General features: G+C 38.9%; 7 protein-coding genes, 2 long non-coding RNA genes, 1 other non-coding gene and 2 pseudogenes across 21 annotated transcripts; 7 read left to right on the top strand and 5 right to left on the bottom strand.

Moving 5' to 3' along the window:
* Positions 1-29,946: 29,946 nt before the first annotated feature.
* On the top strand, positions 29,947-30,913 carry LOC121967821 (annotated as a pseudogene).
* Positions 30,914-31,050: 137 nt separating this feature from the next.
* Positions 31,051-36,179, bottom strand: LOC121967819 (U6 snRNA phosphodiesterase-like). 2 transcript variants are annotated; one of them, XM_042518293.1, is made up of 7 exons: positions 35,931-36,179; positions 35,290-35,373; positions 34,523-34,772; positions 34,277-34,373; positions 31,771-31,836; positions 31,360-31,516; positions 31,051-31,208 (listed from the first exon to the last, which is right to left on the bottom strand). In XM_042518293.1, the coding sequence occupies exons 1-7, from the start codon at positions 36,121-36,123 to the stop codon at positions 31,165-31,167; spliced, it is 891 nt and encodes a 296-aa protein (XP_042374227.1). In that variant the 5' UTR covers positions 36,124-36,179; the 3' UTR covers positions 31,051-31,164. The 2 variants fall into 2 exon arrangements, with proteins under 2 accessions (XP_042374227.1, XP_042374228.1); XM_042518294.1 differs by lacking the exon at positions 31,051-31,208 and having other exon boundaries at positions 31,250-31,516.
* Positions 36,180-36,722: 543 nt separating this feature from the next.
* LOC121967818 (stearoyl-[acyl-carrier-protein] 9-desaturase, chloroplastic-like) lies at positions 36,723-49,581 on the bottom strand. The gene is made up of 3 exons (XM_042518291.1): positions 49,364-49,581; positions 37,993-38,491; positions 36,723-37,559 (listed from the first exon to the last, which is right to left on the bottom strand). The coding sequence occupies exons 1-3, from the start codon at positions 49,483-49,485 to the stop codon at positions 36,999-37,001; spliced, it is 1,182 nt and encodes a 393-aa protein (XP_042374225.1). The 5' UTR covers positions 49,486-49,581; the 3' UTR covers positions 36,723-36,998.
* Positions 49,582-55,364: 5,783 nt separating this feature from the next.
* On the top strand, positions 55,365-57,538 carry LOC122055250 (triacylglycerol lipase 2-like). The gene is made up of 8 exons (XM_042616617.1): positions 55,365-55,631; positions 56,038-56,178; positions 56,270-56,380; positions 56,476-56,619; positions 56,706-56,746; positions 56,845-56,924; positions 57,041-57,136; positions 57,234-57,538. The coding sequence occupies exons 1-8, from the start codon at positions 55,365-55,367 to the stop codon at positions 57,536-57,538; spliced, it is 1,185 nt and encodes a 394-aa protein (XP_042472551.1).
* A 4,893-nt stretch (positions 57,539-62,431) lies between these two features.
* LOC121968638 lies at positions 62,432-63,101 on the top strand. The gene is made up of 3 exons (XR_006108249.1): positions 62,432-62,480; positions 62,755-62,853; positions 62,981-63,101. It is a non-coding gene; the product is annotated as an uncharacterized LOC121968638 (long non-coding RNA).
* Positions 63,102-63,316: 215 nt separating this feature from the next.
* LOC121968637 lies at positions 63,317-63,875 on the top strand. Its single transcript, XR_006108248.1, has 3 exons — positions 63,317-63,601; positions 63,691-63,774; positions 63,864-63,875. It is a non-coding gene; the product is annotated as an uncharacterized LOC121968637 (long non-coding RNA).
* Positions 63,876-66,660: 2,785 nt separating this feature from the next.
* Positions 66,661-85,266, bottom strand: LOC121967817 (annotated as a pseudogene).
* A 1,197-nt stretch (positions 85,267-86,463) lies between these two features.
* Positions 86,464-94,343, top strand: LOC121967816. 9 transcript variants are annotated; one of them, XR_006107860.1, is made up of 8 exons: positions 86,464-86,792; positions 87,307-87,477; positions 87,679-87,768; positions 88,679-88,795; positions 88,909-88,995; positions 89,680-89,871; positions 90,475-90,538; positions 93,154-94,343. XR_006107860.1 is itself a non-coding variant. In XM_042518290.1 (5 exons), the coding sequence occupies exons 1-5, from the start codon at positions 86,613-86,615 to the stop codon at positions 88,963-88,965; spliced, it is 615 nt and encodes a 204-aa protein (XP_042374224.1). In that variant the 5' UTR covers positions 86,464-86,612; the 3' UTR covers positions 88,966-89,291. The 9 variants fall into 9 exon arrangements, 1 of the variants encoding a protein (XP_042374224.1); XR_006107863.1 differs by having other exon boundaries at positions 93,149-94,343; XR_006107861.1 differs by having other exon boundaries at positions 90,437-90,538.
* On the bottom strand, positions 89,299-93,612 carry LOC121967815 (palmitoyl-acyl carrier protein thioesterase, chloroplastic-like). Its single transcript, XM_042518289.1, has 6 exons — positions 93,205-93,612; positions 90,851-90,984; positions 90,650-90,763; positions 90,408-90,585; positions 90,218-90,286; positions 89,299-89,862 (listed from the first exon to the last, which is right to left on the bottom strand). The coding sequence occupies exons 1-6, from the start codon at positions 93,610-93,612 to the stop codon at positions 89,623-89,625; spliced, it is 1,143 nt and encodes a 380-aa protein (XP_042374223.1). The 3' UTR covers positions 89,299-89,622.
* Positions 94,344-94,942: 599 nt separating the features above from the next.
* On the bottom strand, positions 94,943-98,849 carry LOC121967814. Of its 2 annotated transcripts, none has more exons than XM_042518287.1 (6): positions 98,742-98,849; positions 97,317-97,595; positions 97,098-97,204; positions 96,828-96,960; positions 96,547-96,741; positions 94,943-95,479 (listed from the first exon to the last, which is right to left on the bottom strand). In XM_042518287.1, exons 2-6 carry the CDS (start codon positions 97,587-97,589, stop codon positions 95,192-95,194), a joined length of 996 nt encoding a protein of 331 aa, XP_042374221.1. In that variant the 5' UTR covers positions 97,590-97,595; positions 98,742-98,849; the 3' UTR covers positions 94,943-95,191. The 2 variants fall into 2 exon arrangements, with proteins under 2 accessions (XP_042374221.1, XP_042374220.1); XM_042518286.1 differs by having other exon boundaries at positions 98,667-98,821.
* A 17,955-nt stretch (positions 98,850-116,804) lies between these two features.
* Positions 116,805-117,910, top strand: LOC121967813 (NAC domain-containing protein 83-like). Of its 2 annotated transcripts, none has more exons than XM_042518285.1 (3): positions 116,805-117,179; positions 117,243-117,490; positions 117,556-117,910. In XM_042518285.1, exons 1-3 carry the CDS (start codon positions 116,993-116,995, stop codon positions 117,769-117,771), a joined length of 651 nt encoding a protein of 216 aa, XP_042374219.1. In that variant the 5' UTR covers positions 116,805-116,992; the 3' UTR covers positions 117,772-117,910. The 2 variants fall into 2 exon arrangements, with proteins under 2 accessions (XP_042374219.1, XP_042374218.1); XM_042518284.1 differs by having other exon boundaries at positions 116,807-117,179; positions 117,571-117,910.
* Positions 117,911-118,722: 812 nt separating this feature from the next.
* TRNAD-GUC lies at positions 118,723-118,794 on the top strand. Its single transcript has one exon. It is a non-coding gene; the product is annotated as a tRNA-Asp (tRNA).
* The last annotated feature ends 25,385 nt before the right edge of the window (positions 118,795-144,179 follow it).

The following is a 144,179-nucleotide window of genomic DNA, read 5'->3' as shown; positions in this document are numbered from 1 at the left end:
CCAACGGCCACATTGGAGACCATGATGAATGCCTTCACACAAGGCCTAGTGGATGTGGACTTCTTCCGGTCGCTCATCCGAAAGCCGCCCCGAGATTATGATCACATGCTACACCGAGCCAATGAATACATCAACGTGGAAGAAGCGCAAGCCGCCCGGAAAAAGGAAACTCCAACCGAGAGGGCGCCTATTCAGGCCGAACGGAGACAGCATGCCGCTCATCAGCCGCCTAGAGGACCAAGGGCCGAAGCAATCCGCTCCCCTCGTGTGAGGTCCCAAGTGCAAGAAGTAGCTGCCGCTCGGATCAAGCCAAAGAAGAGATGGACCCCTATGTTCTGCTCCTTCCACCGGACGGATACGCACAACACGAGGGATTGTCGAAGCCTTCCCTTCGTGGCTAATCCCGTTCCCAGGAATGCCGAACGACGGTCTCCTTCCATCGACCGGAGACAAAGGACCCATAAAGCCGACCGGACCCGCACCGAGAGGCGACATCAACAGACGCCCGATCGGCACCGATCTCCAAGACAGGAGAACCGCCGAGCGTCCAGAGAACGGTCCCGACCGTCCGCTCGGGAAGAGGAAAATAGGAGCAACACTTCCCGAGGCGAGATCAACGTTATTGCTGGGGGGCCGACCGGAGGAGACTCCAACCGAGCCAGAAAGGCGGGCGTCCGGCAGCTCCAGATCCACGCAGTCGGTTGTAGCCAAGAGCGGGCAAGTGGACCGGAAGTCATTTTCGGGCCTGGGGACTTAGAAGGAGTTGAAGTGCCCCACGACGACGCTCTGCTCATTAAAGCGGTAATAGCAAATTACACTGTTCACCGCATATTTGTTGACACAGGGAGCTCGGTCAACATCATATTCAAGAAGGCGTTCGATCAGCTGCAAATTGATCGAGCCGAGCTGCTGCCCATGACGACCCCACTCTACGGGTTTACGGGCAACGAAGTTCAGCCGGTCGGACAGATCCGGCTGGCTACTTCGCTGGGAGAGGAGCCGCTCGTGGTGGTCGACTCTCCCTCATCCTACAACGTCATTTTGGGACGACCGGCGCTCAGCGAATTCCGAGCGGTCGTCTCAACCTTCCATCAGAAGATCAAGTTCCCCGTGGAGGACAAAGTGGGAGAAGTACGAGGAGACCAGCTAGCAGCTCGGCGATGTTACATCGAAATGGTCCGAGCAGAAGCTAATTCTGCTCGGAAAACGCCTCGGATCGAGGTAAACGCCATCACCGAAAAGCCACCCACTTTAATTTATGAGGAAAAAGAAGAAGTGCAGATTCATCCAATCCGATCGGAGGCCACCACCTTTATTGCGTCCGATCTGGAGGAGAAGCAGAAAGAGGGGCTGATCCAATGCCTCCGACGAAATCATGATATATTCGTCTGGTCGACACATGAGTTGCCCGGAATTTCGTCGAGCATAGCGCAACATGAGTTACATGTCCGACCGGACGCTCGGCCGGTAAAGCAGAGAAAAAGAGATTTCAGTGCCGAGCAGAACTCCATCATTCGGGCGGAAGTCGAGAAGCTTTTGGAGGCCGGCCATATACGCGAGGTGTAGTTCCCGAGCTGGTTGGCTAACGTAGTATTAGTCTCCAAGCCGGGCGGCAAGTGGAGAGTCTGCATCGACTTTCGGGACTTAAACAAAGCATGCCCCAAAGATTTTTATCCCCTGCCCCGGATAGATCAGCTGGTGGACTCTACGGCCGGCTGCGAATTAATTTGCATGCTCGACGCCTACCAAGGATATCATCAAGTGCCGCTCGCCCGGGAAGATCAAGAAAAAGTAAGCTTCGTAACGGCTGACGGCACATATTGCTATAATGTGATGTCATTCGGATTGAAGAACGCCGGGGCCACCTATCAGCGCTTGATGAACAAAGTGTTCAGGGAGCAGATCGGGCGGAATCTGGAAGTCTATGTGGACGACATTCTTATCAAATCCGTCCGAGCGGCCGATCTCTTCAAGGACATGGAAGAAACCTTCCGAGCGCTACGCAAATACGGAGTCAAGCTAAATCCCCAGAAGTGCCTGTTCGGAGCAAAAGGAGGGCGTTTCTTGGGGTATATAGTGACCGAGCGGGGAATCGAAGCAAATCCCAGCAAGGTGAAAGCTCTACAAGACATGCCGCCTCCAAGAAATACAAGGGAAAGCGGTTGACCGGTCGGATAACCGCATTGTCCAGATTCATCTCCAAACCGACCTCTCCTTTCTTCAAAATTTTGTGCAAGGCCACTAAATTTCATGGACGAGGAATGCGACCTAGCATTCAAGAATTGAAGACATATCTTAATTCCCTGCCTGTACTAGCCAAGCCGATCGGGGTGAGTCACTTTATATCTATCTGTCTTCAACCGAGCATCTGTAGGCTCGCAGCGGCGAGGAGCAGCCGGTGTATTTTCCGAGCCACATTTTAAAAGATGTGAATCTCGTTACACTCGGCTCGAGAAGTTGGCCTTTGCTTTGGTTCTAGCCGCTCGGCGCCTTCGACCATATTTCTTGGCTCACACCATCATTGTCCGGACGAACAGTCCACTAGGAAGAGTACTGTTGAATCCAGAAGCGTCCGGACGGCTCATCAAGTGGACGCAGAACTCAGTGAATTTGACATCCAATATCAGCCCCGCTCGGCGATCAAAGCGCAATCCTTGGCTGATTTTGTGACCAAGTGCAAAGCCAGAGCCGGAAGCTACGTGGAGAATATATGTGGATGGGTCTTCCACTCGGCTTGGGATTGGAATATTACTGCTCTCACCTCAAGAAGAAAAGATGCACCTATCCGTCCGGCTAGATTACAAAGCTACCAACAATGAAGAGTATGAGGCCCTCATAGCGGTTGCAGCAAGACGGCATGTGAGAGCCGGGTGACACTTTATTCGATTCACGCTCAGCAGCTTTCTGGCACCTTTGAAATCAACAGCGTTCGGCTTAAACTCTACGCTGAGGCCTTTGAAAAACTCAAAGCTACTTTCCGAGAGGTGCTTATTCAGAAGATTCCTCGAATGGAGAACCAGGCGGCCGATGAGTTAGCCAAACTCGCAAGCTCAATAACGCCGGTTGCCATTCAGCAACCAATTGAAAAAGTACTGCTGATGGCGCACGTCGACCGGATGCAAGGCCTCACGTTTCCAAGCGACTGGAGGACACCCATCATAGAGTTCCTCCGCTCGGGAGCCACACCGGCCGATCGGGACGAAGCCCAGTTGCTCAGAAGGAGGGCCGGTCGGTTCACACTCATTGGCGATCAGCTCTACAAGAAGGCTTTCTCTCGCCCGCTGTTGAAATGCATGAGCTCGGAAGACTCGGCTTACATCCTCCAAGAGGTACATCAAGGATCGTGCGGAGGGCATCCGGGCGGACGATCACTAGCTAAGAAGATCCTGCTAGCTGGATACTTTTGGCCAACCTTACAAATAGACGCCGCTCGGACAGTAGCTACGTGCCTTTCGTGCCAGAAGTATCACAACTTCTCCCATCGACCGGCAGAGGAGATGAAGGCATCAACCGTCTCGTGTCCGTTCGATCAATGGGGAATGGATATTGTAGGTCCATTTCCGATGGCGACCGGGCAGAGGAAATTTTTGCTGGTGGCGGTCGATTATTTTTCCAAGTGGGTGGAGGCCGAGCCACTAGCCAAGATCACCGAACAGATGATCAAAAAATTCATCTGGCAACACATCATCTGTAGATTCGGTATCCCTTGCCGATTGGTTTTCGATAATGGGCGGCAATTCACAGGGAAGGTGCTAGAAGATTGGTGCAAAAGCTACGGCATCGAGCAACACTTCACGTCCGTGGCTTACCCCCAAAGCAACGGTCAAGCCGAGGTGGCCAATCGGGAAATTCTCCGTATTCTGCGCGCTCGGCTCGACCACTTGGGAGGGAGTTGGCCGGATGAAGTGCCGTGCATTTTATGGGCCATCCGAACGACTCCTAAGGAAGAAACGGGCGTCACACCTTTTCATCTGGTGTACGGCGACGAAGCGGTCATTCCGGTTGAAGTCGGCGTCGAGTCCGTCCGGGTCCAATGTTACGATGAAGGCAACGCCGAGCGAAGAAACATGGAGCTGGATTTGATTGACGAGGAGCGAGCCAAGGCATCCGTTCGGCTGATGGCATACCGTTAGCGGATGAAGCAAAACTACAACCGGCGCGCCATTCCTAGATCATTCCAGGTCGGCGACCTGGTCTGGAAGAAAGTCAAGCCGGTCGGCGACGTCGGCAAGCTTGAAGCTCCGTGGGCGGGTCCCTTCAAAATCATCGAGAAGCTCCGCTCGGGTGCGTATTATTTGGAGGATGAGGAAGGTCGACAGCTAGATAGGCCGTGGAGCGCGAACCACCTCCAGCCTTACCGGGCAGGGTGAAAGGTGTGCCTATGTAAATCATCCTGTGTACTTTTTTCGACTGAATACTTGAAATGCAGAAACAAAAAATCAAGAGAACAAATAAGGCATCGCCAACAAAGGAACGAAGGCCCTGAGCCGCTCGGCCGGAGGTAAATGGGTCGAGCCAAGCGCTCGAAGATCGAAGGCCCCGTACCATTCGGACGGAGGTATATTATCCTAGCCAAAATGCTCGACGAAGCAGACCCTGAGCCATTCGGCCAAGAGTACGTTATCCAAGCTGGGTGAAAGGAACCAAAAGTGATAAAAAGGAGGGCAAAAAGCTTCGCCGAACGGAAGCGTCAAAATTAGCCTGAAAGCCCGTCTAGCCCAGACGTTAAACCGACGAGCCACGCCGATCGGCTATAAACATCCACGCCGACGAGACGAGCCGGCGTCTATAAACGTCCAAGCGGAAGGCCTTGCGAAAATCCAGCAAAAACCCCTTTGAGGCGAGGCGCGAAGCAAAAGATGGTTAACCGGAATTAAAAATGCGAGCAAGTGAACGAGCGTCGTCCGTGCGCCGAGCGGCTGCTTAGCCGCATGATGAAAGACATTAAAGACAATTCGCTTATTTGGCGTAGCGAGGTGCCGAGCGGAAGAGTTTTAAAGAACACTTAAAGTTAGGACGAGGGAAAAATTTCTTGCCAAAATAGAAAGTGAAAGGAACAGAAGATCATCTAATATGCAAGCCAAAAAAGTCATTACAGAGATAAGCGGGGCCGAACGGCGGAAATTCAAAAAAGTTTACAGAAACGCTCCTCACACATCAAAATCAAAAAGAGCGTCGGGGATGGTGTCCATCACGCTTGCTAGATCCTCGGGGGGGATGGTCAGCTCGGCAGATAGGTGGCCTTTGGTCTTCAGATAGCCCACTGCTGCCTTGATCGCCTCCTCGAAAGTGAGGGATATCTTGTCGGTAAACTTCTCTCCGAAGTTTTCCGAACGGAGGAACGCCTTCCTCACTTCATCCGAGCGGGCCGACTCCCCCTCTTGGTATTCCTTGAGCGCGGAGTGGGCGGCATCACTGGCAGCTTGAAGCTCCTTCAAGTCCCCATCAAATCTCTGGAGATCAGCCGAGCGGCTCTCCTTCTCGGTGGTCGCCGTATCATTAAAAAATTTGATGCGTTGCTCCAGCCCCCGGATCTCCACCTTCATGCGGTCCATATCATTGATGGCTTGTTGCTTCCGAGTGGTCGCCGTCTTGATCTCCTTGTCTCGTTGTTTAATCATTGTTTCAAGCCGAACGACCTTGCTCGCCAGATCGGACACCCTTTTCCGCTCGGCGTCCAGCAGTTTTTGGGACTTCTCCAGAGCGTCCGTCGACTTCCTGGCCTCCCCCGCTGCTTTTTGTTTCTTCAGTTCATCCTCCAGTTCGGCCAACCGATCGCTAATGGCAATCTGCTCCACCCAGTTCTGCTAGCAAACGTGGGCAGGTTAAAAACTTAATTCAAATATATAAAAAGGGAGGAGAGCATACCCCTGTGGCTGACTGAAGGTTGCTGTCGCCGAGCTGCCCGGGAGTTAGCGCGGCTATTCATCTGCTCAGGAAACACTGGCCGATCAGCAGCAGCCATGTACTCCTCCGAAGGAAGGCGCAGAACGGTTTTAAGCAAATTCTGGCCGCTCGGCTCGTTCTGAGACGGCCCACCAGCAGACGAGGAGGGTAGCTCGCCTAAACACCTGATACGGCGCAAAGTTTTTGAAGGGATGGAAGACGGCACCTCCGAACTGGCCCTCGGAGAACCCTGAGGGGTCGGGGTACTCTCGAGGGAAACCGTCCCAGATTGTACCGGTGCATCCGCGCCCCGCTCGGGTTGTGGCTCATCAAGTGTAGAGGCAGGGGCGGATTCCGGTCGTCGGCGTTTTCTAGTGCGTAGCGGCACATCATCGGCCGAACGGCCCTCCACCTCAGTTCCGGTAGGAGGTTCTGTGTCGGCCACGGCCTCATCATGAGGAGTTGGGGCGTCCGAGGCTTCGGGGACAGTTGGCATCCCCTCATCTTCTTCGCCTGCCGGATCAGCCGGAGCAAGTCCCCATTCGGCGGCCTCCTTGTTCGTCACCGCCTCAATCTGAGCGGCCTTCAGTTTGAGCTTCTCGGTAGCTTTGGCGCGCCACATGACTTCAGCTGCAGGAGCAAAAAATAAATCAGTTAGAACAAAACAAATGGGAAGATAAGGAAACTTACTCATGCTGCAGGGCAGATCGGCTGTGGTAGAGGACAAGCCGAATATGTGCATTACTCCCGGGAGGAGTAGTTTGTCAATATGATAGCGCTGGCCAACTAGCCGTTCGGCTGCATGAAGGTAGGCCGCGTCACCTCTAAATTTGTCGAGCTCCGGTTGCGATGGCATCGCCGTCTGCCACTTGGTGCGAAAAGTTGGCCGTTCGGGAAAATGTATATAGAAAAAATGCTCCTTCCAATGTTTGTTGGAGCTCGGCATATTATCGAAAAGGACGAAGCCTATCCTAGACTGGAAAACAAAAGTGCCCCACTCGGCTTGTTTGGGATAGTAGAAGTAGTGGAAGATTTTTGGGGTTAAGGGAACGCCGTTCAGTTTGAACAAAACTATCACTCCACTCAGCAACCTAATAGAGTTGGGAACTACCTGGCCGAGCGGAATGCGGAAATAATTGCAAACTTCTAAGAAAAACTTGTGGGTGGAAAACGTAGGCCGGCCAGAAATTGGTCCCGGAAGAAAACAACAGTACCGGGCGGCGGATCGTGATGCCGATCGGACGGTGTGGCTAACACTATTTGGTGGTCGATCGGTAGGTCATATGCTCGAGTGAGGCGCAAGGCGTCTTCCTCGTCGAACCGGCTTTCCATGTTCGAGTACCAAAGACCCGGAGTACCGCCGGTCGACTGCGAGGTACTGGTCATGATCGAAAGGCCAGAATGCGGGATAGAAGAGGAGGGTTCAAGCAATGGAGGAAAACCGGCTGAAAAAGATGATTAACAGAAAGAAGAAAGCGTCGGGAGCGAGAAAAAGGTCTTACAAGCGAGGAAGATGATCGGAAGAAGCCGTATGGTCGTCGGAAAGCCTGAGCACAAGGTCGCCGGCAAAAGGAGGAACGACAGGGGTCTGGAAACGAAGAGGGCGAAATGCGGCGGAAATGGAGTCAAGGGCTTTATATCGCCGCCTGGGAGCGATCTCCACCGTCTGATCCAGATCGTTGATATCGAGGTTATCATCTAGCCGTCCATTTCAAACGGCGGCTGTCCCGTCGGAAGTGACGCAACCGCCATACGCTGACAAATGCACGATCGCCACGTGTCAGCCGGTTACTAGTCGCATTTAATGAGCTCCCCTTACCGTGCGCAGAGCACGTGATGGGTAGCATGGGAGAACAACGGGCGTGGATTTCAAGAAAACACAAGGCATTGGCAAAATATCGCCGAACGGACAGGTACCGCCGCACGGATAAGCATCCTTATGCCTGGCCGAGCGGCCTAATGCAATGATCATTGCTCAGGCAGATCGGCAGTCCAGTCAGTCGGACTTTGCCTCCTTCGACTAGACTCGAGAGGAGGGCAAGTGATCCGGCGGTAAGAATCCGGAACCCCATAAGGAGGGGTCAACGCCACGGGGAGGTCAAAGGGTCCAGTGGCTCATCGGAAAGGGACGAGTCGACCGGACTCGGAAGAAAGGGAAATCTGGTAGTAAAAGGCACCCTGGTAGGGACCAGGGTTCCGACGCTCAAATGGAGCAGTACATAACGACCGAGCGGAAGGACGTGCCTCCCGGCCGGCGCAAGGAATTAAGGCCGTCCGGACGACGTTCTTCGCCCGCCCGCCCGGCCGGACGTTCCGGTCGGGCGGTGGGTAAAAGACGGGAATCTGACAGCCGTCAAGTCGTATGGCTACGCCATACTCCTAGTCTGACAACAGGGGGTCCTGTTGTCCCATCGAAGAACATGCTCGGACTGTAGCAGTATGGTGTCAGGTAAGGTCTCTGACAGGTGCATACCGGGGTATGGGTTGCTGACACGCATGCACCTCGGTGGACGTGCATTAGTTCCTTCTCCGTCCTATATAAAGAGCCTATTACTCCGCCAAAGGTACGCATAATACAAGCTTGGTAGCCACTTTTTCCACCACTTACCTGACTTGAGCGTCGTAGGGCCGTCGCCGGGACACCCCCCGGCTCGGTCTTGTTGCAGGTTCGCCGGAGCACCCGAGGATCCAGCAGAGAGCGCCACGTCCCCAGCGTCCTTTGACTTCTGATTCGGACAGGATCAGCAGACATTGGCTTTACTCAACATAGGATACCCTCTAAGAGGTTACAAAGTCATTTAGCTTCTTCTGGTACTTTATCTAAGGTTATAAACTCATATTTCATAGTTGATCGAGTTATGCATGTTTGTTTCATATATTTCCATAACACTGCTCTACCACCAATAGTATATACATATCTACTGGTTGATTTAGAGTCTTTTGTATCAGATAATCAATTTACATCACAATAGTCATATAGTACTACTAACTATCTTGTATAATGTAATCTATATTCTAAGGTGTATCTTAAATATTTAAGAATCTTATTAATGTCTTCCAATGATTATCATTTGGATTACTTATAAATTTACTTAATTAATTGACCACATAGGCAATATTCGGACATGTGCAGTTAGTGACATAGATCAAATTGTCAATTATTCTCAAATCTGACAATTGGAATATGAGTTCATTATGATTTTTAGTCAAATGCAAGTTTAAGTCTATCAGTGTTTTTACATAGAAAAAAACATATGCATTAAATTTCTTTAACACTATGTCAATATAATGAGATTACGAAAGGACAATTCCTTCTAATATCTTAGCGATCTTAATCCCAAGTATAATGTCTTTTATACCCTTATCTTTCATATCAAAATTTTTAGTCAACATCTGCTTATAGTCATGATTATATCATGATTACTTCCCATGATGAACATATCGTTTATATATATAGACATATGATAATAAACGAGTTGAGTGTGCCTTTGATATATATACATTTGTCACACTTATTTATTTTAAATATATTTGACATCATAGTTTTGTTAAATTTCTTGTGTACTATTTTAATACTTGTTTTAACTCATATAGTGGCTTTACGAGTCTACGTACACCTTTTTTTTTTTTTTTTATCTTAGAGCCACAAACCCTTCAGGTTACTCCATTTATATTTCTTCCTCTAATTCACCATTTAAAAAAATTATTTTCACATTCATTTTATATATCTCAAGGTTATGTATTGCAACAATAATAATGAATATTCAAATAGATGTGATCTTTGATACTGTGAATATGTATCAAAGAAATTAAGACCTTCCTTTTGTTTGAATCCCTTTGCTACTAGTTTTGCCATGTACTTGTCAATAGTTTCATTAGCATTATATATACATTTTAGGATCCATTTATATCCTAAAAGCTTGATTCCATGTGGAATATCCATCAATTCCTAAGTATAGTTTTGTACGATGAAATTTATTTCATTATTGATAGGTTCTTTCAAAAAAGAAGTTTTTCAAAATTTGATAAGGCTTCACTTATTGGTTCATTTTCCAACATATATGTTATGAAATCAAGACCAAATGATTTTACTATTTTGGCCCTCCTACTACATCTTGGTTCTTCAATATTTTCAAGATTATCCATATTCACAGTTTCATAAGTTCTTTTATTTGAACTTTTTTCATTCTCTTCTTTGCAAGAAAAGGTATCTTTAAAAAATACAACATTCATTGATTCAATTGTTATTCCAACATATACCTTAAGAATTGCTGATTTGTGCATCAAAAATTGATATGTACTACTATTATTGGTATATTTAATAAAAATACAATCGATTATTTTTGGTCATATCTTGGTTTGATTTGGCTTAGACACTTCCACTTTAGCTAAACACTACTACACTTTCAAATAATTATAGGAAGCATATGATCCTTCCATAACTCATAAGGAGTTTTATTTTTCTTTTTTTTTTGTGGGATTTTATTAAGAATCTGATTTGTCGATAAAATATATTTCCCCAACAAATTCTAGGGTAAGTCATAACTTATCAACATAGCATTCATCATTTTTTTAAAAAGTTTTGTTCTTATGTTCAACAATCCTATTTGATTGAAAAGAGAAAAGAACTGTTATTTAATGAATAATGTCAGATTCTGTACAAAATTCATCAAATGAATCATCATATTCTTTTCTTTGACCACTTATTCTTTTAATTCATTGACCAATTTGATTCCGAACTTTGTTCTTATAATTTTTTAATGCTTCTAAGGCTTCATTTTTATCTTTCAATAGAGACACATAATAATATATAGTACAGTCATCAATAAAAATAACAAAGTAATTTTTTATCTCCTCTAGTTTATACGAATTTTAAATCATATATGTTACTATAAATTAACTCTAGAGAGGTCATGCATCCTTCCATTAAATGGAAAGATAACTTTGTCATTTTAACTTCAACACATATTTCACTTTTTTTTTTGGGGGGGAGGAAGGTAAATATAAATAAAGATCCCAATGATCAAACTAATATAGACTCTAGACGCCTACCAACCAAAAACAAAAGTGTCTCCAAACCTTAGGGGTAAACAATCCACGCAAGGAGACATGACCACCAAACCACATAAACATCATAACCTTTTGCGTGCTAGCACAATTACAAAAGGTGACATTACATGACCCATAAAACCACAACACATCATAACCCCTTGCTGCAAACCTATCCACACAAGGAGACATCATTCACCACACACATCATATGACCCAAAAAACCACAGAACATCATACCCCTTGCGGCCAAACATAACCACACAAGGAGACATACTACACCACACAACTTAAACACAAGAAACAAGTACAACTCTAAACATCTACAAATCAAAACATGTGAGTCTAAATTTTCCAAAATAACCCTACTACACACGGTGCTTCCCCTTCAAATAGGTTTTTGTTCCGTGCTTACCATAAGAGGTAAATCATACAAGAGACTATTAAGTAGCATGCCTTCATTAGCCTATCATTGCCTTGATACCATTTTCGAAGGGCCCTGAATAACCGCTGAACAGAATTGATTTGATGTCGAAATCCCAGCCAACACCTCACCTTATCAACAACTCCCTTTTGACTGAGCAGCAAAAATAGATGTGGTCATTGGACTTGTCTTGTTGTTTACATAAGGAACATATTTTGTCACGCCCCGAGGGTAAGGTTGTCCGACGAAAATCGGACAGCACCTCCCCTATAGCAGTGACAATATGAAGCATATATATAGTGCCACATCGCTACTCACAAGCAATAACAACCCACACGACTGGATATGAATACAACCACACAGTTTATAGCAGCTCACTTGGCCGAAACAAAAGAACAACGGAAATCACATAACAATCATCACAAAACCACAAAATAACCACATGCAAGCCCGCCCGGCTTGACACAATACTAACAAACCAAAAAGCATGCAACCATAAGAATAAGCTCCAAGTCCACATCAAAATTAATACAAAACAAAGTTCATGAAATCAAAGAAAAACAAAGCCTCAACAAAACCCGAAAGTCTGTCCTCGAATGTGACGTGAGACTAGCAGTCAGGATCCTCCAAACATCCATGTATCATCTATCTACTACCTGGTGAAAGAAAATCAGTTTATGGGGTGGTGAGTAATGTGACTCAGCGGGTAATAAACAGATAGTGCATGAGCATTATAAATATCTAAGGATACAAAAGGGTATACAGTCTCAAATGGAAATATAGCAGATACTATCGTGATATCATAGTAAATGTCCATACCTGAAACCATATCCTAGGCTAGTAACAATAGTCAGGAATAGTGAGGATCTGTAATAGTAATGCTCTTACTACAAGGGTGTCATGTGAGGTATACTATCAATAAGTAAGCCAGTGTCTAAGCATATGCAACAAGTATATATCTCAACATAAGTAAGCATATCAGCATAAGTAAGCAATAACAGTATAAGCAAGTGTAAAAACAAAAACGTATGCACGGATAGTCACTCTCGCCCACCCCTCTGCACCATGACCCCTGTATAGTCGAGAGGCTGGGTCAGTGACAAACTGTACATCACTCCAGCTACAACTACTCTCGAGTGGCCGAGGGGACAGTTGCATAGTGTTGGACCCCGTGGGTATTTTGATGTGAACCAAGTTAGTTAGGTCCTGCTTTATTATTTGATCCCTGTGTCTAAGTGTGTAGGAACTTAGGAGCGCAGGAAGTCGAGCGAAAGATGCAGCTAGCGAGAAGGACGTCACGGGAAGGGAGCCGACGGGCTCGGTGCGTCCGAAGGACGAGAGAGCTGCGGAAGAGTACACCGGTGGGTGAGAAGAACGTGAGCGACGTTTGAGGGACGTAAAGCCGGGGTGGAAGACTGCTTGAGGAGAAGGCCGGGAATTGGGTTCGGGTGAGCCCTATTCCAGTTGGCCGCAATCACCTAAGTGAGCAGAACCAGAGCAAGTCAATCGGGAAGTTGACTTGACAAGTGTTCGGTCGACCGAACGTCTTTATCGGTCGACCGAACCCCAATCATCAGAGACCAGCTATTGGTGACACGTCAGCAACCAGCCGTTGGTGAAGCGTACGGTCGACTGAACCTTCTGATCGATCGACCGAACTGAAGATAAACCAGAGACCTGGTCGAGCGATTTAATCAGGCCAGATCAGGTGGAGATTGTTGGCTGATCGGTCGACCGAACACTCTGATCGGTCGATCGAACGCAGGCTCGATCCAGAGAGGCTGCATTTGGACGGAAGGCTGGGCAGGTTCAGCAGGTTCGGCGACCGAACCTAAGGATCGGTCGACCGATCCCTCTTGAGTCAAATTCTGATCCCGAAGATCAGGTGATTTGATAAGTTCTAGAACCCCTATATAAAGGGGCCTCGAACAGCTATTCGAGAATCAACTGTGATTTTCATTTCCAAGCAACTTGTAAGAGCTCTTACTGTAAAAGGCTTCTCCGCCTTCAGAGAAGGAGACGTTCCTAGTGCGCTTTCCAATTGCCTTAGATTAATAACCGTCTTGATTGTAACCAAGTAAAATACTGAGTATGTTTTTCTCTGTTTTTATTTTAGCTCTATTTAATTTTATAATTGTTGTTTTTATTTTAAAGTTTAAAGCTTTGAGGAGGGTATTTTTTTATTTACAGGCAATTCACCCCCCAGAAGGACTAACCGTCGATTGAAGCACAAAGATCAAAACAATGGCCGGTGCGAACATTCATCCCCCAAAGTTTGATGGACATTTCACTATGTGGAAGCGAAAAATGGAGGTATTTTTTAAAACAGACTTCGACATTCTTATTACTATGAAATATGATTTTGCAACCCCAAAAGATAAAGAAGAGTACCAATGGATAAAGAAGGAGCAACCAGATTTCGTCGTAAACGGAAAGGCGGAATTTCACCTGCTCAGTGTTCTGCCGCCCCAGGAGGTAAGTTGAATCGGAAGCTACAACTCCGTGAAAGACCTCTGGGAAAAATTTCTAGAGCTTCACGAAGGTACCTCAGAAGCAAAATTGGCAAGATGGGACATCCTCCGAACTCAGCTGACGAACCTCCGGATGAACAACGGCGAGAAGGTAGCGCAACTCCAAGCGAGAGTCAAAGATCTAATAACTCAACTAACCAACCTCGGAGAATCGGTAACAAATCGAGACTCAATCCGGTATGCGCTCAATGCCTTCCCAAGAACTCCAGAGTGGACGTCCTTAGTAGATGCTTACTACATCTCTAAGGATTTTGAGATAAGTAGTTTAGAAAACTTATTCTCTACATTCGAACTATTGGTTGGTCCTAGGAAGATCGTACCGGTTCCACTGTACAAAAATTTGTACAAGTGTCGAACCTTTCCTAAACAACCTATTGTGTTCTTTAGAAGTTAAAATAGGAATCACAAACGGAACTTAACATTATTGATTCCAAATTTAACTTATTTGTTCTTAATGATTTAGATTTAAATCGCAAGCGGAACTTAACACTATTGATCCAAATCCACCTATGTTATAAATTTAATTAAATATTAATTTCTAAAATTGGCTTCCAGGTTAAACATGGTGAGGCACTAGGCCTTCTTGGATATGGGAGCAACCACCACTTCCTAGACAAAGCCTTTTAAGGAAAGCTAATATTTATTTTCCTTATATAACTCTAGGCTTAACCAAAAAGAACAATCGAATCACAAATTCGAAAAACAAAGAAAAACACAAACTCAAATAACAAATTCAAAAATTCTAGAATCATATGTCTCTTGTGTTTGGTATTTCCAAAAACAACTATACAAAGAAAACTACTAAACTAGTATGATGCGGAAAACAATTACTAGTTATATCTTTCTTTGTAAGCAAATAACCTCTTGATCTTCTACCGTATTCCTCTTCTTATTCCAAACGTTGTGTGAGCAACGATCTACCGAGATGAGAACCACCAAAGCTCCTTCTTCTCCTTGCAAGATTCGGCCACCACAAGTACTCCAAGAATAGATGTGGTTCGGCCACCACCACCAAGCTCCAAGGGATGCTTCCTTTCTCTCCTTCTTCTCTAAGCTAGAATTCGGCCACCTTCAAGCTCCATGAGATTATAAGGTCCAGCCAATGAAGAAGAAAGAAAAGGAAGAAGCAAAAACAATAGGGTCGACCACCACCAAGGAGGAAAAAAGAGAAAGAAAAATAGAATAGAGTCGTTGTTAATGAAGACACCTCTACCCCCTCTTTTATAATCCTTGGTGTTGGCAAATAAGAAAATTTAAATAAAAACTTCCTTAATTCCTTTGCCATGAAAAAGGAAAATTAATTAATTAAAAATCAATTTCCTTTTCTCACATAACATGGTCGGCCACCTATATTTCCTTCAAGGAAAGTTTTTATTCACAAGAATTAAAACTTCCTAATTTGTTTCCGGAAATTTTTAATAAAAATTTCTCTAATAATTTTTCGTTTCAAGGTGGATTATAAAAAGAAATTTTATAAATTAAAATCTTTCTTTTAAACATGTGGATGATTTCCAAAAAGGAAAGTTATCTCTAAAATTAAAATCTCCTTTCAATCTACAAATAAGGAAAGATATTTATTCTTTTCTTAATCTTTTGTAGAAACTTATAAAAGGAAATATTTAATTTTAAACTCTCTTTTAAATCATAAACATTGTTACAAAAAAGAAAAGTTTTCTTAAAATTAAAATTCACCTTCCAATCTACAAATAAGGAAAGATTTCAAATCTTTTTTTAATCTTTTATAGAAAGCTATAAAAGGAAAGATTTAAATTTTAAACTCTCTTTTAAAATCATGTTATCCACATAAGAAAAAATTTAAATAAAATCTCTTTTATATTATATGTGGCCGACCACACCTAGCTTGGACTCCAAGCTAGAGCCGGCCACTAATCTTGGCTCAATCCTTGGGTCTTAGCCGACCCTAGCTTGGTTTCCAAGCTAGCTTGGCCGGCCACCAAAGAGTGGGTAAGAAGGTGGGTATAGGTGGGTATAATTCTCTACATACAAGAGGCTACGATAGGGACCGAGAAGAAGAATTGGTTTTGGTCTCCCGATGAAAATAAGCTTCCCGTGTTCGCCCCGAACACACAATTTAATTTCATCAATAATAATTCATACCACTAAAGAATTATTATTGAACTACCGTACCAATCCCAAATTATATTTTTGGGTTCATTCTTATTATGAGTGTGTTAGTCTCCCTGTGTTTAAGATGTCGAATGCCCACTAATTAAATTGAGTTACTGACAACTCATTTTAATTAATGTCTTAGTCCAAGAGTAGTATCACTCAATCTTATCATCATGTCGGACTAAATCCACCTGCAGGATTTAACATGACAATCCTTATGAGTTCCTCTTGGGGACATTATCAACCTAGATTACTAGGACACAGTTTCCTTCTATAATCAACAACACACACTATAAGTAATATCATTTCCCAACTTATCGGACATATTGATTTATCGAGCTAAATCTCACCCTTTGATAAGTCAAAGAAATAAATATTAAATACATGTGCTTATTATTATATTAGGATTAAGAGCACACACTTCCATAATAACTAAGGTCTAGTTCTTTTATTAAGTCAGTATAAAAAGAAGTTACCTTAAATGGTTCTGCTCAATATACTTAGAGTGTACTAGTGTAATTTATTAGTCAAGATAAACTAATACCTAATTACACTACGACTATTCCAATGGTTTGTTCCTTTCCATCTTAGAGGTGAGCTACTGTTTATAATTTATAAAGAACCGATAACACGATCTCCTGTGTGTGACACCACACATCGTGTTATCTACAATATAAATTAATTGAACGACTACACTTAGTATATATAAATGTAGATACTTGACCAATGTGATTCTTATTTCTAAATATTTATACAAAAGCTAGGTTTTTACTATACACTCTACCACGAACTTCACGAATCTCATATTGCATAGCCTAAACAAATAGAGAAGTCAAACCTCAACATTGCCCTACAAGTAGAGATGGGTGATCCCGACTTCGAAGCGTCGATCGACGAAACCGAAGCGGCGCTATTGGTAAGAAAACTAAATAAATTTATTAAAACTAACAAATTCATATCGCAGTCGAAAAATCATCAACGCAACAAAAGGATGATACGATGCTACAACTACAACGAAGAAGGGTACATCAAGGATGATTGCCCCAAGTTGAAGAAAAGGCACAAAGAGAAGCCTCAGAAACCGACGTCCTCTATACGCAAGAGTCTCAAGGCTACATGGGATGATACTTTATCCTCCGAGTCAGAAGTCGAAACCTTCTCAGGAGTAGCACTGATGGCCAACTAGCTCTTTGAAGCTGACTCGGACTCAGAGATGAGCATAGATCAAGAGGGAGAATCAGAAGAGGAGAGCTACAATGAAGGGGGAGCATCACCGAGTGAGGTAAGTAAGGTACGTGATCTTACCCCTACTCAGTTTTTTCGATTTATCAAAGCACTTACCAAAGATCTAGCAAAATTAGAAAAAGAAATGCTAAATTGAAATTAAAATTAGAAGAATCAGGCTCCTCAGAGTTATTTAACAACCTAAAAATAGAAAATGATAGTTTGAAATTACAAATTGAAAACATAAAAAAAAATGGTTTTCAAAACTCAAAACTTAAAATTAATGGAAAGCTAAATTGATATATAAGAAAACATCAGGGACAACTTAGAAAAATTTCCAAGACTTATGTATCACCCAAATATTTAGCTAACCCTATAGCAAGGAACATATACTGGGTTCCAAAATCTTTACTAGGTAAAAATTCTCTTTAAGTTAAGGCTTTCAAAAGAAAATTAAACATTAAAATTTCTTTATAAGGCTTTATCTAAGGAAGTGGTTGTTGCTCTAATAAACAAGAAGGTCTAGTGCCTCGCCACGACTTGGAAGTCAAAATACTGGAATAAAAAGGTTTAATTAACTTTCTGATAAATCATTAAAATTAAGATTAAATAATGCTTTAGAAAGTTTCTTTAAATTAACTTAGAATTTTGAATATGTTTTAGACCTCATTTTTGTTGTGATCAAAGGGGGAGAGATAGACACAAGTTAAGGGGGAGTTAGAAATATTTTTAACTTCTATTTTGAATTTTTATAAAATGATATTCTGTTCAAAAATTAGTATTAGATCTGAGCTAAATCTTATGTTGTAATTTATTTTAAATTGTAAATTTATGCTTAAAAAATTAGTTTAGTAATTTTTCAAAATTACCTGTCTGTTTAACCCTAACTTGAACTTGGGTTGATGCACATCAAAAAGGGGGAGATTGTTGGACCTCGTGGGTATTTTGATGTGATCAACCAAGTTAGTTAGGTCCTACTTTGTTATTTGATCCCTGTGTCTAAGTGTGAAGGAACTTAGGAGCGCAGGAAGTCGAGCGGAAGACGCAGCTAGCGAGAAGGACGGGACGGGAAGGAAGCCGACGGGCTCGGTGCGTCCGAAGGACGAGAGAACTGCAGAAGAGTATACCGGTGGGTGAGAAGAACGTGCGCGACGTTCGAGGGACGTAAAGCCGGGGTGGAAGACTGCTCGAGGAGAAGGCCGGGAATTGGGTTCGGGTGAACCCTATTCCGGTTGGCCGCAATCACCCAAACGAGCAGAACCAGAGCAAGTCAATCGGGAAGTTGACTTGACAAGTGTTCAGTCGACCGAACGTCTTTATCGGTCGACCGAACCCCAATCATCAGAGACCAGCTGTTGGTGACACGTCAGCAACCAACCGTTGGTGACACGTCAGCAACCAACCGTTGGTGAAGCGTACGGTCGACTGAACCTTCTGATCGGTCGACCGAACTGAAGATAAACCAGAGACCTGGTCGAGCGATTTAATCAGGCCAGATCAGGTGGAGATTGTTGGCTGATCGGTCGACCGAACACTCTGATCGGTCGACCGAACGCAGGCTCGATCCAGAGAGGCTGCATTTGGACGGAAGGCTGGGCAGGTTCAGCAGGTTCGGCGACCGAACCTAAGGATCGGTCGACCGATCCCTCTTGAGTCAAATTCTGGTCCCGAAGATCAGGTAATTTGATAAGTTCTAGAACCCCTATATAAAGGGGCCTCGAACAGCTATTCGAGAATCAACTGTGATTTTCATTTCCAAGCAACTTGTAAGAGCTCTTACTGTAAAAGGTTTCTCCACCTTCAGAGAATGAGACGTTCCTAGTGCGCTTTCCAACTATCTTGGATTAACAACTGTCTTGATTGTAACCAAGTAAAACACTGAGTCTATTTTTCTCTGTTTTTATTTTAGCTCTATTTAATTTTATAATTGTTGCTTTTATTTTAAAGTTGAAAGCTTTGAGGAGGGTATTTTTTTTATTTGCAGGCAATTCACCCCCCTCTTGCCGGTCCCGCTGCACCAACACATAGTAATTAACTAGCGACATAGCGACAGGGGTCCCCGCTGCCTCAACTCCAGCTAACACTACCCATGAGTGAGCGAGTGGGAGCACGACAGCGGCACACTCCAGCTACCACTACTCATGAGTGGCCGAGTGTGCAACCCTGATTGACGACTCTCTCACACCACAAGGGAGACAATGGTCGTCAGTATGCATGTAATGACATGATGCACAAGATGCAATGGTCATCATCTATATATATATATATATATATATATATATATATATATATATATATATATATATATATATATATATATATATATATATATATATATATATATATGTTCCTGTCGGGAAGCTAAGAAAACGAACCTGCCAGTGTGATGTGTCTGGAAGGTTGACTGCATCCCCATGACCCGGATAGTGATCTATCTCCTGTGTTGACCAAGTCGTCCGATGTCTTCTGGTCAACAACACCTGCAACCAGTGACCGGGTTGCCCCGATCCCTGGTACCTCGATGCTCGAGGTGGTCCCGCACACAAATAAGCATCCACATAATAATAGGACAATAAAATAAGTACAAAATGAATACGGCGACGTACCCTGGCCCCGGGGGGCGCCCTCGGATGGATGGGTGAGCTGATCAAGTCGTCGCTCGACTCTGGATAAAAGATAAATGTCCATCAGGTGGGTATAGCTGGCTCTGGTGGCTCGGAGCCGGACGCGCTATGGATCCACAGGACGATGCACCGTCCGACTACAACCTCGGCTCGCAGGCCGGAATGCAACAACGACACGAAGGCCGAACACTCTACCGGCTCGCAAACCGGGATACAACAACGGCACGAAGGCCGGGCACTCTCTCGGCTCGCAGGCCGGAATATAAGCATAATACGATACCTAAATCCTCGGACGATGACTGCTCGGAGGGTGACTACGGTGTTCGATCGGGACGCTGGAGGTGTCGTCGGCGGCTGTAGGTGGCATCAGACGCTGGAGTCGGTGGAGGCGGGGACAACAGCCGCAGTCGGCGACAATGACAGCCCCTGGAGTCTGCTGCGATGGGGGTGGCGGAGGACTCAAGAGGCTGCGGCAGTGCCTGTCGGGGGCGGCGGCGCGTGCTAGTGGCAACGACGCTCGCTGGGCCAGCGCGCACGCGCTGGCAGCAGCGGCGCATGCTGACAGCGGCCACGGGAATCGGCAGCTGTAGTCGCCGGAGGCGGAAGCAATGCCTATCGGGGGCGGCGACGCGTGCTGGTGGCAACGGCGCTCGTTGGCGGCAGTGGTGCGCATTGGCGGCAGCGGCGCATGCTGACGGCGGCCACGGGAATCGGCAGCTGTAGTCGCCGGAGGCGGAAGCAGTGCCTGTCGGGGGCGGCGGCGCGTGCTGGTGGCAACGACGCTCGCTGGCGGCAACGACACTTGCTAGCGGCAGCAGTGGTGGTGCTCCTCGTCGCCATCCACCGGGTCTGTCGGGCGGTGCCGTGAGGAGAAAGAAGGAGGGTTGCGGTCGGAGTCGCCAGGAGGAGAGGAAGGTAGTGGTGGCCGGCACCGGCGAGAAGCGAGAAGGGGAGAAAATGCCTCTATCCCTGCTCAGGTTGGTGGCGGCTGCCTCAAGTGAACAGTGCTCTCCCTTTAAAACCAAAACCTAATTTGATTCCAAATGTCCAAAATGCCCTCTTCTTTCCTCCAAATCTCTCCTCTGCCCCTTAATCACATCCGCATCAATATATATATATATATATATATATATATATATATATATATAGATATATATATCTATATATATATATATATATACAGAAATTGTATGCTGCGGTGCAATTCTTGCGGTTTTGCTACGAAACAAGTAAAGTCAACAAGTCTTGATACCTGTATCTGCTAAGTAGTAGAAAATAACAATGGTGGATAGATGTCAAATTGAACATCTCAAAGGTTGCGTGGATAAAAGATTCTTCAGGAAGTAAGGCTCGTACCTCACTTACCTCGTGGTTTGATATTTCATCTTCATTGATGCTTTCTTCTGATGATCCTCCCCCTTCGGTGATGCTCATTTCTAAGGAACTTTCATCATTTCTTTGGTGGGTTGCCATTAGGGCTAATCTGGCATACTCTTCTAACTCTGATTCTAATGACGACGATTCATCCCATGTCGTCTTTAGGGTCTTGTGCTTCAATCTTGTTGGTCTTTTCCCCTTATCTTTCTCCTTCTTCTTTAATTTAGAGCAGCCATCTTTGATGTACCCTTCTTTTTGGAAGCTATAGCATTGAACTTTTCTATTGCTCCGAAGGTGCTTCTTTATTAAATTTATTAGATTTAAGAAATTTTCTAAAATTTCTTACCATTAAGGTTGTCTCATTTTCATCGATTGATGTTTTGGAGTTTAGAGCAATTGTTTGATTTGGCTCCTTCTTTAATTCTGTATATCTAGATTCGTGAAGTTCTAACATTGAAAATAAACTTTCTAATGAACCTACCTCTAGATCCTTAGAAATATAGTAGGAGTCAACTATGGACATCCATTCTTGTGTTCTAGGGAAAGCCTTCAAAGCGTACCTTAGTGAATCTCAGTTTGTTGTCTTTTCTCCGAGATTCGTGAGTTCAGTGATCAACTCTTTTAGTTCGGCATGCAGTTGCGTTACTGACTCTCATTCTTTCAGCCGGTGGTTTCTTAGTTGGTTCCGAAGCAGGTCTCGTCTCGCGAGCTTTGCTTCGGACGTTCCTTCATGTAGCTCCAGGAACTTCTCTCAAAGTTCCTTCACTGCTTCATAGGTGTCTATCATGTTGACTTCTTAAGGTGGCAGCACGCTTAGCAGGTGGAATTGGGCTCGCCCATTTGTCACAAATTTCATTTACTCCTTTGTCCAAAGGTACTATTCTTTTTCTTTGCCATTTTGATCTTTTGTCGTATTTGATTATAATAAAATCTTAAACTCGATTTAAAAAAAAAATACCTCAATTCGCTTTTTCCATAGAGAGAACTCTCCCTCGAACTTTAGTAGATAGATACTTGGTACGACTATTGTCTTGTTTGATTCAGTCGGTGGTTAGTCCTTCTGAAGCTTCCTTGCTCTAATATTAATTATTGGTCCTAATGCAGCCAACAAAAGAGGGGTAAATTACCTATAAAAATAAAATAACCATTTTCTCATTTTTTAGACTTTGATTAGTAAATATAATTAATTTAAATAAAAAAAATTGAATAACTAAAATAAAGAAGAGGCGAGGAATTACTTAGTTACAACTTAGGTGGTTATTAATCAAAGACTTTGAAAGTGCTCTACTAGAAAAACTCTTTTGTTGAAAATAGAGTAGCCTCTTATAGACATTGACAGCTCACAAGAAATACTAGGAAGTGATTACAAGACTTGTAATTCAATTATTGTTGAATTTCTAACTCCAGAGATCTTTTTTATAACCCCTATAAAAACTTATCAATTGCTTGGAGGCGCCTCCAAGAAGATCCAGGGCACCTCCAAGAGAATAAACTTTCATCCTAAACTCAACGGTCGCTACTAACATATATGCTTGGTTGAAGATGCCTTCAATGAGCTCGAAGGCACCTTTGCACTATTCATTTGAGGCACCTCCCAAGCCATTGGAGGCGCCTTCCATGAAGCAAATAAGCCTCCAAGCTGATATTGTTCGCATAGGTGATGCTCCGATTAACCAGAGTTGAGCTCACCTAAACCCAACTCTGACCTTCTCCTTAAGCAGACTTCCTCCCTAGCTTCTTGTCCCTCAAATGTTGTGCACGTCCCTCTCATCCACCGGCGTACTCTTCCGCAGCTTTAGTTCCCTCAGATGTATCGATCCCGTCGACTCGCTTCCTGCACCATCCTTCTCATCCGCTACGTCTTCTGCTCGACTTCTTGTGCTCCTAAGTTCCTGCACACTTATACACAATGCGTCAAATACAAACATAATCTAACTTAACTCGGTTGATCAAATCAAAACTACCATGGGATACTTATAGTTGCCACCTAATTTATCCAATCAGCTCCTTAACATGCAACCAACTTCCAAGATAGTGGATTGCTGCCCTCCTCCTTCCAGCCACTTAGCAGGTGTTGGAGAAGAAGATGGGAGGCTCCTCATTGGAGAAAGCCATCGGAGGAGACCAAAGGATGCCGAAAAAGTTTCTTTTATAGCAAAACTTTGTTGTTTGCTCCCTACCATCAGAAATGCTCCCTCTTGTGACCATTGGCACTTTAGTTCTCAAGTCTTCACCTTCTTTCAAAGCTCTGGCGAACAACACATTTGAAACACCTCTGAGACCTTCTTCCACCACCGAAAAAACCTCTAAACCACCATCTAATGGCTTTGGCACACCCAACAGAGGCATTGAAGTCACACCGCACCTTAAAACAACCCTCATGCACCTCCTAACCAACTTCCGGCTACCCTCTCTCTAAAGAAATGGGAGAGATTCTCTCTCAACATTAAATATTTGCAATAAATTTAAATTCACAAGTTGTTGCGAAGTGTTATAATTTATATATCCATGTTTAACATGCCATAAATTAAAACACTCGACTAAATAAATAAAATTTATAATTTTATTATTATTGAATTCATAGTGTACAACCATTATATTTATTTTGAATAGATCATTCTGTTGAATCCCCAAGGTTGTTTTGATGTGATCAATAAGTTAAGTTAGGTCATGTGGTATTTTAACCCTGTGTCTAAGTGTGTAGGAACTTAGGAGCACAGGAAGTCGAACGGAAGACGTGGCTAGTGAGAAGGATGGCACGGGGAGAGAGCCGACGGGCTTGGTGCGTCCGAGGGGTGAGGTGCCGCGGAAGAGTACCTCGGTAGACGAGAAGGAAGCGTGTGTTGGTTCCGAGGGATGAGAAGTCGGAGCGGAAGATTGCTCGAGAAGCAAGAGACGCAGCTAGCAAGAAGGTCCACGAGAGAGAGTCGACGGGCTCTGTGCGTCCGAGGGACGAAGAGCTGCGGATGAGTACGCTAGTGGACGAGAAGAAGCACGCGACAATTCCGAGGACTAGAAGCCGGAGCGGAAACCTGCTCGAGAAGGCCAGAAGTTGGGTTCGGGTGAACCCTATTCCGGATAGCCGAGATCGCCCAAGAGAGCGAAAGATCCGAACCGAGGCGAACGGAGCCGGAGCAGAAGACCCGGGCTGAAAAAGTTAACAAGGTTGACTTTCCCCACCCGGGGCGCCCGGAACAGTTCGGGGCTCCCGGAACCATTCGGAGCGCCCAGAATGCTAATTCTATCCAGAATGACGTGGACGCTGACCGTTGCGTCGGGAATAAAATTTTATCCCCTCCTAGGCACCTGGAACTCTTCCAGGTGCCCTGATCAAGGTTATAAATACAGCCTTGATTCAGAAACTAGAGAACAGACAAGCAATTAGCATTTCCAACACTTGTGCGCTTCATTTGTAGTTTAGCTTCTTTATTTTTTGTGCTTAAATGCTGTAAGAGACTTCTTCGCCTGAAGGAGATAGTTAGTGTGCTTCAACTTCCTTGGATTAACAACCTCCCCGATTGTAACCAAGTAAAATCCCTTTGCCTCTTCTTTCCTGTTTTATTTGTGTACTTTATTTATGCAAGTGTTCTTTTAAAAGTTTGAGAAGGGTTGTGCTTTAATTTTCACAGGGCTATTTAACCCCCATTCTAACCGGCCCAACGCGGTCCAACACATTCTCCATATAACCTCTGCTTATGAATTGATCATTTTTTATTAATATATATATATATATATATATATATATATATATATATATATATATATATATATATATATATATATATATATATATATTGGACTCAAATGCTAGCTTGAAACTAGCTTTGACAAAAGTCGACATTAACACTAGATTCTTTTAGATGTCGAGAATAAGAAATACATCAATTAATATCACATCATTGCCTGATGTCATCTTTAGTGACACTTTGTCAAGACCAATAATGTTGGAAGTTACAAAATTACTCATGATTAGCTTTCTCCCATTGAAAGGAGTATAAGTTGAAAACTGAGTCTTGTTAGAGTAAATGTACCATGTAGCACCAATATTGACCCACCACTATCTTGGATTAGCCACTAAGTTGGGTTTAAATACAACGACAGTCAGGTCTAATTCTGACATGTCTATTGACATTGACTTATCTTCGAGCATGTGTACTTGAGTGACTTTGAATAGTTTTTGGTCCTGTAACTTGGTTTGCCACAATTGTGCCATGTTCCTTGGAACTTCTAAGCCTTCCCTTGGCTCCACCCTTTGTCAGGATACTTTCTTTTCTTGCTAATATTTGGTTCCATTAGATAATTTGCCTTTGCAAATATAGACATTTTTGTTAATTCTGATTGCTTGTGATTATCGTCTTCAATATGTAGTCTTACAATCAAATTCTTAAGTCTCATCTTCTTTCGCTTGTACTTTAGATAATTATTTAAATTCCCTCCAAAAAAGTGAGAGTTTCTCGATTATCGTGATAACTTGAAATGACTCATTCATTGTCATGCCCTCGACATGAATATTATATAGCATCAGTTGCAACCCTTAGATTTAAGTCATTACATTTTTGGAATTAATCATTTTGAAGTCTTAGAATTTGCTGATAATAAATTTCTTCAGTCTGACATCTTCTATTTTGTACTTTCGAGAGGTTCCCATAATTCTTTTGTAGTTGACATTGGCTACATACATTGTATAACGTATTGTCCAAGCCATTAAGAACATAATTTCGACATAAGAAGTCACTATGTCCCTAAGCATCATATGTCACTTTCTTTTCTTTATCAACCTCGTCTTGAGAAATGGAGGGAGCATCTCCACGTAGGAACCTCGTAAGATTCAACATGGGTAGGTAAAATAACATCTTTTGCTGCCACCTCTTGAAATTAGTACCTGTAAATTTCTTTGATTTCTCGCCATGTGTCAGTGGAACAGGAGTCATCGATGATGAATCCATCAAGATTGTGTTAGTATCATCCCTAAGAGTTAATTATGAGATGATTGATAAGGAATCTATTATATTATATTTTATTAGTAAAAGATAATATTTATAGTTATTATATTTACTTCAGATCTGTGCTAGTTGAATAAGTATAATAATATCCTAGGATAATAATTCTAGTCTACATCATATCAATTTATTGAATTGATAGTGGGAGGTTGTAGATTAGAACACTGCTCTTAACTATTCCTACTTAATCATTAATGTACAAGGACAATATTAATTCGTTGAGACTAGCATGTAGGTCAATTGATAACTTAATCTCACAAGTCATGGATACAAAATATTAAGTTGACAATGGATGTATATTAGAGAATATGTACTGAATTGATCTGCTATGAGAATATTTCATATATCATTATATGAGTGTTATAAACATTCTTATAGTAATTATTAGTATAACTAGTCCTTAAACCTGAAGTCACTACGATTCCCAATATAAGAGTTATGTACTTTGGTATCGATAAATGTCATCTGTAACAAGATGAATTATAAAGTCGATTATTTGGTATGCAATAAGTTATGCAGAGGAATACGAGTGGCATAGATAAGATTTGTCTCTTTTATATATGACGGAAGTGATATTTGTAAGTCCCTTGATTAAGTAGGGCTACTAAAATACATGACCCTGCTCAAATAAGTTAATATAAAATATTGAGTTCATTTGGTTAAGTGACTATACTTGGAGATCAAGAAATACAAAGATTAATATGAGCATAACACGGTCTATGCCTCATAGATTAATCTAGATATAGAGGATGGAATGATCTAGTTATACGAGATAATAAACACAGATAGGTTAGGTCAGGTCTTGACATTTTCGTCACTTGGGTACCAATGATGCATTGCTAGATTCTGCTCATTGCTTGTGTATCTAAAATGGGTTTAGAAATACTACCAACGTTACGAGAACCTATTAAGTCACACATAAAGAGAATGTTTACTTGAAGATTGATTTATTTTAATTTGATTAAAATTGTATCGATTTGAGCGTTAATTCTGAAATTGGTTTTGGACCTTATTATGACCCAACCTAATCAAGAGCCTACTAAGATAAACACTAATATTTATCAGAGAAGATGAAGAATCATCGGAGAAGATGAAGAGTTCATCTGATAAACGAGGAGTTAGTATTTTTTTTTCTTCTTTTAATGTCACATTAAATAGCCATAAAAAGGCCAAGGAGGTTGAGAGGTATGGGTGTCTCTTGGATTGCCACTATATACATCATTCTAGCAAGATGAGGAAGTAGGGGTGTTTCTCTATTCTTTTCTCTTCCATTTTCATGTGTGAATAGTGCTCTTCAATTCCAAAGTTCTTAGAGAAGAACCGAGGGACTTACTTGTGTGGATACCATAGAGGCGTCGACATTCTAATTGCGTTGAGATCTACTTTAGCATCGGTGTTGCCAAGATTGTTTTGTTCAAGCACCAAAAGTAACAATCTGATCAAAATGTGCATTCTACATTCATTTGGATCTCTAGAGAGATCATTTTTCTGCTGCGTATATATGTTATTTTTCGCAACTAATCCCTACAGATTGCATGGACAATTAGTCTTAAAATTGTTGAATCTAGTGGTGGTGGTGTAATCTGAGCGCGAACAGAATGACGGTACAATAAGGCTTAGGCGAAGTCGAGACTAAAGTTGGACTTCATCTCTTTAAGAAGTATTTGCCCCACACAAGGTGCTCACAGAACACGACTATCATCTCTCAAAATATAACAACTTTATCTTGTGATGACAACATTGCAAATCACGAGACTTCCAAATTGAAGAAGCTTCTTGAACTCCCCAAATGCAAGTATGAAATACAATGTTTGCTTTGAATCGAAATGAAGGAAATGACAACATGAGGGGCTTATTTATACTTTATGAAGGGTTAGAAGTGTAAGTACCCCGGGTGAGTTTTGATGTGATCAACCGAGTTAGGTTAGACTATGCAGTTTTGATCCCTTGTGTCTAAGTGTGCAAGCAATTATGAACACAAGAAGTCGAATGGAAGATGCAGCTAGCGAGAAGGATGGTACGAGAAGTGAGTCGACGAATTCGGTGCATCCGAGGAATGAGGAGCTACGAAATAGTACACCGGCAGACGAGAAGTACATGTATAGCGCTTTCGAAGGATGAGAAGCCGTGGAGGAAGACTATTCAAGGAGAATGCCAAAGTTGGATTTGGATGAGCTCAACTCTGGAAGACTGAAGAATAACCTAAGCGACCGAATAAGTCAACTGTTGAGTTGACTTTGTCCAGGAGCCTGGACCGAGTACAGGTGCATGGACTAGATCCAGGCACCCAAAGCAATGTTTGTTAGATTACCAAGCCGTTGCAGCGAAGATTAGCACTGGAGTCCACATCAATAGATTATAGACACCCGGGAGGTGCTACGTCAGCCAGCGACTAATTTCGACCAGTGGGCTATAAATAGAGATCTAGTCCTCGAAGTTCAGTACAACACACTCTGTACTTTCGTCTACAAATCTTGTTTTTACTGTTTGTGCTTACTACTGTAAAGGGCTACTTTGTCTTTACAAAGGAGTTCTTTTATTGAGCTTTACATCTCCTTGAATTAGTAGCCTCCCCGATTATAAATCAAGTAAATTTTCTACCTCTTCTCTATTTTGTTTATATTTTTATTTGTTTAAAATTAATGTGTGTTCCTTGCTAAGTTTAGTAGCAAGAGATTCAAATTTCTAACTTACAGATTATTCATCTCCTCTAGCTAGTCTATCAAGACCAACAAGAAGAACCTCTTGGTTCAATCAAATCTCATCTGTCAAGTTGAATTAGATGATTTAGATCACATCTCTTCCCAAGAAACATAATATTTCTTCATTTGAATGTCTTCCGGTTTGAATTCAATGACTGAGATTAAATCATCTTTAGATATAGTTATACCTTTTCATTTGGATAAATCTGATTTATCCAATTTAATCTGACGATTATGTCACACATTAAATGATGAACTTTAATTTCTCATTCACACTCTTATGCTCAAAACCAATTTTCCAACCTATTGGAAATCTAGTTAAAGGTCAGCACAGTGATATTAACCGTAGTTGAACACGCGCAGTAAAGTTTTCCAACAATCGTTACAATTTTTCCATGTCAAATTTCAGATGGCTCGACTATGTCTTCCAATCAATATCGATGGCAAGTTGGTCCAGCTCTGTTATTGTCAAAAGGTGAACGCCGACTAAAGCAGATGATTCACATGCTTCATTAATTTAATGGTTCTATTTCTCTTAAGGAATATAATTGCCTCACTGTCATAAGGGCAAAAGTAAATTTGCTTTCCCTGAAAGCAATCAAACATCTGGGAACCTCCTCTGGTCTACTTCATGGGACACCCTGAAACACAAGTTTCTGCTAGTGCCAACTCTCATCATGCTCACAGTTAATATACGAAAGAAAATGAACAAAACAAAAACAACTGCGCGCAGTAAGTTTTATTGGCCGAAGCAATAAATAGTAGCACTGCTGTATACGTGTTGCAAAGGTGGGTCCTGCCGCCCAGCGGCCCCCTCACCCCTGCCCCACGAGTATGAGAGGGAGTAAATCACGGTGAATACGGGCCCGGCGATGACAAGCCGTGTGGTTTACACTGCTCGCTCTTGTGACTTGTGAAGGGATAAAAAATTGCAGTAGGTCACATGGACAGGAAGAAGAAGGTTCCCTCCAACACACACAAGCCATATGGTGGGCCGTAGCTTTGCTCTGAATATTGGAACTCAACTCACTAGTTCCTCACTCTCTCTCACACACCAAACTTTGGGTAGCTCTTTCACATTTAAAATCATTCATTCATTCTTGCTAACAAAGCTAGCCGACGCCACCTCTAGCTCCAATATAACAAATCCATCAAAGAGCGAGACTCTGTGTCTCTGTCTATTTTTGGTGCAATGAGAGACCGGCGAACGGATCGGTTCGTCGTCCTTCCCTTCTCCGTCGGCTGTGTCTCTCAGTCCAGCGTTGCGGTCTGTGAAAACCAACCGAAGAGAGCGCAGGCTGGGACAGTTCCACCAACATCGAGTAGTTAGTGTCTCGTTCTAGTTATCTTAACTTGTTGTTCATGAAATCTAATTGATTGTTAATTAACTGTGGTTCTCTGAAGGTGGGAGGCCGAAGAACTCCTTCAGCATCCTTCTGTTTCCGCGGCCGAACGTCGCTGCGGGGTTCCAAAAGCTAGCCAAGAGCTTCAAGAGCTTATCCCACTACTTTGTGTTCGAGGAGGACGAAGAAGACGAGGAGGAGGCGGAGATGGAGATCGGGTTCCCGACCGACGTGCAGCACGTCGCTCACATAGGCCTGGACGGGCTCGGCCACGCGCCCGTGAGCGGAAAGCCCTCGGAGTTCCTTCCTCTTAATTCCTTCCTTTTCGATGAAGCAGTTCGAGCTGGCCATGGCGGCGCAGGCTGGTAGCTAGTACTGCCGCTCCACTTGCTTCTTTTCGTCGGGGCTTTCTGTTTCTTCCGAACTGTTGCATGCTAGCTTACGGTGAACGTCGCTGCTTATAGATCTGTAATTTTTACTGTGAGTTTGGTGATGAATTACGGCGTGCCAGTGGCCAACACTTTTGGGGTTCACATGATTTTGGTTGCCCACCAAATAGATTTTTGGATGCGGTCAAAGTTTTACACGAGAATATAATTATTAATGCTTAAATTTTAGTTTAAGCAAAGTGAGAGGCTGTTCTTGTTCGGATGTGGAACGCGGCCGCACATGTCGTTGTCTTTTGCGGCGAATCAAAATTGAGAAGCGGCACCGGATCACAAGTTGTCTTTTTCCTTCTTATTTTTTATCACACATTATCTGACAAAGGTCATTTGATGAAATTTAATTCTCGTGATGCAAAGCGACAGTCGTCGTACATGAAACCTGGACCGGCCCGTGCCTGACAAGATTCGTCTCTTGAGAATTGAATGATTCACGCTACGCCCGCTCGTACGAAGATGAATGCGCTCATAGAAGCTGCAACAACATGGAGCAGAAGTACGTTCAAGTACAAGATAGACAATAATGCAAACAGTGTTAATATCGTAACTTCACAATTAGTAGAATCCTTTGTCCTGAAACACATTTTTTCACTCAGAAAACTTACATATGCTGTATGTTCTTTTACCTATTCTACATTCAATGCCGTTGATCTTGCAAGTAAAGATATGCCGACACGGCAGGCTTGAATTCTTGTAGGATCTTTCAATGTTTTCAACCGCTTGGTTTAGCATGCCGCTTGTGTCTCCTAAACCCCATAGCAAGGATATGTGGGGCCGTGGGTTCTGCATCAGGAAACAAGTGAGTAACTTTTTAAAACAGTTTGATGAGAAACAATTATAAACTGAATGGTTGTTTAGATACATAATGCATGAAATTCTAAGGGGAAAGTCATCGTCTAATTTTCCGAGGTATGCTATTAGGATAAAACAACATATTGCTTAAAAATTCGGTAGCCCGGTTAGTCAATTTAACACATACACTATCCACAATAGATGCCACTAGTGGTAAATCACTAGTGGCAATTAACATTACATACCTTATAAAACTCAGGGAGACCATGTAATCTATATATCACGTCTACAAGTCGAATCTGCTTGGATATCTAAGAAGAAAAAAATCAACATTAGCTTAAAAAGTTGCAAGAGCCTCCTATAGATAAAAAATAAAATAAAATAAGATCTTTTAAAAAGTACAGTGAGCATCAAACCACAAAAAATTGAAAACAACAACTATTTATCCAAACGTTGGTATCTTAAATTTTGTACCACTAAAGAGATAAGTTGGATTGAAAACAACTATCAAGTCGTACTTGTGAGTCTGAGAGCTCTCATGGTCATCAAGCTGTGGCTTACAACTATTTGAAGTTATACCATTAACAGCAACCAAAATGTCATTCTACATATAAAAGTAAATGAGCACACTGTATTCAATGTCATCTGAAAAACACATGCAAAATCTAAAATCCACTGACCACAGCCACAGGTGTATTGGAGGTAGTGAGAACAATATCGAGTATATTGTCACTTTCTTTTGCAATGAGGATTTCTGTTAATATGTCAGGCTCCTTCTAATCTCTCTTAGATTGTTCCTTCTTCAGCCACTTGAAGTAGCCTACCTTGATGTATCTCTTTACATATCCTATGGTGGAAGGAACCACGGAACAAAAGACACCTATGGGAGAATTTTTTTCTAGGTATTATTTCCTGTCATTTCATTAGGTGAAAATGGAGAAAGAGATGGGGAAGATTGATATGGTAGAAAAAAAGGAATACAAAGCATCTGCGGTAAGTAGAATAGAATAGATAAATAGGTCTTCGATGGTTTTAAGTGACTCATATGCAGTAGATAAATAAGATAAACAGGATAATATTGAAAGAAAAAAAAGAGCAAAATAGAGGCTGGTTAGGATTTGAGAAAAATACAGGAATAGAAATGCCTGTACAAAAAGACAATGTCAACCTCACCTCTAAGGCGAATCTCTTTTTTGGAAACCCTAACCCCCAAAAAGGGTCTCTAACACCATGTTCAGTTTCAGGAAAGAGAATATTGCCCTGCTTTATTAGTGAGATGATCACTATATATATATATATATATATATAACTCATGCTAAACCTTAAATAATTATTAAAACAATAATCACTACTAATCTAAACCTCTAACTCCAATAAATATGATTGGTTGTGCCACAATCTTATAAAATTTCCATTTATCTTAAGGCAGGCAAGACAATTACATAAGATAATACAAGCTCATCCATTTCGACAATTCAATCTTTATCCTACTAATTACATCATCAATTATCACCTTCTTGTTAAATAATAAATACAAGATACTTGAAATTTTTACTTGATGGGATTTCATGTTACTCATCTCAACTATTCCTTCAATTTTTTTATTAAATCCTTTAACTAAATTTCATATTCCACTTTTTGTTATATTTTAACAATCAACTAAGATAGTTTTGCTATTTTAACTGGAATTTGTCAGTAAAACTCTTCATTACACAACGACTCCAACTTTGGCCATAAATCCACAATAGTCATCTCATTGATGACATCCCAAAGAATCTTGTTTCAAAGATGTAATATATATATCAGTGTCAAAGGCATGACAACATAGAAAAGAAAACATAAATGAAAACACACATTGAAACCCCACAATGAGGAGAAAATCATGGACAAGAGAGCAAGCAGACAACAATGATAATGAAATACAAATGCTATACAGCAAACACAAAATGATGGAAAATCACAAGAACCTTAATTGTTGTCTCTCCATAGAGCTCATTTTTTATGTTGTTTTCTTGTCTTGTCTTAGCCTATCTGCCACTACATTCTAAGATAACACAACCATTGCTGGTGGATCCTGTAACTTATACATGAACATGGAATTGGAAAAGGCTAACCAAATCTATGTTGGCTGCCATACGTGCATGCCTTGAATAGGGTCCACAATTATGCTAACCCACAACTTGAAAATTTATTGATCTTTAATACAGTGCTGATGTGTCTGGGACCTTATGTTGTTCTGATGCATTGATGAACATCAACAGTTCTATGGACCTGACCTGGTCTATCAAACCCATAGATTGACAACATGGCATAATTGCCTTGATGCTCCAACTATCTTAGTAGTATGCTCCAACTAATCTTAGTAGTATGCACTTTGGTTATACAATAGCTTGACATGCATTTTAGCTCATCATGTTGGTAGCTCTGTAGTCTCATGCTTCAGGATTCAATAACTTGAACACATTTGAGTCATAATTAACAAGGCAATTTGACTTTTGTAAATATTTTTTGTCCCGCCATTGATACTACTATCTGTTCATCTTGGTTGTGGGAACCAAATGAGGATTATGAGAGTAGATTTTTAGTGCTAATTTCAGAAAGAAACTGAAGATTACTTGATGAAAGTGTAAATTTATAATTGGAAGTTCGCTGAACTTTTTCAATCAATAATGAGGAATCAATTAGATAAAAAAGAGGATTGAGGCTCTATTTTAATGCCATTTTCTATCCCTGATGTAACATCTGATATACCTCTGAAAGACCAGCACCCATAACTTCAAGCGCAAGGAAAGAGCGTGTTTGCTCATCATTGACAAAGACATCCCACTTATTGAAATCTATAAAGTACCTGTCACTCATAAGAAGGTGAATTTATTACTAAAGAGAAAATAAAGGAAGCACTAAATTAAGTTTAGATCGTGCAGGAATGCAAAGAAATTGTAGATTTACAATTTACATGGTATCTAAATCCCTTTAGAGTGTAGGATATTCACTGACCTTCTCTGTGATTGGAACCTTTGACGAAGCATAGCCACAATAGACTCAATTTGATGTGCTTGAATAGGAACTGTTCTTCCCAAGCTAATATGGAATTCTCTTCCTAAGAGAATTTGCTCTAGTTTTGCATTGTCTTTGCATAACTCAGCAATAGGGAAGTCACAATCAACAGCACAAAGTCCAGGAACTAGAGATGCAATTTGTTTTATAAAAATGGATAGTTGCGTCCTAATTGGTGTTGGTATGAGAACTGCAAAACAAAATGTTCATAACTAAAATAATAAAAAATGTGAAGGTTTCAAGAAAAACAAGTAATCATAAAAAAATATTCAAGTTACAGAAGCCTATCATATTATTCTCAGCATTCCATATGCAGGCAGTTTGTAGATCATCTGACTAGAGAAGTGCCTATCTTAGATTAGGCTATTTGAAACTCTATTGTAGAAGGCTTATCGCACATTGACAATATATCATCAATATATAGATGGTATAGGTGCAATCACTTGCACAATCCCTTTTCCTCTTTTTATTTTTTATCAACCATCTGCAATTGTTTATTTAATAAATCTTATCCTTGACTGTATATATAATATATATTTCCTTATGCTTTCAGTAAACATATCAGATAGCATATGGCTGTATAGATCAAAGCTTGCCTCGCAAAATACATGGCTTATAACAGGGTAGTCAGAGAGACAGACAACTTTGAGCACTTCTCTAAAGTGAAAAATAATTAAGCAGACAAAAGGTGGCTGATGGTACAAAACCTGGGATGTAAACATGAAGTGCATAATTTCCTTCAACATGAGGGAAGCTTCTGATGCGGCTTCCTTGAGTAGTTGATGAAAAATCTGAAAAATGTGGGTTTGCATCAGCAATATCACAAAATCAATAAAAAGGCTATCCGAAAACCTGCTAGCACATAAAAAAGAAAAAACTTGGCAATGATTTGTAACATTAGGAGGTGATTAGGATAGTTAATCTTGTTATCAAATAGGAAAAGGTGAAAATAAATTCATAGTTTAACAGTTAGATGCATTGTATTAACACGATTGGAATACCTAGTATTTATGAATTCTCTTATTCAAAATAAATAAAAAAAGAAAACAAATTTGCAGAAGCGATAAACCCTAAGGGGAGAAGCAATTGGATTCAGTTCATACTCGAAACATGCGAGTCAGCATCAAAACACAAGAGACAAACTTCATGCAAACGGCACAAAATTAAGGCATCTTTTTAGCAGAGAACGTCAAATTAACAACATCGAAAATCAAACCAGAGCCACCCTTCTCGTAGCACAATAAAGTCGAATCCCTTAATCCCGTCTATTTCTGAATAAGAGCCTTACTTCCAGCATCAAAACCAAAATTAAAGCAAACATAAACTGGAGAGAATAAATATTTCATACCAGGAAGATCGGGTGTTTGAAGGAGGTCGAGTGGCGGCGGCGGCAAGGACACCGGCAGAGGATGCAGCTGTTGACGCACCTCGCGTGAGTTGATTTTGGCGCCATTTCTGCTGCTCATCGATTCGGCAGCAGGTGAATCATCTGCGTCCGACCCTTCGGAGTCGGCGCCGTAGGATGCCCTCAGCGCTTCCATTTCTCTCGTTCCTCTAACTAGCGACGAACCACTTTCCCATAGGCCTTCTATAGTTCTAGGATATATATTATTCCGAGAACATATTAAAATACGATTTCAAATTTTAATATAATAGCCAGAATGTGATCTGTTAGTCATTACTAAAGTAATATCATATTTTTATATTTTTCTCATCTATTTTTATATTTAATTTCAAAAATAATATCTAATTAATTTTTATTAATAATACTTAATTAATTTTTTAACTAACTTAATCTAGCTAAATTCAGATTTTGGCCGGCCAAATTTACAGTATTTTTATTATACCAATTCTTATTGTATTTTTTTTTGTTATTACATTATAAGTGTCTCGTGTAATTCGTAGTTTAAAAAACAAACACAATTAATTAAAAGTTATGCAATAAAAATTATTAAAACAATTAATTTAAATTCAAGGCTTTCTCAATCCTTAATAATGAATCCAAAAATAAAAAAATCTCTTTTCACTCTGGGGTCATAATCTCTCAACATCTGAGAGGCATTCCCCTCTCAGGCGGGTGATATTGGAGAATAATATATAAAAAAAAAAACTTTTGTTTTTTGACAAACCATTTTAATTATGAGAACAAGATAACAAAGACTTTTGATTAGGTATTTATATTGTTTAAGAAATAAAAGAAAATCCAAACAGTACACTCTTAACGGGAACTCGCAGTTTTGATTGTGATATAGTAGTTTGTAGAACATTCAGTCTTCCCTTCTCAATTCAAACTTAATTAGATTAAAAAAAATATGTCGGCAATGATACTTCTTATTAAGGGAACGGATACGACCTAGATATGTTATGCTTTGCTTCCATGCAAGAACGATATTAGGCCAAAAATACTGGATGCCGCCTAGAGTTGCACCTTCCTGTCGAAGATCCAACTGAAGGGCATGGTAGGAGCTTGTTTGGCCTTAGCTTGTGCTCTTTCCTCGAGTCTTCTTATTCTGGAAGCCAAAGTACAGACAAAATCCTGGGCCTTATTCCCTTCACTAGAAAGACCAGTTAGATCAGCTATCTTCCACCTGTTAACAAGGAACTCGAGTATATCAGCGTAGTCCTTGGCAGTGTATACACCCAACCGCTGAGCAACTGCTGAAAAGTGCTCAAAGAGGTTTTCATCTCGTCCGTCATACATTAAATGGGCAGGCATTGAGATCTTCTTCCTCATCATGTCTGCAAATCCAAGCACAGTGTCTTCAGGATCTATCTCAAACAGTTTCTCCACTATTTTAGTATATGCAGTCTCATGGCGCTTTTCGTCAGATGCAATTATTCCACATATTTGAGCCAATTTGAGATCCCCATGTTGCTTGGCAAACCTAGCAGTGTTTCCATGGGAAATGAAAGTAGCTCTCTCTTGAAACGAGGTGTATATGAAGCCAAGGTATGGATTATTCTCAGTACCTGGATCCTGAAAGCAAGTGAATGGAAAATTGATAATTAAAAGGAGTAAGTATCACAAGTACCATTCAATGTTCCTGTGCGTGCTAGCTAATTTTCAATGTATAAAATAATGTCAATGTGAAGCTCTAAAACTAATATATGTTGATCTCAAATGAGTAAGCATCACAAGACCATTAAATAATGTTAGGGATACTCTAATCTGTAATACCAGTGAAGCAGGTGGTCAACTCAAACAGAGCAGATGAAACTAGGATAAAATTTCAAAGAAAAAAATCCCCAAATGGATGGATCAGTTTGTAAGAATCAAGGAGACCTAGCAGAACTAAACACATGGTAGCATTTCTATGCAGCCTCAAATGTTGCAGAAAAAAAATTCCAATACTATATAAAAGGAAGTTAAACTTGAACCAAACCATAAACTATTATCAAGTAGATATTACCATTCCTGAGCCAATCAAATACTGAATCGTCTTCTCAATTTGCTTCATGTCCACTCTTCCAGAAAGATATAGGTACTTGTTCAGAAGGTCACCATGTCTATTTTCTTCAGCAGTCCAAGCCCTTGTCCAACTAGCCCACGGAGTAGTGCTTGCACCTGTCTCATCTCGAACACCATCAAGGGTGTTCAGCATTGTTTGATATGTAGGGAGGGCTTCCTCGGTGACCATGTCTCCAACCAAGCAAACCAGATGATCATCAGGAATCTCCTTTGAGCGTTCTCTCAGTTCCCTGACTTCATCATAAAATCCCTCAGAAGAAGGATCAGGCAGAAAATCTTGTGGCTGCCAACATTTTTCAACAGGCTTCAAATGCACCAATATATTACTTTCTGCCCAACCCTCCAACGACTTAAAAATCTCAATCTTCTTGGGCGGCAATGAATGAGTGACTTGAATATGAAAATCACGAGGTGCAGAGGGGCTGTTTTGAGTCCCAACTCTGAAACCATATAGTAAGAGCAATAAGGAAAAAAAACCATAAAACATGTGAAGCTATCAACATTCATAAAATACTTAGATGTGAGTTATCAAATAGTTTATTTTGGTAACCATCAGTCTCTGCTCAGAAACATGTTATCCACGAGAATAAAATAGGTAACTAAATCTATCATTACACCAAAAATTGATATATTACAATGTTGGAAATGGGGATAGTGGGGAACGTGGCCCATGTTCCCCACTACTCATAATGGAAAAGGACCATTATACCCCTAGTGGATTTTCCTATATAAAGGGGGTACGTCCAAGGCTCAGGGTGTGGAAATCGCAAGCGTGCGACGAGAGTCAAAGGAAAACATCCAAGGCGGCGGGATTTGGTTTGTGGAATTGCGGAGGGCTTTCCGACATTGTGATCGCTCTTCCGACAGCGAGTCTTCGCCACTGCCGATTGCGGATCTGCGGGAGATCGCTGTAAGTTTTTACTGCATTTAATTAATTCGTCTATCATGCGTTTAGATTATTTTCAACAATGGTATCAGAGCATGTAGTAATTTCTAAAATGCTTATAGACGAATTATGAAATTGCTGTTTGAATGTTTCCTCGTTTTGTCATTTCCCGTCGCTGTTTTGCACGACTAATATGTCGTAGCATACACGTTGTGCCAAATTTATAAAATCACTACCGTTGAATTTGCCAACGACGGCAGTCTTTGGCTGTTGTTGGCATCCTGGCTGGCCGACTATGTGTTGGTGGCTAGGACGGGTAGAACTACCGTCGGCGATCTCGTCGAGCCTATAGATGACTGGTTTATGGTACCGGAAAGGATCGATTGTCACCGGCAGAAGGTAGGCATGACCGGCGACCGTGTCCGTCGCGGCGTGGGCGGTTTCCGCGGTGTGATTGAAAAAGGCAGAGTGGCAGCGTGCACAACGTTCACAGAATGCGTGGCGTGCGTGCGTGCGTGCATGGGGACGTGGCTGCGTGCGTGCGTGCATGGGGACGTGGCGGCGAAGAAAACGGCGAAGAGATCAACTTGATGTTTCTGTTTTGTTTTTGTTTTTCTCAAAACAAAAACGGAAAAAAAAAAAAACATGCAGTGCTGTGATATGTTCACACCTGAGCCTTGCATTTTTTTTTTTTTTTCTCTTTTCCAGTACTGTGATAGGTTCACAGAATTACTGCATGCAATTAAATAAAAAATGAAACTTTTAGTTTCGTATGGTTTTTCCATGCAAAATTTTTAAGCTTTTGTGTTTAAATTTTTTTTTTTTTTTATGCATGTTAAAATTAATTAAAATTATGATTGTTAGTCTAATTTTAATTAATTAGGTGGGTTTAAATTGGTTGGTCCAATTAGACCCGGTTTAGATTAAACCATTGGGTTTAATTAAACCAATTTGATTCAACCCCAAATTAATTTGGGTTGATTAATTAGAGCTTAGACCAAATATGATCAAATGACCAGATTTGTTCTAATAGGTCAGATTTGATCATAACAATTAGATTTGTTCTAATTGATCGGACTTAAACCAATGGACATTGGTTTGATCAAACGGACCTGAGTTTGATCAATAAGTCTGAAATTGGTTGAAATGGACTTAGAGAAAAAGTAACAGAACATAGGTACAAAAATCCCTGTCCAATTAGATTAGTTCTAATTAAAGACAATGGACCAAGCTTAGGATCTGGATCCCTAATCAACCGATCCAATGGATCCGACCAATTAGATTAGTTCTAATTGTCGACTTAACTCCTGAAAATCGAGAAGATTTGTTTTTCTTGATTTATTATGTTGGTACTATGCCTGTATAAATTGAAATAAGCCGGTTTTGTACTGGTTAGTCGGTTTTGTACTGACTTATTTATTTTCAATTTTTCGGATGGCACAGACGATTACCACATTGATCGCGAAGTGCGACGAAATCAGCTCAGGAAGGAGATTCAGGAGATAGAGTATAACTCGCTTATGGAGTCGATGGACACATTGGACGACTTGATGATCCGTTTTGGAAACTTGAGCGAGAAGAGTTTCCAGTCCTCGACAGTTATAGGATTTGGGCTTTGATGCAATCATTGCCGGAAAATCCTAGGATGATAGCAGACTATATTTGGGCGTCATCAAGGACGCGTCACATATTCTGTACATGTGAGGAGTTGCTCATCATATGACTGAAGAGGATCCGGAAGAGTTCGAAGAGGACCCGGAAATGATCGAGGAGGAACCAGAAGAGGATCCAATTGTGGATCCAATTGAAAATCTTGAAGCTGTCATGCCTGGGATTACCTCAAATGAGTCCAGGCTGAGAGGGATTATATTAGCCACTGCACTAGTGTCTGTCCTAGTGGGAGTGGTAGTTGCCTATCTAGTTTATTAGAGTTCTGTTATTTTTATTGTCGTTTTGTATGAACAATAGTTAGTCCATTTCATTCATGTCAGTTGGTTATATGTTAACAATTTGCAGCATAATTTTATATTAATGATATGTTCATTTATTTATGCTGTTTGCTTGACATGATGCATGATTAGTTCATGATGTAAATTAAAAAAAAAACATGATATATTAAATGATTAGTTCATTTAATTAAAAAAAAAACATGATATATTAAATGATTAGTTCATTTAATTAATGAATTCATGATATTATAAATGATTAGTTTATTTGTTGGGATGTATGTAATAGAATTGATTAATATTAATTTGATTGGTCATACAGATGATGAGTGTCACTTGATTTTGTAAACCAACTCAAAGTAATATTAAGTCAATCATAAATTGCATACATATGATATACACTGAATACTAAATAATTTGTTTATTTATGATAGATTATGGCAACCAAAAACATAATAGCTGAACTCAACAAAGGTGAGAAACTTAATGGGGATAACTACAAGATCTGGCACCTCAAGATACAATATGTACTTGAGGAACAAGAAGTTCTAGAGGCTGTAAATCAGGTTATGGAAGTACCTGTAGATGGTCCCACTGCACAACAGACGAGATCTTGATGCCTATAAGGCATGGAAGAAAAAGGACTCCACTGCAAAGGGTATATTGATTAGTTCAATGGTAGACGACCTAGCTTTTGAATATGAGTCATATCTTACGCTACGTGAAGTCGGGTTGCCCTTAAAGAAAATACAGTGGAGTAAGTCCAGAAGCTTCGACGGTGACAATTAAATTTGTGACTATAAAAGCGTCCGAATGTATCAATGGTTCAACACCTCGGGAGATGTCGAACGTGATTCGGGAGCTTAAAACGATGGTCATGAGTTGATGATGAACAACAGTTCAAGGCGATTATCGTTCACTTCCATTCTTGGGAGACCGTGGGCGGACCTTAACTCACGGTGAGAGTATCAAGACTTTCACCGACGTCTCACATGTAGAATTGGAGGCGGAGAGAGTTGAATCCATAAGGATTTCTGGACATGCCTATGTGGTCATAGGTTCAGGATCATATGGATCCAAGAAAAGAAATGGTTCAAGAAAGGGAAGGGAAAGAAGAGGAAAGCTATTGTGGGACAAGGCCCAATCAAGAAGATAGTCAAGAAGACGGAAAGAAACCTAAAACAAGTTGACTTGTTTTAATTGTGGCAAAAGGGCCACTTAGATCCTGAGAAAAGGTAAATCCAGTGTGTCTTCTTTTCAAGAGCATTTTGTTGCTAGTTCAATGTTGTTAGATGATTCTTATCCTTTGTGGATTATAGATTCGAGCAACCAACCATGTAGCTCGAGAACGAGTTACATTTGTTGAGTACCGTCGGTACCAGGTGACAACAAGTGGATCTATAGGAAATAATGCAAGTGTTGAAGTCAAAGGAGTCGGCACTTGCAAACTCAACCTACGTGGTGGTCGAGTTTTATTTCTACATGATGTCCTGTATGCTCCTGAAATTCAACGGAATCTTGTTTCCGTTACGTGTCTTCTTGATTTAGGGTATTGTATTAATTTTTACAGTCGGTCTGTTGAACTTAAGATTGACTCAGTGTCAATCGGATATGGTTTTTTAACAAATGGTTTTATGGTTCTTGATGTAGAACCAGATGTCAATTATGCTATTGATGGTTGTTTTTCAAACATTGCTTTAACTAGTGATGCAGATATAACTGATGAGGTTTGGCATGCTAGATTAGGACACATAGGACAAGAACGTATGAATCGGTTAGCTAGAGAGGGTCTATTGGGCACTCGAGCTAAGATTCAATTGTCTATATGTGAGCATTGTCTTGCTGGAAAAGCAACTAGGAAACCATTTGGTAAGGCTATTAGATCTGAATCAACATTGCAGTTAATTCATTCGGATATTTGTGGTCCAATGAATGTGAAGGCTAGACATGGAGCTTCCTATTTCATTACATTTATTGATGATTTCTCTAGGTTCGGTCATGTGTATTTGATTTCTCACAAATCCGAAGCATTAGATTGCTTCATTCGTTATATGAACGAAGTTGAGAATCAAACGGAACGTAAAGTTAAGACTTTACGCACTGACCGTGGTGGGGAGTATTTGTCTGATATGTTCAAGACAATATGTAATGATAGAGGGATTATTAGACAGCTGACAATCCCTGGAACTCCACAGCAAAATGGGGTAGCTGAAAGAAGAAATAGGACTCTTCTTGAAATGGTTAGGTCTATGATGGCGCAAGCTAATTTGCCAATCTCCTATTGGGGAGATGCATTATTAACTGCAGCCTATATACTTAACAAAGTGCCTTCAAAGTCAGTTCCATCTACCCCATATGAACGTTGGACAGGCAGAAAACCAGATTTGAGTAATCTGAGACCCTGGGGGTCAGCTGCTTATGTTCATGATAGTTCTCACAAGTATGGAAAACTAGGGCCTAGAGGTAAGAAATGTATCTTTATAAGATATCATGAGACCTCCAAAGGTTATGTTTTCATAGGTGAGCAACTAGATGGAACCATCTCCGAAATAGACTCGAGAGATGCGACTTTTCTCGAAACAGAGTTCCCAATCAGAGGTGATGTTGATAAAAATGTTCCTCTATTTGAGGAGGATGAGATATTATCAACAAGAGAGGTGTCAAAAGGGATACCTGAGTCTAGTCAACCGAGTGAGAGTGATATGCCGAGTCATGAGTTGACTTCTCAACAGCCCAACTTACGGAGAAGTGTTCGTAAGATCAAACCTAAGAAGAGGTTTGATATTGAGAATGAGGCATTGGTTACACTTCCAATTGACGACGACGAGCCTCAATCCATTGAGGATGCATTGGGATGTAGAGTTAGAGAAAAATGGAAAGCTGCAATGGTTGAAGAGATGGAGTCCATGATTCAAAATCATGTTTGGGACTTAGTCGATCTTCCTCCAGGCCGAAGGGCTATTGGGAATAAATGGATTCTCAAAATAAAGAGGAAAGCAGATGGATCGATTAACAGATACAAAGCTCGTTTAGTTGCAAAAGGATATACCCAAATGGAGGGTATTGACTTTGAAGAGACATTTTCTCCCGTAGTGAAATTTGTATCAATAAGAGTTATTTTGGCCTTTGTGGCACATTATGACTTAGAATTACATCAAATGGATGTAAAAACCGCTTTCCTTAACGGTGATCTTGACGAAGAAATCTATATGGTTCAACCAGAAGGTTTCATTGCTGAAGGCCAAGAGCAAAAAGTATGTAGACTTAGAAAGTCTATATATATGGGCTAAAGCAAGCGTCAAGACAATGGAACATAAGATTTAACGAAGTCGTTTTATCTTATGGTTTCGAGATGATCAATGAGGATCATTGTGTTTTCCTGAAAAGGGAAAAAGGAAAATATGTCATTTTATCATTATATGTTGATGATATGTTGATGAAGTCAAGAAGTGGCTGTCATCACAATTTGATACAACAGATATGGGAGAAGCTGAATACATCTTAGGGGTGAAGATCATAAGAGATCGTCCTAAAAGACTTTTGGGTCTGTCACAAGAGTCTTATATAAATAAGATGTTACATCATTTCAGCATGTCTAATTGCAACATAGAACATACACCTATTGTGAAAGGTACTGTGTTGAGCAAGAGTATGTGTCCTAAAACTCCAGAGGAAATAGCTGAGATGAATAAAAAACCATATGCCAGTGCTATTGGTAGTTTGATGTACACTATGTTGTGTACACGTCCCGATATCAGCTATGTTGTGGGCTTGGTCAGTCGCTTCCAGTCAAACCCAGGACCGAGACACTGGAAGGCAGTAAAAAGGATATTCAGATATCTGAAGGCGACAACAGATTATTGTCTCTGTTTTCAAGGATCAGATATGAGTCTGAAAGGTTATTCAGATGCAGATTGGGCTGGAGACCTGGATGATAGAAAATCCACATCAGGCTATACATTCTTGCTGAATGGTGGCGCCATCTCCTGGAACAGCAAGAAACAAGCTTGTGTAGCTTTGTCGACTATGGAAGCTGTGCAAGAAGCAGTATGGTTGAGAAGGTTTCTGAAGCATCTGAAAATTGCTGAGGATAGTGGGAGTCCAGTAACTGTCTACTGTGACAGTCAAGCCACAATAGTTTTTTCCAAGGATCCCAAATATCATAGCAAAGGCAAGCATATAAAAATTAAATATAATTTTGTAAGGGATATTGTGGCTAAGAGAAAAGTCATCCTTGAGTATGTCCCTACACGAGTTATGCTTGCAGATCCTTTTACTAAGCCAATGACTAAAGAGTCATTTAAAGAACATGTAAAGTCTTTGGGACTTCGTAGAATGTAACAATATTAAAATAACAATCAGACTTTGTGTTATGATTGTGTAATTTGTCATAATTTATTCAGTGTATATGTTGTATTTGTTACATTCATATAAGATCTCGGTGAGCATGTTGGCAGGTGGAGATTGGTCCATTCACATGGACAATCATCTCTATTTGTTAAGTACAAATAGGGGTAAGACCGTTACTTATGAAACAGCTTACGTAGCTGAAATTATGAAATTAGAGACAAATTAATAAGTTGAGGTCACCTTGATAATTGTGTCAAGATGAGATCATTTATGTGTAAATAATGATCTAAGTAAATGAACCCACCATTTACTGAACCTGTTGAAAGCCAGATTAGAATTCATATGTTGAATTCAGAATTAGACATTAGGTATGTCTAGATCAAAATCTGTACGATGTTAAATTTAAAGATAACATGCACTCTTTTTAGTAAAGAGAATAACATCGTGGCATGTGATTCATACCACATGTGCTAATGCGACAATAAAGGTAGTAGGAGAATGAATCCCAGTTTCTCTACTATGTGAGACCTTTGAGATTATATGTTAATCTCAATTTTTTGCCTTAGTGACTATTTAGCTGTTTACTTGAAGTTTTAATCAGTGTCTGCTACTTTAGTGTGTATCCTATGACTATGGATGATTCGGTCTATGGAGCATAACTAGGAAAGCGACTGATTAAAATGAATTGATTCTAGCTAAAAAGGAAGATTAAATATATTTACATCTTTTGTTGTTATTCACTGGTCGACCCATTTCTGTTATGTACGGAAATGAATGTGAATATTGGATATGGAACATGCTCATGACATAGTGGTCATTATAAGGGATTAGAGATGTTCATATCGATGTAAATGAAAATTATTTAATCTGGGTAAATAGCAAGACATGGATATCTTCAAGATAATGGCTGTGTGTCATTTGAAGATTGGATGAATCCTGGATAAAGGCTATATGCCACCAGGAAAGTGGCTAAGTGTCATAAAGAGTGTGTCTCTAATTTATTTGAGTAGCTAAGTAAAGTGTAACAACTTTATTAGCATTGATTACTCAAAGAGCGGCTAAGTCAAGGTGTAACAATCTTCTTAGCAACTATCGCTCAGTGTGCTTGCTGTCGCACGAACCATTTTCTCTAAGTATGGATTGGATGTTCTCATATGGTCTATGTGACTAAACTCTCTAATAGTCTATGTGACTTATTAAGTCTTTGTGACTTACCTGAATGAACTAGTCTTAGTGACTTACCTTGGACGAGTGGGAGATGTTGGAAATGGGGATAGTGGGGAACGTGGCCCATGTTCCCCACTACTCATAATGGAAAAGGACCATTATACCCCTAGTGGATTTCCCTATATAAAGGGGGTACGTCCAAGGCTCAGGGTGTGGAAATCGCAAGCGTGCGACGAGAGTCAAAGGAAAACATCCAAGGCGGCGGGATTTGGTTTGTGGAATTGCGGAGGACTTTCCGACATTGTGATCGCTCTTCCGACAGCGAGTCTTCGCCACTGCCGATTGCGGATCTGCGGGAGATCGCTGTAAGTTTTTACTGCATTTAATTAATTCGTCTATCATGCGTTTAGATTATTTTCAACATACAATACCAACTTCCCCAGATGACAATAGCATTACTTGAAAGATTACCATGAGAAAGTAGAATGGATGCGAATGCATAATTACTGTACAAGTGGGACTTAATTATGCAGATAATATGCAGACGATAAACCAACATCAAACTGCTATGCTCAACATACATAGTCAACTGCTGGGCATTTCCATCATATATATGTATGTAGGAAATTATGGATAATTCTCACGTCATGTGGAAACTTGGAAATACTAGATGTAACTTTTCAAGAATCTACCAATTTCAGATTACGTGATCAACTTGAACATGAAGTTTTAAGCATACCAATTACCTGCATGTACCTCCCTCCATATCCATAGGGCTGACACTAAGGGGGCCGCTAAGAGCATCTCCAATGCAAACTTTGTCAAAAGTTTGTAAAATTTAAAAATCTCATTAAAAAAGTTTTTATGATTGTGTAGGTGAGGTTTGGGGTTTTTAATTCAAGAGCAGGTTTGAGTTTTCAAACCTGCTTTTTCTCTTGAAGGTGGAGCCAATAATTAATGTACATGATTGACCCTTTTTAAATAATTTAAAAATAAATTATTTGATGAGCTAATTATAATGTTTCAGTTTATAAATAATTAGTAATAATTAAAATTATATTTTTTTCTTTTAAAAATAAATATATTTGAGATAAGTTTAAAAAATATACAAATGACTATAATTAAATTAAATTTATAAAATAATTAAATATTAAATAAAATGATAAATTATATTAAATTAAAAACTAAAAATTTATTAATTTATTAATTTATTAATTGTTAATTATAAATAAATTAAATTAAAGATTATAATTAATTAATTAAAATATCAAATGAAAACTATATAAAGATATTAAATGAAAAAATTGTATGCAGATTTTTTTTAATTGTGGAGAGAATGGTAGATTTGTATTGAAATTGATGTAATATGCATGGAGCCATGCAACTACATGTGGAGAGAATTACAAAAAAAAACTCACTCAAAGCTTTAACGATTGGGAATGTTTTAATGAGTTTTTATAATGTTGATGTGACATGTTAGAATTCTAAGGGCATCTCCAATAGTTAGAGTTTTACAAAAGCTTTTTTGATGATCTCAATATGCCATGTCATGCCACATCAACATTCTAAAAACCTATTGAAACATTTCTAATACTTAGAGCTTTAAATGATTGTTGTGTGCTCCATTTTATAATATGTAATTGCATGACTACATGCATATTACATCAATTTCAACACAAAAAAAGCAGCTTTGAAATTTCACTACTGCTCTTTAACAACAAACTTCAAACCTTATATCCACAATGGTTAGAACTTTTTTATTTAGTTTTTTCATTTTACAAACCTCTTTAAAAACCTTGCATTGGAGATGCTCTAAAAAAAGCTCATTCAAAGCTTTAACGATTGGAGATGCCCTAAGGTAGTGAATCTACCTTTTAAGCATACCAATTAAACGGACAAAGAAACACGTGGATGAAGTGAGAAATTAAAGGCCAAAACAATTTTTTTCCATAAAAAGGGTCAAATCATGGGCATCCTAATCTACGAGCTACTGTGAACTCAAAGCTACTTTGCATCCTTAGTTGCAGCAACAAATACAAAAAATCATTTACTGATGGAAACTATGCTAAAAAGCACACCGACAATAAAACAACATCAAATTGCAAGGCCCAACACCATAGTCATTTGCACAGTATCTCTATCATATATGTGCAGGAGATCATGGATGACTCCCATGTTACGCGGGAACTTCAAATACTAGATGGAAGTTTTCAAGAATGTACCAGTTTCAGATTGCAAGATTAACTAAACGTGAAGTTCTGAACAACTCTGTTAGATGCACAAAGAAATAAGTGCTTGAAGCAAGAAGAAAATAGAATTCAAAACATGGAGTTCAAATCTAATTGTGCAAAACACAGTTCACACACCCCAGTGGGTGAAGATAGAAGAGAATTCTGTCAATAAGATTAATTGTCCGACCATCCATGGACTTTAAACGTGGGTATTAGACGTGACAATTAAAAATTCTAAACAACTCTGAAAGTTTGCAAACTTAGTTTGAAAATCTACATAATTGCAAGCCCTCCAAAAAAAACAGGGAAATGGACAGTTAATATGTTCATAGCAGTCTTGAGCAATCAACAAGAAACAGCAAGCCTCGTAATCATTCTCAAAACTGTAACTCCAGTACACATGTTCAATCGTGGTCAAAACGCCAATGAAGGGGCACAAGGCAAGACAAAGAACTCTATAGTTCTCAGCAATCAATAAGGAAAAAGATAGTCGAGGGCTAACTTGGGGTTCGCAATCCACAATGAATTCCTCAGGAAAGAAAAAGGGAAACACCGACTGAGAATTCGGAAAGGAAAACTAGCAAAACTAAAATAAAATAAATAAATTCTCGGCCACTTGTATCTATCAATACCAATTCATCAGAACCCGAGAAGAAATCCGAAAAGAAAGATCGAGAATCACAAGGTAACCATTCATTTCAGAGGCAAACCCTAAGAAGGAAGTGAGCTCACTTGGTGGGGACGGAGGATCCATGTGCGGAGGCCATGAAGACTCCTCGAGATCTGGCATTCCACCTGCCGTCACGGCGAGAGCAGAAGAGCATTTGAGTATGAAACGCCACTAGAGAAGCCATTGAAGACCTTCTTCCTTCTTCGCTTCCTCTCTGAACTTCCACTCTCGCTGGCTCTTCTTCCTCTCCGGCAAAGGGGGCAGGAACGAGGCGGTATTTAATAATAACCAGGCGAGCAACACGATGCTAAATCACCATTCTACCCTTCGGAAGACAATCAAAATCAATTCGAATATGCTTCACGGGTCGAATTTAACAACCGACCCAGAAAAAGCGGTCAAAATGTAACTTTACTTAGTCGGCAGAGTTTTTCATTTAACCTACTTAATTTTTATAAATTCTCTTTTACCGTCAAATTTTCAAACTTTACTAATTACCCCTTATAATTAACAGTATTACGTAGATCTGTTCCGAGTGTGAATAAAAAAAGTTACTTTGATATCTTATTTGTCCGTATCATTAAAAAGTAATTTTCTTTTGAAAATTATCAAAATAATATTCTATTTATATTTTTTTCCTCAAAATACTCTTTTACACTGTATGAGATCCTCTGATCCAAAAATTATAAATTAAAAGATGATCCATTAATTATAATTGATAAATTATAATAGACCTTATATATTTAAGTAATAGGATCTATTAAAATAGACTAATCCATAAAGTACACTATCCTTTAATTCATAAATTACAATTAAGAGGGTTCGTACTCCTTTTACACGCCACTTTAAAATTATTTTATACAAAGCAATATTATTTTTGAGATGCTTTGTCCCAAACAGCACCACTTTACAATTGTTTTATATAAATAGTACCATTTAAAAATTATTTTGATCAAAATAATTTCACATGATGTTATTTTAATTAAAATTGATCAACTGGATTGAAGCAATTTTATGAAAATTATTTCAATGTAATTCCACGCTAAAACTATTTTGACTATATTTAATCAAAACGACTCCACCTAATTAAATTACTTTATATAATGCACATAATTTAAAAATAGAAGACAGAAAAATATTATAAACTCTAAAAGGACATCCTTTTAACAATACCAATAAAAATATAATACCCTTTTAATTTTCTATCTTCTCTAATTTATATATTTTTAGAATACTCCTCTAAGTTTTTAAAATTAATAACCAAAATATCTGATTAATTATGATTCATAGCACGTCACATTCTTAATCAATGCTAATAGAGTAAACTTTTTTTATATTGTTTTATTCATGTGAAAAAAAAAAATAATAATGAAGTCGTCATCTTAACAACGTTTCCAAGAGAGTACACGCACTCTGAAAAAAAATAAAATATGAAGATTTATTCAACTTTAGTCAAGTAACCTTTATCTATTTAGATAAGGGACACGAGATAATTCGATCGAAATAGTATTTACATGTATCATGAATCGAATCATGTCTCTCTGATAACAAGCACTGTCCAAGTACAAACTGGACTATACCCACTGCAGCTTTTGTTTTGATTTACTTTTTAATAGACGGATGTCATTGATCACAAAATTGGCCAAGCTAATGGATAGGCATCTCCAGGAGGGTATTGTTAAACTACTAACTATAGGTCGCTCTGGAGGCCGGCAAGAGGGGAGGGGTGAATTGCCCTACAAAATAAAACCAAAAACCCTTCTCGGATATTCAACTAACTTAAAAGAACTTGTAATTAAAAAGGCAAAGACTAATTAAAACAGAAAATAGACACAGAGGAATTACTTGGTTTGCAATCAGAGGATTGCTAATCCAAGGCAAAGACGGCACACTAATTGATTCTCCTCTGGGCGGAGTAGCCTCTTACAGCGTTGAAAGCACAGAAATAAGTAACACAAATGAAAGCACTGGATTACAAGTAGTTTTTCTTGATTAATCATTGCTTCTGGACCAAGGCTATATTTATAGTCTTGGTCCGGGTGCCTGGAAGGGTTCCGGGCGCCCCCGGGGGGATAAACTTTATCCCCCAACGGTCAGATTGCGAAAATCGCGATCCTGGTCAAAATCATGCTCCGGGCGCCCCGGAGCAAAAAGTCAACTGCGCTTGACTTTTTGTCCGGGATCACTTCTCCGTCAAGTCCCAGTCTTGGTCCGGGTCTGTTCGCTCCGGCTCCGCTAGCTTGGGTGATCTTGGCCTTCCGGAATAGGGCTCACCCGAACCCATGTTCCGGCCTTCTCCTCGAGCAGCCTTCCTTCCCGGTTTCTCGTCCCTCGAGCGCCGCGCACGCTCTTCTCGTCCACCGGTGTACTCTTCCGCGGACACCTCGTCCCTCAGACGCACCGAGCCCGTCGGCTCTCTCCCGTGCCGTCCTTCTCGCTAGCCGCGTCTTCCGCTCGACTTCCTGTGTTCCTAAGCTCATGCACACTTAGACACAATGGTTAAACAAACGCAGGACCTAACTTAGCTTGTTTGATCACATCAAAACACCTTGGGGTTCCAACAATCTCCCCCATTTTGATGTGAACAACCCAAGTTAAGTTAGGGTAACCATATGCAATAAAAACAATTTATATTAAAATAAGTCCAAATATTTTTCAATTGAAAAATTATATAGTACCTCCCCCTAGACTTAACATACTTCTCCCCCTTTGATCACATAAAAATTGGGGTTATAAAAAAGTCTAAGGTAAATTCAAACAAGAACTTTTAAGTGTAAAATATTTAGTAAAGACACTCTTCAGAATTTTTCGTTTGAAAAAAAATTTTCAGATAAGAACAGTCATAAGTGTTAAAAATTTAAGTTTAAAACTTATCTCAACATTCCAAAAAAAATTTTTTTTTTTTTAAAAAAAAATTCTAAGTGAATATTCATAAGAAACAATTCTAAGTCAATTTTTTTTTTAAAAAAAATGATAAGGCAATTTTTAAAAAATAAGTTAACTTAAAAAAAAAAATTTCTAAGTCAATTTTCATGAAAATTTATAAGATAATAAAAAATTTCTAAGTTAAGTTAGAAAGTTTTTAACTATTTTCTAACACAAATTGAATAACTCTTTTAAAGCATTAAGTAATTTAAATTAATGCTTTTTCAGTTAGTCAATTAAACTTTTCATTTCGATAGTTGGCTTCGAGGTCGTGGCGAGGCACTAGGCCTTCTTGGTTATTGGAGCAACAACCACTTCCTTAAACAAAGCCTCATAAAGAAATTAGTTGTTTAATTTCCTTGCTGAAAATGCTAAGTCTGACTTTAATTTTAAGTTAAACAGGTTTTTGGAATCCAGTAAAAGTTCCTACCTATAGGATTAACCAAGTATTTCCTAGGTATATAGATTTTTGATATATTTCTAATTTGACTTTGATGAAATCTATAATACCAATTTAAATTTCTAAAAGTAGGAATATTTGAACCATTAGATTTTTTCAATCTTTCTATTTCTTCTTTTAGTTTTTCATTTTCAATTTTCAAATTTTCAAAATCCTCTATAAGACATGATTTTGCCAAAATTCTCTTTGTTTCTAAAATTTCATTTTCTAATTTGGCATTTTTATTTTCTAATTTATACATGGATTTAGTCATAGCTTTGATACCAGAGTAAAGCTGATCAGGGGGTAAGAGGCATACCTCACTTACCATGTCGGATTTGAAGCCTGAATCTCCCCTTGCTTCACTGCTTTCATCCAAGGTCGCTCCCCCTTCATCGATGCTAGGTTCTGATATACTTTGTCTATCGTAGCTTGCCATTAGTGCTATTCCGGCATATTCTTGAGCTTCTTATTCGGATGAAGAAGTGTCGTCCCAAGTTGCTTTTAGGTTGTGTTTCTTGGGAGACTTCCTTTTGGCCTTTTTGAGTTCTGGGCAGTCTTCTCTTAGGTGTCCCTCCTTCTGACACTAGTAGCACCGCACCTTTCTTCCACCTTTTTGATTCCTTTTATTCTGTATTTTAAATTTATTAGATCTAAAAAACTTTTTAAAATTTCTTACCATGTATGCTTCTTGATCATCTTCGGAGTCTGACTCGAGTTCATCCTTCTGGGTTACGTTCAGCGCCATAGTCTGGGTTGTATCCTTTGTCGTTCATGCATACCTGGTTTCATGCAATTCAAGAGTAGAAAACAACTCTTCTAAAGTGCTTACCTCCAGGTCTTTTGAGATGTAGTAGGCGTCGACGATTGATGTCCATTCCGGACTTCTTGGAAACGCGTTGAGCGCGTAGCGTATAGTGTCTCGGTTTGTTATCGTTTCACCGAGGTTCTCGAGACCAGTAACTAGTTCTTTTACCTTTGCATGTAAACCGGCTATTTTCTCACCTTTCTCCAGACGGATGTTCATCAGTTTGTTGCGGAGGATGTCCCTTCTAGCGAGCTTTGCTTCGGACGTGCCTTCGTGGAGTTCCAAGAACTTCTCCCAAAGTTCTTTAGCAGATAAATAGTTTCCGATGCGGTTGACCTCTTGAGGCGGTAACACGCTCAGCAGGTGATGTTTCGCACGGCTGTTTGCTATCGACTCATTCTGCTCCTTCTTTGTCCAATCACTCTCTTCTTTTTCTTTTCCATCTTTATCTATTGGAGCTACAAAACCATATTTCATAATAAATCGAATTTCAAAATCTGTTTTTAGGAATACCTTCATACGACGCTTCCAGTCTGCGAAGTTCCCCTCGAATTTTGGTGGGACGATGCTTGGTCCGGCCATCTTGTTGCTTCGATCGGCGGTTAGTCCTCCTGAAGCGCCCTCGCTCTGATACCACTTATAGGTCCCTTTGGAGGCCGGCAAGAGGGGAGGGGTGAATTGCCTTACAAAATAAAACCAAAAACCCTTCTCGGATATTCAACTAACTTAAAAGAACTTGTAATTAAAAAGGCAAAGACTAATTAAAACAGAAAATAGACACAGAGGAATTACTTGGTTTGCAATCAGATGATTGCTAATCCAAGGCAAAGACGGCGCACTAATTGATTCTCCTCTGGGCGGAGTAGCCTCTTACAGCGTTGAAAGCACAGAAATAAGTAACACAAATGAAAGCACTGGATTACAAGTAGTTTTTCTTGATTAATCATTGCTTCTGGACCAAGGCTATATTTATAGTCTTGGTCCGGGCGCCTGGAAGGGTTCCGGGCACCCTCGGGGGGATAAACTTTATCCCCCAACAGTCAGATTGCGAAAATCGCGATCCTGGTCAAAATCATGCTCCGGGCGCCCGGAAACATTCCGGGCGCCCCGGAGCAAAAAGTCAACTGTGGTTGACTTTTTGTCCGGGATCACTTCTCCGTCAAGTCTCAGTCTCGGTCCGGGTCTGTTCGCTCCGGCTCCGCTAGCTTGGGTGATCTCGACCTTCCGGAATAGGGCTCACCCGAACTCATGTTCCGGCCTTCTCCTCGAGCAGCCTTCCTTCCCGGTTTCTCGTCCCTCGAGCGCCGCGCACGCTCTTCTCGTCCACCGGTGTACTCTTTCGCGGACACCTCGTCCCTCAGACGCACCGAGCCCGTCGGCTCTCTCCCGTGCCGTCCTTCTCGCTAGCCGCATCTTCCGCTCGACTTCCTGTGTTCCTAAGCTCCTGCACACTTAGACACAAGGGTTAAACAAACGCAGGACCTAACTTAGCTTGTTTGATCACATCAAAATACCTTGGGGTTCCAACACTAACAACCTCATTTATAATCCTTTACTACAAACATCTCGAATATATAATTTCACAATCCAATCCAAGAACCAAAATGATACAATAATAAATATACCAGCTAAACTAACTAAATTCACCAGCTAAGCGTTGCTAAATTTTGGGGGACAGCTCAAGTTAATCCTAAAATATAGATCCTAATTAGTATATCTTTTAATTATATTTTCTCAAGGCCAAGATTGGATTATGTGAACTGTTTATCGTGGATGGTCCAGATTTGTCTTGCAGTTTACATGCCTCAAGTTGCCACCCTCCCTCCTTATAAAAGGAGGGTACATTAGCACTGTTACATTAAACTCGCCCTCCTCCATTCATTCCTTAACAATGGCACTCTTGAGGCTCCTCTTCATCTTCGTCCTCTTCCAATATTGCAAAGCGGCAGGGGAGCTCTACGATACTCCTGACCCAGTCACGGTCAGAGCCGACGGTCTGTGTGCTACGGTCGTCAACCCTCAAGGCTACCAATGCCAAGAATTTGAGGTTATAACGGAAGATGGATACATATTAGCCCTGCATAGAATTCCACAAGGAAGAGGAAGAGATGATCGTCCGCGAAGGCAACCAGTGCTATTGCAACATGGAGTCCTCATGGTGAGTTTGTTTAGCTTATTTGGGTGCAATAAGGCAGTAACAATTGAATATCAAATCCCAAGGCTGTGAGGAATCCACCAAACTGTGAGTTAATTAATTAACCATTTTAATCATTAAATATTACATTTTTCGATTTTGATAAATCTGCTGTCTCGAAAACACAACCTGAAAGAACAAGTCATTTATATATATTGTTGTTTTTCTCCTCCTTGCACGCACGTAGTCCTCAAGAACTTCCATCTACTGACAACGCCGCATTCTACAGCAAAGCTGTGTGTGTATATATATACACATGAATATCTTGTTTTTAAATTTCAAACAGTATGAAAAAGATTAATTAAAAATTCGGAAAACGATAAATAACTTTACTTGAAATTAAGATGAATGATGTGGTCGATTGCTGCAGGATGGCATGACTTGGCTACTGAACTCACCTGAAGAATCACTGGCGTTCATCTTAGCAGATGCTGAATTCGACGTCTGGATTGCCAACGTCAGAGGCACTCAGTGGAGCCGTCGCCATATCTCTCTTGATCCTTCCTCGCCAGTTAATTAATACATAACCAAATTCCTCTCTTAATTAATAATTATTAAATTTAACTATATATATTATGCTTAATTATTATTGAGTTTTATAGGCTTATTGGTACTGGTCCTGGGATGAGTTGTCCATGTACGACTTGACTACTACTGTTGATTTTGTGTTCAACCAAACCGGACAAAAGCTGCACTATGTTGGGCATTCCATGGTATTAGTTAATTAAGTACTAATTTCTTCTTTCAAACAAAAATAAAAACAAAAAATGCAAGTATAAACTAAGCTTAATTATGTATATTTACCTAGGGTACTACGATTGCTCTAGCAGCATTATCTGAGAGGAGATTAGTAGACAAGCTGAAGTCAGCAGCTCTTCTGTCTCCAGTTGCCTATTTATCACACATGACCAGTGCTTTAGGAATAATTGCAGCCAACTCATTCACTGGAGAAGTACGTACGTTTGCTTTTTCATCATTTCTCTCTCACACACAGATATGATCAAATTATAATTTTGTTGATGATATTAATTATTGCAGCTATTAAGATGGTTTGGACACGGAGAATTTGATCCCAAAGGGTAAGAGTAAATATATGTTTTGTCTTCTTCAATATAATGAATGATCTTCTAGTGCAACTGTCTATTAATTATTCGCATGCATGGTGATTGATCAATAGGTTGGTAGCAAAGGATTTCTTGAATTCAATCTGCCATGCGACTGGAGTCGATTGCTACGACTTTATGACGGCATTCACAGGTATAAATTAAACAGATCAGTCGATCCTAATGTTTCTGTTTATCTGCAATCTGCAGTTGGAAAAGAAAAAAGAAAAAAAGAAAAAAAGAAGAAAATTAAACTCGTGCTTCTTTTAGGGATAAATTGTTGCCTCAATTCTTCGAGCATCGATTACTTCTTGCAATTTGAGCCCCAGCCTACATCTGTGAAGACACTGGTCCAGTTTGCAGAGAGTGAGTTTGTAAACAAAAGTGGATCGATCGAATTAATTAATGTTTTAATTATTAATTTCTCTGAAGATCATAATTAATTAATAAATTAAACCAGCAGTTTATAGAGAAGGAGTGATAACAAGGTACCATGATGATTGGAGACTAGGTTTGGGGACGACGACGGCGTATAATATTTCCAACATCCCGCAAGATTTCCCGTTGTTGCTAAGCTACGGGGGTCGAGATTCCTTGACGGCGGAGGAGGACGTGCAGCTGCTGCTGAACGATCTCAGGGAGCACGAGAAAGACAAGCTCAGGTTGCAGCTGGTGAAGGAGTATGCCCATATGGACTTCGTGATGGCGGTCAACGCCAAGAGCGTCGTCTACGATGGAGTGATAGAATTCTTCAAGCGGCAAAGTTAAATAATTAATCACTGTCCTACGATGAAATTCTTCATTAGCAAAGAATGCCACGAAATGTGCTTACTCAAATGCCGCGAAAAATGCCAGCATCAGGCTACAAATCTACATTGTGCATCACTTATAAGTTATAACATGCATCCAAGGATGACGATTTAAAATATAATCTCACAATATTCCATTTCAACCAACAATCATGTTACAGCCTGAAAGCAATAATTCATAATACAAAGGACAAGATTATAGAAGAATGAAATAATTAATTGAAATTTTTAAATAATATTTGCACTATAAAAGAAGAAATACAAAGACCAAAAGGTAAACATTAATTAGTTTAACACAAGCCAAAAGAAAAACAAAAATCTAAGAGTAGAAGCACTCGGAGACCAGCAAAGATTACTTGTGACTGGTTACAACCAGCAGCTAGCCATATTATGCATTACTGAGATTTTTTATTTATTTATTTTTTGTAATATTTTGTTGTTGAAAAGAATTATTGTAATATACAGGAAGCAAAACAATAGAACTAGTGCCAACTCAAAGATATTGAGCTGACTAAAGAATTGAATATATGGGATAGAAGAAACAACTATACGTAGAAATACTTTAATCTGTCCACAAAAAATTGAATTGGCGTATGGACTACAAGAATAATGATATTTAGCGATGAAACTTTTCATCGCTAACTAAGAATATTCGTCGCTAAAAATTATTGACGACAATATATTTTCGTCGTTAGTTCGTCATTGTAAGCTTGTCATAAATATAACTTCACGATGAATTTTTTATTTTTGTCGTTGATATTTTAACGATGTGAAGTTTTCGTCGTTAATGTGCATTTTTTCGTTGCCAACTTATTCACGACGAAATAATAAAACTCGTCTCCAATATTTACTCAGTCGATGCATCATATGCTTCCACCCCATCATCCCATAGGCCTTTCAGTTCGTTGATCAAAGGTCGTAAGTATATATCTATCTCTTTCCCGAGTGATTTAGGACTAGGAATTAAAAGAGACATAATCAAGTATGATGACTCCATTTTCCACGGTGGCAAATTATAATTCACAAGTATAACAGGTCACATACTATAAGCATTTGAGATATTTCCAAACGGATTAAAACCGTCGGTAGTCAACCCTAAGCGAATATTTCGTGGATCACTAGCAAATATTTCATGTGATGTATCAAATTCTTTCCATGATTCACTATTTGCTGGATGCATTAATACACCATCTGTTTCAACCCGTTTATATGTTTCGCAATAAACAACCGCTTAAGTCTAGACTTCAAAGGAAAATATCGAAGAATTTTATGATCATTCTTTTTCTTATTTATCCCATCATACTTGTATCTAGGTTCCTTACACACCAGACATGTATCCTTATTCTCGTGCTTACCCCAAAATAATATACAATCATTTTTACATGCATATATCTTCTCATATGTCAATCCTAACTCTTTTAATATTTTCTTTGGTTCATAATGAGAGTTTGGAATTACATTCAGTTTGGAAAATGCTTCTTGCAATAATTGAAGTAACATATCAAAAGATTTATTGCTCCAGCCATTTAACACCTTAATATGCATTAACTTTACTAAAAAACTGAATATAGAAAAATTATTACAAGTGTGAAGTAACATATCAAAAGATTTATTGCTCCAGCCATTTAACGCCTTAATATACATTAACTTGACTAAAAAACTGAATATAGAAAAATTATTACAAGTGTGATACAACTCTTTTTGTGTTTCTTCAAACATTGAGTTATAACTTCCTCTGAGATCATTTGTATTCATGTTTTCATTAATATCATCTAATTGAGGGCCAATGATTTCTGTATTTTTTAAATCAATAAACATGTCTTGAAAATCATTTTCTTTAAAATCACAATCAAGTTCCTCTTCATTGACAGTATTTATATTAACAGATGATGTAGAAGATTCATCATAAAAGTTCCAGACTTTATATAATTTTTCAAATCCCCACTTATAAAGATGTCCTTGAACATAATTCAACTCATATTTAAATAAATTGCATATGGACAACGAATATTTGATAAATTTAAACATTATATAATTCTCGACATGGACAACGAATATTTGATAAATTTAAACATATCTTATAATTCTCTGTCACCTTTAACAACTGATTTAATCCATTTATATATTCAGGACTAATCTGATTCTCAATCATTATCTAACTTTTATCCATATTTATAAAACCTGGTTAAATATATAAAAAAATTCATATTATTTAACAAATAACTCTTATAAGAAACAAATAACTCTTATAAGAATCAAAATATATTGGTTCTCAATATTTGATAGTGAAATATGACAGTTTGAAAATGAGAAAGACAAAGTGTTATCTATATTAAAGTTGATCTATGACACTCTCCCACCACAGGCAAAGAAGTATTTATTAGAACTTTCGAGCCGCAAAAACCATTTTTTGCGTTGCGGAAACCCCGAAATTCTTAGCCATTGGATCCATGCGAAGATAAAAATTTTCATGTACTTAGTTTTTCTACTCTAGATCTACTTTAGATCTACATGTCAAGGGATATACTTTTGAAGCGAAGCCCTTCGCAAATCCTACTCGTCCAAGGTTCTTCGGATCTCAAGTGTGTTCAAGCGGACACACCTCTAGAAGTATCCACACGAACAAGAGATGGAGAGAACAAACTAAGAGTGTGCTAGCACCCTTAGAAGTCACGGCAAGGATGAGAGGGAGAGGGAAGAAGAGAGGAGGAGGAAGATCACTTGAATGAGCACACCAAAAATTATTCACACACTTGTAACTCCTCTCCTCTTTAAGTGGTCGGCCACTTATGGAAGACCAAGAGTCATGGCTCTTAGTTTTCCTCATGAGGTGGCACACACTTGAGCTAGCTTTGATGATGTGGAACACCATCATTGACCGGCCTCATGCCATGTCACAAATGAGGTGGCAAATGGGTCAAGTCAAACTTGACCCTTCATCTTCCCTCTCAAGTCAAGTCAAACTTGACCTCTTATCTCCCATGGTTGAACAAACACTACAAGAAAATTGAGATTCTACAACACTTAAAAGACAACGTTTTTTTTTTAAAAGCGTTGTCTTTTTTCTTTTAACAACGCTTTTAGTGAAAAGCGTTGTCTTTATTTTTTATTTCTTTTTAAAGACAACGCTTTTTTAAATATGCGTTGTCTATTGATATTTTTTTATATCAAAGACAACACTTTTAAAAAAACGTTGTGTTTAAGTGTTGTCTATTGCATAATTTTTGTAGTATACATATGTAGACCAAAGCATGATTTTTTACAAGTGCCCACAAAACCCTCCTCCTCCCTCAAACCCACGCGAAGCTCCACGACCCTAGCTCCACCGCCAAAACCCACAGTGAGTTTTCCCTCTGCCTAACCCACCGGCGAAAATCATCTCCACGACCCTAGCTCCATCGCCGAAACCCATAGTGAAACCCTAGCTCCTCCCCAAACTCATCTCCATGAAAACTCATCTCCACCGAAACTCATCTCCATGAAAAACCTAGCCTCCAAAACCCACCGCTCGCACCTAACCTCCTCCACCACATCTCCACACCGGCCGGGACCTAGCCTCCTCTGCCACTCCTTCGTGCCACCAGCGACCTAGCTTCCTTTGCCACTCCTCCACGGCGCCTACGACCTAGCCTCCACCGCTTAAAAATCTGAGGTGATCTTCCTCTTTTTGATGCCAACTTACACATTGGAATATAGCTGCCCAATTTTGTTGCTGGAAAGATAACTCATTTGGATATTACAATTTCTTTTCTTTTCTATTTGAATTTTTGGTCACTCCATCGCATTGAGTTATGCGTGGCAAATAACTTGTGTTGGTAAAATGGAGTTACCTGTCTACCTCATGGATCAACTCACTACGGACGAAATCGTTTTCCATAAGTCCTGTTTCAAGTGCAATAACTGCAAAGGAACCCTCACGGTATCGTCGTTCGCCTCTATCTGTGTTCTCCCTTTTGGAATTTTATGTTGTTATTTGAACTTTACTTTGTTTGTAATCATCTCTTTTCATTGGAAGTAGCGAGTTTAAGTAAGATGTGTTCGTCTGATGCGTTCCAAATAACTTGGAACGTCGAGATTCCTAGTAAATGATCAATGTTGTAGATTTGATATTCGAGCTAGTTCTGTAGAGTAAATAAATATTCTATTTTTGGATCATGATAAAAGTAGAAATTTTGTCTTCGTATCTTGTCACTCATGTTATGCAATCCAATAGTTGACTCCTTTATAAATTTATTGTTAAAAAAAATACAATTTTGTCTACAGTCTTTCTTTGTGTTGGAAACTTAGTAGCACTAAATTGCTTTAGGTAGTATCCTCAACAAAATATATATCAAGATTGAGTAAATCTAGAATGATTCATTGCTTGATAGCATATAGTGAGCAATATTACTATTCAAGTGAGAGCAATATTAATTCTGATAGAATATTGCTAGGTATGATAATTAACCATTGTCAGTTAAATAAGTTAAATCATGTTATGAGAAATTTCAATCATTTTTTGGAAAGCAGTTGGTAATTGCATAAATAATGATTTAGCATTCAAAAGAGTTTTTCTACATCTTTTATTTGTTTCACCTTTTGTTTCTTTAATGGAAGGTGTTTTGTATTGCAAGCCTCACTTTGAACAACTCTTCAAGGAATCTGTTTTAGCTAAAGGTCATTATTTGTTGCCTATATATAAGTTCATTATTTTGTTTTAGCTAAAGTAAACAAGATTTTTTTAAGCGATTTTTTAATGAATTATTTGTTGTCGTTAAGTGTTGTGTTTTGTCTATATTTTTATTTTCTTTTAATGTCAATATTCCTAAAAGTAAATAAGATTTCTAATGAACTGTTTATTTTCTTCAGCACTTACTGAGGGTTGGAGGGTATGTGACATGCATCTTCCTCAGGATTGGAGGGTATGTGACATGCATCTTTTAATGTCAATTTTATTAGTAAAATTATCTATGGTAGTTCACATCAATGTTCACTAAATTTTTTTATTGTGCCAAACTCCAAGAAACAAGTACATTTTTTTGGTATTCCTTTCCATTGTCATTAAAAAAGTTTCTTAAATGGATCTCAGTTTCATGGTTGTAACTAAATTGATAACCTCATCTGTAACCTTATTAGAATAATGATAGTCCCTACAACATGTCAATGTGGCTCTTATTCTTTCTAAAATCTACATAGATTCAAAGATATGAGAGAAATACATGGAAGAAGCCATGATGATAGGCAGAAAAGAGAACAATTATGCCAAGAGAAGGAAATGTCCAAGTTTGCATAAATGTATCCTATATACTTTTGCTTTCTTACACCTCCCTGCACTTTTATTTAATTTTCTTTTCCTGTGTATATATGTGTGTGAACCATAGAACGTCATATCTTATCTACATGTTTATTTACTATTTTGTAGGGCAGATGCACATAGACAACGCCAACAATAGCAACAACAACAACAACATGAAGGTTTTGGGACCTCCTGCGATGTTAGTGCACCCAAGGTTTCTTCAACAGTACTACAACAGGATCAGTGACAAGATATGAAATTTGGCTTTTTTAAGCAAGGCAATGCCAAGGTTGGTTATTTTGGATCCCATCTTGTTAATTGAGGTTTTGTTTTTGTTATTGTTAAGTTTAGGAAACTGTATAATGTAAGCTGTGTTGTTACAACATAGCTTGCTGATCAAATATCAGATATAACAATGCTTGATAATAACCCTTATTATCAAATGATTGAGTTGTCCAGAGGAAGTTTCAGATCGCCCACTACGGGAGGACTCCGGCCAAGATCGAGGAGTTGGCGAGTTCTATTGAGTGTCCCGGCATTGCCATGAGCGCCTCCCAAGAAGAGAAGAAGTGCAGCTTCATAACACCGAGTTCAGGTACCAAAAGAGGGCTTTTACAAATTACAATAAACTCAAAGAAAAATTAGGGCAAATTACTAATTGTTCCATCCTCTTACTGATGTATACACAGATCCTATGTATGTTGTTTATCATGATGAGGAATGGGGAGTTCCAGTTCATGATGACAGGTGATTACTTCCACAAATTTCTTCATCTTATCTACACAAATTTCAACTAAATTTACATGTTGACAAGATTCAGATGGATAAACTTGCAGGATGTTGTTTGAGTTGCTTGTTCTAACAGGAGCTCAAGTGGGGATGGACTGGACTACTATACTGAAGAAGAGGAATGAATTCAGGTTAGAACTAATGCTAGAAACAATTTTTATTCAGAGGAAAGTACTTGTTTCAAACAATTTAGAATCTTGAAAGAAATATTGTGTGGCAGGGTGGCATTTGTAGAATTTGATGTAGAGTCTGTCTCCAAGTTCACAGAGAAGCAGATGGTTTCCATCAGTGTGGAACTGAAGCTGGATTTAGGAAGAGTTCGAGGAATATCACTATCTACTTTGAAACAGAATTAGTGTTAATTTTGATATTTACTAGCTTCTTTTGTAATTAATACTAATATTACTTTAATGTCAGAATTCTATTATTTTGGTATGAGTTTGAAATTATTAGCTGAGTTGATTATATGTAAATTTCGAATCTAGACATGATAAAAGAAAAATAATAGTTTCGTAAATATAAAAATAATTTTTTTAAAATAATTTTTTTAAATTTTTTTCTTTAAAACGACAACGCTTTTAAAGCGTTGCAAAAAGTGTTGTCTTTGTAAAAAAAACAACAACGCTTTTAAAGCGTTGTAATAGCGTTGTCTTCGCTAAAAACGACAACGCTTTAAAAGCGTTGTCTTCGCTACAAACGGCAACGCTTTAAAAGCGTTGTCGTTGAGCAGACTTTTAACAACAGTGCCTTTAACAACGCTTTTTCAGGCACAAAGACAACGCTTTAAAAGCGTTGTCTATTAGCTTTTTTCTTGTAGTGAAATCCAACCTTTGATTCAAGTCAATTTTGATTTAATGAATTTCTATTCATTGAATTAAATTGACTCAATGAATCATAATCTAAATTAGACTCATTGGACACATGAATCAAATTGAGTTCAACTCAATTAGTTTAATTTGGATTACTCTTAATCCAATTTGGTTCATCACATGAACTTAATCCTCTAGGTTCATCAAATGAACCTAATCTCCATCTAATTGTCTTTTGTGTGTGACCCTATAGGTTCTTGTAACGTTGGCAATGTTCCTAAACTCATTTAGAAACATAAGTAATGAGCGGTATCTAGCAACACATCATTACTACCCAAGTTACAAGAATGTTGAGATCCAACATCACCTTGTGAATACTATTTGTGATTCTCACAATATATGACAATGCCCTTCTATCCTTAGCATCTAAATTGATCAATTGAGGCATAGACCGTGTCATCCTCTAATCAATCTATATCTTGAACTCCAAGTACACTCTAATCAAATGAGCTCAATATCTCATATCGACTCACTTGGGCATGGTCATGCACTTAGTGGTCTCACTCTATCAAGAATCATGATGTCTCTCCCGTCATATAGGAGGGATAAATCTCATCTACATCACTCACATCCCTCCGTATAATTTTTTACATACCAGTAATCGCCTTTATAGTCCACCCAGTTACGGGTGACGTTTGACGAAGCCAAAATATGCAACTTCTTATGTAGGGAACTATGGTGACTTCAGGTCCAAGAACTAATAGTTATACTAATAGTCACATGAGAAAGTATATGACACTCATATAACGATCCATGATACTTTCTCATGGTGAGTCATTCAGTATACATTCTCCAATGCATACTCATGTGTCAACTTGATATCTCTATATCCATGACTTGTGAGATCAAGTCATCGAGTTGACCTACATGATAGTCTTAGCGCATTAACATTGTCCCTGAATGCTAATACTTGACTAAGAATGATTAAGTGTAGTGTTCTCTATATCATCTCACTATCGATTCAACCAATCGATTGATATAGATAAGAACCTTCTACTCAAGGACGATATTATACTTAGTTATTTGACACCAATATAAATAAGTATAATAACCATAAAGAAATGTCTTTATAATGACAACCATGTCTTTAAGCTTAATTAAAGGAAAAAATTGCCAAATGTTTTTGTAATTATCATTCAGCTATAGAATAATTAGCTACTACCTTGCTGCATAAATTAATTAATGAAAAGCTTCCAAGAAATTATATGCCCTCTTCCTTCTCTTTGTGTGTACTTGACATTGACTATTCTCGATCATCTTCCCATAAAAACTAGGTGAGGTTTAGAAGGTTTCAAGTTTCAATTGATGCTCACTCCTTCTGCAAAATTAACATTATCTTCTTCAATTTACTACATACTTTCGAAGCAAATCAAAAACTAAAGGAACAAGAAACATAACAATGCATGTGGTTCAAATGAAAAAGAGCAAGCTTTGAAGTAGAGAGGTACGAGTATAATAAATACTACATTATGAACCTATTTTGTGGAAAGAACTAATGCAAAGCTCGTTCAAGAGAAAGAACACAAATCCACAACAATAACAAACAGGGTCACAATCACTGGAGCAAGGAGGAGGGAAAGCCACCTCGTCGAAAGGAGGGAAGAGTCAGGGAGTTCAGTGCGCCATCAAGGGGGTCTCACCGGAGGAGGGAGGGTGCCGAAATGAGGAAAGAGTCGCCGGAAGGCAAGAGTCGTGGAGATGAATGCGTTGGGAGAAGAAAGGTGCAGCGTCGAGTTAGGGGGCCGACTAGGGTTAATAAAGATTATTAGCGACAAAGTATATACTTTTTGTCACTAATCTAGTTTTGCAACAAAATATGAATATTTCATCGTTAATTATTTGCGATGTATTATAATTTTCGTCTCTAAGCAAATGATTAGCAACAAAATATATACCTTCCGTTGTTAACATTTTAGCGATGGAATAATTCGCCGCTAGATTCCTCGCCGACATAATTTTTTTTAAAAAAAAACTACGTCAATACTATATTTAGTGGTAAATTACGTTATTTAGTTATAAAATTTAATTTCTTCGCTAATAATTCATTGCTATTTTCCTTATTTATTTATTTTTTTTTTATAGTGGAAGCTTCATGCATTAACTATAGGATATGAACAAAATCATTAATTTCATAGATGAATGGGCTGAGTTGAGTTTTCAAAATCTCGGATTTGGGGGAGCTGTATGCCATGAACCTAGATCCATATCGGTTGCATAGAAAGGTGAAGGAATTCAATGTGCCCTTGGAAGGTCAATTGGATTACGATCTGCAGTATAGCCCTTGGCAGTTTCAGCTTCAAATGGGAGCTCTTCCAATACCTAATCATTCAAACATATGCAAATCAATCTCATTAGCACTTTTAGTCAGAATTAGGTGGGAACCTAACAACAATATGTGTCACATAACTTCAAGGACAGACCTTGGATGCCTGTTGCAAGACCTTCAGTTTTTCACAAAGACGTTTTCTTTCAGCAGCAATTCCATCAGGCTCCTTCAACATCTCATCAAACATATTTTCCCTAACAATGAGTTATCATGTCAGGCTTGATTCTAAGCAAGATAAAACAAGGAAAAAATAACAAAAGGGCATATATATACATCTCAGTAACAATAGAACCTGTTAAAAAAATGACGGATTAAAAGAGCACAATATAGGCAGTACCTGTAAAGATTTCTAATTAAAACATTGTGCAATTCCCGTTTTGTATGATTAACCTATGAAAATACATGAAGCATACAAGTCGTAAATACAAATCCATATCAAATTGTCCTAATAGAATAATAACAAAAATGTAATCTCATAAAATTTTGGTTATTGTCTTCAACTGGAATTCTAGGACAATAAATTAACTAATAGTTGCATTGTTTAATTTTTCATCAAAATTAATCAATGTATATTAACTAAGAGTTATTTTTTAAATTTTCACTGAAACAATATTTTTTATACACACACACATGCATGCACACACAACACAAAAATTATAGAAAATGAAAATAAATCAAACAGAACAAACATACATTATAACTCCAAAAAACAATCTTCGAAGTGACATAAGAAAAGCTAACTATCAAACATCAATATCACTATATCAGGAATGAAAAAAACCATAAACAAAGGCTGAACGAGCAACTCATAGTTAACCTTTTAGAGCTGACATTTTCACTTTAAAATTTAATATGCTATATAAGTGCTTTTTATATTAAATAATTTTAAATTCATGGCAACCATATCCTCCATCCTGAAAAAGTAAATCAATTATTGGCCATGATAATAATCAAAACAGTGCAACCAAAATTTGACATGAAGTTACAGTTTGTCACATGTACTACTCAAAGTTAACAACAATGACATATCTGTGAGTGAAAACTTTTGCAAGAATATGTAAGTTTAAGTTTTGGGGTACCAATGTGAAAATTAAACTATGGAAGGGTCAACGACGGGGAGGAAACTATAAGCAACAATGCAGTCGACTTTAGCAGTAAGTAATTTTCTTTAGGTATATCAGTTGTCAAAATAAAAGATTCTTAGAATATTACCCATTAAACATGTATTGGACCAAAAAGTCTATCCTAGTTTTCCCTTCACCGAGCCCATATCATACTGCAATTCATTTTTATAATATCACAAAATGATTCTAGGAGCTCAATAAAACTGTTACGTTAAAAAAAATTAAAGCACTCAGGCATTTGTGTTTACAAGTCATGCTGTATCAAATCTTGGTTGTCTAACAATATCAGAAATATTCAATCTATCTATAAAAAGAAACACATATGAGATGTAAATATAACAGAAACAGGATCAATGCAATGCTATTATACAAACAAGAAACAACGATTGCATACATGATAGATAATCACAAGTCAGAAAGAAATCAATTTCTAGTGCTATTCTTAAGCAATTAGGAAACCATCATGTCTAAAAAGGACATATTGGTTTAGTGGAGTCTTGTGTCTTGTTATGATACTAACCAAGGATTAAAATACTATGTAAAATCAATCGAAACAGGTGAAATATCTCATTCCGCCTGCTGACCGACACCGGCACGACCCCAACACCAGTCCTGTGGTGGCAGAAAGATATCACACGATGCCTTTACCGTAGACGTGGAGGGGTCGGTGCAACCCCCGTGGCCGCGCCGGAGGAGTAGCGCAATCCCGCGGCCGCACTGGAGTCATGTGAACTTGCGGTCATGCTGTAGTCACAACTAAAAGTCAGGTGTTTTTTTTAATTCAAACTTAGGTTGATTGCTTTAATCAACTTCTAGCTAAAATAGGGATAATATGAAGAAACATTATTAACCCTAATAAAATTATCTAATTAATTATATAAAAAATATTTTATTTATAAATTATTTATTTATTTAGCTAATTATTTATATAAAAGTTTCTAATTAATTATATATTTCATTTATTTTAATTCTAAAAATTTAATAAATTATTTATTTATTTATCTATTTTCATATTTATTTCTTTTTTAAAAAAGATTATTTTTTTAATTAATATATTATATAATTAAAAAATACTGAAACTCACGATACAATATCAAAACCGTAACGATATGATTTAGGACCAAAACCTTGGCACTATGCGAAATTTAAACCATGATACTAAGTACAATGTATATCTATGTGTATAATTTAGTAGAATCTATAGTGGTAGATAGATTGGTTTAGCTCAGAAAAGAGTTAGTTATGTGCTTACATTGATATTAATACTATACAGACTTAAGACAATAAACCCCATAGCGTGTGCTATTGCATATGCTAACTTAGACAATAAATCGATGGTGCGCACTATTGCTTATGATAATATGCTAAATTATGAGATTTTAGTTAGAAAAAAAAAATAAAACATGAATTGCAGGGACGAACTTTGCCATCTAAAAGTTTTTAAATAGATGAAACTGTAATTTTAATGATATAAAAAATTTAAAAGTCTATTTGGATGGTAAAAAACTCTGTTAATATGTTTTAATTATCTTAGATCTATCAACAAGGAGAAATATCCATCACAGACAAGGTGGAGCCAAAATGAAGAGCTTCTGAAATACTCTGCAATTTTCTTGTGCTCTTAGGCTAATAGAAAAATTGTGAGTGGCATGATCAGCAATGTAGTTTTAGTCAAAGTGCAAGTCAGAAAAAGAGCACAACAAAGTTAACAAAAAGTTGAGACAGATACACTTAGAAAAAAATAGAAGTTTCAGTATTCATGAGCATTCAATAAATAAGGAACTAAATTAAGATGATATGATATATTCATTAACAACTGATAACTTCCATACTTAAAAAAATTTAGATCAATAGACAAAAATGTAGGAATGGAGACAAAAGAAAACTGTACTTAACTGAAGAACATTTACATGATCTAAGTGTTGCCTAATGATATTGCCTTACATAAAGCTTAACGTCGCAATCAGATCTTTACCATACACTAGCACTTAATGGCAAGATAAGATCTATTAAATTGGCCCTAGTAGATTAGGAGCGTGATGACTTGTTGGCCACATTATTGTGCCAAGCACTCACTATAAGCAGAAATTACTCAATAGGAAGCTAAGTTTCCTCAATTAGTTGCTCAAACATACTAATAGCAAACTGCACTCCAACTAAATGCATGCCAACAAAAATCTTATTTAGATCAGGTAATATAGATCTTTAATTATAAGTAATTTTGAAATAAAGAGACAATTACCTCATAGAAATTTACTTTTCTAAGACAAATGAAAATAAAGTTCTATCAAAAGAAGACATCTAAATAACCAACCAGAATATAAGACTTTTACCAAGAAGTGCATGATGGCCTTGGGCACTGAGTCCTCAACATTTTTCCTCACAATGTCAAAGTATGATTTCAACAGCAACTTTGTAATAGATATCTCCAAAGCCTCCTGTTCAGTTGGATTCTCTGAGGGTTTCAAGGTTAATGGTGGCTGCAGAAGGAAAAAACATGGAATTTTAATCAGTGCATATAACCAAAGTTGTCTGTAAACACCAATGATACATCATTCATGTTGATGGTACCTCTCTCAGTCTGATCATAGAAAATGAATGGTCCCATGTTTGTAAGGGTGCATCATATGACTTATTGATCACACTTTCTTTTGCAGGTGCACAATCCTCGCTAGCACCAAAAAAGGATGAAATACCCCAAATTGATCCACTTGTACTTCCTGGTCATCAAAACAATTCAAGCAGCACAAGTCAATAGCATTTCTTACATTTATCCACCAACCAAAAACAGAATCATTGGACAGACTAATATATAGCAGGGGATAACTCATCATAATATAAAAATATGTTAGATCCGAGTGTTAGGAATCAGATTAGATCTTATAAGGAATAATTTCAATTTATTTTTCGGGAAAATTTAACTGTTTTCTTAGAAAATTATTTTTGTATTAAAAAATATAAATAACCAATACAATATCAACATTTTATATAATCACAAATTTGAGTTATGATTAAAAAATATTTCCTCACCAGAAGAACCTGGTATCTCTGAGTCTGCAACAGGTCGAGTACCCTAATCACCAGAAAATAAGAAAGGAAAGAAGTATACATAAATTGAGAAGTTCCTGCTGATTTCAAATTCCCATCAATAACAACAAGAGTAAAAATTGTAAGTCACCTGCAAGTGATCAGAAACAGCTCCATTTGCAATAGATCTTGTAAAGATGCCTCGTGACTTTGAAACCTTTTCAACTCCTTGAAATTTATCTGAATCAGCTGTATCCTAATACAGGATAGGTGCTTGATTCAAAATTAGATACCAAGAGAAAGTTCAGACAAAACTTGACTAGACTAAAAGATAGCTAAAGTTAACAATCAGAGCCATACTAGCTAGTAGCTAAATAATAAATTTTCCACCACTTAAATACTAAGGAATTCCATCAGGTAACTGAATTGCTGCTATAAATGGAGATCAGGTTTCTACTGCTGATTCCACAATGCACATTCTATCCTAGATTGTACACAAGTTGTATTGTTGTACTTTTTCAGATTGCAGTCAGGTGTTCCTAGTTGTGCAACAAATTGCTAATGGCATTTAATCGAAGAAATGAATATTGTTTACTTAGAAAGAACTCATCTACATGTGTACGGGGACATGGAGATACCTAGCAGGCACAAACAGATTATGGATCCATCATCCATGGTTTCAAAGCAATGTTAGGTTTAAAAGCTTCACCATGAACTTTCATATTTAATTCATCTTGTTTCAATCACTTAGCATGAGATTGATTATGGTTTACCTCTTCTGAAATCTCCCCTCTTGAAGTCAAAATCAGACTTTTAGTCGTCTCTAACTGAACCAATGACTCTTTTTCCGACCAATCTAGCAGTAGCATTAGAGGCTAGAGGAAGTTAGGGACTCCCAGCAGAAATATTAGGGAGATTGGTTGGATCTTTTCCGTAGAGAGAAAGTTTTGGTATTCAGTATCTAGTTCAACATGGCTAAGATTTCCGTTTGATATATTTTCAGTTTGAAACTTTAATCACACTTTTGTTCACAACGCTTTTCTCCATCTCTCTATTAATGAAAACCCAAAAGATGGATTGATGATTATATATTTCTTCTTAGAACTTTTTTCTCCAGTATATTCCAAACTCTTACTAAAGCTTATTCTGACAACTTATGGCTTCTAGTTATACAGGACTTTTCTAAACCTCCTATGCATTTACTCCTTGTCATAAAAATATATATTGAAACCAGATTCTATTTCTTCTTTGCAATCCTTCCCACATTGCAACCTCATCTTTGCAGACTTCACAATCCTATGAATATATGTTTAAGAAAGAAGAAATATATTCATGAAGACTTTACCCGTTTAAAGATCAAATAAACACATCTTTGTCAAGTCGAATTGTCAACTCTTTCTGAAGAGTAGTTGAAAGCTCTATTGCATTATCATGTCCTCCACATCTTGATCAAGTGACTTATCAATTTTATTTGTTGCAACAATCTGGACATAGGTTAACACTCATGCTCCAACTTAATGTGTTAAGAGCAACTGGAGTTAATATTTGGGATCCACATGGGATATTTCATTAGTGTTACAACAATCATAAATGTTTGGTGTAGCTATGCTATTAATCAATTCAACAAAATATTGTACTCATTTGTTGTCTTACTGAATAAACAAAATTTTTAATAAAGTTTGGACATGGAAATAAATCAAAATTTTCCACATAGTTCAACGACCTTGGAATAGACACTACTTTGCTCATAATATACTGAATGTCATAATTTCCAATTTTATGGAAGAAAATGCACCTTAAGTTTGGGCAATGGTGGAACTAATCTGGATGATTTGACTTGCTGTTGAGCATATTCCACAGCCTTGCTTCCACCAATAAAATTTGGATGTGAAGTATTTATATAATCCATCTGCAGAACATTATGTAAATTAATGCATTGAATAAATGTCTACTTGGCTAAATATTGCTACAGGAAATATTAGGAAAGCAATTTTAAAACAAAATATAAGAAGCACTAAATGTTGAGATCAACCCACATAATGAAATGATAGAAGTTCAAACATTACGTTGTTGGAAATGATCTTCCAGAAATCATGTTCAATACATGTTTGCTAGAAGAAGCAAATGTTACAGAACGAGCAAATGAAATTTCCATAACTGAAAGCATTTAATTTCTGGTTTTCTGCAATTAACTAAATAAACAAACTTCAAAACCACTGCCACATGACTTCTAACAACCTTTTCCAAAGAAAAAGCAAGTTCCTTAAAATTGGAAAGAAAAGAACAGAGATATAGATAATACTAGATGTGCTTATTTCTTAATAGCTAAAGAAGGAAAAAAAATACAGAATCACATGTACAAACATTTAAATGATCACTCTGCAGCGAAAAAAAAAACATTGGGGACAGAAACTATGACGAACATCATTGTCAAACTGTTCAAAGTATTTGAAGCAAGGTTTAGAACCCTTATGTTGTACTGGATTTCAGTCTCTAACTAGCATGGTACATCTTTGGTATCATGCTAAGCCAACACTCAGTACACATTTGCACACTTCCAAACACGCCAAGGTTAATTCAAATAAGCTATGATCCTATAATCCGCATCTGCTTGACTTGTTTATTTCATAGCGATTAAAAAGTTATTTATACTAAAATTTCAAAACAGTAAGTTATAAAATACTAGAAGCATTTTGACTATTGATTACACCAAGTTAATATCAAAATAAGTGTCATGTATCAGATGAGAACAAAGCTTAAACTATGATTCAATATTAGAGATTAGTCAGCTGCCGAAATAATATGATTTTAACAGTGTTGTGCTAATGCTCGACACATTACAATGTGCATCGAAACATTCTGGATAAATTTAAGTAAGTTTTACACCTTTAATATCATTTCACTTAGTTTATTTGCTTATTGAAATAAAGCATAGTGATTAAATTTTAATTGTATTAAAATTTTGTTGTACCACAATGCGCCAATACTTGGCATGCTTTGACATGTGTTAGAGTGTGCTAAGATGAATTTAGATAAGTTTGCCAATTTAATTCACTTTCATTTAGATTTTTCTACTTTTAATAAGCATAAGACAGTTGAATTAAAAATGACTTTACTCAATTTTATTTAATTTGTTGCTACACGGTGAAGGAAAAGAGATTATGGTCAAAGATTAAAGGGAAAGAGTTATGAGATGGATGCTACATGTTCCGCCAAAGTACAAAACACTCAGAAAGAAAAATATTTATAGAGAATGCTAAGATGGATAGTAAAATAGAGAATGCTGAGATGAATTGTGAGGTAATTTCTAAGAAATGATGAAATAAAAAAAATACTAAAATTATGGAATAATTAGATGTAACTCGAATAATTATTATAATGGCATGAACATATTGAAGTAGAAAAAAACATTGAAACATTTCAAAGTTATACAAGTTGAATCAATATAATTAGACAAGGTGAAAGAGAAGAGCGAGAAAACACTAGTTTTACTTAACATAATTGGGAATACAGTATTGCATAGATATGTTCCAAGTAACTGATCCTAAATATTTGGAACTCATGGATTGTTGTTCTTGACATGGTTTTCCTGAATATTTTCCACATGAAAGGGTAATCAAAGATCCATCAGACCATTCCCATTTCAGTCAAATGGACATTTATTCAGGAAGTTTGAAGTTGAATTATGCGAACAATACTATGCATCCTTGCTACTGAGAAGCACTAACATGAAAATGCATCTTAATTCAATAGTGAAATTGAACGCACAAGAAAACTTCATGAAAAACAAAAGGTATATTTTATTAAGGTTTAATAAATGACAACCTTTCAGTCGTTTTAGGCAGCCAACCTACTGCATAGCACATTGAAGCAGTAGGCATCAAAATAATACTAAACAAAAAGGTTGATATTAATATTAAAAATGATTTAAGTCAAAACAAATTTACAATCAACAGTGCATAATTGGTAATTGCTAAATAAACACATAACAACAAAACACAATTGACATTATAACTAGCAAGAAAACATATAATATAACAAATCAAGCAAGCAAGTTATACACATAAGTAACCAATCTAATAAGTTATACACATAAGTGTCCAATCAAACGAGTTATACACATAAAGCTAATAAATTTCCTATTAACACATTGCAAGAAAATACATAACTATAAAACAAATCAATCAAGCAAGTTCATAATTAGTGTCATGCTAGAATATGAAAATTAAAAATATTATATATAATTTAAAGTTTAAAATCACCCAACCACAATAGTTAGTCTAGTTTACAGGAGAAGTATCAAACAGAAGTTCTCATTAAATTCCCTATTACCACCCTCCACATTTTATTGTATTTTTGAGCTTGTTTAACACATGAACCAGTTTTTTCCAATTAAACCCACCTAGACTGCCTAGTTACACAGCCTGACCCTATCCAACCTAGTCAGACCAGCTAAACCACTCTTTAGAAGATACGTCTAAAGAGGACCACATAATGGGTAAGTGAAGTGGTTCCCCCAAATGGAATAGACAATAGTGTTTTAGAACAATGATCTCTTCGACTAAAAATTTGATTCTACATTGGATCCACTGTGCAATTTTAACTGAGCCTTAATTTCACTGATATGTAAAGGGTATAATTAAACATTAAAATTTAATAACCTGATTCCAGAGTTTTTTTTTTAATGACACAAAGCTTTGGGTGTAACAGCAATCAAAACAAGAAAGAGGAGAACCTTGAAGTTCCAACATAGGTCACAGTAATAAGCAGTATATGCAGTGTAGTACAATCATTATCTCAAGCAGATAGCTACAAGCATTCAGGAACGAAGAAAGAAAAAAGAAATGCAAATCAACCTCCATTCCAATGATGTGAGATATCATGGTTTCTGCAGGTTGAAGGCCTTCTCGCAAGAAGCTAGTGATTTCCTCATCCATGTGCTTTCGGAGGACAGGATAACAGTGCAGCTCACTAGTTAAGCAACGGTGACTCATCTACAAAGGAAAAAAAAGTCAAACTTATGGTAGCTAACAATATAATAAAAAAAAGGACAGCCCGGTGCACGATGCTCCCGCCATGCGGGGTCCCGGGGAAGGATCCATTGTACGCAGGCTTACCCTGCTTTTTCAAGAGGCTGTTTCCAGGATTCGAACCCGTGACCTTTTGGTCACATGGCAACAACTTTACCGTTGCGCCAAGGCTCCCCTTCCAGCTAACAATATAATACAAAGAAATTATATATCTTTGTGAGATTCTGATAAAATATTAAAGAATATATGCCTTTATTAGTTCATTGTAAATGAACTTAGCGCACTGAAGGCTGGGATCTAGCAGTCGGCTTATCTGCCTTCGCACTAGAACTTCAAAAGGTGCCTGAAATTAAAAGTAAAAGTACATTAATCAAGTTCATATTTTGGAAAGTTTGAGATGTCTAACAATTCATACCTCTGGAACAAATAAAGCAGCTCTTGGACCACTTGCATTTCGAATTGCCAAGCGAATATCTTCATCAGTTATGTCATCACAAGGATCGACTTCCTACCCAAGTGCAGATTACATGGAGTTAGAGAAAATCATATAAAACATATAAACAAAAACAACTGAATAAATAAAGAAAGAAACAATGAAGCAGTGAAGAAAATTCTACCCAAGTCCACCTAATCCATAAATGAAAAAAATGTAACAAACCAACCAGATTAATTTAAAAGGAGGAAAGGAACCTCGAGGCACTTCACAAAGATTGACTGGAGAATGTAATGAATTCGTGCTCCACCAGAAAGTTCATCTGTCAACAGTTCATTTTTTCCATCCACTATGGAAGAGAAAACTGTAGTACAGGGTATGATAATGGTTCAAAAAACTTAACATAACAAGAAAAGACACATAAACCAAAGGTACATTCAGAATACAAAGTAACAGAAACATACACCAAAAAATAGTGTTAATATGCCAAACTAGAAACTAGGATTGTTGTTTTGGTACTATTTATCTATCTACACAATAGTAGAACATCAAAAAAAATAATTTAATAATATTTCAAAAAATCCTTCGAATGGAGATCGCAGAAGATACTACTTCAAAACTCCAAAATCATACAACATTAATTTGGATATCAAATTGTAAATTTAATTTTTGATTGCCTTACCTTTTTTGCATTCTACAACGGTTGGCATTTCTGACATATACGTCTCAAGGCAATCAACTTAATTTGGCGACTAGGAATGGATCTGTTTAACAAAATTCATGACGATGGTTTTTTTTTTCCAGCCACAGGCTTCCAACCATTAATATATCTACAATTCCTTAGATGGCATATCACTAAGTGTGCATTATACCAATCTGTGTCATCAAAGCATTCTAATGTGGTACCGCCACATTAGCAGCCCCCTCACGAATGCCCATGCCGTTGAGAGGGAGTACAACACGAATCCAAATTAGCAAGTGCATGGACGGGGATCCACCTGCCAAGTTTCAACCCCCACCACTGCCGTCATTATCCCATACACTTACAAGCCAACGATGGGGGCCCATCAGAGCATTCTAATGCTTGCATGATGCAAAGTACTGGATCAAACTCTTGGTTTCCAGATTTAAAAGCCTCAGAACATATGTCTAATAGCGTTTCTCTTCTTTAGTCTTATACCAATATCTTCATCCTATTCATGGCACTCAAGGAAATGCCACTTTAACGAGTAAAAGTGTGTATACCAGGCTTCTTTAGTCTTCTAAAAGTCAATATTTTCTTTCAACTTACTATCTGTGAGAAAAATCACTGATCACTAAATTGCTCGGTAATTTTTCCTACTGATTCTGTTCCTACTGGAAGAATGATTGGTACAAGGCATGATTCTCAAAGACAATATCAGTGAAACACTTGAAATATAGCTGTAAACATACTTCTATGGACGTAAAATAAAATCAAAATAAGACCAACACATATTGCCTGGTTTTAAAAAATCTATACCAGACAATATGGGTGAACTTTATTACCTCGCCACCAACCAGTATGCTGAACATCACTAAACAGGTTCAATACCTTTGATATGAAGAGTGGGTCAAGCTTCTATACCGGAGTTTCCATGAGCAACCAGGATGAGGCTTTCACAAGCAGACACAAGGGGAAACCTTCCGATAACACAAGGACTAAGTTTTTGTTGCATTGAGATGAGGCTTCTACAAGCATGAGAATTGTCACACGAAAAGGCTTTTGTGATGGGACTCTGCAACAAGGTAGGCCAGGAAAGGGGATCTTCATTTACAGGCATGATTCCTTCCTTTTCTCCCCTTTTCCTCATTCAGATCTTCACCATTTCTCCTCTTTCTCCTCCCTCATTCCTCCCTCCTCAGTTCCTCCAGCACCACATTTTGGCAAACTCAGCACTACACCAACATGATACTATCATTCCAATAAAAAAGGGCAGTCCGGTGCACGAAGCTCCCGCCATGCGGGGTCCTGGGGAAGGATCCATTGTACGCAGCCTTACCCTGCTTTTTGCAAGAGGCTGTTTCCAGGATTCGAACCCGTGACCTTTTGGTCACATGGCAATAAATTTACCGTTGCGCCAAGGCTCCCCTTCGACACTATCATTCCAATAGCGAACCAAAACCCTCACTCAACAATATTCCTATATATGAGAGAGAAGGGATACCTAACACAGGGAAGAACTCTAATCATTTTCCCTGTCTAATATATAAATTGAACCAATCAAGATAAACTGAGTGGCCTCTTGCTAGTTCAGTGATCCTTCAATTATGTAGTACAATAATTGCATAAATTCCCATTCTTAATATTATGCAATTTGAAGGTGCTTGGATTATAACAATATCATAATGATTGATGATGAAAAGTTGGAACAAAATGTACTCAGCCCAACAAGAATACCACCATGATAGAGGAATCAATATGTAAAGGGCAGCTCGGTGCACAAAACTTCAGCCAATGTAGGTCCCGAGGAAGGGTTTATTGTACGCAATCTTACCTTGCTTTCCAAGAGGCTGTTTCCGAGACTCAAACCCGCGACCTCTAAATCACATGGCAGCAACTTTAGTGTTGCGCCAAGGCTCCCCTTCGGGAATCAATATGTAACACATATATAATTCCAAATATAGAGCATCAAAGAAAATTAATAAGAGTAGGATAATGTTATCATATCAAAACACAAATCATACCCATGCTTACCCTCACAAAATTTGGCAAGAATGTTAAGTATTTTAACTCCTTGTCCATCCTGATGCATAAGAAAAATAGACAAGCAATACAAAATTACAAATAAATATGTGAAAAGCAATTACAAATTAACTCATTTATATTTATGTATTAGCTGTAAATATAAGTATATAACAATATATGAAGTTTGCATAAAATTACAATAAAGAAAATCATGTAGAAACTGATAAGTAAATGGAACCTACACAATCAACAAGTACGAAATATGAAAAACCACATTCATGATCAGAAGAAGCAGATAAACTTAAATGAGAAAAGGATTAGTGCAAACAGTCAAAATTGCCATCTTCCTTTGATCTGTCAGTGCAGTTAAACATAAGGCTTATGAAGGGTTGTACATCTGTATAAGTTTTCATCAACTCTAAGCTTAATAACTAAATAATTCCAAACACTATAATGACATTAGTTATATACAGAGATTTTCCATTATACCATATCTTATGTGAAAGTAACAAATATAGCTAGATGACTTCCAACATGTAAATAGATATACTAGAAAACTGAGAAGAATATATAATGTAGTTGTCAAAAGTGAATCAAGAGTAGCTGAAGGTTGATTACGGGGGCATAATATTCAGCTATGTTGCAACAGGGCATACAACTCCATTGCAATCACATACATGAATTTACACAAGTGCTACAACTGGATCAAGCATCGAATTAATTTGATCACTTGTAATGATAAGTTGATTAGAATATGCTCTAATAGAGTCTATGGTTAATGGAGTTGTACTTGACAATCAAGTTATGGTGGATATAGTATTTGATTTATTGTTTCATTAGAGAACAAAATAAATACAGATAGCTTGCTACTTCATCTGATAGAAAGTACAATCCAATGAAATTATCTCATTTTTAGCTCCAATGATCTGGCATGCTTGCTAACCAAATCCTAAACTGGTCATAAAATTGAATATATTTATAACAAGCTAGGTTTCGACAATATATTTGAGCCAACTTAAGGTGAATTTTACGTTGGAAAACTAGGTTCCACAATAGGGGGAACCTCAAAGGAAATTCACACCTTATGATACTACAAATTAACAATAGGTTGATCCCTACTTCAATAATAGAGAATATATCAAATACTTGATTGTTTCAAACATCCTCATAATGTTTAGGTCATTGAGATCATGCAATTATTAACATTGAGATCAGTTGAATAGGGATGCACACCTTTGATTCCACAAATTCACCATAATTAGCATGCTCCTTAGCCACTGCTACCAACTGAGCATTTATGTGAGACTTCAATGTTGGCAGTACAGCCATGATATGTTGTTCCAAAATCTGCAGAATAATTAGATTCACAGATAATCGTTAGCTTTAGTCATTTATAGTAAAACCAATTGATTATTTCCTTTCATTTGCCATCTGAAGGAACCTCATATAACATAAAAACTCAGAGCGTTTACTCTATTCAATTTCTTAGCCAGCTGAGGTATCCCACAACAATGAGAAAGACCATGATATGCCTGCAGCAGAAAATGTATTATAGTTGTGAAAACAATTGAATGAAAGAAAGACCAGAGTCATTTCAAGAAAGTGTACTGGATGCTTGCGGAAAAAAGCCTCTTCAAAAACCAATGCATCTCTAATGCTACGGTTGACATTGATGTCCTGCATTAGAAGATCTAAGAATTTAGATTGTGTACTGCACTTGGACTCAGTGCTAAGCTTGCTTTTTTTATATGTAAAATTTTGCTTCTGTGCTTCTATTTGTAAGGCAAAACATATTAACTTCTTACAGACAAGAAAAGTGTCAATGTACACGATGATTGGATAAAAAAATAGTTTTTAAAATTACTGATTATTATTCAATCTGAAGAAATTGATGAAGATATGATAGAGTAGACAGTTGAAACTAAAGTGTTTTTTCAAGTCGTGTGTTCATCTATTGCCCCTTAAGCTACAATAAGTTCTATAGATTATGGCACAAACACACCAAACATTACAAGTCAAATTAATTGGCCAGTTAGGAAACAATCAATGAAAAAAACAGTATAGCAAACTAGAGACTGTTTAGTGTATTAGGAAAGATACAATAAAAAAATACTACAATCCAATAGTCATTGAGTTCCGCTCAATTGATGATACAAAGGGAGAAAACAGGTTAATATGGTAAAGACATCTTCGAAGATAAATCCTGTTGGATCAATTAAAATAGAAAGTGTAGGGTGTAAAGGGAAAGCAAAATGAAAAAAAAAAAAACTCCTATTATCATAATTACAAAATTTCTCAAGAAATATTGATTAGTAGCATAACTTTGCACCAATAGAGGGATAGATTATTAACTGATCTAAGTAGTGGGGGTTGACACGACTGAATGTTGTTTGTCTATATGCACTACAACCCAAGATGAAACCAACACAGGGAGGTATATTACCATCACTTATGGGACAATATATGTTCATATGATTAACCCAGCTACATAAGAAGTCTGCATTTCTTAGGATCATCAATTCCTGAATAAGAAAGCCTAAACAAGATGAAGTAAAGACAAAGGAGACATCAGGAATACCAAAATTGCAACTCAAACAATACACGTGATTATGAAAATATCAAATATTTTCAAATTTTATATAAGGATATGGGTAAAAGACATAAAATTAGGCTTATGTAGACCCAAGACCAACAGCAAGCATAGGTTTACTTGAGAAGTTCTAGAAAAGAACATTCAATTTTAGTCAAAATAAAATGGCTAAAAAATATCATAGAAATGGTTGGGTCAATACACATTTTCAACAGCATATGTTTGTTGAACAACTATTAGAAATAAGTTTGAACATTTACAATGCTTTAATTATTATTATTATTATTTATGTGTGTGTGCGTGTGTGTGTGTGTGTGTGTGTGTGTGTGTGTGTGTGTGTGTGTGTGAACTTGCTGTTAAATACAAGTGGATGATATTGCTAAAGAGATCCAACATAAGACAAAATAAATGAGGCACCTCTTGGCTACGATTGACGACTCCCACATAACCAAGTCGCAAAGGAATCACATTGCCAAGTAAAAAATTGTGTGCATCAGTTCCTCTATCCATTATATCCAGCTGTAACAACAAGAAAACCAGTGACTTTAGGCAAGTGCCACTAGACCACCATAGCCACAAACTAAAGTTTATGAAAAACCACAAAGAAGACCTTAGTGATGACTCCAATTGTACGAGAACCTGCCAACAATGAATAATTTGCTTATCAATCAATCTAATTTCTCTCAAAATACATTTAATCAATTGTACCCAATCACAAACATGGTGAAATAAGAATAAAACAAAATGACATTTGACAATCATACCATCTGGATCAGCAATTCTTGCAATTTGAAGTGCATCAGAATTTGCCAAATCAGTATTTGCTGGCGAAACAGCTAGTATAATGCAAGTTTCATGTTTGATATATGACATTATCATTGTTCTAATTCTAGCTTCAATGTCACTTGGTTGGTCACCTACTGGCACTTTAGTAATGCCAGGCAGATCAACAAGAGCGATATTCAAAACATTGGGAGAGAAAATCTTCAAATGAATCTTTTTATCTGAAATAGCCTTTCTCATTCCGGCTTCTCTCTCTGTTTCTTCCTACAACAGATAGTAGGTAGAACAATAATTACAACTTAGGAATGGGCCAAAATATTTCATCATTGAACATTCAAGCTTGTATTTATCTGATCATCAAAACTCAAAAATCACAAATCACGAACTAGATATTAGATTCTGAATGAAAGAGTTTGCATGATTTCTTTTTGTCTCTTGAGAAGTTTGATATTACAAAATTTGTACACCTTAAGATACCGAAACAAGAATCAATATTGAAAAATTCAAGCTAGACATTTTGTCCATCTCTTGCTTCTTTCTAAGATATGCACAAGGGAATGTATAAAGTAACATAATTCATATATTGTCCAATAATGCAGTTTCAGTCAAAATCAAAGCCTGCAAAACTAGAAAATGGTTTGTGCACATCGCACTTAATTGTAGTGTAGATGCAATGCTAATGTTTCAATAAGTTGACCAGCACTACAAAAGCACAACAACCCTACCATTCCTTTTGCAAAAGAGAAATAATACTTACGAAAACAATAATAATAAATGATCATCTAATCTATGTTCTATTGAATGTCAAAACCTGAACATATAACCTGCATAGGGAATCAATGGGAGGTTTGGTAGTATATGTGCTTGTCTCCAGTACTTGAAATTTTAAGTAGTTAAACAATAATGATAAATGATAGTCTAATCTGTGTTCTATTGAATGTCAAAACCTGAACATATAACTTGCATAGGGAATCAATGAGAGGTTTGGTAGTATATGCGCTTTTCTCTAGTACTTGAAATTTTAAGTTGTTCATACCACCCATTTGCTAAAAAAAACGAGTTTGCAGCTGGTTATATGAGTTGAAATCATTCAGAAACTGGCTAGGAGTAGCATCCCAGAATAATTATTGATTTACCAAGTTTGCATCTGGTTATATGGGTTGAAATCATTCAGAAACTGGTTGGGAGTAACATCCCTAGCAGAATGATTACTAATTTCAGACTATATTTGGAGCGATGGTGGCTCAATACTTGAGAAAGGAAAGAAACTTCCCAGTTGGGAGGATAACAATCCTGTTTTCCCTGTGACCATCATCTGCTAAGGGGTAATAGTCCATTTGGGAGACTGATTCTAACCAAGTCCTAAAAGGGACGGCTTTAAGGAGAAAAATTGGAATATTACCCTTCTAGGCAGCCATTTAACCTCAATTCCAACCATTTCTTGACTTTCCTTTCACATTGTTTGTCCATCAAAAATTACACTTCACTTGATGAAGTTTTGGTTCTGTGTTTAGGCCTCTGAATACTTTTTCAAGTCACTGTTGGGACATGGCCTTAAAGAATGTGTTTTTTTTTCCTGGTGAGAATATTCTTGTCCATACTATCCAGACTGTGAACCAGTGAGAGAAACATCTCCCGTGCAGCATTAAGTTGATTTGGATTGGCCCTACAGGTAGACGAGAAGGAGCACTATAGTTTTCCCTATTAGTTGTACCCATGTACTTAGGAAATCTTTCTCACAGCATCTTCTTCACCGTATCGAACCTATGAACCTACCTGAGTGTGAGATCTTGGTCAACTGATTGAAAGCAATGGTCAAAAACTTCTTCCAGGAGGCAAGGGTAAGGAGCGAATTGAAAATTAGTCTAAGCTTTAGGATGTTTGTTAATTCACGTTATCAAAGCACTATGCTGGATGAAGCATTTATAAAACGATCAAGCAAAGTAGGGTCTAGTTCCACAAGACAAGTTTCAGGCAGCACCTAGGATCATTTATCATCTACTTGTTTTTTATTTTCAAAATCCTTTTGCATGATAACAACATCAACAACAGACAGTGGTGTCTCATGCAATAATGAACTAACATGTAAAATGCATAACCTTGAAGTTGTCATGCGCAAAAGCAGCAGTTAGCAAAAGAAGCTTAATTTTGAAATTCCTGAGAAACTTTAAACGATCAGGAAGAGAAACGATTCATTGGTACCAAAAAAAACCGCAACAACTAAATTGCATATCAGAAGCCCATTTCACCTGGATTTCACGACGAATGTCCGAGAAGTCATAGAACCTCTTGCCCGGCAAGTGGAGAAACTCCCCCCACTCCTCATTTCCCTCATATGAAGAGTCCAAGGATGACTCCAGGCGCACCAGCTGCAGAACCAGAGGCCTCCGGGTACAGATATCAGTGCCCCGCGGCAGGAAGTCCCGGCCGACGAGGGCCTCGAGCACGCTAGACTTCCCGCTGCTCTGGCTTCCGACAACCGCCACTTGTGGAAGGTTTATGCTGAAGGAGCTACCGAGTTGAGCGAAGACGTCCTGAAGCCTATTCATGATCGGGATCAATTGGTGCCCTACCGGCCCTGCTGCCTTCGGTGCATCGTTGGCCAGGAAGCCCTCCTCGGCCATTGTATTAGCTTCCGGTAGGAGAAGTCGCATGCGGATCGAAGAGGACCCTGGAAACCCTAATTGGTTCGCCCGGAGCGGAGCGGAGCAGAGTTGGCAGAGCGTCCCGGAGAAAGCGCAGCAACGAAACGAGAACAAATTAAACTCCCCTCCCCGTGTATTTATAGCGATGCGGAATGACTGAACTGGACTATTCAACTATTCGTTGGACAAAGTATTGCCTTGCTTTTAAGGAATCAGATTCGAGGGGTACTTTCGGTATTACAGATTTCTTGGAGGAGGGGCATTTGCATTTCCCTGGAGGAACCCGCGTCTGTAGGGAGATGCATTTTGAACAATTCGATGAAAGAAAATTAACCGTGCGATGCCAAGGGAATCATATTATTTGGACGGTGGATTTATGACCTCAGAAATTAGAAATATGCGGACTCAGCACTCGACGGCTTTCTCCGCATGAATTTGACGGGTGGGAAAGGAAATTGTAATTTGTATTTTGTAAAGCTACGCCGATCTTAAAATTTAATTTATATATCTTTTAAAATTGCAATTTTTAAATTTTTAAATATGAGCTCATTTAGCTTTAACTCCTTATTAAAGTCTCAATTAAATTTACTTAATTATTTTAAATATGAGCTTATTAATTATATATCTATATGTTTCTTTTTTAGTTTTTTTTATTTATTTATAAATTTGATAAGAATTTTATTAGTATACATGATTTACAAGCTTTATTCTTTAAAATTATTTTATGAATAATTTAATTAATTTAATTGAAAATTTTATTTTAATTAAATTTTATACCTAATAAGCTTACATAAATAAACCCTTATCAAAATACATAAAGGATGTTTGGCTAAATTTATTAAAAATAATTTATAAGTTTGTACATCTTATAAACTATTTTAAGAGTTTATAAATTGTCAAATTTTATTTTAAAAATAAATTGTTAAAGTATTTGGATGAATTTATTATAATCAACTTAAATGTATTAATGTGTTTGATATTATAAAAAAAAATTATTAATAAAATTATCAAAAAAAGGTATAATACTATTAATAGAGGGTTTTGGGTTTGGGTGAATTTTTATATCGAGAAGAGAAAAATTGAAAAGAGGCACAGACGAAGAAGATGACATGATATTGAAAGAGAAAGCTAAAAATTAAATTCTAAAATAATTTATAAATTATTTTAGAGAGCTTATGAGTTGAACCAAATAATCTCTAAATTTTTTCAGGAACGTTTAATTTATTTGTAACTAAAAAAACTTGAGCTATAAATAAACCTTTAATTTCGGACCAGAAAACGGACCGGTTCGGACTCAAGTTCGACCCTTCACAGACACCTTCCTGTCTTCGCGTTTCGCACCTATGCTCGTCTTCATGCCCCAGTGAATCATCCCAACCCTAAATTGCACTGGCATCGCGTGCGCCGGACGACCCATAGACGGCGACGGCGAGGGATGGTGGAGGGGCACAGGTTTTGGAGCCACCTTCCGCTGCTGGTGCAATCCAGCTCCAAGGAGTCGGTGGAATACATACTGCAGGCTCTCTGGCGGACCCGGAAAACCGGCCTCGACGCCGCCGACCGCTCCATCATCCGAGAAATGCTCAACCTCTCCTCCGAATCCGACCTCGATCCTGTAATTCTCTGAAATTCACCCTCCTGTTTAGTTCTCTGACAATTGGTTAAATTTGGGGCTTCAGCAATGCAAGAGATCGTCGATTTTTCTGACTTCATGTAGTATCGAAACATCGATGCCTTTTCTAAGTTCAGATTGCCCTCGCTCACATTATTTCCTCGGATAACCATGGTGTACTAGGATGGATTACTTTAGCATTTCAATTTCATGACTGATTTCAACTGCAAGCAAGAGGCAGTTTTACATGTACGTCAATCACTGTTCTGGAGTACAGATTCTAGCGTAGTTTGCTATGGTGTCGAAAATAAATTTTGCATCCCTTCTAATATTGTACACGTCCTAAACCACACAAACATCTTTGTGTATCTGAAAGTAGGAATTGTCCCGGGACTGTGATGTTTTTGAAATGTTACATGACTTAACAACTCAATTGGAAGGGTATGTATCATTAAAAATTGATGCCATGTAAGTGGTATATCTATGTGAATTGACTTTATTAGTTTCTCCTTTGCAGCTTTTGGTATGCCTCCGCATGTTGATTCGGAAGAGTGTTTATGAGAATATTTCAAAGGATGAGATTCAGAAATTGTTTCCACTAGAAGTTCTCCCAGAATTGCAAAGGCTGCTGACGCTGCTTCTACAGAAGTTTCAACGAGAATGGCGAGAAGACGTACTCAAAGATCAGGTCAGGCCAAACCTTTTCTTTTAATTGGGAAAGAGATCCCTTTTCTCGTTGTAGCATCCATAGGTTGGTTGTGCAGTTAGTTTCTTGCTACCAAGATGCAAGTCAGACTAATCAATAAAGTGCAATTGCAATTTTTTTCTTTTGCCCTTATATACGGTTTTCCATTTCAAACAAGGCTCATATTTTTTTCCTGACCCTCAGGCTTCTGTGCCTCGTTTAAAGGCAATGACATGGAATAAAGTAAATCAAAGTCAAGATTCAGCAGATAACGTGGCTGTTATTAATCTGAAGGTATATCAAATTTAGCTTTTCTCCTCCTGCACATTAGAGAGATAATATAATTCATGTGTTTCTTGATTATTTTGCTGTTCGCTACATTTCAAATTCACATTTGATTAAAATTGGAGAGAGTAATATCTCACCTCAAATTTTTTTTCTCTCAATGTTTTCGCTAAAAAAGTTATTAGAAAAAAAACATGTCATGACACTCCGGAAACAGACAAACTAGATAGAATGTTTAGGGTCGGCATGTTTCATTTGATTGTCTGCAGGAAATAAGGTATGATTTGCAGTCTCTGTGTATGAGCAACTTGCCCTTCTATATTGTTTTACCAAAGTTTTCAAAATCTCTATCTACATTCTAGAGTCTAGAATGGATATTTGATGGCTATCCATATTGGAATCGAGAAGAATAAAATACTAATAACTTTATTCTATTTCATTGTCTTTTTTTTTTTGCAACCAATAACTTTATTCTATTGTTTTATCAAATATCTAAAGGTTCTGCCCTTGATTGAAATGGTACAGGCCATATGCAGCCTGCCTACCATGCACAAAACTTGTCGCTGAGAATCCCTTCTAGTGTAAGAGAAAATCAAATATCACGGACCCTATACTTGCGAACTCTGCTAGCCATGCAAAATGACTCATAGGTTCCTCAAAGTAGTCACGCCTATGAGTTGCAAAACAATTCTGTTATATATGTTTCTTTATGCTTCATTTTCCTTTTTCCATGACAAACTAGCTAAATCCAAAATGAATGTTTGTGCTTTTGGTGTGCACAACCATGAATATTTTCTTAATAACTATTGGCTGCCATGAAACTGTTTTAATTATTTTATTTAGTTGTTGGAGAAGGCAGATGTGTCAAACCAAATGTTTTTTTTTCCTAATATTGTTTTGCCATCTTTGATATGTGCAGCTACAAGATGACCAATCTATTTCAGGCGAAAGAGAGGTAAAGTTCCAATTAGCTAAGGACACTTTGGAAACGATGTTGAAGTCCATGTACTTCATAAGAGATCAAATGTCTAACAGCGTAAGTTTCATAAATCGACAGTTGTTATATATATATATATATATATGCAGTTTTTTTTTTTCTTACTGGAAAAGAAATGCACTTGTTTATCATTAACTTATTTTATTCTCCAGGATACTACCCATAATGGACATGGGCAAAGGGAAGATAAGGAAGCGGACAGCGCATAAGAATGTTTTCTCGGAATAAACCATTACTAGGCAATGCTCAAGACTCGATGTTTGTTTATGTGTATGATATGATAATATTATCTTACCTAATTAAGTGGTATTATTCAAAGTTGACTAAATTGTACTAGTGAATCAATCTGGCATAAAGGTTTCTGAATGCTCAGTAGCAGACTAGCATTGATTGGGTGTGCTTACATTGTTGGTAATAACCAGGTTCTTAGCAATAGGGGCGTAAAGATCTTAATCGTGGTGAACTAATGTATTGTGATCCAACAAATATGTGTGGTACTTTAGGTAATAAAAGAATCCAAGCTGGAAACTGCTAACGTGTCATTTATTAATTCCTCACTCTATTAAATCATATTGGCATCTGTTGCGCATAGAATTACACCTAAACATTATTGTGTGCATAGAATTAGACTTACAAAATATGTTCTTGGGGCTACAACAAGGTGACGACAAGGTATATCAATCAGAAACTTAATGTGCTTTGTGATGATAACAGAATGCTTGCGTGCATATTGCACTACCAAATCTGCTGTACATCTCAAAGAATAGAAGGAAATTCAGCAAGAAGGAGAAAAACAACAAACAAAAGAATGACATAGTACTACTTATGTAGACATTAAATTTCTTGATGGTGGCTGATTATATGTGCTACTTGCACTTCCATTTTGCTCTGCCACGCACAACCTCTGCTTTATCCTCTTGCAGGCAAAGCAAGTGTGTGCTTCGCAGCTGGATGCTGTGCAAACTTGTATTCACATTCACAGGGTCTTCCTCGGCTGCAGTAAGGTATGTGAGGGACTCAAGAAGATTCGACTGCCTGCATTCTCTGCGGTACTCAAGAGTCATGCTGGTGAGATGATAGTTTTCCAGTACATTTACGGGAACGCTCTGCAATAGGTAGGAAGCAGTTGTATTCAAATTAGTCAGTCATCAATTGTTTTCTAAATCTCTCTTTCATTAATTGGAGAAGTAGTTAAATTTTCTTGATGTAGCTTGAAGCTGTAGTTAAAAAAATTTTCCATGTAGTTTAATGAGACCTAACATTATGTTAAGTGGTTCCCTTTTGCATGAAAATTGATAAGAACTAGATTCTGTTTAAAAAAAAATGCCAATTTACTAATGAATACTTTCGAAGGCTGATTCAATTTGTTTATGTCTTGATACATGGGTGGATCAAGAATATAGTTTATAACTACTGGAAAATTGAATTTTAAACAATACATAGAATGCTGAAGTTGATTACCTCCATTATCCATCCAATGTATTTTACATTGTTTACATGTTGATTGACGTCCATGTCACTCCACCTTGGCTAAATGACATGATTAAAACATGTTTAGTAATTTATGGATTTATAGCTTCTGAATTCATATTGAAATCCAGTTTTGAATTGACTGATTATAGTTAGCACTGAACAAGAAATTTACACTTACTGCTAAACCAGATTTGATGTTCACTGCAGTTTCTTCAGTCAATTTCTCGATTTTTTCATTGTCACAGCTGCCATCAAAAAATACTCTCCTGTCCAGATAGAAGGGTTTTACCTCTTCCCTTACCTGTTCAGGTAACTTGGACAACCTTCTTGTTTCTCTATTCATCATTACCCAGTTGCTGCATGTGTAAGATACAATTTAGAGGTAAGACAAGTTACCAACGTGAGAAAAGGTTTATCTACCTTGTAGCTCTTGTTATTATCTTTTGTGTGCTACAATCTCGGATCATCCAGTCTCTACGCATACCATTCTTCCCGGATGCTGCTACCCATGTATCAATCTCAACCACATCTCCCCTGAAAAAATCACAGTGGCTTCATCAGTATTGATATTAAAATGGTACCACATGAAAGTTGTATGGCATTAGGGATGTTTGAATATACCAGTGACTGTACTTCTCAACCTGAATATTAATTCTAGTAACAACCCATATTAGTTTCCGAAGGTTCATCTGATGTGTCGCACCAAATCCATCACTAGCAAGGCCAGAGCTCATGACATGATTCAGAGCTGTCTCCTGTTCTCAGTCATCACCAGCACAGAGTAATTATACAACATTATGAAGCAATGAAAAAATAAGAAAAAACATAAACACCCTCCAACAAACTTAAGTCACACTTCTCCAATAAAACACAGCACTTATTTGACTATTTCTTTGTCATTTTATCATTACGTTGTCTTCCTCCCAACTATTTGGGATTAGCTTCATGAATTTCCCCCCCTCCATTGAGGTCTATGCAAGATCGTAGTGCTAGTAATATTTAAAAAATTGAATAATTTTATTACATTGACTAATGTCTTCTGTAGTATTTAAAAAATTGCTTCCCGCTGTATCATTTCAATTTTATTCTTGTCATTTTATCATTTATTAGTGTTATGTTTAATTGTGCATGGTTGTTAGTACTCTAATGATCTTTTTTTTAGTAAATCCACATATTTATCTTAGCCTTCTTATATTTCTATATTAACTTTTTTATATTTCTAATGCTCAATACTTTGATCCATAAAAAATGGCCAGTTGTACCATAATATATAAAATTTCTTTTTAGCTTAAGAGACAACGACAATAGTCAAGACTCCAAGGGTGCGTTTGGTTGGGGGTTATCCTTGATAACCTTGGTTATTCATCCAAAGTTATGAACGAAAACCCTGTTTGATTTAGGTAATCGATGATTCCCAAGTAATGTTTCATGGCCGACATGTCAGCAAAAGAGGCATGCAACCCGGAATCGGAAAATTGAGATTTTTCTTGATTCCGGGGTTAACGAATTTTTTTTAACCCAAAATACCTTCGGATAAGAGAAAAATGTGAAAAAATAGAAAAACATAAATAAAAAAAATGAAAAATATAAAAAATAAAATAAAAAACTTACAAAAAAGGAAAAAGACATAAAAAATAAAAAAATATAAAATATAATAAACATAAATAATAATAAATGTAAAAAATAAAAAATAGAAAAAAAATTAAAAAATAATAAAAATTTAAAAAATTAATTAAAAATAGAATAAACGTAAAAAAAATAAAATTAATTAAAAATAATAAATTAAAACAATTTTAAAAAACATAAAAAATAGAAAAAAAATAATGGAAAAATAAAAAAACATAAAAAAAAATAGAAAAATGTAAAAAAATTTAAAAATTTAAAAATTTAAAATTAAAAAACGTAAAAAATAAAAAACGAAAAAAAATGTAAAAAAAAAAAAAAATAGGAAAAAAAAAATTGTAAAAAAAGGAAAAAAAACCTGAAAAAGGTAAAAAACCTGAAAAGGAAAAAAAACACAAAAATGAAGAAAAGGAGGAAAAAGAAAAAGTAAAAAAACATAGAGTTTAAATAATAATATTATTATTATGTATAGTTGGTTTTGTAAATGAGGATAATACTTTAAAATATTAAAGTAGGTTATTTATTAAAACCTTCAAACAAATAAGTTTTTGTTGCATTACCTAAGTTGAACCAAACGACATTTGATTATGTTTTATTCCCCATAACCTTGGTTATGTGATTACCAGGTAATCACATAACCAAGGTTATACATGATAATTTGAACCAAACGCACCCTAAAAGATCCTCTCTAGTCAAACCACCCAATTCTAGTAAAGATATCTTTATCAATATCAAGATATCTAAAATTCTTAAATAAATGATTTTCATGTTCTTCCCTTTAGCTATTCCATTGATTCTTATTACTGAGACTAATTTCTTGTATTTAGTTTCAGTTCAACTTATCTTCAAACCTTTAGTTTCTAAAATTCTTATCTATGATTCAATCTTCAAATTTAGTTTAAGTACCACTCTTCCATCTCCAAATAACTATTCTGGAATTATGCATCATCTATTAGTTCTTTTGATGATGTTGATATGCTTTTTACCTCTGATAAAGGTGTCTCATGGGTTTATTTGGTGTATGTTTGTCTATTTGACAAAATACAAGAGCACATAGTTATTAAGAAACAATAAAATTGGGAAGCTTATTATAGTACTTGCTGCTAAAAAATTTGTGTTACAGTTTCAGTCAGTGATGGTCAAATGCATTAAAAAATTTGAGAAATAATCCTAATTATGAATATCTTTTATGCTCAGCAAAGAAAAATTAACAGATGCTATCCGCTTTTGTTACGCAAACTTGTGTTTAATCTGCCATTTGTAAATGCAAAAACAACAATGCTTATTTAGTAGCAGAGCAGGGATGAAGGGTGCCAAGGTGGCGGACAGATACAGAGGTAGAAGGCAAGTACCTGCAGGAGATTCATGAGGGTCTCCATGGTTGCTGTTTCATCAGGTCCAATCTCATGAGATCTGATCACAAAGGTCTGCCTGTAAACGTATCTCTCCTCCACAAACCTCCCAAGCCTGTAAGTGTGCATTACTCCACCATCATCATCCTGGAGCACTGCAGTTCCATTCCCCATGGTCAAAGAAGCCTCAATACCATGCACCACTTCATTCATCTTGCTTCCATGGACTCTATCCGCACTCACTTTGCAATTGTCGCCACCAGTCTTCACACAAAACTGCCGTAGCTTTCCCTTCCTGGCACAGCAAATGGAACTTGCCACAGTTGGAAGATGTAATCTGGTGCTGCAGCTGGAAGCCATGGACTTTGCAACCGCCTTACTGCCAAATTCCATGGCTGAGATAGCCATGAAAAGAGATTTATTGGAAATTCTTCAAAAGGGTTGGTTGATTTCAGAAAGCTGGATGGCAATTGATCAAGTGTTTCTGAGACCTTATGAATGGAAAGAACACCAAATGCGGTGTGAGAGGCTTGCAAGAAAAAAATGCAGCTTGTGTGATGAAGTGCAGCTCAACCACTTATATGGATGGAGGAGAAGAAGATGAGTGTTTGCTTGCCTGGAAACAATGTTTTTGAAAACCTCGCTGTCGTGTTCAACCAGATAAACTCGAACTGAGGCAGATTCACCCGTTCCCAGGTGAAGTTTTATGCAACTGGATTTTTTTTTGTTGGCTTGGGGATCAACTGGGATGAGATGATATTCAAATTTTGGATCAGGGAGGTTGAAAACAAGGTGTGCGCTAGATTGTAAGCAGCTCACCAACCCTCTCCTGCCGTGTGCTCCGGAAAATTTTCCAGACTAGTTGTACCAAACACTTGGCCTGAATAATTCAAAACTTGGACGCAAGCTTTGGATTCTCAAGGGTTTGCTTGTTGGTGCTGCTGCACTTGCTTCAATGAGTCCTTCAGCATTCCTTCAGCATTCATGAGAAATAACTTGTGCAAAGATTGATGGAGAGTGTTTCCCGAGGTTGTTTGAGGTGGGGCTTAATGCAAAGGACTGTATGGTTCACGGTTCGATGCGGTTTTGAAGAACTTTCTTGAGTTTTTCGATCAAAATTTACTATTTTATGAATATTATCATTGATATTGGAGGGAAAAAATTTGATACCCCCCCCCCCCCCCCCCCCCACCAAACGGTTCAGGATTGTCAGTCTCATGGCTCATTTCAAATGGTTTAACATCGTGGGTTCCATAGTAAAATAAGAGTAATGATATGTTCAAGGAAAAAAATTTAAGGATAGATGTATAAATTTATAATTTATCATTTCATTTTTTAATTTAAGGATAGACGTATAAATTTCATTATTTTATGTGTCTCTTTAAATCATTGAAATTTTTTCTTTAAGTATATTATTTTTTGTAAAATAAATAAACAGATTAGACAGACACTTTACATCCATTAAAAATTAATTTAAAATTTTATTAGAGCCAATACTCATGTAGATGCAATTGTCAGTAGGAACATATAGTAAGTAATATTCAAGACTACACTTGCTTTAAAGAAGATGAACTTTTTTTTTTGCCAAAAAGAGACATTGTATTCGTACGTGATGCATTGTGAATCCAAAAAGGGTGCTGATAAAATTCTTTCAAGGCATAAAAATAATTGAGAAACTGGTAAACTAAAAATGAAACGGCGCTATAATTATTAGCTACATTCGAGAGGAAAGAATAGATACTTTTAACAAATGCATTAGATCACTTCCACAAATGCTTCGATCACATATTTCCTATGGTCATATAGCATGTACAAAAATATCAAATGCATAACTAGTAGAACCATACTGCAGAGTTCAAGTAGAGAATTTAGATTTGCGTAGTTGACTACAAATAGCTGGAGGAAATTTGACTCGCTGATGAAGATGATAACAAGTAGTGGAATCACTGAGTTTGACCACAAAATGTAGTAGCCTAGCCATCAGGGGCTAACAACCCAGCACCGGAGCCTCTTTTTGATTGGATGAGGTAACACGAAGAATTGCCTGAGCACTTAAAGGCGTGAGCTTTGCATGGCAGAAGGTCTCCCAGGACTCAGCATCCGCCAGCTCGGCACAGTCTTCGTTCAGGGAGGTCTGAGAATTGACATAAATGGCTTGTAGTTCAACTGCAAGTGTCCGAGCGGCTTCTCTTGATTCAGGAAGCTGGTCACTGAGCTGGGATGCTGCAATTTCAATGAGCTTGTCTATTCCGTAAGCTTTGATCCCTTCCATTCCCTGCAAGTAATGATTTTCAATTATTGAGAATCGCTGCTCAGCTGGGAGTCAGGGTTTGGAGGAGAATGCATGTTCTGATTTCAAAGGTCAATAAGTTATTCAACTGACTTGATTTCATCTACCAAAAAACAAAAAGAAAAGCTTAATTCAAATCTGAGAACTACATCATGGAGAACATTATAATATTTCCTAATTATTTTGACTGAATTCAACTCAAATCTGAATCTGAATCCAAAAAAGATATTAAAATGACAGCCCGCTGCTTCAGTATGATGTAGATCTACCTCAATTTAAGTCTCAGTTAAAACGAAATAAAAATGTAGGATCCAGCAGAGTCTGAGTATGTATGTGGCTTCCGTTCCATTTCTCATGATCATTAATCGTAAATTAGTAATGGACAAATTCTTTTACTAGTTCCATACAATAGGAATATAGGATTAGATGTTTCCTACAGTTTCCAGTAGAACTTATCAAAGAATAAGAATCAATTTTTTTTTCCAAGAAATGGAACACTTTAATTAACAATCACCCAGTCTGACTTGTAAGAAGATGCACACATAATTCAGAAAACAATATAAAAAATGCCAACTTTTTTTTCTTCACAGATTTAACATTTCTTATGATTCCCAGAAAAAAAGGAGTCAAAACTTCTAATATGTTAGAGACGGTCATAATTGCAATATAATTTATACGGTGCAATCAAATCATCTGGTTCTTTAGCTTATGAAAATATAAATACAAAAGCTAAATCAGATAAATTAGGCTAACACAAAAATTTAATGAGGTGTTTCTTACTGATCAGGTGGATTTTAAATAAACCTTGATTAAATGTACTAAAACGTCCAACAATCCAATAAAAAATCATTCTACTAAAATATACTAATATCATCAAGGACATGGTAACACCTGGGGATATGACTCCAACTTGATGTAAAGTACTTCTTAAAAGAAATACATAAAATGAAGTTACAATGGATCATCAAAATAAGTTTGCGTAAACTACATTATTCACCAACTAGATGGATCGATAAGCAATTATACTTCTGAAAATAAAGAAGGGAACTTACAAGTCGAGATACACTCCTTCTGAAACACATAGATGCTTTTGCTCGAATTCGAGGATTTTTGTTGCTAAGATAAGGAAGCAACTTTGGCAACAAAAGTGTTGGAGAAACTGAAATGGTCATTGCTATTAGAGCTGCCACAGCAGCTTCACATACAAAGCGTTTGTCTTGCGAGGATTTTAGTAGCAATTGGACAAGCTAAAACAAGAAAGGACCATGGCATTAGTATTTTATACAGGAAACTAACATAATAAAATTACATATATGGTTGAAAAAAAATATACCAGGGGATCTACCGAGTCAACAACTTTATCATTGTAACACCTAAATATGTCAGCCGATGCCATAATTGCGGTTTTGCAGACAGCACTTCTTGGACTTTTCAGTGACTTCACAATCAATGGAATCACAGATCCTCTACCATAGAAGGTTTCGAAAAAGAATAGCCAGAGTTGATTAATGCCAGTTGATAAATGATTAATAACTTAATTGTACAATATACAACCATTACAGTGTGATATACTTGCAAAGAAAAATATAAGTAGACGACTCACAAGATTTCAAGCAGCTTTTCCCCATGATAAATTGACAATTGGCGCACATTATTAAGGGCTTCACATACTGAAATCCAATCCTTCGAGTCTAACCTAGCTAAAAGTGTCTATGTGAGAGAAAAAAGAAATACCCATTTACTTCATTAGGCCAATGATAATTGCACTGGTAGGTTAGTGCATAGGGAAAGAAACAAAGAAAACTTGAGGATGAGAACATACACTAAAGCATAGATCCAAGTCTGGTAAATCAACCAGATTTTCAGATTCTATGTACTCTACTTCTGAATTTCCTGTCTCTGATCCATTAGACCCCACAACATCTCCATTAAATGATGGAGTAGAAAATAGGGGAGGAGTTTTCTTCTGTAACTCAGACCCATTCTCAGTGATCTTTTCAGTAAATGGCTTTGTTAAATTTCCTTTGCCATCAACTTTCTTATCCAATCCCAAAACTACATTTATATTATGATCCCTGAGGGCTTTGGTCGACATTTACACCTGCTAAGTCAGAAAAAAATCCAATGTAAATATATAAATAAACATAGAGATTTACACGTCTATATATTTTGTGTGCGCTAATACTCATAAATAGTGATGGATGGAAAATATAAGATATGAGACATAAATAATTCAAACAGACCCCGTGAACCAAGCCACAGAACTTCCTCCTATCATTTGACTTTAAGCGTGAGTGATCTATAAAGAATTGCAACTAGAAATATTTATGGCTCACTGATAATATTTCAACAAATTTTCATGACAGAGAAATGGAAAAATGCATCTACTGTTGTAGTATAATGGTGAAAATGGATTAACACTGTCTTTGTGTTTTAAACAAGTACTGAAAAGTACAATTCGACTTTTATCTATAACTTAGCTAGTCCTAGACTCCTACTCACAATCCCTACAACTTTAGATTCATTTACCAGCAAAGGTTCGGAAGCATCGCAAGGGGAAGGAAAACGAAAAGAAAAAGGATCATGACAGATGAAGTTTCACCAAGAGGCACCTGCCACCTATCTAGGCCCACTTCCTTTCACATGCAAATAACAAAGACCACCAATTTGGTTCGGTAAGCACATCCGAACCCTAGAACAACGCAACAGTTACTAATCCACTTTTCCCAGCGTTGCATAGACTACAAGCAGGATGGAGTATCGATATTTCACTCATGACACTATCAAACAATACGACAAGTGACCACTATAAATTTCATAGGAAAATTTTCATCTTTTTTCCGAGATCTGAAACTAGAGTAGCAACGACAACACTCGAGATCGAGCGTGAGTGAGCAAAAGGTTACACCAACCAACAATCAACCAAAACAGAGCCCCAGCGTAGAGATGAAGCAACGAAAAAACAACCACCGTTCCTCTTGCTAGGTTTGCAGTCCACCGCAACACTCTTCGCCCTAGCGAACAAAATCCACAAAAAAAAACCTACAACAAGATCCAACAACTAGAAGCATTCGACGCGGAAAGAGGAGCGATCAAGTGATTCAGAAATCATGTCAAGTACATATATCATAAGCACAAATCTGAACCAAATACAAAATTCTCCATAGCTTACGAATCACAAACACCACAAGGTTCCTCGAGTGGAGAAGAGCGAGCGAGCGAGCGAGCGAGCGAGGACGAAGATTACCAGGAAGTGGGAAGAGGTCCGGCCGAAGCGGAGAGCGACGGAGTCGCTAATTCGCTGGAAATGTCGGGAGTTATATTTTGGTACCATTCAATTGCTTCGACAATGCATAGAAATATCAAATTACGATTTCTACATCTACTCGAACGTCACACTCTCTTTTGTACCTTGTGCATTACGCTTCCAGGCCCACTTCTTAGCCAATGATAGTTTAGTCGGGCTGCAGTGGGTCAACGGACGCTTTCGAAGATATAATCAAGCTGTCGATGAATTAAAAAAAGGCAAGAAAATTACATGCCCTTAAAAAAAACGTCGTTTTTCTTGGCGACCTCTACGGACGAGTCGACGGCCCCTGCCTCGATTTGATGTTAGAACTCACGAGATTACCTTAAATTCCAAACCCGGAAGATTTATTGGACGATTGGCGGGTCCCAGAGCTCACGGAGTAGCCTAGAACTTGTCGTACACAAGTGGACGTTTGGGTAAGATTTCTAAGTGAGAAAGGAAATGGGAAGCGGTGATGTCGCAGGCCTGTGCCCGAATCCGACGCCTGCCGTCATGGGGCTAGGAAAGGCGAGATCGCCGGCGGGACCCGCGTGGCTCACCGCGAAGTAATTAAAGCGCGGGTACAAAAGGCGAGTAAACCGTGAGATTGGTCGGCGGGGCAATGTAGGTCGACGGCGAGCGTTGCAATGCAGGATGAGGGCGGCTGGACAATATTCAAAACTTGGTGGGTAACATGAGGTGTGAGCCTGCAGTTATAATTTAATATAAATATATAAGTACTTGCTAGAGAAAATTAAAAGATTTTAACCGACGTGGTCCTTAATCTTTGATAATTGAATTATTATTAAATAAATAGAAAAAAATAAGAAAAAAATTATAAAATAATTATGATCAATTTTTTTTTTAGATAAAACAGTTGGATGAGAGTCCATTCATTTGAGAGATGGACGGTCCGGTTGGATCAGCCATCGGATAAATTTGAAAATGTGAACCACTTCTTAACTAGTAGCCAACGTTCTAAAGTTTTTATTTTACCAGAGAAAAAAATATTTATAATGCATCGTAACTATGATTCAAATTATGAGTACGCTTGAGAAATTATTTGAATAACTTACTATTACTCCGTGACTCGAGGATCCAATTATGGTCATCTTTTCTTTATATCAAATATTTAATTTACACCGATTAATCTTAGGATGAATAATTCAATCTACATTTCAACCGCCTAATAAATATAGAAAACAAAGTGACTCCGAAATAGCGCCCTAATGTCAAACGTTGCATGCATGCACTACATGATTTTTGAACCCTGATTATTTGAGAAATACACCATGCAATTTACCATCACATAATGCCTTAGGGAGTAGTTATGACTATATTTTTTTAGTTGAAACTAAGTATTTATTTATGATCATCTTTTTTAGTTGACATCATATATCCAACTTACGTTAACTAATCCTTAGGATGACCAGTCCAACCCCATGAAAATTTCTTACTGACCATCAAGTAAATCGAGAAACGCTCACAACGAACAACCCATGAACTTGACATTCTTAGGTCAATCGCTCATTTCATTAATTCATCAAAACTAAAACTCAATCTTTAGATGTCTGAGAAATTAAAAAGGCATCCTATGTTTGCACCATTGCCCTAGGGACTAGTTATAACTGTCTTGAATTAATCATTGGATGTTATTGGTGTAGGACCGTTAGATTCGATAGAGGGGGGGGTGAATATCGATTCGAAAAACACCGAGTATAAGCGCAGCGGAAAGGTAAATGAACACAGTTGTTTTTACTTCGTTCGGAGCCTGTGACGACTCATACTCGAAGGCCCGTGGTCCTTGACCACTTTCGTTGGGCAATCACTACAATTCGAATATAGTTACAAGATGAATATAGGAAATGCTAATGAAACAAAGTAATACCGATAAAGAAATAAACTAAAAACCGAAGGAGCACTTTGTCGGAGCTTTGTCGGCGTCGCAGGAACGTAGAGCAGCAGGACCAACAGTAGAAGAGTTCTCAGATTGATGATTGATACTGAAGCTCCTGCCTAGGGCTTCTTTTATATGTTGCTCCGGGCGCCTGGATCCCTTCCGAGCGCCTGGAATGTGACGTAGCTGCTCAAACCGTGATGCTCCACGTGGCGACGACTCGGCTGGATATAATTTGCCTTCCGGGCGCCCGGACCACCTTGTTCCAGAAAACTCTCTTTTCCTGCAAAACAAAGTTAGTGTAAGGCAATATATATCCTGCAAAATAGATTGTTAGCACATTTTATAATAGTATGAATTAGCACGAATAGTATGACTTAGATTCCGTCTTTCCGAGACCGGAATCTAGTCACGATCTCGACTTAGACATCCGAAATGGATCTAAGCCGGATCGACGCCTAATGTTCCCTTCCCGGGAACACGTCCTCGCAGTCACTCCCCTCCAGTGACTTACCTCACTTACCTGCCAGACGTCCGGTCAGCCCATCAACCCGTCTGGACTTCTCGCCAAGCGTCCGGTCAGCCCGTCGACCCGTCTGAACTTCTCGCAAAGCGTCCGGTCAGCCCGTCGACCCGCTTGGACTTCTCGCCAAGCGTCCGGTCAGCCCGTCGACCCACTTGGACTTCTCGCCAGCTATCCGGTCAGCCCGTCGACCTAGCTGGACTTCGTGCCAGACATCCGGTCAGCCCGTCGACCTGTCTGGACTTCTCCTACACACTTAATGAAAGTGTCAGACAACAACAAACTAACTTAACATGATTTGTCATTCATCAAAACCTGGGTTAAATCGTTAGTGTTAACCGCACCAACAATCTCCCCCTTTTTGATGGAATGACAACCTGGTTAAGTTAGTGAAAACCTATGCAAGAAACAACATGCATTTATGTGATTTTAAAGTTAGTTTGTATTTTCAAATTGGTTTAGCTAACTTAACCACCTACCCCTCCCCCTTTGGCATTCATCAAAAATAAGCATGGATTAAGTAAGCATAAACATAGACTTCAGACAAAGTAAGAAATAATGTCAAGTTAATCTGGGGGAGTTTAAAAGATAGATTATTTTACTTTTATTTCTTAAATCTTTAAAAAAAAACTAAGTCTTGAAATATAACTGATTTATAACTTTGTAATTTTGAAAGATAGCTAATTTTTCAAGTATAGTTTTTAAGGTCAAATTTAAAAATTCAAGTTTTCAAACATAAGTTTTCAAAATCAGAATTCCAAAACTGAGTTTGAAAATTTTATTTTTCAAAACTGATTGAAATTTTTCAACATTGAGTTTGTAAAAAATTCAATTTTCAAAATTAAGGAAGATGATTTTGAGAAGCTTAGTTTGTAAACTTAAGTTTTTGAAAAATCTAATTTCCATAATTTTCAAATTTTTCACAATTCTAAACAAGTTGATTTTAAACTTTGATTTTCAAAATTAAGTGTAAAATTCAATTTAAAGAACTGAATTAGTTTTATTTCTCCCCCTGAACCTGACATTAAATTTTGAAAATATTTGCTAAAAATACTCAAAGTAGAATTTTTTTTTTTTTTAAATTGAGGTAGAATTTTCTAGAGAGATTTTAAAGAGAAGATTAAAAAAAAATAACACTTGAGGAGAAAAAAAAACCTCCCCCTGAATTTGATACTCCCTTAATTTCTTACTCTCCTTTAATTTATTAATTTTTCTAGGGGATTTAGAAAGAAAAAATTGAACCTCCCCCTGAATTGGTTACTCCCCTTAATTTAATATCTCCCCCTTAAGTTAATACTAAGGTTTGGTTGTGTTAAATTTCAAAGCCCTAACACATTTGTCTAATTTACTAACACTTATATCTGTATCCTTGGTATAACTGTTTATTTGAATTTGATTAATCAATTATTAATTAATTTTAGATTCAGGCGCTTAACTTTAGTTTAAGGTTTAATAAGATAAGATTTTATTAATTCAATAACAGTTAACCATTATCAATAATTTATTGATTAATTTTTACTTGATTTAATAAGTTAATGCTTAATAAAATAATTTAAATTTCATATTAATTGATTGAGCTGTCAATGAAAGTGTTAGTTATAATTATATTTTTTTTATTTACTTCCTTTTAAGTGGGATTTGAAGTTAGCATGAAGTTAAAATTATTAGACACAGTTAAGTAAGTTTTAATTCAAGTCAATTTTAGTTCTCAAATGAAGTTAAACTTAAACAGTTAAGTTCTACTTATTAATTACATAATTAAGTTTAAAGTTAACGGAATTTAAGTTTTTAAGTTAGGTGTCTAAGTTTTAAATGGATTTAAAAGAATTATTATTATTATTATTTTTAAGGAATTTCTAACAGGATTTATAAATTAGTGTTTAAAAGGATTTTAAAATGATTTCTAAAATTATTTAATGACAATTAACATACGTTCAATTCAGCTTTGATTTTGGATTTAAATTAATATTAGTGATTAATTTAGGTTTAAGTTTTAAGTTTAAGTTAAATTTTTAAGTTTTAATTGTAATTTCAATATTAAGTTTTAATTTAAGTTTTAATATTCAGTTAGGTTAAATTAAGTTGAAAAATAATTTTAAGAAAAATAATGTTTAAGGAAAAAAAATTAAAATACTTTTTAAAGTTTAAGAATAGTTTTTTTTTTAATTTAAAATGGTTTTTAAAAGACGTTTAAAATAGTTTTTAAAAGATTTTTAAAAGAGTTTTTCTAAAATAATTTTTAAAAGAATTTTTAAAGTTTTTAAAATGATTTTTAAAAAAGATTTTAAAAGAATTTTTAAAGTTTTTAAAATGATTTTTAAAAGAGTTTTTTTTTAAAGAATTTTTAAAATAGTTTTTAAAGAATTTAAAATAATTTTTAAAGAGTTTTTTAAAATAGTTTTTAAAGAAGTTTTAAAATAATTTTTTTTTAAAGAACTTTTTAATATAGTTTTTAAAGAGTTTTTTAAAATAATTTTTAAATAATTTTCAAAATAGTTTTTAAAGAGTTTAAATTAATTTTAAAGAGTTTTTAAAATAGTTTTTAAAGAAGTTTTAAAATAATTTTTTAAAGAACTTTTTAAAATAGTTTTTAAAGAGTTTTTTAAAATAATTTTTAAAGAATTTTCAAAATAGTTTTTAAAAAAAATTTAAAGAATTTTTAAAATAGTTTTTAAAGAGTTTTTTAAAATAATTTTTAAAATAGTTTTTAAAGAGTTTTTAAAATAATTTTTAAAGAGTTTTTAAAATAATTTTTAAAGAGTTTTTAAAATTGTTTTTAAAGAAATAATTTTTAAAGAGTTTTTAAAATAGTTTTTAAAGAAGTTTTTAAAATAATTTTTTAAAGAATTTTTAAAATAGTTTTTAAAGAGTTTTTAAAATAATTTTTAAAGAGTTTTTAAAATAGTTTTTAAAGAAGTTTTTAAATAATTTTTAAAATAGTTTTTAAAGAATTTTTAACATAATTTTTAAAATAGTTTTTAAAGAGTTTTTAAAATAATTTGTAAAGAGTTTTTAAAATAGTTTTTAAAGAAGTTTTTAAAATAATTTTTTAAAGAATTTTTAAAATAGTTTTTAAAGAGTTTAAAATAATTTTTAAAGAGTTTTTAAAATAGTTTTTAAAGAAGTCTTAAAATAATTTTTTAAAGAACTTTTTAAAATAGTTTTTAAAGAGTTTTTTAAAATAATTTTTAAAATAGTTTTTAAAGAGTTTTTTAAAGAATTTTTAAAATAATTTTTAAAGAATTTTTAAAATAGTTTTAAAAGAGTTTTTAAAGAATTTTTAAAATAATTTTTAAAGAATTTTTAAAATAGTTTTAAAAGAGTTTTTAAAGAATTTTTAAAATAATTTTTAAATTTAATATAATTTTTAAAGTTAATTTAATTTTTAAAATAACTTTTTTTAAAAAAAAAATTTAGTTTTAATTCGAAATTTAATTTTTAATTAATTCGAAATTTAATTTTAATTTGAAATTCAATTTGAAATTCGAAATTTAATTTTAATTCATTTTAATTCATTTTAATTTAATTTGAAATTTAAATTTAAATTTTGATTAATTTTAATTTAATTTGAAATTTTAAATTTAAATTCAATTTGAAATTTGAAATTTAATTTGAAAATTAATTAATTTAATCTTTATTCATCTCACCCGATCTAGATTATCAGTCAGGAAATCTTATAATTTTGTGAGATGAATTAGATTTAATTACAGAGTTTGGTTTAACTTGTGTTAGATTTAGGTTTAGCTTTGGTCTCAACAAATAGGCATTCTTCTGATAAACTTCTAAGCTTGGTGAGTCACCTGGACATCATTAGAAGTAACCAACCTTTCGAGGTTTTCCGAATAGTCCTATCCATGGAGCTTAGTACTAAACCTTGGTCTAACTAGTTAGGATCCATTTAAAGGTAGCTTCGGTCGGTTCCACTTGGCCAAATGCACCAGATTGAAGTCATATCTTTCTAGATATGCGATGTCCAAGCTTCCCCAACGTACTATCATCAAAAAACTTCACCAGTACCATGATTCAAGTTAAACTGGGTCCCTTTTTAACTAATCCTAATTACCCTGCCGGGTTAGTTTATTTGGGTTACCTTGTCGGGTAAGTTAGTTTTGGAGGTGCCAGCTATTCTGGAGCCTCCCCCTCAATTATTGGCCTTTAATTTAAGATTTTTATATAATTAAAGTTGGTTTTAGTTAGGTTTTAATGTTTAATTTGTAATTTAAATTTAAGTTTTTAATTTTGAATTAATTAAATTGATCAAATTATCTTTCTTTAATAGCTTATTTTTAAAGTTTAAGTTTTTATTTATTTTTAAATTTGAATTAACTAAACTGTTTGAATTATATTTTCTTAACGGTTTATCTTTTAGCTTTTTATTAATTGTTAATTTTAAAATTTCTAGTTTATTTTTGTTTAATATATTATCTTTAACATTTAATTTTAAGTTTGTTAAATTCCGTTTTGATTTTATCAAAGTGTTTGATTTTATCCTTATATTTTCTTTGCCTTTTAAATTGATGTGGTTAATTGAATTTATTAGATTAGTTTTATCTTTAAAGTTTAATTTTTTATTAATTAAATTATCTTGGTTTTGGATAGCATTTTCTAGACTGATTTTATCTTGATTATTAAATATTTTATCAAGGTATTTATTGATTTTATCCATTTTCTCATTTTTAGCATTTAAATTCAAATTTATTTTAATGTTTGACTTATTTATGTCTAAATGCTCACCTAATTTCAAATTTTCTGAATTAATTAAATTATTTGAATTGATTTGGTCATTGTTCTGTTTGACCAAGTCAAGGTTGATGCCAAATTGATCAGAGTCTTGATTGACTTGATCAGAGTCTAGATTATTTTGTGATTTTGAATTTAAATCATTTAAATCTAGATTGTCATGCACCATACTTGGACTAATTTCATACTTATCATCATGCTGATTATTTAAACTACTATTAACAGGGGTATTTTGGTAAATATTACTAACCTTGAGCGCAACCCCTAATTCAGTAGGCTTTTCCGTTGGATTTGACTCGAGTCCATATTTGATTTTAACTTGATCTTCTAGCTCCAGTGGCGTCTCGTGAAGCTTGATCAACTGGGTCCACAGCTCATATGCATTCTTGTACTTTTCTAATCTGCATAAAATATTGTTAGGTAAAACATTACAAATAATGTTACTTACCTTTTTGTTCAGTTCTGAGTTTTGAGAAGGTTTCCTCAAAATTAGCATATAATCGATGTCTATGCTTCCTAAGAAGCATTCCATTAATCGCTTCCAGTAGTTGAAGTCTTCATGATCGTATGGTGGTGGTTCGCAGGGGTTCCATCCTTTTAGAAGAGTCATAATTTCTTGCATAAAGAGAAACAAACAAAAGATCCCAAGACTTGGTCTTGGATTAGCAGTGCTGAAAAAAATAATATTTCACTATTTTCAGAAAGAATAATAAAATATTATTAAAACATTAATAAAATATTTGAAAAAAATATTATTTCAAATTTTTGAAAATGTAATATTTTTTAAATACTAAACAATAGTGAAAAGATGGCGATGTATTTTAAAGACAAACGATATCTAATTTTTCTTTCAAAAAGTCCCCCCTTTGCCTGATTGGTGGTTGCACCAAATCAGAGCTGTACCTGCTCTGATACCACTTGTAGGACCGTTAGATTCGATAGAAGGGGGGGGGGGGTGAATATCGATTCGAAAAACACCGAGTATAAGCGCAGCGGAAAGGTAAATGAACACAGTTGTTTTTACTTCGTTCGGAGCCTGTGACGACTCATACTCGAAGGCCCGTGGTCCTTGACCACTTTCGTTGGGCAATCACTAGCAATTCGAATATAGTTACAAGATGAATATAGGAAATGCTAATGAAACAAAGTAATACCGACAAAGAAATAAACTAAAAACCGAAGGAGCACTTTGTCGGCGTCGCAGGAACGTAGAGCAGCAGGACCAACAGTAGAAGAGTTCTCAGATTGATGATTGATACTGAAGCTCCTGCCTAGGGCTTCTTTTATATGTTGCTCCGGGCGCCTGGATCCCTTCCGGGCCCCTGGAATGTGACGTAGCTGCTCAAACCGTGATGCTCCACGTGGCGACGACTCGACTGGATATAATTTGCCTTCCGGGCGCCCGGACCACCTTGTTCCAGAAAACTCCCTTTTCCTGTAAAACAAAGTTAGTCCGAGGCAATATATATCCTGCAAAATAGATTGTTAGCACATTTTATAATAGTATGAATTAGCACGAATAGTATGACTTAGATTCCGTCTTTCCGAGACCGGAATCTAGTCACGATCTCGACTTAGACATCCGAAATGGATCTAAGCCGGATCGACGCCTAATGTTCCCTTCCCGGGAACGCGTCCTCGCAGTCACTCCCCTCCAGTGACTTACCTCACTTACCTGCCAAACGTCCGGTCAGCCCGTCGACCCGTCTGGACTTCTCGCCAAGCGTCCGGTCAGCCCGTCGACCCGCTTGGACTTCTCGCCAAGCGTCCGGTCAGCCCGTCGACCCGCTTGGACTTCTCGCCAGCTATCCGGTCAGCCCGTCGACCTAGCTGGACTTCGTGCCAGACATCCGGTCAACCCGTCGACTTGTCTGGACTTCTCCTACACACTTAATGAAAGTGTCAGACAACAACAAACTAACTTAACCTGATTTGTCATTCATCAAAACCTGGGTTAAATCATTAGTGCTAACCGCACCAACAATTGGATCTCCCGATGACATAATCAATAATCACTAATGATCCTGTCTGAAAATGGGAAGGTGGAAAATTGGGATGTGACGGCTTTGCTGACCGCTTGTAGACGTCGCTCCGTTTTGCAAAACAAGTAACGTCAGTGTCGAGCCAGGGAAGGAGTCCCGGCGTTGGCCTTTCGACGCTCAAGTCAATCATCGGAAGTGTAGAAGGAAAGTGGAGCAACAGTGACGCAAGCACAAACAGTGAATAACGCGTATCTCTGTCGATGATGGACCTCCCTTTATATAGAGCCCTGGTGGGCGACGTGCATGCTTCTAGATGTGTGAGCGCATTTTCCAATATGTCCTATGAAAGAATCTATCAGGAAAGTACTTCTGACATTATACCTCAATAGGGCATGCATATCCCTGACTATGAAAGAACCTATCAGGAAAGTACTTCTGCATTCTCCGGTTGAACGAGTGGTCTGCTCGAGCATATTTGCAGCCGGTTGAGCCTTGACTTTCCCAACTGGCCGTTGCAATTGTCCTCCATTTGATCCTTTGATATTCGGATATTGACCATCTTAACTTTGACCTCTATCTTGATAATTGACTCCGCACCAGATGAACCTCCCTCTGTTGCCACATCAATATAAGTTGATAACCCTGGGACTATGATTAAATCCAGTAACAAATTAATCAGATATCTAAAGATTAATTCCTAACTACAAGACTACCAAAATATTTCTCTAAAAATATGATAACCTTATAAACATTGAATATTGGCAGCTTAAATGCAGGTCCTCCATCCGCACTTCTCAATTTATCGGGATACCGGATTAACTTTCAAAATTAATCAGTTAATCAGTTAAAAAAATAAATAATAATAATAATCACTAAGTTAGATAAGCAATGTAAATCACATGTGACAACTGAGAATATTTTAAACTATAAAAACAACAAAGTTGATATGTTTGACTTATTTATTCGGAACCAAATTTCAAAACGCAGTTTTTTTGAAAGATTTAGCCAAAACCAGCCAGACCTCTTCACTATGCATTGAGTCATGGAATAGCTAATTCCAAATTCCAACAGACGATATCCTGTTGACATTGCGCGAAAAAAAACAAAGAAGCTAATTGATCAGAAAAAAACAAGAAATGCTCGGAGATTTATTACTATAATTCAAGTCCAAGATTCAAAATATCTGTTCAATTTAGTACCTCATACACACAAGCAGCACATAGAATCAGAATAAGAAATACAGACTTCACCCTCTACACAAGTAAACAATCATCAAACCATATTGTCAACCATACTCATGATTTAAAATTTCGTCCTATTTCGAAGTTTTGATTCGGATCATAACAATATAGGTACTATTTTTTATATTGTATCGTGCCATATTAATATAATTTTGATATTTTTTAAATATAAAATATATTAATTTAAAATAAATAATAATAATTTTTTTAAAAAAAATATGAGATTTTAACCCCATTATCTGATCAATAAATATAAATGTAGATTTTATTATATATTTTTAAAAATAAATATATATGTTAAATTAATAGGATAAATTTATTAAGGTTTGATTATGTCGGTTTAAATCATCCCATTTACCGTGAAGAGTTGATTACAATTATTAATGTAAGTTTTTTTTTAGGTTTCCTAGGTTTTAATTCGGACATCTTCTCCACAGGTTGCCGCGCGCCCGAGCACGACCTGCCGGGGTCACCGTGGTTGTCACGCGTTTGCGAGCGCGTACATCTGCACCGCGACCCTATTGGAACCACCGTGGGATCGTGACGCTTCAGCGACCCCGTAGGGGGTCACTGAGGCATCGTGGCACTTCCATGACCCCGCAAGGGTCGTCGGCCATTGCGACGCTTCCCCGACCCAGTGGGGGTCACTAGAACTTCTGTGACCCTGCGAAGGACTTCGGGCCATCGTCACAAGGGCATTGTGACGCTTCCACTGCCCCGTGCGTGGGGCCATCGCAATGCTTCTGCGACCCTGTGGAGGTCACCGATGCATCGCATCGTTGCGCTTACGTGACTCCACAGGGGTTGCAGTAGCCCTTCCGCGGGGGTCACCGTGGTTGTCGTGCATTCGCAAGCGCGTACATCTCCACCACGACCCTATTGGGACCACCGTGGGGTCGTGACACTTCCACAATCCCGCAGGGGTTGCCAGGGCATTGCGACGCTTCCATGATCCATTGGGGGTCGCTAGGGCATCGCAACGCTTTTGTGACCCTGCGAAGACCATCGGGCATTGTCATCGGGGTATCGCAACGCTTGTGTGACCCTGTGAAGGTCATCGGGGTGTCGTCGCAAGGGCATTGTGACGCTTCCACGACCCCGTGCGTGGGGCCATCGCAATGCTTCTGCGACCCTGTGGAGGTCACTGAGGCATCACATCATTGCGCTTACATGACTCCATGGGGGTCGCATCAACCCTTCCGCGACCACGTGGAGCTCACCGAGATCAACCTTGCGGCGGCTTGCGGTGCTGGCTGTAGTTCCGGTGTAAGTCACCCGGCATGATATTTTAAACCTTGACCATACAAATATGCAATTGTACCAGAAAAAAAAAGGTGAATGAATAAAACACTTTCAAGACGGTAAAGTATATGAAAATTTTCAAACGGTTTGGAAAAATAATGGAAAAATCTTTTGTTGTGTGACTAGATATATAGCATAACGATTGCATCCTGGTTCCATTAGTCATATAACACTTATCTTTGAAAGAATAAAAACTTGTACACGATGCCACCAAAATCATAAACAACCAAACAAATTATTTATAGTATGTGTAGCATCTAATAGTATTACTCTATTAATTTTTATATATTGTTATTATAAAGGTGAAATCATCATCTTAGTAGTCTCCTCAGGATGACCTTATACTATCTAAAAAGGATTAAATCATGAGAGATATTTGTCAAAACAAAACTATTCTTTACATGGAACTTTCATTATATTGTTGAACTTTAACATCATGAGACATTATTCACAATAGAATTAGGGATGCTAAGATATCTAATACCTACATTTTTGGTACAAAAACTACTCAAATCAAAACTCAGACTAACCATGATTTTATTTAAAGCACGACTATCCATGCACATTCTATAAGGACATCTCTAATAGTTAAACCTCTCCATAATTTTTTTTTAGTTTCCAATATGTCACATTAAAATTTAAAAAATCTATTATTCTTTCCACAATAAAAAAAACCTCCATACAACTTTTTTACGACGTACAAATCACATATCTTTATTTATTATTTTTTCATTTAATATCTCTATATAATTGTTACTTAATATTTTAATTAATTCTTATCTTCAATTTAATTAATTTATTATTTTTAATTAATAATTTAATTAACATATAATTTTTAATTTAATTTAATTTATATTTTTTATTTAATATTTAATTAACTTATGAATTTTAATTTAATTATAACGATTTGAATTTTTTTAACTTATCAAATATATTTATTTTCAAACGAAAGGATTATAACTTTGACCATTATATAAAATATTTTAATTATTTAAAAAGTTAAACATGTAATATTATTTTTCAATGATTGATAACTCCATCTCTAAAAAAAAATATATATATTTAAAAAAAAATCAAATATGCTCTTAAATTAAATATCTCAAATTTCATCTCCACACTCAATAAAGTTTTTTTTCAACTTTTTTTAACTTTACAAACCTTTAAAAAGCTTACATTGGAGATACTATAAAAGTCATCCTTATTGGGATTCAACGAAGCCGGAAAGCAGGAATGATATAGCGACTCATCCTTTCCCTTATGAAACTTTTCCTTCCTTAGAAGTTCTTTAGCTTGCATATTTAAATCGTTCTTGAGGGTTCATTCGGTTCTGTGGGAGACTTGACAATTGTGCTGCATGGATAAGGTCTATAGCATGTTGGATCTTTTGAATAGGTGGTAAGCCACAACACTTGTGGGTCCTTAGGTATTCTTGTGGGTTCCACGTTAACATTTTGGGATAATAATATTACACGTGTATCCTTCTAAAACTAGGTGGTAAAAAATAATTCATTGCTGGTAGTATTTCTGTTAATTTGTCTCTAGATTACTACGAAAGAGACAAATTATGAGTGACTATTAATCATAGTTAGATGGCTAAAGCATGAGAGAAGGCGTACTCGAACATGCTGAATTTCAATCCCAAAATCTTATATGACAATACTCCATATTTTAATCACCGTCTCACCCCGCCCATCCCAAAGGGACTTGAAACTAGAACTATGTCAAAAAAAATAGAGAGGTTATCCTGAACTTTTTTACAAAATGACCTTAACTTTTGTAGTCAGGTTCTCTAGTCTTGTTTTTTTTTTGCCTTTCATATACTTCGGTGGCAAGTTCAAAATGATCTTTGAATCCCTCATGATTACAACTGAGAAGGTTGCGAGGAGGGCCTTATGTAATAGGAGTTCCCACATATAGTGCCAGTCATTTTGGCTGGTTTGGGCTCAAAACAGTCAGCTACATCCTACTCAGCTGCTGAGTATCTAAACTCATCATGTTCTATTATTTGAAATTCCCATCTAGATAACTTTTAATGGTTTTCATTTACTTCTGGCACTTCAAATTTTAAATATCTACTTCTCAATATGAATGTGTATGGTTGAAGTCACCTATTTCAGCAAGTAAAATGTAAAAAACAAGGAATATAATTAACCAAGAAAATCACTATAACATATTAATCTTTTACCATTATCTTTTTCATTTTACTTATATTTAAAAGCATAATGCTTGACTAATACAGAGAGACAGTTCGTATGATAACAAAATAAGGCTAGTTTCTACTGAGATAGTTGAGGAATTAATCACAAGAGAACCTTGGTTTACCTTTCATTGAAAAAGTAAAAGCAAAAGCAAAAGCAAAGCAAAATCATAAATTTCCAAGAACTCTATTCCTAGCCTTCAATAAAATTAAACAATACAAAGTGCTCGGTAAGTTAACAAAGTTGTACATCCAGAGTTGTCATCAATGACAAACTAATTTCATTAATACATATATAATCATTAAAATTGAGAATTCAAGCCCCATTCTATGTTGGAAATAATTTGGGATACTTTAGCAATTTACCCAAATAAATACCACACTAAATGGATTTCAATCTGCAAAAAAGCATAGTTATCGCAAAGCAAACAACAAGATTTCTTAATTTCTTTTTCAGATTCCTTATGTCTGAATCCTCTTAATTTTTAGGGCCATTGTCTAACAGAAAGTTATTCCCTAGGAAATAAGTTTACCAACATCAAACACATAAGAAACTGGATGTTCTACATTCTTTTAATCCTCTCCCCTGTGAATGCACTACTCAAAAGAGAGTGGAAAATGAAACTTGTCAAATAAAGAAGAAAAAATTAATACATCATAAAATAAAAGATATTTAACGCATAATCCACAAAAAGCATGTAGCTAACGTAGATGAAGCAGGTCGACCCAGAGCTAATAGGATTTACGAGGCTCAACTCTGTCAAATAAAGAAGAAAAAATTAATGCATCATAGAATAAATAAGATATTTAACGCATAATCCACAAAAAGCATGTAGCTAACGTAGGTGAAGTAGGTCGGCCCAGAGCTAATAGGATTTACGAGGCTCAGCTCTCTATTTTTTAGCACCAAGACATTCAGCATGAAGTCGGTTTGCCCAAGCGTCGGTCGGACTTATGGAGCTTAGCTCTCCACTTCTCAATATCAAGGCACACAGCATACAGCCGACCCAGCGCTGGTCGGACATTCAGAACTCAATTCCTTACTCCTCAAGGGCAAGACCTCCAGCATATGAGCAAGAATGCGAAGAGAAACTGGCGATCGAGGGAGAGAGCATGCACACCACCCACCCCCCTTCCTCTGGCCTAGAGCGATGGCGACTAGATTGGAAAGGGGAAGTTGGTCAAACCTTCTAAGACTTAGCTCTCTGCTCTTCAGAAGTAAGGCCTCCAGCATATGGTCGGTCGGCCCAAGTGCGGGTCGGACCTTCTGAGACTTAGCTCCTTGCTCTTCAAAGGCAAGTTTCACAATATACAACCGGTCAGCCAAAGAGCCGGTTGAACCTTCCGAGACTTAGCCCCATACTCTTCAAGGGCAAGACTCCTATCATATGGTCAGTCGACCTCAAATTGTCGGTCGGACCTATGAGGCTACGCCCCCCACTTCTCTTATATTCGTCTCCCATAAAAGTTATTTAACACATAATCCACAAAAAGCATGAAGCTAATGTAGATGAAGTCGGTTGGCCCAGAGCAGATCGGACTCACGAGGCTCAGCTCCCTACTTTCAGCGCCAAAGCATTCAACATAAAGTCGGTTTGCCCAAGTGTCGGTCGAACAATTATGGGGCTTAGCTCCCCACTTCTCAGCGTCGATGCACACAACATACATCCAGTCGGATCCAGCGTTGGTCGAACATTCAGAGCTCAGTTCCTTACTCGTTATGGGCAAGACCTCCAGCATATGAGCGAGAAAGCGAAGAGAAGCCTGCGATAGAGGGAGAGAGCACACACACCCCCCCCCCCCCCCCCCCCCCGACCTAGAGCGATGGAGACTTGATTGGAAAGGGGAAGCTGGTCGAACCTTCCGGGACTTAGCTCTCCGCTCTTCAGAAGTAAGGCCTCTAGCATATGGCCGGTCAACCCAAGTGCAAGTCAAATCTTTTGAGATTTAGCTCCTTGCTCTTCAAAGGCAAGTTTTACAATATACAATTGGTCGGCCAAAGTACCAGTTGGACCTTTCGAGACTTAGCCCCATACTCTTCAAGGGCAAGGCCCCTATCATAGGGTTGGTCGACCCCAAAGTGTCGGTCGGACCTATGGGTCTAATCTCCCCACTTCTTATATACCAGTCTCCCATCATGTGGTCGATCGCCTACCAGGCCGGTCGTATTTCTTCCAAGAGACAACAGTATCAGAGAATCGTAACAACTTGTCAAAGAATAACGATCATTCGCCAGAGAATATTTCATTCAATGGAACCTTCTTCTAAGGATGGTCATACATATTCCATCACCTGACGTTAATTGACATATTCTAACACCAGATATTCTTAACCGGCTTATTATTGCGGAGGTTATTAGGCGGGTCAGTATAAAAAGGGGTTCTCTCCATTGACCAAGTATGTTTTAATAAACGTCTTTGCCATACAGTTTACAGTGTGCATGCCCACTACTGGTCTACTATTCATTTTCTTCTCTATTCGGTTATTGTTTTGACTTAAGCGTCAAAGTGGCGGTGTCAAGGAACTCGGATTCTTCCTGTTTCTCACTCTAACATTTCCATTTGCTCTTTCTAGTGCGCGTAGAGAGGAGAGCTCGAGACCATTTTCTTTCATCTCAGAGTCTTCTCATGGTTATAATAAGAGTCATTTACCTAGTATGTCATCTCTCCTGATATGATTTCAAACAGGATCAATAACAAACAAAATTCTGAGAAAAAAAAAACTTCAAAAAATTGCCTGCAATGATAGTCATCGAGTGAATTTTTTTTTTTTACTAATTTTTTAGCCTCTCTGAGAAGTTCTATAGCTAAACAACAACAGAGGTTGTGCCATCGCCAACTTCATCAACTTGAACTTTGGAAATATCTGAATGTGGAGTAAAGGAGTCCCTTGCTCTAACATAATCTATCATGATGGTAAAAAGTGAATACGTTCGCCCCCAGTGTCTCCGCAATCCGTCCCAGTGCCAACACGGAGGAAGTAAATCTCGGACGACTACTAACCTTTGGAATAATGATTAACACATAAGAAAGATATTTATCTCGACTTTTATCAAGATTCGTCTAACATAACCTATCATCTTCCTTCATTTAGAGGTCAATTACAGAATACAGAAACAAAATATGCACAGAATGTTTCCTAAATCTTAGAAAACTAACAAGTATAAAGCATACCCAAAGGATACCAACTAGCACCTTAGCAGCTGGATTGTCAATGTGAAGGGACTTCAAAATAGTGGCAGTAACGCTACGTCCTCTACCAGTTGACTGCAATATCTTTTCCTACACAGGCCGGCTGATTAACTTCTAAGAGGATTCAAGAAAATCCATTCTCGCACGATCTCCTTTCTCCTCCTTCCTATTGTTTCACACTGAGGTTTGCTGCATTTGGGAGCGACCGAGCGAGCTGCGTTTCTTCCTACTGTTTCACACTTTCACTTCCGTTCCTTCTCTTTCTCTCTTCCTTCCAAAAGATTCTTTTCTCTTCCCTTCCGTTCTTTTTCTTTTCTCTTCCTTCCCCGTTAAGGATTTTTTACCATTCCTTTTCTTCCTCAATCCACGCCTCCGAGTAAACAGTTAATGACAATTTAGATGAAATTTAGTATCACGATATATTTGTTAAAAGTGTATGATATATTTCTTAAACTATTTAAAAATTCTAATATATTCAATAACTTTTATACTTTTCCCTTTCAAGACCTAAAGAAAGCAGAAGCTTCTTCCTGGCAGGTGCAAGTACAGAGATAGGAAGTATCGCAGAAACCATCCGTGGGGAATCCCAACCATCGCAAAGCACCAAAAAGCATGGCGAGAACCACATGAAAAGTTGTGCTATTATTTCATATAGAATCTTACAGCTCATAATTAACATGACCCAGTGTTAACTTCAGCTCATAATTGGAAGGCATTTTAAATTAGATCACAACAATTACACTTCCAAATCCATGTTTAAATTTAAATCCCTCCTCAAAACCGGGATTTTTTGCTCCTAGCGCCATGAACTTTGAATCGACAAATCAAATATGCCTTTTAATGGCATCGCTTTTGCTTGTTCTCCTAAAGAACAGCTTTTAGTTACCAGGCGAGAAAAATAAAGTCCCCATCAACACAAACTAAAATTTTCTCTTTATCGATTATAGAAAAGATATGTCGATGCGGAGCATAGGAAGCTTGAGTCCCCTTCACGCTACTTTGTCGTCGGCTTCTACCTTTCTTTCGCTATAAAGAACAGTTCCTTTCCCACTCATGCAACCCAACACAGTTCTATTCTCCTCCGTCAATGGCAAAGCAGAGGAGATTCTGTGAAGTCTGAAACAGAGGAGGAGGAGATGGAGATTGAAAGGCCAAGCTTCATCAGAAACGGAGTAGTGAGACTTCCACCTGGATTCAGGTTCCACCCAACTGATGAAGAACTGGTGGCGCAGTACCTTAAAAGGAAGGCCTTTTCCTGCCCATTGCCTGCCGCAGTTATTCCCGAGATCAACCTCTCCGAGTTCGATCCTTGGGATTTGCCAGGTACCTTGTGAAGGACAAGTAGTTAATTTAGTACAATAAATTTGACATCTTTTGTACATTTAGGTGAGAACGAAGGAGACAAGTACTTTTTCAATTTGGTAGAGAGATCCACGTACCACCGTAGCAACCGAGCGGCTGGCTCCGGCTACTGGAAGTCTACCGGAAAGCCAAAGCCGGTGGTGGCGCTGGCGAGCAAAGAGCTGGTAGGGATGAAGAGGGTGCTCGTCTTCCACCGGTGGAAGTCACCCCAAGGTTCGCGAACCGATTGGGTCATGCAAGAGTACTGCCTCCCAAGATCGAACTCAATCCACGTAAGGAAAAAAAAAACTAGTTTTATCCATTAGAATTCCACATAAATGTGTGCAATATGATTCAGCTCTTCGTGGAGCAGAGCAAAGACTGGGTGGTCTGCCGCATATTTAAGAAGAGGACAAGTGGAGTAGCCGATCATAGAGCACGAAGAAGGAGGTCCGGCAATTGCAGAGCCGTGCTCGTTCCTTCTTGTTCTTTCTCTTCCTCAAGCTGCGTGACTGGTCTCGAAGAGGAGGAGCAGGAGGAAGGAGATGAAGGTTGCAGCAAGGCAATCGATTAGAGTTCGCTTTGTGTTGTTTTAGAGCTTTAAATTTGGAGCTGTGATCTCTGCACCGTGTGAATTATTACCATCTCTAGTGCTAACTAGCTCGTTCTTGCTGGTTTGATTTTATCAATCAAGAAAGCGATTGAACTTTTCATTTCCAAAGAGAATCCAACGATTTATGACAGAACAAGATAAGGTTGAGTAGGGGACAGACAAGTCGGTTGTGACGCAGCTGTTGTTCTCCGTGGAGAATTAAAAGCTCCATGGTTCATGTGATAGGACAGTAGTGTCAGGTGGAAGGCATGGGGCCGGGCTGCATGCATGGCCTTGTCAACATTTACCTGCCATGGATTCCTTATCCGAAGCTCCTGTGCACTGATTGGTTGGTGGCAGGAAGATGATCGCCAGAGAGTGTTTATCTCTTGTCATCTAGCCATCTGGTCCAACGTTCATTTTCGCTCAAGAAAAAACTATGAAATGCTACAAAAAGAAGAAGATAAAAGCATAACTAGGATTTATTATATATAATTGATCTCAAACTATTGGGAGAAACACGACAGTAATGATTCATGATTTCACTTGATTCTTCAAGTAATGAATAGTTAGAAGAGGATCGACATTGAAGGCCGTTCTTCATCATTCATTAGTTAAGAGAAGAGATGGGTTTATTTATGGCTAATGAAGTTTACGTGCTTGCTTTATTGTTGAGAAACAAGTATGGACTGTGCATCATTTCAACGAGGAATGAAGAGGCGTCCTTAGTGGTTTGAATTGATTAATCATTTAAATTAAACCCCCTTTGAAGGATGATGATAATAATAATTATTATAATATAACCGTTAATTTGTAATGCCAAATGTATTCTTATCTCGGTTTAACCATCCAATTGGCTATGCAGCACCTTCCATCACGATCCAGAGTGATATTATTGAATAAATATTCTCATAACGACATTGAAAAACAATTGTCGTTGTAGTATAGTGGTGAGTATTCCCGCCTGTCACGCGGGTGACCCGGGTTCGATCCCCGGCAACGGCGATTTTTTTTTATAAATTCAAAATTTTTACTCGTCCAAATTCCCACTCTGCTGCGTCTCGAACTCCTCGTGATCAAACTCAGCGCGGGCGCGATCGATTCGGTCACCGTTGAATCCCGGCAGTCAGGCCTGGCCCGCGTCTGAGGAAGTTCCGGCGGCAGCTCCGGTCCACCGCCTCCGGGACCGATCCCTTGCCCTAGAGCTCTCGAACCCACTCAACCACCATGCAGATGACTAAACTCGAAAGCCACGTACGTCCTCCTGCTGGCCAGCTTCATCGCCGGCTGCTGCCGCTGGCCGCAGTCGCCGTCCGGCAGCCAACCGAGGCATCAAATAAGCAATTAATGAAATTTAGATATGCGATGAATTTATTTATTTTTATAATAATAATAAAAATATCATAGATTTATCGTTGACAATATTATAAAACATGATAAAAAATATTATTACTGACAGATTAATTAATTTATAATCAGTAATACTATTATATATATATAATACTTTATCAAAATATTGTGAAAACACGTTTTTGGCTATCTTAGAAAGACCTTTCTTTTATTCCTAATAATGTTGGATTTAACACTAACATCTTAATTTGTCTATCTGTAGGAAAGAAAGTAATATTTTTCTTATTTTATTCCTACCTAAATTACGTGAAAATGAATGTAAATGAAATCCAAAAACTGATTAATCCTAGCGATGACCTCCCACAGAAATTTAGGTCATCCAAGTGGATTGTTGCCCATAGGAAAATCTTTATAATGCACCGCAGTTGGGATTCGACTCTTAACCACTTGAAAACCCTAACTCAATATCAAAAAAAAAAAAAAAACCTCTATACTTGTATGTAAACCAAGATGCTTGAAACTCAATCTCGAAGAAGAGATGTATGTAGGTCAAACATGAGAGAGGAGTCACACAGATTAGCCAAGATGACTGGTGGCCATGAAAACCACAAACAGGCTTTTCAGAAACCATGCAGTCAGAAACCCTAGCTAGAAGCCTCCACCATGGGGATCACATAGGCAAATCATTCTTGGCTACCAAAGACAGGCTCTTGGATTGGATAAGTAACTTAAGAACAATAAACTAAGTAATTATTCATACATACATGAAGTTCATCTTCTATTTAAAAGAACCTAAATCAAAATTCATCACCATCTGCTCGCAGCTGCAGGAAGAACATGAAGTTCATCTTCTCAAATTCCTCCTTCAGATGGAATGAAAAGAGAATCATACGCGATAATAATCCTATAGAGACTACAGCCCATATACCTGGCCTCAAAATTCAATTTTTCATTAATTATCAACCTATCAATAATAATTGAAAAATCTACCAAAGACAGGCTCTTGGATTGGATAAGTAACTTAAGAACAATAAACTAAGTAATTATTCATACATACATGAAGTTCATCTTCTATTTAAAAGAACCTAAATCAAAATTCATCATCATCTGCTCGCAGCTGCAGGAAGAACATGAAGTTCATCTTCTCAAATTCCTCCTACAGATGGAATGAAAAGAGAATCATACGCGATAATAATCCTATAGCTAGAGACTACAGCCCAACCTAGCCTCAAAATTCAATTTTTCATTAATTATCAACCTATCAATAATAATTGAAAAATTGGTTTATAGATTTTTATACACATAAAATTCACATCCATTAGATCATTTTATTGGACTAATTCCTAAACAAAATCTAATAATCCAGACATCTAATTAATCGACAACACAAGTAATTAATAAAACATGCAATAAAACCTCTATACTTAGATGTAACAGGCCGATCGAGATACTTGGAACTCAATATCGAAGAAGAGATGTAGGTCAAGCATGAGAGACAAGAGTCACTCAGGTTAGCCAAGATGACTTGCCATGAAAACCACAAATAGGCTTTTCAGAAACCCTAGAAGCCTCCATGGGGACAGAGGCAAGTCATTCTTGGCTACCAAAGATAAACTCTTATCTCCATGTAAGACCTCTCTTCCTTGTGATACATATCTGGTTACCTCCAAGGGCTTCTATTTATAGACGTCCAAGGCCATGAATTTTCTTGGAAAAAGATTTGACCTTTGATGCATGCACAAGTTATGACCTTATCTTGAATGCTGATAACCTTACTTTAGTATCTGTTCTTTCCTTACTGACATTCTTATCTCTTCGTTGATGAACACCAAGTTGGGGTTGACCTTGAATAAGGATCAAATCTATGAAAAAAGATTGCTGTATTATATTGTTCCATGTACACGGCAATAGTATCCTCAAGGAGGACAGCAAGATCACACATGGCTTTTTGTCTCTCAAAGGAAAAGTGTGTGATCAGGAATATATTCTATGAAAAAATAGTTAGGTTTGGGGTCACAAAATGACCCTCAGAAATCAGAATGGGCATGCATGAGAGTCAAGTTGGAGAACAACATGATCTTTCCGTGTCCATGAACTAATTCAAATAATTTAGGAATGCAAATTTTGATCCATCAAGTTAGTTCTTTAAAAAAATTTAGATTGGATTTAGTGCAATGCACATCCAACACATGTATATATGCTACGGACATCCGCTGCGGATCTGTGCATTTTTTTATTTTATTTTTTTTTAACTTGCGGATATGTCATTTAAGGTATTACATTTAGGGTTTAGGGGTTGTTATAGTATTAAGCATAAAAAAAATTAAATCGATTTTTTTTAAGTACTCACGAGGTGCGCATGGTAAGGTCTTTAGGATATCATTTCTCTCTCTATATATATCCTGCATACCCGCCTGTGCACACCTCCTCGTGGTCGATTGAGTTGTGGGGTACACCCCGATATATACTGTTGGGTCCTTTATTGCTGATGCAAACGGAGTGCAGGCAGAATGATGGTATACCACCGTTTTCGGTTAAGTCGAGACTAGAGTTAGACTTTATCTCTTTAAGACGAATTTGTCCCGCATACGGTGCTCACAGAATACGGCAATCGTCTCCCAAGATATAACGACTTTTATCTTGTGATAGCAGCACTGCAAATCGCAAGACCTCCGAACTGAGGAAGCTTCTTGAACTCTCTAATGCAAGAATGCAATACTTGCTTTGCTTGGAAGGAAGTGAGTGAATGAATATGTGAGGGATTTTATTTATACATATGAAAGGGTATAAGAACCTCTTGGTTCAATTAGATCTCATCCATCCATTTTAAAATGGGTAATGTAGATCGCATCCTTTCCTAAGAGGCATTCTACCTCTTCATTAGATGCACCCTTTAATCATCCAAAAGACATTTAAATCTTTTTGATTATTTTTTCATTTATAATTTCTAACATATACAAGTTTGATAGACTACACACCTGTCCATGGATGACCCCTTGGATGACTCTCCCGTAGATGACGCCCGCAGGCACCATAAGATATAAGTAGGGTTACATTCCTGTATGTGTGTGATTTCAGTTGTCAATAATAGTATGATAAAGTAATTGCTATGTGTACATTTTTATGTAAATTTTATAGACTTCATGAATTCTTAAATCCTAGTATTTATTTTGTTATTGAAAATATAAACTTGATTGATTTGAATGATTCTAAATTAACTAAATCAAAATATCATTATGCAAATCGATCGGTTAGATATGATTAATGACAAAAAAAAGTCTATATTATATATTGAAATTTACTTATTCAAGTAAATTTCGACAGAACTTTTCCTATAATATACTTTGACCATATATCTAGAATTTAAGACAAGATAACATTATTAAAAACAATTCACCATATAACAACATAAAAAACCATTTCCTATCTTGAAAACAATGATTGAGTTAAACGAAATACCAATTATCATCATTCATCACAATATCACAATACAGTAAACATCAAATATCTGAAAATCTCTTATCTATATAATTAAGAACAAATCCAAGTAGCAGCATCCCCTCTGAAAATCTAGAGGCAACAAAAAAAAAAAAAAAATCAACAAGGTGTCAGTAGTACAACATCACTTATGGCTAAAATTTCTAGAGTTCCATGTTGCCTGTAACTTTCAACCTCTTTGCTTTTAGTTCTCTCTCTTGTTCCTTGGTTGAAGCCTTACGCCTCCTTTCTCAGAAAATCTAACAAAATACTCACCCAATAAGACATCTCTGATCTTCTGTTCTTCAGCAATTTAGACAGGTCCTGTAAATCTAGGAGAAAGTGGAGTTCATGCAAAGCAGTCACCAAATATAATCCTTAGATTGGGTATCTCAGTTTGGTTCTCAATTCTCTGGCTTTCAAAACAATTAATATCTATCTTTGATGCCTATGCATATATATATATATGTTTGGTAACTTCAGGTAATCAAATATGATACTGCAAATGAGGGCATGCACAATAACACAGCATACAAAACCTTAGAGGAAGAGATTTAGGTCAAGCATGATCAGAGACAAGAGTCACTCAGGTTAGCCAAGCTGACTGCCCATGCAAACCACAGACAGGCTCTTAGAAACTAGGTATAAACCCTAGCTAGAAACCTCCATGAGGGCACAGGCAAGTCATTCTTGGCTACCAAAGCTAGACCCTTGTCTCCATGTAAGACCTCTCTTCCCAGTGATACATTAATGGTCACCTCCAATGCCTCTATTTATAGATGTGTAAATTAAGCCATACAATATATATTCCTTCAAAAGTATCTTTTTAGAAAGAAAAAAAATGTTAACCCATATGCTTATAATAACATTACTTTAGTATCTGTTCTTCCTCGATGAGCATTAATTCTCCTCCTCCATGCATGTAGAACATATATTCCTTCTCTGATCTTGTTATTCTTCAACACTAAAGATAGAAGTCAATGAGTTATATTCAATTATTTTGATTTACAAGAACTAGATATTTCCATTTCTTTTTGGTGAGCAAAATGTTTATTTTTCATAGATTGATTGACCTAATGTAAGAAAATGATTTCGAAAGTATCTCTCCTGATTTCCAAGTTTTCAAGTAACATATTGATTATATATATATATATATATATATATATATAATCTCCATAATACTTGGTGGAATCATATGTTCATAAGAAAATAATATATAATATTCTAATAGCAATGAGAATGATTTGTTGACCATGGCAATTGGGGCAAATGCAAACTAGCTAGGGAAAATGACAAGAAGTTGTGAATATTTTTAACACACACAACTTATCTTCATTGATGGCCTCCGAGTTGGGGGTTGACCTTCAATTAGGTATCAAATCTATCAAGAGATTAGTGAATTGATCCACGAGCACAACAATATCCAAAAAGAAGATCAAAAGATCACATATATAGCTTTTTCTTAAAAAGGAAAAGTGTGTGATCAGGAATATATTCTATGAAAAAAAAAAAGATCTAAGTTTTGAGTCACATGATGTCGGAATGGGCATGAGTATTCTCCAATTAGTGATTGTTAAGATCTTAAATTTGAAACTCATGAGAATTAGAGTGTTTAATTAATTGTTTTAAAAGCTTTTTTAAAAACAAAACAACAAAAAAATGATATGTATTTCTCCATGAACTAGTTTCTACTGTAATACAAATTTGGGTAAAGAGTAGTTGTCTCTAATAAGCATCTCTAAAGAACCATATACGTTGAACAAAATAGAACTGGATTTTTTTATTAATTTGTTTTAGGTTGGTTCCAACTAAATTCATATCGAACATCCAATTTATTTAATTATTTTAAAATATAATTTGTTAGACACTACATTTTATTTGTGGATAAATATAATTGTTATACCTTCAATAATATTTACAAAAAGGATATATTATTAAAATGACTAAAAATAATGTATAACATCTGCACACATATCAATATACGTGATTCACCGAAACATTAATATAAAAACCATTTTACAGTGATTGAGTTAAACAAATTAAATACCCATTAATATCATTAATCACAATATCATTGATACAAGATATTACGAGTGGACCTAGAAGTAATTTGAAAGTCAAAGTCAAGATGACGTAGAATTCAAACTCTATGTAAGGTGGCAGTCAAAGTTAAGATGAGGTGACAACTCATCATCAGAGCTTAGCTCCTCACTCGGCGCTAAGCCTTCGGTATAAAGACAGTCACCTAAGAGCCGGCCATACTTGAAGGATCAAATGCTTCACTTGTGAATAATCAGCCATCACAAAGGACAGTTTAAATTATGATCTGTACAACACAACTCTGTTATATATCCAGATGGCCAAAGGTATTCCGGGCGTATCTAAGATTAGTGTTTGCTCTCAATATATGGCTGAATATACAATTGAATGTCCTTGAAGCCGAGCGAGCTTAATAGACCTATCTCTCCATTCAGCACCAAGACATACGGACTAAATCCGAATGACCCTAAAGTCGACTGAGCATATGAGGTATAGTTCTCCACTTATGCAATATTACCTTCAACTTACAGATGTCGTCCTACAATGGAGTACAACCTTCAATATAAATCAGACTATCATAAGGTCGATTGTACCTATGAGTCTAAGCGTCTTATTATCCAATAGTTAGTCTCCCATCATACGGTCCATCGGTCCTAAAGTTGACCGGACTTGCGAAACTTGGCTTCTTATTACTTATCAGATCTTCAGCATGAGCCTATAAGCATATTGCCGATTAGACTTATTGTCGATTGGACTTATGAGATTCAACTCTCCCTTCAAAGGTATAGTGCTCCTATTTATAAGTCTGCTCGGGTTTACAAGGCACTATTCCCGATTCATATATGAATTCTCAAGGCAAAATGCATAAGGTTATTCTTATTACAAAAGCCGGTCAGATATAGAGACGGTCGGGATACCCTATTCGTCCAAGTATCTAGTCAGGATATATTCCAGGAGAACGCTCAAGGCAAAATGCAAAAGGTAATTCTCATTACAAAGCCGGACATAGAGATGGTCGGGATACCCTGTTCGTCCAAGAATCCAACCAGGCTATATTCCAAGAGACAACATTTTCAGGGAGTTACAACAGATTATCAGAAATAGTGACTATCCATCAGAGAATATTCTTCGATTACAATATATGTGATCCGGTGGTAAGTAACGGGGGCCCACAGAGGAAGGGGTCAATGGCACGGGAGAGTCAAAGGTCCGACCGAGCTGGGAGGAAGTCAAAGGTTCGGCCGAGCAGGGAGGAATCCCTTGGCCGACCGGCCTGGGCAGACCCCGGGCCGACATGAAGACAGCTCGACCATGGGTCGAGCTTCCGACGCTCACAAGTTCCTTTATAAGGGAACCACTATGTCGAGTAGCTGGGATGCTAGGCCGAACGGCATAACAACTAGTCGGTGCCCCACCCGAGTATATGACCGATCGGCCGGCTCACCCGGTCCTGGAAAGTCCTAGTGAGTGAAGCTAGGTAAAAGTCCCGGTGAGTGAAGACGGACAGCTGGAAAGTCCTGGTGAGTGAAGCCAGGCAGAAGAAGAAGTCCTAGTGAGTGAAGCTAGGCAGAAGAAGAAGTCCTAGTGAGTGAAGCTAGGCAGAAGGAAAGTCCTGGTGAGTGAAGCCAGGCACAGGAAATCCAGATGGATCAAGTTTGATCAGACATCTAGTGTTGATAAGTCCAAGTGGGTCAAAGGGATTGACCGGACACTTGGTGAGGGAGTCCTAGCAGGTCAAGGGTAACCGGATGCTAGGCATGATGGACCAACTGGTCATGGTTGACCGGATGTTGGTTTAGGAGGCTTTAGACTTGATGTTGGGAGAAATCATGAGCTGGATCGATCAGCCGATCGAGTGGCTCATGCCCAATCGATCGGCTGATCGATTGGGTGAGTCTTCGCGACAAGTCTCCTCCCAATCGATCAGTGGATCGATTGGGAGAAGTGCGCGATCGCACAGAATAACTCTGGATCGATCGACCGATCGATCCAGAGCCCCCAATCGATCAGTGGATCGATTGGGAGGCGCAATTTCGCGCGATGGGATCTGGATCGATTGACCGATCGATCCAGGCGATTCCCAGGAGCACAGAGGCGCTCTGGATCGATCGACCGATCGATCCAAAGCCTTCCCGATCGATTGGGAGCAATCTAATCGATCGGGATCCGACCGTTGGCGCTGGATAAAGCCGTTGGCGTGCGATTCCTTCGCCATTACTCGCACTGTTCATTCCCAATCTACACAGCGATCTTCGAGGGCTCTTCTCCAGAGCTCACCGCCAGTTCTTGAAGCTTCTTGGAGCAGCGTTTCCAAGGTCAAGAGGCATCCCAAGCAAGAGGAAGAAGCTAGCTAGGGTTTATTGTACACAATCTTGTAAGATTTACTTGTATTTGCTTCTTCTTCTCTTCTTGTTTGTTGTGTGAGTTTGTAAAAGCTTCTCCGCCTTCGGTAGTTATCGTAAAGGAGTGTTTTCATAGTGGAGAGTACTCGTGTGTGTGATCCTTGGATTAGTCACCTCATCTTGAGGTGGATACCAAGTAAATCCTTTGTGTTAGCGTTGTATGTTTTGTTTCTTGTATTTCCGCTGCATATCATTGAAGAAGCAAGCAACAAATAGCACGAGGAGCGTGACGAGCTATTCACCCCCCCTCTAGCTACATTTTGGTCCCAACAAGTGGTATCAAAGCGAGGCCGCTCTTCATCGGAATCATCGCCGGAAGGGGTAAAGAGCTAGATGGTGAAGAAGTTGGAGCAAAATTCTTCAAGTCAAAGATTTCTTCAAGCTCAACTTCAACATGGAATTCCAAGATGGACTTGGATTCGACACAAGGGTGCCTCCACCATATGTATCTACAAGCTTCGATTCTTGGAGATCAAGAATAAAAAATTTCTTGATGATGGAGATAGAGCAATGGTTTGCTCTAATGGAAGGTTTCGAGGCTCCAAGAAATTCAAAGGGCAAAATCCTCAAGAAGAGCAAATGGAGCCAAGAACAAATTCAAAGGTGTGAGGCAAATAATAAGGTAACCAAATTATTGGTTAATTTATTGCCAAACACAACTCTTTGCAAAATTAGAGAATTTGAAGATGCTAAAGAGCTATGGAGCAAATTAGCCAAGATTCATGAGATCCCCTCCACTATACCAAGCCAAGAAAAATCCAAAGAGGGTGACTCATTGGAGCAAGACCAAGAGGAGGAGGATTCCGAAGTTGAGAGATGCTCAACTTCCGAAGAAGAGGTCCAAGAAGCTTCATCTTCAAAGGAATACAATGAAGAGGGCAAAAAGGGAGCATACTCTTTATTCCATGTACAAGAGGAAGATGAAGAAGCCACCACCTCTAGGATTGAGGGGGAGCGATTTTTGTTGACCTTGGATCAAGAAGAAGAAGAAGCTTCTACATCCGAGTCAAATGGAGAAGAAGACATTGTATCCTCCAAAAATCAAGAGACATCAAATGGAGGATCAAGTGTCATCCCTACACATGAAGGTATAAATGTTTCAATTAAAAATAAAAATTATATTATATGTTTTGAGTGTAGGGAACATGGGCACTACAAGAGCAAGTGCCCCAAATTGGCCAAGAAGAATGGCCAAGTGGCACTAAAGGGCAAGATAAAGCCCAAGGAGACCGTCCCCACAACAAAGAAGAGCAAGGAGTACATTGTGTGTTTCTCTTGCAATCAAAAGGGACATTATTGGAGTCAATGTCCCAAGGGGAAGAGAGCGGTCAGGGCTCAAGGAGAAAGCACTACTCAAGGGGGAGCCTCCAAGGTAAAACGAAAGGTATCATTTGTTGAGTCTACTCCTTTAAATAATGGTAAGAAGCATGACAATTCTAATTTTTATCATTTTAATGTTATTTACCACAAAAATAGGAAGCATGATGGCATTAAGGAAAAAACAAGTAGCTTTTCATGCTAAAACCACTCAACCTAGGGTTAGGAAGGTAGATGAAAATTTAGCTAGGCAAGAATTCTAAGGATTTTAGTTATAAGCCTAGAAACAAAATTGCTCAAGGATTTAGTGAAAAATCAAAATCTAGGGATTTAAGGGAAGAGAATCAAGTCTTGAAGTCAAGACTTGATAAAATGGAAAAGACCCTAAAAAGGATGGAAAATATCCTTAAAGGGCAAAATGAGCATAACCTAGGTTTAGGACAACAAAAGCCATTCAATGACCATAGAGGTTTGAGATACAAACCAAAGGCTAAGAAGGACGTAATTTCTTACCATAGGGTTCCATATAGCTATGAAACCGAGTCTAGGTCAAATGGTCAAGTCAAAAATACTAGAAAGGTTATTCCTAAGAGTATTTTTGCGAAAAAAGTGGCTAAGACTTCTAAGAAGTCCAAGAAAGTCACAAAGAAGGTCACAAGGGAAGAAATCCCTAGAGTTAACCTAGAAAAAGTGACCAAGGTTTCTAAGAAGCCTAACAAGGTCACTAGGAAGGTATCTAGGGAAGTTATCTCTAGTGAATACCTAAAGCATCCAAGGAGCACCAATAGGTTTTGGGTTCCTAGGAGCATTTTCTCTACCTCTTAGATGGGCTAGAGAGTGTCAACTCCGATTAGAAGGGTAATTAACCCAACTTTGATGAAGTTGACACTTGGAGAGCATTTTTAAGGTTACTATTAACCGTTGAAAATGAAGTGGATTTTCATCTACTCTTGGAAAGAGTAAGATGTGCCATAATTTGAGGAATATGCTAAATTTAAATTGACACAAATTAGGAAAAGTAAAAGAAATGTCAAAATTGGATTTTTGACATTTCCTTGGGAAATAGTGGGCAATTTAGGGTTAAATCTTAATTTAGCTCAGGATTAAGGATACTTAGAGAGATAATCTAGATATTTCTCTTATGCTAATTTGTCATGCTTTATTTACCCATCATATGTCATGACATCATGTTTATTTTTGCATCCATGTTTTATTATGAAAAACATAAAAATACCATGTCATGTCATACATACATCATGTAGTTATAGAAAATTTTCTTTTGAAACTTATTCCTTTTTGATGTATGTCATAACATATCATGCACTATTTTAATTCCTTACAATTTAAGGACAAATGACATTTATTAACAAATATCATCCTTGGTGGATGTTCATAATCTCAAAATGCCTAGGTAGATATGCATGATTCCTAGATTAGGGCAAAACCAAAAGTTTACATCTCACTAAGAACTATAAGGTACCTTGTATGTGGTTTCTTACACATTAAATACAAGTGAGATGTTAGGATGATGAACAAAACTCAAGATGTTGATTTAGTGCATTCTTGTGAACTTTAAGTTCATCAAAACACATAGTTATGTGTTTTCCAATCATTGGAAAAGCTAATGTACAAGTCATGTGCATTGAGCCCAAAGAACATGGTTGGAAATTGGTTTTGAAAATGGTTTTAAAAAGCTTTTGAAAAACCTTGACGAAGACTATTGATCCGGTGGTAAGAGCCCGGGACCCCTAACGAGGGGTCAACGCCACGTGGAGGTCAAAAGGCCGGGTGGTCTGTCGAAGAAGGGTGAGCCGACCGGACTCATGAGAAAAGTTCAGGCCGATCGGTCAGCCAGTAAACACCTGATAGTAAAAGGCGCCCTGACAGGAATCGGGGTTCCGACGCTCAATGAAATAGTAAACAATGGCCGAGCGGAAGGCCTAAGAGAAGGTAGGACGTAATGGGCGCGCCGCTCGGCAGGCGTAGGGAATTAGGGCCGTCCGGACGGCGCTCTTCGTCTAGCCGGCCGGGCAGATGTCCTGGTCGGCGGTGGGTAAATAGTGACCGGAACATCTGCTGACAGCCGTCAAGTCGTATGGCTAAGCCATACTCCTAGTCTGACACCGGGGTGTCCTGTTGTCCCATCGAAGGCGCGATGGGACTGTTGCAGTATGGCGCCAGGTAAGCTTTCTGACAAACACATACCGAGGTATGAGCTGCGGACACGTACACGCCTCGGTGGGCGTGTAGAAGTTCTTTCACCACTCTATATAAAGAGCCGCAGACTTCGCCGGAGGTACGCGTGAAACATCTCTGGAGCCACTCTTTTCCACTGTTTGCTTGCCTGACTTGAGCGTCAGAGGGTCACCGCCGGGAACCCCTTCCCGACCCGACTTCTGTGCAGGTCCGCCGGAGCTTCGGAGGCCTACGCCATCGACTAGGAGCGCACCACGTGCCCAGCGTCCTTTGGTTCGGCGATTCGGACAGGATCAATTTGGCGCCGTCTGTGGGAACGCTCCTGCATCCGATCGGAAACAATGGACGAGGCTGGACGACAACACATGGTGACGCTTTCAAACGAAGAACTCGACGCTCTGATCGAGATAAGGGCCGCCAAGCTCGTGGAGCAAAAGCAGAAAACCACAGCCGAGCGGCCAGAGCAGCAAGCAACATCAGCGTCTGGTGGTCGAGCGGAAGCACCACCGGCCATCGTTGCATTTCATCGAGCCTTATTCTGCACCCCTGAAGCTGCAGCAGCTCAAAGGGACCGGGGATCTTCTTCGGATGAAATGCCTAGACGAGAAGACAGAAAAGGGAAAGCCCCCCGAGTGGACGCATCGCCCGAGCGGATCAATCACCAATTTTCAGAGGCTATTCTGCAAGATCCTCTACCGAAACACTACGTGCCTCCGACGATCGGTGAGTATAATGGGACAACTGACCCAGATGATCATCTGGGTAAGTTTGATAACACAGCTACGCTCCATCAATACACAGATGGAGTGAAATGTCGAGTTTTTCTTATCACTCTCTCGGGATCGACTCAACGGTGGTTTCGGAGGTTGCCGGACGGATCCATCACTAGCTTCAAGGAGTTCCGAACGGCCTTCCTCCACCATTTTGCGAGCAGTCGATGCTACCAGAAAACAAGTGGCGATGGACATTCCAACGGCCACCTCGGAGACCATGATGAATGCCTTTACACAAGGCATAGTGGATGGGGATTTCTTCCGATCACTCATCCGAAAGCCGCCCCGAGACTATGACCACATGCTACACCGGGCGAACGAATACATCAACGTGGAAGAAGCGCAAGCGGCCAGAAAAAAAGAAACTCCAACCGAGCGGGCTCCCCCTGCCGAGCGGAAACAGCACGCCGCTCATCAGCCGCCTAGAGGACCAAGGGCCGAAGCAATCCGATCCCCCCACGCCAGGTCCCATGTGCAAGAGGTAGCTGCCGCCCGGCCCAAGCCAAAGAAGAGATGGACCCCGATGTTCTGCTCCTTCCATCGGACGGATACGCACAACACAAGGGATTGTCGAAGTCTTCCCTTCGTGACTCATCCTGTGCCCCGGAATGCCGGACGACGGTCTCCCTCAGTCGACAGGTGACAGAGAACTCATAAAGCCGATCGGACGCGAGATGATAGGCCACAGCAGCAACAGACTCCCGATCGACATCGTTCTCCAAGGCAGGAGAATCGCCGAGCGTCCAAAGAACGGTCTCGACCATCCGCTCGGGAAGAGGAAAATAGAAGCAATACTTCCCTAGGCGAGATTAACGTTATTGCTGGCGGGCCGACCGGAGGAGACTCCAATCGAGCTAGAAAGGCGAGCGTCCGGTAGCTCCAGATTCATGCAGTCGGCTGTAGCCGAGAACGAGCGGAAAGACCCGAAATTAGTTTCGGGCCCGGGGACTTGGAAGGAGTTGAAGTGCCCCACGACGACGCTCTGCTCATCAAAGCGGTAATAGCTAACTACACTATTCACCGCGTATTCATTGACACAGGAAGCTCGGTCAACATCATATTTAAGAAGGTGTTCGATCAACTACAAATTGTCCGAGCCGAGCTGTTACCCATGACAACTCCGCTCTACGGGTTTACGGGTAACGAAGTTCAGCCGGTCGGACAGATCTGGCTGGCTATCTCGTTGGGAGAAGAGCCGCTCAGGAGGACAAGGACAACAAACTTCGTGGTGGTCGACTCTCCCTCGTCCTACAACGTCATTTTGGGACGACCGGCGCCGGTCGTCTCAACCTTCCATCAGAAGATCAAGTTCCCCGTGGAGGACAAAGTGGGAGAAGTACGGGGAGATCAGCTAGCAGCTCGGCGATGCTACATCGAGATGATCCGGGCAGAAGCCCATTCCGCTCGGAAGGTGCCCCGGATCGAGGTAAACGCCATCACTGAAAAGCCACCCTCTTTAATTTATGAAGAAAAATAGGAAGTGCAGATTCACCCAACCCGACCGGAGGCCACGACTTTTATTGCATCCGATCTGGAGGAGAAGCAGAAAGAGGAGCTGATCCAATGCCTCCGGAGAAATCATGATGTCTTTGTCTGGTCGACACATGAGCTGCCCGGAATTTCACCAAGTATTGCGCAGCATGAGCTCCATGTCCGACCGGACGCTCGACCAGTCAAGCAGAGAAAAAGAGATTTCAGCGCCGAGCAGAATGCCATCATCCGGGCGGAGGTGGAGAAGCTTCTAGAAGCCGGCCATATACGCGAAGTGCAGTTCCCGAGCTGGTTGGCGAACGTAGTATTAGTCTCCAAGCCGGGCAACAAGTGGAGAGTATGCATAGATTTCAGGGATCTCAACAAAGCTTGCCCGAAAGATTTTTATCCTCTGCCCCGGATAGATCAGCTGGTGGACTCTACGGCCGGCTGCGAATTAATCTGTATGCTCGACGCCTACCAGGGCTATCACCAAGTGCCGCTCGCCCGTGAAGATCAAGAAAAAGTCAGCTTCGTGACAGCCGACGACACTTATTGCTATAATGTGATGCCGTTCGGATTGAAGAATGCGGGGGCCACATATCAACGCTTGATGAATAAAGTATTCAGAGAGCAGATCGGGCGGAATCTAGAAGTTTATGTGGACGACATTCTCATTAAGTCCGTCCGAGCACCCGATCTCTACAATGACATGGAAGAAACCTTCCGAACGCTACGCAAATATGGAGTCAAGCAAAATCCCCAGAAGTGCCTGTTCGGAGCAAAGGGAGGGCGTTTCTTGGGGTACATAGTGACCGAGCGGGGCATCGAAGCAAATCCCAGCAAGGTGAAAGCTCTGCAAGATATGCCGCCTCCAAGAAATACAAGAGAAGTGCAGCGTATGACCGGTCGGATAACCTCTCTGTCCAGATTCATCTCCAAAACCGTCGACCGGAGCCTTCCTTTTTTCAAGATCTTACGCAAGGCTACAAAATTTCACTGGGATGAAGAATGCGATCAGGCGTTCGAAGATTTAAAGGCATATCTGAATTCGCTTCCGGTATTAGCCAAGCCGACTATTGGTGAACCACTTTGTATTTATCTCTCCTCGACCGAGCAGGCAATCGGCTCAGCACTGGTGAGGGCGAGCGGGGAGGAGCCTGTATATTTCCTTAGTCACATTTTAAAAGATGCTGAATCTCGCTACACTGGGCTTGAGAAGCTGGCTTTCGTTCTGGTCCTCACCGCTCGGCGCCTCCGTCCATACTTCCTGGCGCATACTATTATCGTCAAGACCAATAGCCCGCTGGGGCGTGTGTTGCTGAATCCAGAAGCATCCGGGCGGCTCATCAAATGGACGACGGAGTTGAGTGAATTTGACATCCAATACCAGCCCCGCTCGGCGATCAAAGCGCAATCCTTGGCCGATTTTGTGACTGAGGTGCAAAGGCCGGAGCCGGAAGCTATGTGGAGAATATATGTGGATGGGTCGTCCACTCGGCTCGGAAGCGGAATTGGAATATTATTGCTCTCCCCTCAAGAAGAAAAGATGCACTTATCCGTCCGGCTGGATTATAAAGCTACCAACAATGAAGCAGAGTATGAGGCCCTCATAGCTGGCTTGCAGGCTGCCCGGCATGTGGGAGCCGGTCGGGTAACGCTTCACTCGGATTCGCAGTTGGCCGCTCAGCAGCTCTCTGGTACCTTCGAAATCAATAGTGCTCGGCTCAAGCTCTACGCTGAAGCCTTCGAGAAGCTCAAAGCCGATTTTAGAGAAGTTATTGTCCAGAAGATACCCCGAGTAGAAAATCAAACAGCTGATGAGTTAGCCAAACTTGCGAGCTCAATAACGCCGGTCGCCATTCAGCAGCCAATTGAAAAAGTATTGTTGGTGGCGCACGTCGACCGGATGGCAGGCCTCACGCTTCCAAGTGACTGGAGAACACCCCTCGCGGAGTTTTTGCGCTCAGGAGCCACACCGTCCGACCGGAACAAAGCCCAACTGTTAAGGAGGAGGGCCGGTCGGTTCACACTCATCGGCGATCAGCTTTACAAAAAGGCTTTCTCACGCCCGTTGTTGAAATGCGTGAGCTCGGAGGACTCGGCTTACATCCTCCAAGAAGTACATCAAGGATCGTGCGGAGAACATCCGGGCGGACGAGCACTAGCTAAGAAGATCCTGCTAGCTGGATACTTTTGGCCAACTTTACAAGCAGACGCCGCTCGGACCGTGTCGACATGCCTTTCATGCCAGAAGTACCATAACTTCAACCACCGACCGCCAGAGGAAATGAAGGCATCAACAGTTTCATGTCCGTTCGATCAATGGGGAATGGATATTGTTGGTCCATTTCCGATGGCGACCGGGCAGCGGAAATTTTTGTTAGTGGCGGTTGATTATTTTTCCAAGTGGGTGGAGGCCGAGCCGTTAGCCAAGATCACCGAACAGATGGTCAAAAAATTTATCTGGCAACACATCATCTGTCGGTTCGGCATCCCTCGCCGATTGGTTTCCGACAATGGGCGGCAATTCACAGGGAAGATGCTAGAGGATTGGTGCAAAAGCTATGACATCGAGCAACACTTCACGTCCGTGGCTTATCCCCAAAGCAACGGTCAAGCCGAAGTAGCCAATCGGGAAATTCTTCGTATTCTGCGCGCTCGGCTCGACCATTTGGGAAGAAGTTGGCCAGATGAAGTGCCGGGCGTCTTATGGGCCATCCGAACGACTCCAAAGGAAGGGACGGGCATCACGCCTTTCCACCTGGTGTATGGCGGCGAAGCGGTCATTCCTATTGAAGTTGGAGTCGAATCCGCTCGGATCCAAAGCTATGATGAGGGCAACGCCGAGCGGAGGAACATAGAGCTGGACCTGGTCGAAGAAGAAAGAGCCAAGGCGTCCGCCCGGCTGATGGCGTACCGGCAACGGATGAAGCAAAATTACAACCGCCATGTAATCCCTAGATCATTCCAAGTCGGCGATCTTGTCTGGAAGAAAGTCAAGCCGGTCGGCGACGTCGGTAAATTGGAGGCACCGTGGGCGGGCCCCTTCAAGGTTATTGAAAAGCTCCGCTCGGGCGCATATTATTTGGAGGATGAAGACGGGCGGCAGCTGGATCGACCGTGGAGTGCAAATCATCTCCAGCCTTATCGAGCTGGATGAAAGGTGCACGAATGTAACTCATTTTTGTGTATATGCTAGTCGCCCTTGTCCTTGTAATACAAGAAGCGAAATTAATTCAAAGGATGGCCAAGGGTTCCGCCGATCGGCAATATCGAAGTTAGCCATAAAGACCGTCGAGCTTCGACGTTAAATATCGAGAGACGAGCCGGCGTCTATAAACGTCCGAGCGGAAGACCGTCGAGCTCCGACGTTAAATATCGAGAGACGAGCCGGCGTCTATAAACGTCCGAGCGGAAGACCGTCGAGCTCCGACGTTAAATATCGAGAGACGAGCCGGCGTCTATAAATGTCCAAGGGGAAGACCGCCGAGCTCGACGTTAAATATCGAGACGAGCCGGTGTCATAAACGTCCGGCGGAAGACCGTCGAGCTCCGAGCGTTAAATATCGAGAGCAGTCGGCGTCTATAAACGTCCGAGCGGAAGACCGTCGAGCTCCGACGTTAAATATCGAGAGACGAGCCGGCGTCTATAAACGTCCGAGCGGAAGACCGTCGAGCTCCGACGTTAAATATCGAGAGACGAGCCGGCGTCTATAAATGTCCGAGTGGAAGACCGTCGAGCTCCGACGTTAAATATCGAGAGACGAGCCGGCGTCTATAAACGTCCGAGCGGATAGCCATTCACATGATACAATCAACGATAGCCTGATCGTTAAGACCAACATACGGTTGAGCGGCTCGCCTACCAAAAATATACGGAAAACCCCTTGGGGGGTAAGGCACAAAGCAAAGATTGGTCAATGAGAACTAAAGATAATTACGATACCAACGAAGGGCATTCTCATGCCGAGCGGCTACTCAGTCGCATGATGAAAGACGTTATTAAAGACAATCGACTTTAGTCTGACAAAGCGTGGTGCCGAGCGGAGGAGTTTTAAAGAACACTTTAGTTATGACGAGAGAAAAATTGCTTGCCAAAACAAAAGATGAAGGAAAGGAAAAGATTATCTATTAAGCACAGGGCTAACCAAAAAAGTTACAGTGAAAATAAGTTTGGCCGAGCGGCGGGGATACAAAAAAAGTTCATAAGAAACACTCCTCAGGCGTCGAAGTCAAAAAGAGCATCAGGGATGGCGCCCATCACAGTCGCAAGGTCCTCGGGAGGGATGGTCAGCTCGGCGTGCAGGTGGCCTTTGGCCTTTAAATGACCCACAACCGCTTTGATTGCCTCTTCAAAGGTGAGGGAGATCTTGTCAGTAAACTTCTCCCCAAAGGCATCCGAGCGGACGAATGCCTTCCTCACCTCGTCAGAGCGAGCCGACTCCCCTTCTTGATACTCTTTGAGTGCGGCGTGGGCAGCGTCGCCAGCAGCTTGGAGATCCTTCAAATCTCCATCAAATCTTTGAAGATCGGCCGAGCGGCTCTCCTTCTCGGTGGCCAGAAGAGCATCCAGATCCTTGATGCGTTGCTCCAGCCCTCTGATCTCCACCTTCATACTGTCCATGTCATCAATGGCCTGGCGCTTCCGAGTGGTCGCCGTCTTGATCTCCTTATCTCGTTGTTTGACCATCGCTTCAAGCCGAACGACCTTGCTCGCCAGCTCGGAAGCCCGTTTCCAGAGCGGCCGTCGACTGTTGGCTGTCCCCCGCAGCCTTGAGTTTTTTCAATTCATCCTCCAGCTCGGCCAACCGATCGCTAATGGCGATCTGCTCCACCCAGTTCTGCTAGCAAGTGTGAACAGGTTAAAAACATAATTCAAATACGTAAACAAAGAAAAAGAGCATACCCCGGTGGCCTGTTGTAGGTTGCTGTCGCCGAGCTGCCCGGGAGTCAGCATGGCTATTCGACGCCGAGCATCCACCCAAGCTTGGGCAAGAGGGCCCGTCAAGGTGATCTGCTGCTCAGGGACCATTGGCCGATCAGCAGCAGCCATGTACGCCTCCGAAGGAAGGCGCAGAATGGTTTTAATTAAATTCTGGCCGCTCGGCTCGCTCTGAGAAGCAGCGGCCTTACCGGATGGCCCACCGGTGGACGAGGAAGGAAGCTCGCCCAAACGCCTGATACGACGCTGAGTTCTTGAAGGGCTGGACGTCGGCACCTCAGAGCTTGCCCTCGGAGAGCCATGTGGGGTCGGGGTACTCTATAGGGAGACCGTCCCGGACAACACCGGAGCATCCGCGCCCCGCTCGGGCTGTGGCTCATCAAGTGGAGTTGAGGCAGAGGCAGATTCCGGTCGTCGGCGCTTCCGAGTGACTAACGGGACATCATCGGCCGAACGGCCCTCTACCTCAGCTTGGTTAAAAAGTTCAGTGCCGCCCGCTACCTTGTCGTGAGAGGTAGCAGCGGCTAAGGCTTCAGGGGCATCCTGAGTCCCCTCACCTGATTCGCCGGTCGGATCGGCTGGATCAAGGCCCTGCTCGGCGACCTCCTTGTTCTTCACCGCCTCAATCTGAGCGGCTTTCAATTTGAGCTTCTCGGTCGCCTTAGCACGCCACATAACTTCAGCTGCAGAAACAAAGATTAAATCAATTAGAACAAAAGAAAAAGGAGGGACGAGAATCGCTTACTCATGCTGCAGGGCAGATCGGCTGCGGTGGAAGACAGGCCGAATATATACATTACTCCTGGGAGGAGTAGCTTGTCAATGTGATAGCGCTGACCCACCAACCGCTCGGCCGCATGAAGGTAGGCCGCATCACCTCTAAATTTTCCGAGCTCCGGTTGCGCCGGCATCGCCGTCTGCCACTTGGTACGAAAAGTTGGCCGCTCGGGAAACACACATAGAAAAAGTGCTCCTTCCAATGTTTGTTGGAGCTCGGCATATTGTCAAAGAGGACGAAGCCTATCATAGACTGGAAAATAAAGGTACCCCACTCGGCTTGCTTGGGATAAAAAAAGTAGTGAAAAATCTTAGGCTCGAGGGGGATGTTGTTCAGTTTAAAAAGGACTATCACTCCGCTCAACAGCCTAATGGAGTTGGGGACTACCTGGCTGAGCGGAATGCGAAAATAATTGTAAATTTGTAAGAAGAACTTGTGGGGGGGGGGGGACGTAGCCCGACCAAAAATTGGTCTCGGAAGAATAGAACGGTGCCGGGCGGCGGTTCGTCAGGCCGATCGGCCGGTGTGGCTAACACTATTTGGTGGTCGGTCGGCAGATCATAGGTTCGAGTGAGGCGCAAGGCGTCCTCCTCGTCGAACCGGCTTTCCATGGTCGAATACTAAAGACCCGGAGCACCGCCGGTCGGCTGTGAGGTGTTGGTCATGGTATAAGGCTAGGGATGGACGCGCGATGGAAGGAGGGAGAAGTAGAAACAGGGAAAGAATGCGGGATGATGAAAGAAATAGCTAATAGAGAGAAAAAAGGAGGGGCAGCAAGGAAAAGGAATCCTTACGGGCAAAGAAGACGATCGAAGGAGGCTGTAGAGTCGTCGGAGAGCTGAAACGCAAGGTCGCCGGAAAAAAGGAACAGAGGGATGGCTGGAGACGATAAAGTCGAAATGCGGCGAAGAGCTGGGATCGGGAGCTTTATAAGGGCGGCCGCGATCAATTTACACCGTCCGATCCAGGTCGTCGATAACGAGGTCATCATCCAGCCGTTCATTTCAAATGGCGGCTGTCCCATCGGAAGTGACGCCACCGCCATACGCTGACAAACGCACGATCGCCACGTGTCAGCAGGATACTGGTCACATTTAAGGAGCTCCCCTTACCGTGCGCAGCGCACGTGATGGGTAGTAGGGGAGAGCATCGGACATGGATTCTAAGAGAACACAAGGCACGGACAAGATACCGCCGAACGGATGAGTATACCTATGCCTGGCCGAGCGGCCTAATGCAGTGATCATTGCTCAGTCAGGTCGGCAGTCCAGTCAGTCGGACTTCGCCTCCTTCGACTAGACTCGAGGGGAAGGCAAGTGATCCGGTGGTAAGAGCCCGGGACCCCTAACGAGGGGTCAACGCCACGTGGAGGTCAAAAGGCCGGGTGGTCTGTCGAAGAAGGGTGAGCCGACCGGACTCATGAGAAAAGTTCAGGCCGATCGGTCAGCCAGTAAACACCTGATAGTAAAAGGCGCCCTGACAGGAATCGGGGTTCCGACGCTCAATGAAATAGTAAACAATGGCCGAGCAGAAGGCCTAAGAGAAGGTAGGACGTAATGGGCGCGCCGCCCGGCCGGCGCAGGGAATTAGGGTCGTCCGGACGGCGCTCTTCGTCTAGCCGGCCGGGCGGATGTCCTGGCCGGCGATGGGTAAATAGTGACCGAAACATCTGTTGACAGCCGTCAAGTCGTATGGCTAAGCCATACTTCTAGTCTGACACCGGGGTGTCCTGTTGTCCCATCGAAGGCGCGATGGGACTATTGCAGTATGGCGTAAGGTAAGCTTTCTAACAAACACATACCGAGGTATGGGCTGCGGACACGTACATGCCTCGGTGGGCGTGTAGAAGTTCTTTCACCACTCTATATAAAGAGCCGCAGACTTCGCCGGAGGTACGCGTGAAACATCTCTAGAGCCACTCTTTTCCACTGTTTGCTTGCCTGACTTGAGCGTCGGAGGGTCGCCGCCGGGAACCCCTTCCCGGCCCGACTTCTGTGCAGGTCCGCCGGAGCTTCGGAGGCCTACGCCATCGACTAGGAGCGCGCCACGTGCCCAGCATCCTTTGGTTCGGCGATTCGGACAGGATCAACTATCTTTTGATAGTACTCATCATTGAAAAGTTAGACATAAACTAGAAGAAAACACTAAAGTTTTTACAAGTTTTCTAGTTCGTGTCAATCTTGGAAAATATGAAGTATTTTCTTAGAAAACTACTTTTCCTTGATAGTATATGCCCTAAGGAATGTCTACATGAATATTCATAATTTTTTGAATTTTGTAGAATTTTTGGAGAGTTTCTGAAATTGACTGAAATTGAATTTCAGCTTTTTCAGAGCTTCAATCTATCAACCGATCGATTGAAGTGCCTCAATCGATCGGGCGATCGATTGAGAAGGCATTTCTCGCGAGCAGAAGCTCGCTGGATCGATCAGTCGATCGATCCAACGCAGTCTGAGTCGATCATGTTAGGATCCTTCGTACGGAGGCTAGAGAGGGGGGTGTGAATAGCCGACCCCAAATCGTCGCGTTTCTACAAAACAGGTTAGCGCAGCGGAAAATAACACGTAGAAACGAAGGAAAAGAAGACAAACCTCAAACAAACTGATGTAGCGAGGTTCGGAGATTAGGACTCCTACTCCTCGGCGTGTCCGTAAGGTGGACGAGTCCAGTCAATCCGTCGGTGGATGAGTCCTCGGAAAACCGGCTAAAAATAACTCCTTATGGGTGGAGAAACCTCGCCACAATACTCTTGCAACAGCAAGATGAATGTACAAGAAATACAAGAAAGCAGAAGACAATACAAGTGTAAAAACAATCTTACCTTCTCGTCGACTGGAAGAAGCAACAGCTCCAAGCGCCTACAACAGCAGATGATCCAGCCGGAAGCTCACGCGAAGCTTTGGAGGAGCTCAACAAAGCTCAAGCACAGCAGCACTTAGGGACAGGAAGAAGGAAAAAGGAGAGAGACTCGCAGCAGCAGCCCTCCTTTTATAACCTGTGAAGAAAGCGAAGAAACACAGAAGAAATCTAGCCGTTGCGTCGCAACAGCTAGTGCCTGGATCGGTCTGTGGACCGATCAGGCTCCATGTGGATCGGTCCACCGACTGATCCATTCCCTAGCCTTCGCTTCTGTTCCGTCTCTGATCGGTCCATGGACCGATCAGGGAACCTCCTGATCGGTCCCCAGACTGATCAGAAGGCTTCACAGAGAGTTGCCCAACTCTCTGTGTGGAATCTGATCGGTCCCCGGACCGATCCCACCTCAGGTGGTAGCGTCCCTGATCGATCCCGGGGACCGATCAGGCTCCAAGCTGATCGGTCCCCAGACCGATCAGTAAGCCCACAGAACCATGATCGCCTTCTGTTTGTCATCTGATCGGTCACTAGACCGATCAGATACACAAACGTATCGCTGGATCGGTCTGCAGACCGATCCAGAGCTTGGTTTTTACCCAAACCAAGTCCCAAACCTTCCAAACCAATATCCGGTCAACCTTGACCTATTGGTACATCATGCTTAGCATCCGGTCACTCCCTTGACCTGCTAAGACTCCCCACCAAGTGTCCGGTCAATCCTTTTGACCCACTTGGACTTTCCTCTTCGTGCCAAGTATCCGATCACTCCCTTGATCTACTTGGACTTCCAACACCAGATGTCCGATCACCCTTGATCCATCTGGATTTTCCCTTGCCCGGCTTAACTCACCAGGACTTTCCCTAGGGTTTTCACCTGGCTTCACTCACCAGGATTTCCAATCTGCCTGGCTTCACTCACCAGGACTTTCCCGAATGCCTGGCTTCACTCACCAGGACTTTCCCGAATGCCTAGCTTCACTCACTAGGATTTTCACCTGGCTTCACTCACCAGGATTTCCCGACTGTCTGGCTTCACTCACCAGGACTTTTCCCTGCGCCAAACTCCCTGTTTGGACTTTTCCCGTGCCAAATCTCCATACTTGGACTTTTCCAATGTCAAGTCTCCATACTTGGACTTTTCACCGAATCAGGTTAACCAGGTCAACCTTGACCTACGGTTGCACCAACAATCTCCCAAACATCTATTCTTGTCAAACATCAAGAATAGAACTTCTCTTCTCGTCAAACATCGTCAAACATCAAAACACAACTCGAGTCAGGTCAACTCGAGTCAGGTCAACCAGGTCAGCCTTAACCTAAGGTTGCACCAACAATCTCCCCCTTTTTGATGTTTGACAAAATCCAAAATCAAGTTAGGTTAACCCGATAACCTAACTTAGGTTTTCCAATGTTCTTCCTTGAACATTCTTCCAAAACCTACACTCTCCCCCTTGGGACATCTCTCCCCCTTTTTGACACACATCAAAAAGAGGGAATCAAGGTCAAGAGTTTCTTCCTAATGAAAGTCCCATACCTTTCATTGATACCCTTAATTTCCCCCTTGATACTAAACTCAACACTCAACTTAGTGACAATCCCATATCACTAATCGTCAAAAGTCTTAAGGAGTAAAAAAAAAACTCCCCCTCAAAGTCAACTCGACTCCTCCTAAAGGTCAACTCCCCCTTGACCATTGCACCAACAATGTCTTGGAGAGTTTCAAACCTTTAGAAACCCGAAACTCAACTCCCACAGCTGAAATTTCAGACCACAGTCGAAATTCAGCAAATTCAGCACGCCTGATCGGTCACCGGACCGATCAGGACCCCTCTGGATCGGTCCCCAGACCGATCCAGCCTTCCCTGGATCGGTCCAGTGACCGATCCAGCCTTGGACAGACTCGAGTTCTGATTTCCTTCTCCCGAAATTCAGAAACTCACAACAAATTCCAGAAAATTCCAAAAATTATAAAATTTTGAGGATATATTCCTCATAACATATACTATTAAGGAAAAATAGTTTTCTATGAAAATAACTTCCATTTTCAAATCTTGATACAAAGTTTGAAAAGTTTTGAAATAGCTCAAAGTTTTAAAAACTTTGTATCACTTTGTTCAATGATGAATGCTATCACTAGAAAAGCTTCATCAAGGTTTTTCAAATCAACTTCAAAATGATTTTAAACCTTTTAATTTAGGACCATAATCTTAGGGCTAAATGTACATGACTTGTACATAAGATTTCCCTATGATCCCCCAATTTTGAATTAGGTTCATCTAGGTACAAGAACTATGCACCTTGATCCTAACTCATCATCCTAATATCTCACACACATCTAAGGTGTATTAAACACATTCAAGTCAATTTTGATGTGAGATATGGGTTTAGGTCAACTTAGGCTAAGTTCTCATGCATTTTCTAAACACCAATTTGATCTCAATATCAAAATGTGCTTTTATCCTTAAATCAATTTCATTGATTATTAATGCAAGAGATGATGACATGGCATGAAATAATATCATAAATGAAAACATGTGCCAATGTCATGATGTCATGGCATAAAGTATGAAACTTAACTAAAGCATGACATATAAAGAACCTAAGCTTTATCATGACATATCAAATGATAAAATTAAACATGATGTCATGACATGTGAGGGCAAATAATCATGGAAAGATTTAGCATGAATAAGACATACCTAGATTACCTATCTAAGTATCCTTAGCCTTAGCTAATACTTAAGCTTTAACCCTTGATTGCCCTAATATGCCAAAATCCTAATTTT

The sequence above is a fragment of the Zingiber officinale genome, chromosome 3B, assembly GCF_018446385.1.
Source record: "Zingiber officinale cultivar Zhangliang chromosome 3B, Zo_v1.1, whole genome shotgun sequence".
In the NCBI taxonomy this organism is placed as follows: Eukaryota; Viridiplantae; Streptophyta; class Magnoliopsida; order Zingiberales; family Zingiberaceae; genus Zingiber; species Zingiber officinale.
This window is presented reverse-complemented; position numbering and strand designations above follow the sequence as displayed.

What these genes read in the sequence shown, in the direction of transcription:
- LOC121967819 (XM_042518293.1), bottom strand. Translation starts at nt 36,123, where the DNA reads ATGGAAGCGCTGAGGGCATCCTACGGCGCCGACTCCGAAGGGTCGGAC. An exon ending in ACTTCATGTTTACATCCCAG is followed by an intron (nt 34,773 to 35,289) that starts GTTTTGTACCAT and finishes TTTGTTTTGCAG; the next exon opens with TTCTCATACCAACACCAATT. An exon ending in GTCTCCCTGAGTTTTATAAG is followed by an intron (nt 31,517 to 31,770) that starts GTATGTAATGTT and finishes TTCCTGATGCAG; the next exon opens with AACCCACGGCCCCACATATC.
- LOC121967818 (XM_042518291.1), bottom strand. Translation starts at nt 49,485, where the DNA reads ATGGCTTCTCTAGTGGCGTTTCATACTCAAATGCTCTTCTGCTCTCGC. An exon ending in GGATCCTCCGTCCCCACCAA is followed by an intron (nt 38,492 to 49,363) that starts GTGAGCTCACTT and finishes ATATGGTTTCAG; the next exon opens with AGTTGGGACTCAAAACAGCC. An exon ending in ATTTGATTGGCTCAGGAATG is followed by an intron (nt 37,560 to 37,992) that starts GTAATATCTACT and finishes ACTTGCTTTCAG; the next exon opens with GATCCAGGTACTGAGAATAA.
- LOC122055250 (XM_042616617.1), top strand. Translation starts at nt 55,365, where the DNA reads ATGGCACTCTTGAGGCTCCTCTTCATCTTCGTCCTCTTCCAATATTGC. An exon ending in CTTTATGACGGCATTCACAG is followed by an intron (nt 56,925 to 57,040) that starts GTATAAATTAAA and finishes TGCTTCTTTTAG; the next exon opens with GGATAAATTGTTGCCTCAAT. An exon ending in ACTGGTCCAGTTTGCAGAGA is followed by an intron (nt 57,137 to 57,233) that starts GTGAGTTTGTAA and finishes TTAAACCAGCAG; the next exon opens with TTTATAGAGAAGGAGTGATA.
- LOC121967816 (XM_042518290.1), top strand. Translation starts at nt 86,613, where the DNA reads ATGGTGGAGGGGCACAGGTTTTGGAGCCACCTTCCGCTGCTGGTGCAA. An exon ending in TGGCTGTTATTAATCTGAAG is followed by an intron (nt 87,769 to 88,678) that starts GTATATCAAATT and finishes TGATATGTGCAG; the next exon opens with CTACAAGATGACCAATCTAT. An exon ending in GAGATCAAATGTCTAACAGC is followed by an intron (nt 88,796 to 88,908) that starts GTAAGTTTCATA and finishes TTTATTCTCCAG; the next exon opens with GATACTACCCATAATGGACA.
- LOC121967815 (XM_042518289.1), bottom strand. Translation starts at nt 93,612, where the DNA reads ATGGCTATCTCAGCCATGGAATTTGGCAGTAAGGCGGTTGCAAAGTCC. An exon ending in GTTGAGAAGTACAGTCACTG is followed by an intron (nt 90,764 to 90,850) that starts GTATATTCAAAC and finishes TGATTTTTTCAG; the next exon opens with GGGAGATGTGGTTGAGATTG. An exon ending in ACATTGGATGGATAATGGAG is followed by an intron (nt 89,863 to 90,217) that starts GTAATCAACTTC and finishes TACCTATTGCAG; the next exon opens with AGCGTTCCCGTAAATGTACT.
- LOC121967814 (XM_042518287.1), bottom strand. Translation starts at nt 97,589, where the DNA reads ATGTCGACCAAAGCCCTCAGGGATCATAATATAAATGTAGTTTTGGGA. An exon ending in GAAAAGCTGCTTGAAATCTT is followed by an intron (nt 96,961 to 97,097) that starts GTGAGTCGTCTA and finishes CTTCTATGGTAG; the next exon opens with AGGATCTGTGATTCCATTGA. An exon ending in TTGACTCGGTAGATCCCCTG is followed by an intron (nt 96,742 to 96,827) that starts GTATATTTTTTT and finishes TTCTTGTTTTAG; the next exon opens with CTTGTCCAATTGCTACTAAA.
- LOC121967813 (XM_042518285.1), top strand. Translation starts at nt 116,993, where the DNA reads ATGGAGATTGAAAGGCCAAGCTTCATCAGAAACGGAGTAGTGAGACTT. An exon ending in CGATCCTTGGGATTTGCCAG is followed by an intron (nt 117,180 to 117,242) that starts GTACCTTGTGAA and finishes TTGTACATTTAG; the next exon opens with GTGAGAACGAAGGAGACAAG. An exon ending in CAAGATCGAACTCAATCCAC is followed by an intron (nt 117,491 to 117,555) that starts GTAAGGAAAAAA and finishes AATATGATTCAG; the next exon opens with CTCTTCGTGGAGCAGAGCAA.